This window comes from Dermacentor andersoni, chromosome 10 (assembly GCF_023375885.2).
Source record: "Dermacentor andersoni chromosome 10, qqDerAnde1_hic_scaffold, whole genome shotgun sequence".
NCBI classification, from domain to species: Eukaryota; Metazoa; Arthropoda; class Arachnida; order Ixodida; family Ixodidae; genus Dermacentor; species Dermacentor andersoni.
In genome coordinates this window covers 858,191-996,583 of record NC_092823.1, presented here as the reverse complement: position 1 = coordinate 996,583, position 138,393 = coordinate 858,191, and the positions used below count along the sequence as shown (strand labels likewise).

The following is a 138,393-nucleotide window of genomic DNA, read 5'->3' as shown; positions in this document are numbered from 1 at the left end:
CTGACGACCGCGGCGGCCCTGTTGAACATCGGACGAGACGTTCCCAGTAGGTGCGACGGCGGAGCGCACCGACGGCGGACGGAGACGCCACGGGTGGTCCTGGCAACCACACCGGTCTTCGAGCGGCGTCAAAGACGCCGGAATGCGCCCCTGACGACCGCGGCGGCCCCGTCGCGCAGCGGACGAGACGCTTCCAGTAGGTGCGACGGCGGAGCGCACCCACGGCGGACGGAGACGCCAGGGGTGGTCCTGGCAACCAACCACACCGGTCCTCGAGCGGCGTCAAAGACGCCGGGATGCGCCCCTGATGACCGCGGTGGCCCCGTTGTGCAGCGGACGAGACGTTCCCAGTAGGTGCGAAGGCGGAGCGCACCGACGGCGGACGGAGACGCCAGGGGTGGTCCTGGCAACCACACCGGTCTTTGAGCGGCATCAAAGACGCCGGGTAACGCCTGACGACCGCGGCGGCCCCGTCGTGCAGCGGACGAGACGCTTCCAGTAGATGCGACGGCGGAGCGCACCGACGGCGGACGGAGACGCCAGGGGTGGGTCTGGCAACCACACCGGTCTTCGAGCGCCGTCAAAGACGCCGGGAAGCGCCCCTGACGACCGCGGCGGCGCCGTCGCACAGCGGACGAGACGTTTCCAGTAGGTGCGACAGTGGAGTCCACCGACGACGGACGGAGACGCCAGGGGTGGTAGAGGCAACAGGACCCGAAAATGCCGGGCCGCCGTGCGACGCGCGCCCTCTCGGGGGCCGCGAAGGTGTGTCCGGCGGCGGCCGGAGGCGATCGACGCCCACAAAGACATCTTGTACATACACTGGCTTTTGCATTCACCCTTTTTAGCTTTATTTTCTTTTACTTTAATTTTGCCCTTCGTTTTTTACCTCATTTATGGCATGCCCATGCCACCACGACTCCGCCTCATCACTCACGTACATTAAATGCCCTGCGCGGGGGCTTCTGCCCTCTCTGGGACGCCTCTGGAACCATCGCGTTACCGTTAGCCCACTTATTATTTTTCCAATTGGCTTTTCTCCACAAAAACATGCGCTTTGGGTATTAATTGAAAACCCCGATTCATTTACTTTTGATTGGCTTTAAACCTGGTATGCTTTTGCAGGGACAGGTTCTCCCCACCATTTATTTTGGCCTTTGCTTTCAGGACTAAACAGGGAAGTAGTCGGCCGGGGCGGTACATCTGTCAAACGGTAACGCAGGTGTCCTATGGCGAGCTCAGCGAGGACAGAAACCTCGCGTAGAGCAATAGGGCAAATGCTTGCTTGATCTTGAATTTCAGTACGATTCGAGACCGCGAATGCGGGGCCCCTCGATCCTTTTGGCTTTAAGGGTTTTAAGCAAGAGGTATCAGAAAAGTTACCACAGGGATAACTGGCTTGTGACGGCCAAGCGTTCATAGCGACGTCGCTTTTTGATCCTTCGATGTCGGCTCTTGCTATCATTGCGAAGCAGAATTCGCCAAGCGTTGGATTGTTCACCCACTAATAGGGAACGTGAGCTGGGTTTAGACCGTCGTGAGACAGGTTAGTTTTACCGTACTGATGACCGGTCGTTGCGATAGTAATTCTGCTCAGTACGAGAGGAACCGCAGATTCGGACACTTGGTTCACGTGCTTGGTCGAGAGACCAGTGGTGCGAAGCTACCATCCGTGGGATTACGACTGAACGCCTCTAAGACAGAATCCCGTCTAAGCACCGCAACGATATCGTGTGCACTTGCGGCGAAAGCGGGTAAGATTAGCGCCGGGTCGAGCGCGACGGCCTGCCGCGCTTCCCGGCTCGATGACGCCAAATGAACCCAGAGAGCGCTACACCGGAGGCCGAGTATTGTCGAGGCCACTGGTCGCTCTCCGGGGCTATGGCTGGCCTGAATCGCTGCAGTGTCAAATCGTCTGAAGACGACTTAGGTACCTGTCGTGGTGTCGTGAGTAGTAGAGAAGCCACCACACTGCGATCTATTGAGGCTTAGCCTCTGACTGGAAAGTTTGTCTGCGGTACACAACTGAAACCTACATCCTTCCCGAGCAAGCGATCGCAGTACCGACAGGTGCGAAGAGTGTTGGGTCCTCTTGTGAGACGGACCACAAAGGAGCAGTGAGCTCTTTGCCGGCGGCAAGACTCGCACGAAACGGTTGCCGTTGAGCGCAGCCATTCTTTCTTCTTTTTTTTTTCGTTTTCGCTCCGTCGCAACTCCGTGCAGAAAAAGGCGAAACGGAAGGGGACCGTTGTCGCAATATGGCGCCGCTTGAAACGGCTAGTCTTGCAAGAGGGTGCTTCGCGAACACGTTCTGCTCAAGTGCAATGGCAGCAGACCATTGTTGTTAGCATCTGCGACGAGAGGAGCCACTGGTGCTTTCGCATCCACTTGTGGCACAAGAGCTGGAGGGCGTTGCCGATCTTGATTGTCGTAAAGCAGCCCGCGGGAAGCTGCGCTGCCTGCGCTGTGTCGCGCGCGTTTCTTCTGGCCAATAAAGTGCCTCGTCATCTTATTGGTGACGCGCATAATAAGGCGGCTTTCGGCATCGACGAAAGCCGCGCTCCCGACAGCTGAAATGGTGCGGTTGCGTCTCGAACGCGAACCGGCCGATTTTCGGGGCGATGTGTGTGTGTGTGTTGGCGCGACGCGCTATACACGAGGCCCTCGCAACACGAGTGGCAAATGCACGCCATCTCCTGTTCCAGTCATGTGGCGTCTGATCGAACGACAGACAGACTCCAGAGAGGACCTTGTGTTCCTCCTGGGGCTGACTTGTGAGAGACTTGAAATCCACACCACGAAATGAACGTCCGTGTGTTACCCTTTTGTTACCGCGGCTGCGAAATCGTGCGTAATACCAATTTAATTGTGTCCTGGTTGGTCGTTTGTCAGCACTTTGTGTTCTTCAAGGAAATCAACTACAGGTTTATAAATTACGTGCGCGAAAATTTCCTCCATCTGCACCAATACGCCACCACCAATATACTTAAAGAGAGAAAGCGTCCGGGGCCTTGAGATTTCGAAAATGCCGTGCTCTCAAATTTTCACATCCGCCATTGGGACGATAATTACTATCCGTCGTAAAAAAGAAAAAAAGAAATCAGATTTGAAATGATCATTGAAAGTGGCCACGGTTTTCGGGGCATGTCCTGATGAAATAATTTCAGTTCAGTTCGTTGGTTCAATTGCATTTGTCGGCTCCTTGCAGCATGTTTGGATTTCATCTTTTTCAGAATTCACAGTACTCTCATTGTAGTACGAATTGGCGGTAGATCTTTTAGTTGTTTTGAGTTATACATTCCTGAATTATGTTTTTCTTTTCCTCGAAGCTAGCCATAGAACAAGCGCTGTCTATAACATCATTACAATAAGAATCCAGCATATCGGTTCATCTTCAGCGCGATTAAAGTTCAGGAACTGGCGATTTTTAATGCCGTGATCATGAAGGTTAACACCAGATATTCCAGGGGGGACGTACCGCAAGGCGTGATTTTCAGCATACCAGTCACGACATCTAATCGAATCTAAGATTGAAATGGCGTTCTGAATTCTTTCGGTTCCAGATAGAACAAACAAACAAAAAAAGAAAAGGAAGGATGTGATTGATTGCCATTCAAATCTGAAGACCGCGTGGAGAAAGTGTTCCGGTTTACATTGGGCAAATCAAAATGAACGGCTAAAATTAATCTATCGTCTGGTTTCATGCGCGAGATCACGTAAAAGGCAGCCATTCTTCTTTACATGGTTTCTCTCTTTTGCTCTGTCATTTGCGCACGCAAATTTCTTCGTACGGGAATTTTATGAAGCGAAGGCGGCTGCAGACCATTTTCTTTGTTTAGTTCATGTTCGTAGGCGCAAATTACAAACCTAATACTTGGAGGAACATTTCCACTACTCTAGAGGGGCATGAACTGTAGACAGTGCCCGCTTTCTCATTTCTCCAATCGCTCGAAAACACATTGCATTGCTAGTCTACAGTGGCAATACATAGTGACGTTTCACCATGCACGTCGAAATTCATTACCAGTACCGCGCCAGCGTCGACCGGCCGGCGAAGCGACGAGCTCAGCAGCGCATGCGCAAGGCCCGACGCCACCCCAACCGAGCTTCCCTGCTTATCGGAGAGAACAAGTGCGCGTGAACACGGGCGCGTGTGAGTATCTGGATTAACAAAAAAAAAAGGGTGTCCGAGATATTGACAAAGACAAGTGGTCGCGGTCGCTCTGAATCTTATCGTATTATAGAAAACGTGGGATGGCGGCGCTTCCTCGAGGATCAAAAAGTACAATCGTCGAACTAGCGCTCCCGGTGGCAAGTGGAGTACATCCTTCTTCTTGGAACGGTTTGCAATTGACTGCTTGAATGTGCCGACCACGCGTCGCGGGTCGCGTATAGAGCCAACCGTTGGCAAGCACGCGTCTAGCGTAGCATCAGAACCGATCGCGGTTGCGAGAACCCATCGTTGGCAGCGAAAAACACCCACACGCAGTTTGTAGCAATAACCGTACAAATCAATTTGGTTTTAAATATAGCTTCACTGGTCACAGTAGAAGGGCACTGAAACTTTCTCATTACGCACACCGCTGTAGTCGACAAAGAACAAAGCTCACAAAATAGATATAATACAGCCGCACCGCTTTATTTCGTGTTTTCACTATTTCATTACATTCGTGGCATGCGCGCTAGGGCCACGCAGGCCAGGAGTAAAAGGAAAGAAAAAAAAAATGGTACGCGATCCTAAGCTTTGACTTGACTACTGTGGCACTCGCATTTATGTTCTTTACCTTAGGCGAACCAAATGCACAAACTGAACTCGAATTTCCAATAATGGAAATTCCTATTTGGCGATTTGGTTGTATTTTTGGCTAATATTTGCGTTTTTCGCCCAAGCAAGCACTTCACTGCACTACTTCATGCCCCTTCAACGCCGCTTCACTGCCATACAGGTGTGTTCTGCGTTACGCCGAACCCGCAGGCAAAAAGCCTGGTCGTCGCCATCTTGTTGAGAGCGGCGCCGGGGACACAATCGCGCCTAGCTCATTGAGTTTTCCCCCAAAACAGAAAAAAATTTGACTTAATTAAACTAGAGAGATGCCACGAGTGCCCCAACAAAAAGCTTTAAGGATTACCGAAGGGTAATTGAGGGCGACGCAACGAGCTTTGGAAAGAAGGATGATGGGTGTAGCGTCACGGGGGATGGGAATAGAGCAGATTGGGGGGTGACACCATTGTTTAAACCAAGAAAAAGAAATGGGCATGCGCAGGGCATGCAATGTGGGGGGAAGATAACCGATGGTCATTAATGGTTAGAGACTGAATTCCAAGAGAAGGGAACGGTAGCAGGGGGTGGCAGAAAGTTAGGAGGGCAGATTAGATTAGGAAGTGTGCAGGGAATACATGGCGACAATTACCACGTGACCGGGGTACTTGCAGGATCATGGGCGAGGCCTTTGTCCTGCAGTGGGCGTAGCCAGGATGATGATGATGATGATATAAAGGTAGCAACAGGTCTTCATAACATACAGGTTGGAAAGATGAGGCACCTTTGAACCCTTGAATATATTTCGCCACACTTGGGCATACGACAAGCTTGTTTTAGAGGCGCTCGGTCCCACTGCTGCGAAAATGTGCACACAAAGGCTGAACAGTAGTTGCCAGAAATCGGGCAGTCTATTTTTCTTTCACAGGGAATCTTTCTTCCACTAGGGCAGCGGATTTCGGCAGGGCGGGCTTGCGTCGGCGCGGTGGTTTACGGATCCAAGCGATATTTAACTCCAAAATCCAGTGTTGGCTTTGAGTGGGATTCACATTGATTGCAAAACCCACAGCAGACAATCGTTCAGAGACATCGGATAAATAGGAATTCTATTTCTAAGAGATATAATTTGCCGATTCTCCCTCCTGGTTCTTTCTTTTGCTTTCATTTATTTTTCTCGAAGGCCGTAATTAGAAATTTGTTGGTGCAGCTGTCCCATTTGCGACGCAACAAGTGCGACGCTACACACAGATGGAGTGGCAGTTTAAAGGGAAGCTGAAGAGTCTGTCGAATTCAATAAGACGCTCATATACGGATGCGGGAACCTTATAAACCATGTAGGTAAAATTTGGGGTTTTTTTTTCAATTAGGAGCGACGTAATCGTCGGTTGAAATTGCGCTGTAGCTCCGCCCCGCTCTGCTTCGTTCCTTCGCAGCGTCCGCGACCGTGCCTGACCGCGCTTGTGTCTGCGTGCGTGCCATCGTAATATGCTTCGATCGACCCTGCGTTCCTTTGTTGGTGCGTCTGCATGTATGTAGAGTGGAAGTCAACGTGCGTGGTAGTCAACGTGAGTGGTAATCAACGTGAGTGGTAGTCAACGTGAGTGGTAGTCAACGTGAGTGGTAGTCAACAGATGAAGGTCACTACACGTACTGCATGAACCGGGAAGCTTTTCACGCGTTTAAACCGTCTTTGTAGTTTGCCGACAGCTTTGGACAGCGCACAAATGCCGACGATCGCATCCCCGCTTACGTTCCACGAGGAGGCATGCAGGAACACAACACTACAGTTGTTTGACCGGAAACTAGCTCACTTGATCGGCGAAAGATCGGCGAGATCACTAGATCGCTTTGCAAAAAACATACTCACCAAAGAGCATTTCCAACACGAAGAGATCCCAAGACTTTGCTTTCGTTCGCGTCGAAAGCACTGCTCGCACCGGCATCGTTTGCTTCATCGAGAGGCTGGATCTTCGCAATCGGCTCGTACATGTAGGGAGTAATGCCGAACTCCTCAGAAAAACGCAGTCTCTCTAAATTTTCCATTAGCGTCTCAGAAAAACAGCACCAAACTACCTGGCACCGCGCTTCATGTGTAGCGGCAGCGGTCGGTTACTAGTGTTGACAACACGAGGCGCCCGACCAATCACAGGCGACGAGGCGCCCGACCAATCACAGGCGGAAACGAAACGCGCGAGCTGGGCGTGTCCGCTGCTGCATTTTCGTTGAAATAAAATATATTTGCGCCTTCTTTCGCTCAATTTCGATACGATATTCGAATTCGGAGGGTTGAAAACCATTATGTACAGATGCTCACTCATTTTTTCTGGAAAACCTTTCAGCTTCCCTTTAAGACAGCAGGACGGTGGCCATGGAAGTCGGAAGCAACTAGCACCGAAAATGGAAGGCGCTCTAGCATCGCGCCTATCCCCGGCCATCGCCGGCAGAAATGCACGAAATGTGGGGGTGCTAAGCCGCGACGAGTAGGAGGGCCGCAGCGGTGGGCGTTGATGGTGTCGGGCGTGAGCCCGCCTGGAGCCGCCGCTGGTGCAGATCTTGGTGGTAGTAGCAAATACTCAAGTAAGAACCTTGACGACTGAAGTGGAGAAGGGTTCCATGTGAACAGCAGTTGAACATGGGTCAGTCGGTCCTTAGGTAAAGGAGAAACCCTTTCAGAAGCGGGCGCGTTTGTGCAGCTCAGTCTCTGAATCGGAGACGCCCCACTGCAACCAAAAGGGAATCGGGTTAACAGTGCCGAACGCGGCTACGGAGATCGGTCCTTCGGGACCCAGTGCGGCAACGCAAACCAGCTCGGAGACGCCGATGGGAGCCCCGGGAAGAGTTTTTTTTTCTCTGTAGGAGATCGAGTCCCTGGAATGGGTTCACCCCGAGATAGAGACGGTGGCTTTCGTAGAGCAGTGTGGCTCTTGCGCTGTCTGGTGCGCTCCTGTCGGCCCTTGAAAATCCCAGTGAGGGAGTGTGATTTTCGTGCCGGACCGTACCCACATCCGCAGCAGGTCTCCAACGTGAACAGCCTCTAGTCGATAGACCAATGTAGGTAAGGGAAGTCGGCAAAACGGATCCGTACCCTTGGGAAAAGGATTGGCTCTAAGGGCTGAGCCGGTCGGGCTGGGGTCCAGAAGCAGGAATGGCACTGCACCGGGACTGGGCGAGGCTCGCGGCCGTAAAAAGCGGTGCGGCCGAGCCCGGACCAGCGTCGAGACCTTCCTGTGGAAAGCCACAGCTGTGCATTTTCCGTGGGCTTCGCGCCTGAGGTCCTTGCTTCGGCTGGCAGAAAACAGCCAACTCACAACTGGCATGGACCGGGGGAATCCGACTGTCTAATTAAACCAAAGCATTGCGAGGGCCGTTGATGGTGTTGACGCAATGTGATTTCTGCCCAGTGGTCTGAATGTCAACGTGAAGAAATTAAAAAAAGTGGTGGTAAACGGCGGGAGTAACTATGACTCTCTTGGTGTCGAGTTTGTAGATGAACTCTTTAGGGAAATATTGTCCGCTTGCAGACAACGCATAGCACACATCTTCGAAACCTCCACTGAGATTACAGATAGGTTTCATATTTTGTGAATAATGAAAAGCTTTTAATTCCCACGTGTTGGGGCTCATACAGGCAATTGCCGGTTGCAGAAAACAACGGAGATAAATCCGATGTCATCTGACTAAATACCCAACATACAAAACCTAGCATTACACTTACAGCTTCTTTACATGGTAGGCCGCATAATTAGAACAATAGTTTGAGCAAATATTCGAGGGCTTTGCATATTTCTTCATTTAAACTTAGGTAAACAAACCAAGCCGTTCCAAGCAACCGATCATATACCAGTTCAATCCTCACTCATCCGTCCTTAATAAGTGCAGTAGACGAAAAATATTTGTTTGAACACATTCAGTAAACCACCAGGAATAATTTCCAAACATGAGTTTGCCGGGATCAATTCCCTAATTGCTAGAATTTGCATGCAAACATTGGTGTTTTTTGCTGTCTCTTTGTGTGGGCTGCCATGTTGGTGGCCATAGTCTGCTTGGAGCGGGGTCAAAGGAGCCAAAAACGTCACGAGCTTCAGAGCACGGACAACCTCGGGAGCCATGTGGTGAGACATCCATGGTTTGCAAAGGAACAGAAGGTATTAGAGTACGGACAACTTATATCTAAGAAACAGCGCGTTTCATAGACAACTTTTGGCATTGCAGTGAAGCATACCAATTTCGCTAAAGGGGCAATTGTGCACATTTTATGAGTTCACATACATCAAACTCAAAGCACATGATGTAACAGTAAGCAACAAGAAAACGTTGCAGTGAAGCATCCCCATATTCAAAGGGGCAATTCGGGACAAGAAACCAGAGTTGAGCAACAAAGAACTCAAATAAATCGCAGACAGTGACCTGAGTGCAACTCACAGCGTGAGCATCTCGAAAAGATAAATAGCAAACTCACCGCCAAAAAAATGGGGAAAAAGAAGAATGACGAAAAAAAACCAAATGAGAACACCCGGTTCAGGTGGACACTCCGAAAGCCGGGAGAGCAAAGACAAGGAAGCCAACTTTGGATCGAAAGCACAGCCAGGCGTAGGAGGCACGAAAATAAAAGTGAATGAAAACACTTCGAAATCAATGACACTGCAGAACTTTAAGAAGAAAGCTCCAGACACCATGGAAGCCCTGGGAGACAACTGCAATATTGAGGATGACTGGACTTCCGAGGAAGACATCCCGGACTCGTGGGAGGAAACAGAATTCATGCAACGGCCAATCAGGAAGGAAAGAAGTAAATCATCAGGAAAGAAGTCGACAGTGGAAATACAACTGCAAGAAACAGGGACAAAGATGGCCAATGAAACACAACCGGCACAACAGCGATCACAGAACCTAGTAGAGCCCAGGCAAGATGAGGAAACGCATGATCAAGAGACAACAACCGAATTTACAAGTTTGACCCAAACATTGAAAAAACTGTCCAAAATCGACAGGTCGTTTCTGAAAACTTTGCTGGTGCTGGCAACAGGCGTAGAAGAAAAAGAAATGCTACTTGACAAGCTTCTGACAGACTTTACAAAGCTAAAAAGTCTGACACTGGACGCCACACACGAAGTGGCAAGACTCCAAGGAGCAATTGAAACTCAACAGAATCAAAAGACTGAAAGGCCAACCTACTCAACAGTGGTGACAGGCGAAAACAAAACATTGGGACAGAGCGAACAAACGCCTGAGTTCTTTTCGAAGCCACGAAAGACAATCAAAAAACAAACCCAAGTTGGCACTGATCATAACATCATATAAGTTGAACAAAGATGAGATAGGAAAACTCATCAAAAGGAAGGTCGACCCACATGAGTTGGGAGTGCAGGAACCCGAAATCCGACCAGGAAAAGTAGGAGTGGTGATCATGTCTTCTAAAACAGGACTTGACAGATTGAAAAACTGCATCGGAAACGATCCAGAGTTGGGTACTAAACTCAGCACTAAAGAACCCAAAGAAAAGAACTTGGAAATGAAGGTCGTTGGAATTGATGAGGAACAGGGAAATGAAGAAATAGTAAAGAAAATTATTGAGCAAAATGGTTTTCAGTGTACCGAGGAAGAACTAAAGGTAACAGGACTTGGAGAGGCAAACAGGGCAAGACAGCCATAATATCAATGCAGTTGCAACCATGGGAGCAATTGAAAGGCAGAAGTCACATCAACATTAGATGGAACAGATGTCCACTTTTCGATAATACTTTCGTCCCAAGATGCACCTATTGTGCCAACTACGGCCACACTCAACAATGGTGTCAAGCGAAGACAGCTAAATGTACAGATTGCGGTGGAAGGCATGATTATAGTGAGTGTAGAAGCGGTGAGTACGAATGTTGTGTTTGCATTGCAGAGGAGGGACTTGCCGAGCAGGCAGGCCACTCTATGATGTCGCGTAACTGCCCTACATATCAAAAAAGGGTAGAGCAAGAACGCGGGAAAATTATCAGCCAGCTACTACTAGCACGAGTATAAAATACTCAGTCAAACCTAAAACAACTACCTCTAAAGTACATTTTCTCTAAGAGTTAAATCAAAATGGCTAATCAGAAGCAAAATCCTAACAATCAACTTCAGATAATACAAATTAACTTAGGGCGAGAATTTAAACCAAATCGGAATCTTAATAGTCTACAACAAGAAAAACAGCATCATATTAGTACAAGAACCGTATCATTTAAAAGGAAAAATAATCCCTTTCCCAATAAAAGATAGAATAATAGCAAATAATGAAAATCCAAAAACAAATATAATAATTCATTCTAACATGATAAGCATCTTTCCTTTGCGAATAGAGGAAGAGTTAATAGCAGTAGTAGTAAAATTCAAAAATAAAGAAGTATTAATAATTGTTATTCCCCACCTAAAAGCAACATCGACAGACTATTAATTAACATTGATAACATTATTCAAAAAGCTCAAACAAGAAATATAATAATAGCAGGAGATTTTAATGCTAAGAGCCAGATTTGGGGAGGTGATGTTCTAGATAAAAAAGGAGAAAGTGTAACAGAATTTATTATAAGGAATAACCTAACATTATTAGATGACAAAGATAGTGATCCCACATTTGAAACAAAGAATGGGAAAAGTTGGATAGATTTGTCCATCATCTCGAACAATCTATGTAATGAAACAAAAAGTTGGAATGTTCTAAAAGACCCGTCATATAGTGATCACAAACTAATAAGAATAGAAATATTTGAAGAGTTAACATCAGCCGTGTACAAATTAACTAAAACTGCGAAACAAAGAGCAATTACTCACCTAATCAAAATTAACTGGGAAAAAGAATCCCAATGCCTTCATAACCCAGAAAACATTGAAGAAATAATTGGTAAATTTTATGCCACCTTTGAAGAATTGTACAAAAAATACGAAAAACGTATAACGAAAGAGAAAAAACAGGGAAAAAGTTGGTGGAACATGGAGTTGGTGATAGAAAGGAAAAAAAGTAAGAGCAATGAAAAGACGATTTAAAAAAAGTAGAGGAGAAATAAGAGAAATTTTTAAAGAACAATATTACAAGGAACACCGAGCATATGTAGAAAATATAGCAACTGCAAAAAAGAAAAATTGGGACGACTTCTTATCAAAAATAATGAAAAACCCATTCAACATAGGTTACAAAATTGCAAGGAATCAAATAAAACAGCCAGTAATTATAATAAATATAGAAAAAGACGATAAGACAACAACCAACTCTTTAAGTGAAACAGTTGGGTATATTTTAAGGAACTTATACGCAATCTCAATGGAAAAAGAGATAGAAGCGTCAAACGCCCAAGTAGTCGAAATATATAACAACCAGGATGACGATGTGGAATTTACTCAACAGGAGGTAGCATTGGTTGTTAGAAACTTGAAGAAAGATGTTTCTCCAGGACCAGATAATTTAACAACCGAAATTATCCAATTAATTTATCAAAAAACGAACACATTCTTTGTAAATATATTCAATAGTTGTTTGAAAACAGGACACTTTGCAACAAATTGGAAAATATCGAAAATAATATTAATTCCAAAAAAGAAAAACCAACTTACTCCGTCAGATTTTCGAACGATACCAATAAATTCAATATTCGGCAAAATTCTAGAGAAATTACTTAAAGACCACCTATACTATTTTCTAAACAAGAAAGGACTATTCCTTATAAACCAATATGGTTTTAAACATGCAACATCAACAACACAAGCATTAGAAAATATCAAGAAAAAGTTGGATCAAGCACTTTTGGACAAAGTAGTATTAATAATATCAATTGATATTAAAAATGCATTTAATACTATCGATAAAGATGAAATTTTAGAATACTTAGAAGAAAACGAATGTCCAAATAACTTAATAAAATTAATCAGAGCTGTAATAACGAATCGAAGAATATTATATAAAAATGGAGACATAGAAAAGACATACAATTTAAAGAAAGGATCACCACAAGGATCACCTTTAAGTCCATTACTTTGGACAATAATGATGTCTGATATTCTAGTAAAAAAGTATCCAGCAAAAACCTTTGTCCAAGCATTTGCGGACGATTTAACTATTATAATAGAAGGAACATCCACAAGAAACCTTCAAGTTAAAGCAACCGCAACTTTAAATATAGTATACGAATGGGGTAAACAGAAAAACATTGAATTCAATACGGCGAAAACGGAATTTATGATAATAAAAGGAAAATATTCAAAACGTCCTCCAATACTAAAGTTAGGAAATGAAAAAATCAAAATGGTTCAACAAATGAAAATATTGGGACTAATAATAGACGAAAAGCTTTCCTTCATACCACATTTATATTATATAAAAGAGAAGGTAACTAACCTAGCAATTGGTCTAAATAAGTTTACAGGCAATAACAGAGGAACTAAAAATAATCAACTTCGCGAAATATATGTAAGAGGAACTGAAAGAATAATAACTTACGCAGCACCAGTATGTTACAAAGGCACCAACATTCTCGTTAAAAGATTAAAATCAATAAAAAGAAAACCCTTATTATCGATAACAAAGGTGTATAAAACCGTATTCATTAATGCATTAAACGTTTTAGCAAATTTGCCACCAGTTCATTTAAAAATAGAAAAAGAAATAGAAATGCACAATATTATCAACAATGGAAAAGAATTTCTTTGGAACAACAAAGTCTTCGATCGTAACAAAATAACACACAAGATTGATAAATGGGAAACTCATCCCAATAACAAATATAAATTCAGTTTTAATAAGAATCCAACTAAACATGGAGAATATGATATTTTTGCAGATGGCTCTTGTAATGAATACGGAGCTGGATCAGCTTTTGTAGCCATAAAATCACAAAAAATAATAGACACTAAGCAATACTCCTTGCCAAATTATAGTAATAATTTTGAAGCAGAAGCAATAGCTATTACAAAAGCATTAGAATATATAACTTCCCAGAACAACTTAGCCAGTTATCAAATTTTAACAGATAGTCTGTCAACATTACAAGGAATCAACAATCCTGACAACTTAAATCCATATATACAGAAAATTAAAGAAACAATTAGAAAAGTAAACAAGGACCATAAAATAATACTAACGTTCGTAAAAGGTCACAGTGGAAATATGGGCAATGAATACGCAGACGACTTAGCTAAAGAAGCCATTCGATATGGGGAAGAAATAGATCTACCCATATCCAAAAAGTTTATTAATAGTCAATTATATGAACAAATATATGATGTCACAGTCGGTAATGTGGGAAAAGGAGGACGATGATGGTGGCCTTGGAGACGACGAAGAAGAGTGTAGCATTATCGCTGCTTTACGCTTGCAGGCTCTGCCATTCACAGAGTGGATACTATCAGGGTCCTCGGACTCTTGCTGGAATCTCGCGGGGGCAACTCGCAGACTATAGCCCGCATTACTTCGAAGACGGAGAATATGCTTCGGCTTATCCTCAGGGTCTCGAACCGCAGAGGGGGTTTAAGCGAGAGCAATCTACTCAGACTCTACCACGCGTTTCTGATGAGCCACGTTAACTATGTAGCCTCCGCGTTGCGCTGGTCTAAACGGGATGAGGCCAAAATCGACGCCCTCATGCGCAAGAGCATCAAGCGCGTGCTGGGTTTACCACTCACTACCAGCACCGCGCGTCTCATGCAACTAGGCATGCACAACACCCTATCAGAGGTGATCGAGGCCCAACGAGTGGCTCAAATAATTCGACTATCATCATCGCGAGCGGGGAGACGCATCCTCGAATCCGTTGGATGCGGTCACCAGGAAATCACGGAGCGCAACGTGACCCTATCACCCATGGTCCGAGATACGGACCATGGGTGATAGGGTCACGTTTTCCATGCCACGTAACGTCCACCCTCAATACAATGTAGGGCGCCGGGTAGCCAGGGCTCGTTCCCTGTTAAAAGCGGCTGCTGCCACTCCGAATCTGGCATGTTTCGTTGACGCCGCCCAGTACGAGTGCTCTGATCACTATGCCGTAGTTTCGGTTGACTTCAATGGCACTCTGATTAATTCAGCATCCGTGCGGAAGGTTTCTTCAACAGTAGCCGAGCAGGTTGCTATAGCTATAGCACTGAAGGACCCTGTACGTTCCAATATCTATACAGACTCCAGATCGGCAGCCCGAGCTTTCGCCTCCGGCTCGATCTCAAAGGAGGCGACGGCCATCCTCGGCAGTGAGGGGGCTGCTGGTTTTCATATCATCAAATGGTTCCCGGCCCATATGGGAATCAATGTACACTCTGAGCTTGTTAACGCCAATGAGTTGGCCCATGACTGTGCGCGAGGTCTTACACACCGCGGCGGTTCAGGTGAACTCACGGGCGGCGACTTAGGGCTGTACAGAGATTCGCTTCTCACCTTCCATGAAATCTTGAAACATTATCAACTTGCTCGGCGGTCCTTTCCGCTACCACACCCTAAACTTAATAGACCACAATCGTCGGCGTTTCGCATGCTTCAAACGGGGTCATTTCCCTCCAGGGGCAGATTCAGTCACTTCGCACCTAATGTAGAACCCCACTGTCCAGACTGTGGGGAGGCGTACTGCTCCTTGTCCCATATGCTCTGGCAATGCCCTGCGTTACGCAGCTCATCGCTAACCACTCTAACCGACTGGGAGGCAGCCCTTAAGAGCGGCGACCTCTCAGAGCAACTACGGCCTGTCCAGAGGGCCTGCAACAGGGCGGAGGACCACGATCTTCCGACCCCGACGTGGGTGCGGCCCGCGACGGCTACGGGGACTCCCTGAAAAGGGAGGTACCCTAACGCCGGTTCCTCAGGACCATTAATAAAGTTCTTTGTCTGTCTGTCTGTTCCTTCCCGTAACATCTTTGGTGGAGGTGCGGGGTAATCACCTGCGCAAGACGGAGCTCCGCAGCGGACGTAACCTGGCCGCCATGTCATCCGAAGGAGAGAGTTCAACCACGGCCCCGTCATCGCCACCGACGGTCATCCTGGCCCAGCCTCGCGACCCTGGCATGTTTTCCGGGATCGACAACGTTGACGTCGATGACTGGTTGCAGAAGTACGAACGGGTCAGCGCACACAACAGGTGGGATAACACGCTTATGCTGGCCAATATAATATTCTACCTCAAGAAAACGGCACGGGTCTGGTTCGAAACACACGAAGAAGAGATTACGAGTTGGGACCAGTGCAAGCAGAAGCTTAGAGATTTGTTCGGCAAGCCCGTCGGCCGCCAACGTGCTGCGAAGAAGGACCTTGGAACCCGTGTACAGACATCCACTGAATCTTACGTGGCTATATCCACGACGTCCTCGCCCTTTGCCGCAAAGTGGATAACAATATGGCAGAGGCAGACAAGGACAGCCACGTTTTAAAAGGCATCGCGGACGACGCGTTTAACCTGATTGTTTACAAGAACGTAACAACGGTCAATGAAATCATTAACGAATGTCGCCGCTTTGAAGACGCGAAGAGTCGCCGCATAGTTCAACAGTTTACACGTCTACCTAATACCGCAGCTTCATCGACGTGCGAAGACGTTTGTCCGCCGTGTGAGCCCACCTCCTGCGAGAACGTCGTACGTATCGTTCGGCGAGAAATCGAAGCAGCGTCTCCTGCCACGCCAGTGACGCAGTGCTTTGACGATTCCCGGCCGCTTGTGTCTCTTATTCAGTCGGTAATTTGCCAAGAACTTGCCAATGTGGGCCTTCCGTCCATCTGCTCCGCTAGCCGTCCTGACTTTGCTTCGTCTGCTGCCTCTGCCCCTGTTTACCGGAGCCAATACGGTCCATATCCGAGCTATCGCAACCCGGCCGAATGGCGCACACATGATGATAGACCCATCTGCTTTAACTGTGGACGTGTGGGCCACATCTCTCGCCACTGTCGAAGTTCCTGGCCATCCCACTCTCGACCAAGCTTTCCGGCCTACCGCCGCTCCCCACTGCATCCTCGCCCGCCATCACTCTCCACCGAGGTTGAAGACGCTGCTGACAACGCTCGAGCCACCGCGACCAGCCGCTCGCCATCACCACATAGTCGCCGCTCCCGTTCGCCCCAGCTGCGTCGCTCTCCATCCCCAGCTTACCGTCGCCGCTCTCCGATGGGAAACTAACTGGGGCAGCTCCTGGAGGGGACGCTGCTCTAGAACCCCGGCCTGAAATTCCTCTGCTGACCCTGCCTACAAATCGGAACCTTCTAGACGTGGACGTGGATGGTTTGCCCGTTACAGCACTCATCGACACTGGAGCCCAAATTTCCATCATGAGTGCGGAGCTTCGAACGCGCTTGAAGAAAGTACTGACTCCTGCTCCGACTCGACGGCTCCAGGTCGCTGACGGTGGAACTCCGCCTGTACTTGGAATGTGTACTGCTCGTGTCAGTGTCGCTGGTCGCCACACGTCCGTTTTGTTTAACGTGCTCGAACGTTGCCCTCACAATATTATCCTCGGAGTCGACTTTTTGGCCGCACATTCTGCTCTGATTGACTGTTCCGCCGGCGTTGTACAACTTGACCTACCACTACCTGTCCCCGTTGACCTTCCTGCTCATGCTCCAACTCAGCTTTGTTCCGCGGATTTTATACCCCTACCATCTCTTGCAGCAACCTGCATCCCTGTCTTAGCCTGCCCACCTGTACCTGACGGAGACTATGTCCTTACTCCCGCGACTTCAGTCCTGCTTTCTCACGATGTCTCCTTCCCGCACACTATCGTTTCTGTTGCGGACAATCAGACATGTCTTCCTATCCTAAATTTCGGACAGTGCCCACAAGTACTTCCTCGAGGCATATCTCTAGCCACGTTGTCACCGACGCACGAGTGCCACATTTCCGCTCTATCTGTTGCGCCGTCTTCGCCAAATGCTCCTTCTGCGCCTTCTGCATCAGCCCCGACCGACGACTTTACAAAGATGATTGCACCAGACCTCTCAACCCAACAAGCCGCAGAGCTCCGTAGCCTCCTCGAGTCCTACTCCGACATTTGCGACCTGAACGATCGCCCTTTGTGTCAAACTACGGTCGTGAAGCATCGTATAAATACCGGCGATGCAGCACCTCTTCGCCGACGCCCATACCGGGTGTCGTCTTCTGAGCGACAAGTTATCCAGAGCGAGGTTGACAAGATGCTTGCCAAAGGGATTATTGAACACTCTTCCAGCCCGTGGGCGTCCCCTGCTGTTCTCGTCAAAAAGAAGGATAACAGCTGGCGATTCTGCGTTGACAATCGTCATCTAAACACGATCACCAAGAAAGATGTATATCCACTTCCCCGCATTGACGATGCTCTGGATTGTCTCCACGGTGCCACTTATTTTTCATCTATAGACCTTCGCTCTGGATATTGGCAAATTGCGGTGGATGAAATGGACCGTGAAAAGACCGCATTCGTCACACCAGACGGCCTATATCAGTTCCGGGTAATGCCTTTTGGCTTGTGCAATGCACCGGGGACCTTTGAACGGATGATGGACATGCTCTTACGTGGTTTGAAATGGTCCATCTGTTCGTGCTACTTGGATGACGTCATCGTATTCTCTTCAACTTTTGCGACGCATCTTGAAAGACTTTCATCTGTTCTTTCTGTTTTTCGCACCGCTGGCTTACAGCTCAACTCGTCCAAGTGCCACTTCGGTCAACGCCAAATAACCATGCTCGGACACCTCGTCGATTCGTCAGGCATTCGCCCCGACCCCGCTAAAGTTCATGCTGTGCAGAATTTTCCCGTACCAACTTGTGTCAAAGATGTTCGCAGCTTTATTGGCCTTTGCTCGTACTTCCGCAGGTTTGTGGAAAATTTCGCCCATGTTGCCCGTCCCCTGACTGACCTCCTGAAGAAAGACGTTCCTTTCTTTTGGAGCTCTTAACAGGCGTGTGCTTTCTCGCAGCTCATCACGCTGCTCACCACACCTCCCTTCTCGCCCATTTTGACGCCTCTGCTCCGACAGAAATCCGCACTGACGCCAGTGGCTACGGTATCGGCGCAGTTTTAGCTCAACGCCAATGTGGGCACGACCGCGTCATCGCCTACGCCAGCCGCCTCCTCTCTCCCGCAGAGCGCAATTACTCGATTACTGAGCGCGAGTGTCTCGCCCTCATTTGGGCGGTGGGCAAGTTCCGACCCTACATATATGGTCGACCATTTACAGTTACAACAGACCACCACGCCCTTTGTTGGCTTTCCTCCCTCAAGGATCCCACCGGACGCCTCGGTCGCTGGGCCCTACGGCTACAGGAATACACATACAGTGCGGTCTACAAGTCGGGTCGTCTACATCAGGACGCCGACTGCCTGTCTCGTCATCCCGTCGATGTACCGGACGGTTTAGTGGATGTCGCACCGATCTGCGTTCTTTCGCTCTCTACCTTACAAGACATTGGCGCTGAACAACGACGCGATGAGTCGTTACGCCCCATTATCGAACGCCTGCTCTCTGATCCGTCTGACCCATCCCTTCACATCCCGCAAAATGCACCCCGACGGGCCCGAGCTCCTAACCGTCATTCCGTCTCATCTGCGACAGATTGTACTGCAGCAACTGCATGACGTTCCCACCGCTGGACACCTTGGCGTTACGCGGACCTATGACCGAATTCGGCGACGGTTTATCTGGCCCCGTCTCAACCGCTCCGTCCGGCGCTATGTTGCCGCGTGTAGTCGTGTCAACGCCGGAAAAGACCAGCTGTGCCTCCCGCCGGGCTGCTGCAGCCTTTGGATATACCTGCCGACCCTTTTTTTCGCGTTGGCGTTGATCTTCTCGGACCATTCCCAATATCAAATGACGGAAATAGGTGGATTGCCGTGGCTACGGACTATACAACTCGCTATGCCATTACTAGAGCCCTACCGACCAGCTGTGCCACAGACGTCGCTGATTTCTTGCTTCACGACGTTACCTTGCATCACGGTGCACCTCGTCAACTTCTCACCGATCGTGGCAGATACTTTCTTGCCAAAGTCATAGACGACCTACTTCGATCATGTGCTACTAAACACAAACTTACCACCGCTTACCATCCTCAAACTAACGGTCTTACCGAACGCCTTAACCGCACATTAACTGACATGTTAGCAATGTATGTCTCCTCCGATCATCGCGACTGGGACATTGCTCTACCATTTGTCACGTTCGCCTACAATTCCTCCCGCCACGACACAGCTGGATATTCACCCTTCTATCTCCTCTTCGGCCGTGAGCCGACTTTGCCTTTCAAGACTCTCCTTTCGACCACACTCGACTCGCCGACAGAGTACACTCGGGATGTCATAGCCACTGCGACCCAAGCACGCCAGATTGGCCGCATTCGTCTTTCTGCTTCACAGACACGCCAGAAATGCCGTTACGACCAGCGCCATCACGACATGCACTACGAACCAGGTGCTCTTGTGCTGGTTTGGTATCCAACTCGGCGTGTTGGTCTTTCGGAGAAATTCCTCTCGCGGTACTATGGCCCTTACCGCATCCTTCGCCAGGTGACCCCTGTCACATATGAAGTGTCTCCGCTGGATGCCACGGTGCCTTCACCTCTCTCTGACATCATCCACGTCAGCCGCCTCAAACCCTACCTTTCTCAGACCGAAGAGCCGCACCAATAAGGTGCTTTTTCCGACGGGGGTGATGTCACAGTGGTTAATGTGGGAAAAGGAGAACGATGATGGTGGCCTTGGAGACGACGAAGGAGAGTGTAGCATTATCGCTGCTCTACGCTTGCAGGCTCCACCATTAAAAGCCATCTGTAAATAGACGCACGCTTCTTCCTTCCCGTAACAATATTAAATGGAACACCCAGTGGAGTCAAGAACCCAACTTTTGCAAAAGCTATATGAAGGATTGGAATAAAAATATCACTTAAATTCCAACCTTATTCTTGGCCAATCATAATAGTTCACAATTCATGACAGGCCATGGCCGGTTTCCTCATTACCTCCAGAGGTTCAGAATCAAGCAAAATAGGATATGTACTTGCGGAGAAGAGGCGGACTCCTTCGATCATTATTTAGAAAATTGCGAAATAACTAGGAATTACCGCGATAAATTAAAAATGAAATTTGGGCATGGATACAGTAAGAGAAAAATCGAAATTCTAAAGGATGGGGAGGCACTTGCGATTTTGGAGGAGATGGTAGAAGAGGTAAATAGCAGAATCTAGGAAAAAAAATTCTGCTTTGTTTAGTTTGTAAACGTAAATAAAAATAAATAAATAAATAAATAAATAAAACAGATATATCATTGGTTAAGAAGCAAACAATCAAGAAAACAAAACAAATAGACTAAAAACACCTAGCACATGCAATCGATGAAAGCCCAATAAAAGTCCAAAAGGACATATTTTCATGTTCAATATAAGATGAACCTCTCATCCCCAAAAATAATCATACCCCAGACCATTCATTTAGGCAGTACAAGAAAAATGAAATAATCATCTGACACTTTCGGTATGACGGCCAAGCTATCACCGAAGAACAATATCAACAGATTAAGTTCCCCAACTGGATACGATGGCTTGGCTATCACCGAACAGTTCCAACAAACTCTGAAACCTTGAAACGGTAAGACGGCTGCGGCCACCACCGAAGTAAAGGCATCTACAGGAATAAAAAATATCATATGAAAAGTTTTGAAAAAGAAACAAAAAGCAAATGCACATCTAACACGATCGGTATGACGACCAACGCTAACACCGAAGCAGGAAAACATCAACTGCATCTTTCGGTATGACGGCCTTGGTTAACACCGAAGTCAGATAAATAACAACTGTCGAGTCCTCGATTGAAACGGTAAGACGGCTACGGCTACCACCTGAGTAAAGAGAGGCTCACAGAAACTAAAAACATCCTATATAAACATGTTGGATACTGTCAGAAACTGAACGCAAATAGTTCAGAACTGCCTTCTCTCAGTGGTCTATCAAACTGGATGGAGGGATGTAAAATCACAGGGCCAGAACTGACCCTTTGGGCGGGAGTGTTCATACTCCATACTGCATTGTGCTGGAAGAACCAAATCAATCTCCTCCAGAGTCTGACCGTCTCAATCCTTATAGAATTATAATACATACTATAACATTTTAACTAGTAGTTCACTATTCAACAAACGAGACAATAAATAAAGTACGTAAGAAAGATGAAAGATATACACAAGATATATATATATATATATATATATATATATATATATATATATATATATATATGCATATATGTATGTATATTGACCCGTGTACTTATCTTTGTCGGGCAACCACGTTTTGCCACCTAACAAATGTAATTGCACAGCGTGGGACGCGCCTGCATGTGTCCGAAGTTTCTGGAAAGTTATCGATGCTTTTATCCGCTGTCTGTTGTCGCCGAACCTTATGTTATCTGATTTCATCACCTGACGCGAATGGTGTACAACTTTGTGGAAGGCACGCGGGTCCGAACGATTAGTCTGGAACATTCGACGACTGTTCTTTAAAAGCCGACGCGCTTGACCCGCTGATCAGATTTCCGACGATCGCCGACCTTGTTCGCCGCTATCGTTGTGCTATAAGCGTAGCCTGTTTTTGTGGGCACAGGTTCGCCCAATAAAAGTTAGTTTTGTATTTCACCGTATTGCTGCTTTCTTCACCGTCACTACCACGTGACATCTGGTGGAGGTGCTTGTGCGTTCATGTACCGAACGCCCCCACAAAGCCGCGATCCAAGCCCGAAGCCCAAAGACAGAACCAACATCGCCCAAGACCAGCGTGCTAGCCGCAGACTGCAAGGACTGCCCCCAGAGCACAGACTTCTACCTGAGACGACAAAGAAGATCGTGGTCAAGACAACCCCAATGGCTGCCCCAGCGTCCCCCGTTATCCTACAACAACCTCGGGACCCACCAAGCTTCCATGGAGGAGCGACTGAAGACCCGGAATCATGGCTGGAGACCTACGAACGAATCGCGACATTCAACAACTGGGACTCCGACGACAAGCTGCGGTATGTGTACTTCGCCTTAGAAGATGCCGCCAGAACGTGGTTTGAGAACAGGGAGTCGACCTTGACAACGTGGGACCTGTTCCGTAGCGGCTTCCTGCGCACCTTTACAAGCGTCGTGCGCGAGGAAAGGGCCGAAGCTATGCTACCAAACGAGAACGTTGCCATCTTTACGGAAGAAATGAGCCGTTTGTTCCACCACGCCGACCCGGATATGGCCGAGGAGAAGAAAGTCCGCCTACTGATGCGTGGTGCAAAGGAGGAACTTTTCGCCGGGATGGTAAGAAGCCCACCGAAGACCGTCGAAGAGTTTCTTCGTGAGGCGACGAACATTGAGAAGACACTCGAGATCCGAAACCGGCAAGTCGATCGCTGCACGAACTCTACAAACTACGCCGGTGTTCAATCACTGGCTACCAACGATCTACGCGAAACTATGAGAGCGGTCGTACGGGAGCAGCTGCAGAAGTTCTACCCAATGTCGCAGTCCCAAGTGGATCCAATCGCTGAAATTGTCAAAGAAGAGGTTCAGCGATCGCTTGGAGTCCCTGAGGTGCAACCACGATCACGGCAACCTCAGCCGGAAGCAATGACCTACGCCGCCGTCGCCTGCCGTCAAGCTCCCCCTCCGCGACAACTCCAGGGCCCTGTAACGCCGCAATTCCGTCGTCCACCGCCGCCGCCGCCGCCGCCCCCAGCACGCCCACCCGTCGCCCAGCGCAGCTACGCGAGGAAGACGGACATTTGGCGAGCCCCCGACCACCGTCCGCTCTGCTACCGCTGCGGCGAAGCCGGCCATGTGTACCGCCGATGCCCATACCGCGACCTGGGATTGCGAGGGTTCGCCGTCGATGCACCGCGCCCTCGGGAAGGTGAACGCCCTCGTGACATCGCCGACTACCTCGCCGCCACTCAGTGGAACCCTCGACGACCGTCCCGTTCGCCGTCACCAGGCCGCTACCTGTCGCCGCAGCGCCGACCATACACCGGCCCAGCCCGGGGCCGCTCTGCGAGCCTATATCCGAAAAACTAACAGCAGCAACCGATAGAGGTGCGGTTGCTGTTCGTCGAACTGACGAAGATCCTCCGCCGCCGACGAAGACGACGAAGAGACCATCTCGACGACATAATAACGACACGCCGCCGTCCCGGCGAAGTCAGGAAGCCAAGACTACACCGACCAAAGACGACTTGACGACGCGACGTTCCAACTTCAGTTCAACACGACGCAGCTGTGATCCAACGCCAAGACCTAACTGCAATGCCAGACAAAGAACAACCGACCTCGACGTGCTTCTCGACGGCCACGCAAATACCGCCTTAGTGGACACAGGGGCTGATTACTCCGTAATGAGTGGACATATCGCTGCCCAGTTGAAGAAAGTTAAGACCGCATGGGAAGGCCCGCAAATTCGCACCGCAGGAGGACACCTCATCACGCCGACTGGGATCTGCACGCCAAGAATAACCATTCATGATCGGACTTACCCTGCCACCTTCGTTATCCTCCAACAGTGTTCACGAGACGTCATTCTCGGTATGGACTTCCTGGACTAACACGGCGCAATCATCAACCTGAAGTCGAAGTCAATAAGGCTGTCGGAAGATAAAGCAATGCCGCCGGAGAGCCCTCGTAGTCACCAGGCCTTGAGTGTGCTCGAAGATCAAGTGAGCATCCCGCCTCGCTCCAGCATTGTTATTTCGGTCAGCACCGAAACACCCGCTGACGTAGAAGGCGTCATCGAAGGCGACCAGCGTCTACTGCTAGACCGTGAAATTTGCGTCGCAAGAGGGATCGCTCGACTGCATGGAGGGAAAACCGATGTGTTGCTGACAAACTTCAGCCGGGAGTTCAAGCACATCAACAAGGGCACGACGATCGCGTACATCGAGGAAATTCTGGAAACCAGTAACGCGTTTGTCGTCTCAGATTCCGCCGCATCTACCCCGACGACCATGGTTCCCGAACCAGACTACGACATTAATCCATGTCTCCCCGTGATTAAGCAACAGCAGCTGAGAAGTCTGCTCCGACGATACAAAGGCTGTTTTTCGACGTCATCAAGGATTCGAGAAACACCAGTCGCCAAGCATCGCATCATCACCGAGGAGTGCGCTCGACCACTCCGCCAGAGCCCTTACCGAGTTTCGCCGCGAGAACGTAAAGCTATAACAGAACAAGTCGACGAAATGCTGCGCAACGACATCATCCAGCCGTCGACAAGCCCGTGGGCATCCCCTGTTGTCCTGGTAAAGAAAAAGGACGGAACTCTACGTTTCTGCGTCGATTATCGTCGTCTGAACAAGATCACGAAGAAGGACGTATACCCCCTCCCACGGATAGAGGACGCATTGGATCGGCTCTGCAACGCTAAATACTTCTCGTCAATGGACCTCAAGTCTGGCTATTGGCAAATAGAAGTCGACGAAAGAGATCGCGAAAAGACGGCCTTCATCACCCCAGACGACCTCTACGAGTTCAAGGTTATGCCATTCGGACTGTGCTCGGCGCCTGCAACGTTCCAGCGCGTGATGGACACGGTTTTAGCAGGATTGAAGTGGCAGACCTGTCTCGTTTACTTGGATGACGTCGTCGTCTTCGCCGGAAATTTCGACGATCACCTGAGGCGGCTTGAGACAGTACTAGATGCCATCAAGTCATCAGGGCTTACTCTGAAGCGAGAAAAGTGCCGCTTCGCTTACGATGAGCTTCCGTTCCTAGGCCACGTCATCAGCAAGTCTGGAGTCCGCCCCGACCCGCAGAAGACAGCTGCCATTGCAAAGTTCCCGCAGCCCATCGACAAGAAGGCAGTGCGTAGATTTCTTGGCATGTGTGCCTACTACAGGCGATTTGTCAAGGACTTTTCACGCATCGCTGAGCCGCTGACAAAGCTAACTAAATGTGACGTCGAGTTCAGTTGGGAAACGCCGCAGGCCGACGCATTTCAAGAACACAAACGACGCATGCAGTCGCCGCCCGTACTTGCGCACTTCGACGAGCACGCCAATACCGAAACACACACTGACGCCAGTAGCCTAGGCCTCGGTGCCGTCCTAGTCCGAGGAAAAGATGGACATGAACACGTGATTGCTTACGCTAGCCGGTCGTTGTCAAAAGCGGAAGGCAATTATTCTACAACCGAAAAGGAATGCCTCGCCATCGTTTGGGCTACAGCGAAATTTCGCCCTTACCTCTATGGCAGGCCATTCAAAGTGCTCAGCGACCATCACGCGTTGTGTTGGCTAGCTAACTTAAAGGACCCTTCAGGACGGCTGGCGCGGTGGAGCCTCAGACTACAAGAATACGACATCACTGTAACATACAAGTCCGCAAGAAAACACTCAGATGCCGATTGCCTATCACGCGCCCCCATTGACCCACCGCCGCAAGATCCCAGGCAGCACACCAGCAATGGTCCAACCATGGCCCAATGCTGGCAGAAATTGGTACCAATATTGGACCAACGTTGGCATATTGGCAAAGTGCAACCCAATCCAATGCTGGCCCAGCGTTAAAGCCAAGATTGGACCAATGTTATGCCAATGGAGCAGCCATTGTGATGCCAGCGTAGGACCAGCGTTAAAGCCAAGATTGGACCAATGTTATGCCAATGCAGCAGCCATCGTGCTACCAGCGTAGGACCAGCGTTAAAGCCAAGATTGGACCAATGTTATGCCAATGCAGCAGCGCTTGTGCTGCCAGCGTAGGGCCAGTGTTGAGCCATATCGTTGCCATTATTAATGCCAGCTTTGAGCCAATGCCCTTTGCATGACGAATATTTTAGATACGCTGGCTCTAGATCACGCAGGCATTTTTTATAGCAATTGTCCCCATTCCGTCTTCCTCAATAGTAGCTAGGAAAGCTCGACAAAAAGATGTCCAGAAGCAGAAGTCATCTATATTTGCAAATAATAATGAAAGGATACTGAAATTGACTTTTATGACAGTTTATTTGCGAATAAATCTTCACAAACAGGCATTTTCCGTCGACCTGGATGGGTGACGCTCGGTTATCTTCAAATAGTTTATTTACAGGCACTGCCCTCAGGACAGGAATTGGGCAAGGTGCCGAGGACGGTAGGCTGGCCAGGGGTTTCAGGGCAGGGAGCTGACGTCGGTAGGCAGGTTGGTCAGTGCTTGGATGACGGCGGGCTGATCAAGCCCCCGAGGACCACGATAACGCGGTGGTTTCGTTGAAACTGCTACCATTTCCCATAGCCACTTCACCATTACTTGGAGATGCTTGCACTGTAAAATAAAAAGAAACATTAACAGAGATGTTGGTATAACAAATGTATGTGGCAGTGTTTTCATTTGAAAAATCGCCATACCGCAACAATATTATGAGTCTGAGCAGAGAGGTCGAAGGGGTGAATCAAGAAACTTTCTTGCAAGATTTGTCAGGTAACACTTTTTAATATATCGACATATATGGCATATTTCGTGGCTATATTTAGAACAAACATAAAATGCGCAGGATCCGTCCGCCTTGTTTACACCCCACACCTAGTCAGCGTAGCACATTATAATTAAGAAATTGCAGCAAAACCTGCTACAGCACAAAAAGCCTAGTTTCAGACTGTCTAGGCAGAATGCGGTCTTCGCGCGAAATTTTTTATGTGGAAACCGAGAAGTTCCTTCAGGAAACACTAGCAAAAGAGGCATTTATTATACGAAAAGAAAGAAATAGTGCCGGCTGGAAATGATGCTTGACCTATAACGGTGAGAAGAGGCGTGGTTCCTCGGTATCACTAGCAGGATCAGGCCGCGCGGGTGGCTTGATAAAATCATAGTCCTGGAGTTTTGGGTGAACTTCACAGAGATTTACACGTGTTATACTCCGGGCACTATTCAAAGGCTGCGAATAAAAAAGAGCTATGTAATTACAGGCACTCTACATTAGCCAGGGCTGTTTCAGTAATATATATACCGCCTGATATTGATTGGGTGATATTGCTCCCTATAAAACTTATACATGCGCAAAACAAATGCACTCACCATTGTAAGATCCACGCTTCTGTGTATCCGAGTTCATCCCACATCGAAGACGGTGGCCACGAGCGCCGACTTTTTTTCTGGTTGTTGTTTCGCCTATATTAATTCTAACACTCACGAAAATTCGTGGCCACTTTGCTGTGTATTTCAAGATGCAGGCTTCTCAGTAGGAATGACGACCGCAAGCGAGCATTTTTCACGATAGGAGTGCGCTGACAAACACGGACAAGACGGCAAGCACTCAGGCGGTGTTGCACCCAGTCGGCGTGCTAGCGATGCATAGAAGGAAAGAGTGAAAGGAAAAGGTGAATGAAGAAAACGGTGTAAACGCCACTTTCCCCCGCTGGACCTAGCCCGACCGCGTTCCTTCGGCGGCAGCGACGGAGGGAGACAAGGAGGACAATAGTGACCCCACTGCTTTTCCCCGTATTCCGAGAGCAGCCAATTCGACATAGCAGCTTATAGCTGCCTGAGTGCTTGGCTGATAGCTTTAAACAGGCTCACGTGGGTGTGTGGAGGAGAGGCGAGTGGGGGCTGAAGGACGAAAAGTTATGCCCCAACCACTGGCACGCGCTGGAAAGCTTCGGCGCGCGCCGAAGGGTCAAATGCGTCAAAGCGTCGGTCGGGAACTCGCTGAAGCGGAACGTCGCGCAGCGATTATGTCTACTGCCGATGCTAGAAGTTTGCCGGCGCGCGGCGAAGCTGCGCCGGCGTGCACCAATGGGAGGCTGCGACGCCTCGCAGGCGTCAACCAATCGGAGGCTGCGGAGCCTCTGGCTGCTAGGCCTGTAATGGCCGACCGTGCGGAGACGCCGGCACCAACGATCGTCCGAGTGTTTTGGACGCACGACGCGCGCGACAGTGTTCCTGAAAGACAGTGTTGTAATAGTAGGCCGACAACGACACGATCAACCGACCGACGACCGTGGGTTGTGGCAGTGCGACGTGGATCCGAAGCGACTTCGAACGACGCCGACTAATCCAACCTGCCCACTGGGTTCCGCCGGGCTCGGTACGATCGTCTGCTAAAACAGACAACCGAATCACGATTGCCGCAACGTCTGTGCTTGTTGTATGTGCATATTGTCGTGCTCAAAACGAATGGAAACACGTTTACGAGCTCCGAAGTCTGGATAATCAACACTCGCCTATCGCCGATGTTGTTTACGTTACGCGTAGGCCTAGCGCGTCCATCGAGTTCGTAACTGGCGAGTGAACGAACTCACCTGAGAAACTCTGTCGAAGGAAATGAATTTTCAGGTCCGTTTGGTGCTGCAGTGATTTAAAATATGGCACTCTTGACTTCGTGTGACCTGTGATGTGGTGAATGAACCGTGTGGAAGTTGGGTTGGTCAACCGCGGCGTGTTTCGTGTGGTGTCGGTTGACTCAAGTTTAACGGGCAAGCTCTGCGCTGTTTCCAGTGGTAAAGATAACTTCCGAAAGCGAAATACACCAGTAGCCGAACTATTGGAAGTAATTACATAATCAGCCGTGCCGCCTGTTTCAGCTGACACTGCGCTCTTCTATTCGGCATGTGAATCCAGTTCAGTACAAGTTCACTGTACTCATTCACTCACTTCTTTCTAGTGTGTCCGTCTTTTGGGCTAGTTGGGCATAAATCGCTCGTGATGCAATCAAGAACACTGACGCACTGAAGCATACGTGACAACGCAGTCATGTTTGAGTCAGTGTGTCGTTATAGTTGAGCACTGCAAAAAGAAATTATCTGTTTGCAACGTGTGCCCTGTGTGCAGTGCATAGCAGGACCTGCATCATGCAAGACCTATGCATGTAGCTGCGTATACCACGATTCGATGCCCGCTTCAGAAGCAGCAAGTACTGAGTCAATGAAACTGTAATTGATTTTTTATCTCACTTTTTGCTTATGGAAAGTGTAGATGGTGTGAGTGCATTGTGGGGAAGGTGAAAAGGTGTCATCAGTGTTTTGTGCAGTCAGTACGCTTAAACTGCTGGAATCCCTTCAGCCTCTACTAAAATGTTTCTTGCTGCGATACTATAAATTGTAGTCAGGACAAAGATCTACTCAAAACCAAGTTACTAATGCATCTGCGGAGAATGTGTTTGATTAACAAGTTAACGCTTCCACAACAACAATATGCTGATGCACAGCATATGTGCTTACAATAAATACATTCCGTAAAGGCGAACGACTGGGCCTACAATATCAAACTTTGTAGTAGCACCGTAAAAAGTGCTGCCATGCGTATCAGCTACAACGAAACTGCTGCACGTCCAACCTTCTTCCTTGGAGGCACTTCTATAAAGACTGTTCGGGCCCTTCCCATTCTGGGTGTAGCATTTAGCTGTTCTCTCAACTTTTCCGCATATGTCACCAGCACTGTATGTAAGCACCGGCCCTTTCTTGGGTTTGTGTCCCGTGTCTCCCTTCCCTGATGACCTAAGGTTTTCCGAGCACTCTACACTTCTATCATTCTGTCACGACTTGAGTACTGCTCATCAGTATAGTTCCCGTACCAAACTCGCGAAGCTAACAAGCTTAAGCTTGTTCAGCGCCGGACAATACGCATCCTTTACTCCCGTCTTTTCGGTTGTCACAAGCTCATGCCAGCCTTCGACGATTGCCTCAAACCCCTCAAGTAGCACACCCTGCAATACCAACGCAACATTGCACTAGTCTATACTGCAGGGTGTTTGACGTCTCTCTGGACAGCACTAATCTTTCTTCAGTTCGTCTGAACAAGTGGTCAGCACAGCCTGAGCCCTCATCACGCCTCTATGGCCCGACACCACAACTCCATGATTATATCTGGCATGCAGAGCTTTCTCTCCACCCCCCTGGCGATTTGGATTCTCCTTCCTTGGAACCAGACTTCATATTGGCACTCCTGTGTGTTGTGCACCTGTTGAATGTGTGCGTGTGTGCCGTGCTGTGTTATTGAGCAAGTGTGTGTGCACGTGGAGGGGAAGGAAGTGTCTTCTGCATCCTGCAAATTCCTGCTTTGGATGTCTGGTTATCAGATGCTCTAACATACAGGCATCAGCCTTCTTTTTAGTCTAGTGTGCCAAGTTAGCACTAAGATTTTATTATTATTATTATTATTATTATTATTAGAATCATCACTTTGACCACATTGATTGTGTTGAAGCCAGCGTGACACATAATTCAAAATATTTCTGGAGCTTTGTGGGCTCTCTCTTCTAAAAGGAGTGCCAAAGATGTACGTCTTCTTCATGAACATAGTGGTGTTGTCTCGAACACTGCTGATGCCTTTGCAGAACATTTCTGTTTGCTATATGGTGTGAAATATGCTTCAAGTAACCTTCCTTCTCAGTCTGGCGCAGTGTATGCTAACAGTCAATGACAAGCTCGTTTCCAAGTATATGAAGTGCCTTAAACTTTCCCTTTCTTGTGGTGTTGATGGTATTTCCTCCACAGAGCTTAACCCTTTGAGACGCTGTCTACACAATTGGGCACAGCAGGAGCGTGCATCAATAGCAAAAGCACTGATGAAAGTAATGGTATTTAAAATGTGTTTCATACATCTTGAAACACTTATTATTGGAACTGTGCTGAAATTTTGAATAATGTGCAGAATGTTTTAACAAAATGAGTGGGAAGGTAGACGGCTGGGTGTTGTTACTCTGTGTCAGTATGTTGTATGTAGCGGGTTCACTTCTTTGATTGTTTTTTACAATGTCGTGCACCAGGCATAATTGTCAAGTGGCTGGATAAGTGCTTTTCAAGCTTTTCAAAACACGAAATAGTACATGTTTTCATATTTTGTGTTCCTGTAGTGAGTTTTCGCATGGAGTCGAAATTTTGTAAACTTGACAAAACTCGCTAAACAATTGAAAATTCTTAATATTTGCTGCAGCTGTACACTTTCTACGATTCTGAGGATGCAAGAGATGTGGTGAAAGCAACTTTCAATCAACGGGATAAAGTGGTGTCTGAAAGGGTTAAGACGTATGGAAGCATACTTGTTCCTCGTTCTCACAAGCATCTTCAATAGTTCCCTAAAGTCTAGTACCTTTTCTAGCACTCTGAAGGTAGCATGGACATTTCCCATGCACAAATCAGGTGCTAGATGTGCAGTTACTAACTGCCGACCTATATCTATCCTCTTCAGTGCGTCAGGTGTTCGAATCGATATGGGATTCCTCGCTTTCTGTTAGTGCTAAGAGCATTTTAATAAATGAACAGCATGACTTTGTGTGCCGACATTTCAGACTTTCAGACTATTTCAGACTGTCAACAGTGTTCACCACTGCATCGACTTCCAAAAAGAAATTTTTTCACTCTCAAACTGGTGCAGAAGCAATAAGTACTCTTAAATGCTTCCAACACTATGGCATTAAGTTATATGCACAAAACGCACCATGTGAAATTTTGATACACCCTACATGATGCTCCACTCCTTAGGGTCGATGAAATGAAAGATCTTGGTGTGTACTTCGACAAAATGCTAAGCTTCTCTTCACATAGATAATTACACAAGATGCCCTTCCCGCTCTTGGAATTGCATGCCATATATTGCACGATTTCCACTCACCTGTTGTGTTTCTGAAATTCTGCTGTGTGCCTCCAACTACTAGAGTATGCCTCTGTAGGAGGGGGGTGCAATGAGCAAATCTAATTCTGACCTCATTGAATGCATCCAGAATAAATTGATGTCTATCTTCAAGCACCACTTTTGCCATTCTGGCGACCACAATTGAGCCTTCTCAAATATACTTCAACTCGCACCTCTAGATTCCAGTCTTAATTAATCGCACCTTTTGTTCCTGTATAAGGTGGTCCATGACATTATACATTCCTTAAAGCTTCTTGATCATATGCATTTGTTTGTGCCGCAACAGTATACCAGGTAGCATTCCACATTCGTTGCCTGGGCTTGTTACAAGATTGTGCTAATAAGACTCGACTCCAAAACATACTTCAGAGTTCATTTCCTGTGTTTTGTGTATCTGTAGATAATCACGTAGGATTAACTCCCTTTTACTTTTCCGCGTTTCCTTTTTTCGCTATTTGTTTATCTTCTATTTTTTTGTCTACTACATTCATGTTTTCTCTACATTTTGTCTCACATAGTGCTCGTTAAGTGCACCAGTACAAAGGCTCTCTAGCTGTTCCTGGGCACTACAATAAAAATTTGAATGATTGATTATTATCGTAGTATAAAATTGTGCTTTTTAAGTATGTACTAGTATACTATTTTAGTGCAGTAGCTTTCGTGCAATTAAAAAAAGGGCATGAATTAAGAAGAGAGTGAGAAAATGATAGATGAAAGGTAGGGAGGTTAACCAGGACTGAGCCCAGTTGGCTGCCCTACACTGGGGAAAGGGAAAGGGGGACGGAAAGATTAAAAGAAGAGAAAGTCCACGATGGATGCTGACCTTGTTGGAGAAGGACGCCTGTGGTCGTCGTTCTGGCATGAATTAAGAAAGTGCAATAATATGCTATGTGCCTGATCATATGCATTGTGCTATTGATTTCTTCTGAGTTTTAATAATGGCTGGCTACTGTATGCAGTGTTGTGCAATAAAATAATATGCCACAGCAATTATTCCGTGCCTCGCAGAAAAAATTGAATATATCTTTCTCAGTCAAAACATCATAGCAGGCTGAAAACAATAAACTGCAATTTTTCTTTTTGTGGTGACGAAGTGTGTAAATTGTGAAAATAACCTGTTTATATATTTCTTATACTATGCAAATGAGCTGCTCCCATACATTCGAATAAGTGCTTCAATAGTACGACTTGGCAAAGGGCAACGAAAGACTCCTATTAAAACCCTCTAATTCTCAAGCTTGTATTATCTGACGGTATGTCATTTCATTAATGTAAAGAAAGGCAAACTTGATATGTGGAAACCAGTTACAATAGAACATGGCCCTTACACTGTGAAAATGTTTTGTAGCAATACACTCAATGTGAAGGCCTCCGGATGCGGTGTTGATGCATCAAAACAACCTAGAGTAAGAGAGGTGCTCCATGGGCTAGATTTGACAGAATCAAGAATTGGGGGGAGACAAGATACGAATTACATACATTTTAGCTATTCTAGTTTTTTTTTTCTGTGAGTGCTGCAGGTGTTTCAATTCGTTTGTGCTGATTTTCTCAGAACCCACTTTTTCACGTTTCTTTCATCTACCAACAAGCATAATTATATTGACACGGATGCTTTATCTGTGTCCGGTTACCGTATTTCACCGGCTAAAAAATGTTAAACGTTATCGCTCGCTGCACGATGCGCCTGAACGTATCGGAAGTTTCGCGAATGTTATCGATGGTTCTGTCTGTTGTCGACGAACCTTGCTAATCTGATTGCATACGCGACACGAATTGTGTTGTAGTTTCTGGAAGGCGAGCGGGCACCAGCGAATAGGCTGTAACTTTCGACGACTGCCGTATGCAAACCGGCGCGCTTGACCCGCAGATGAGATTTTCTACGATTGCCGACAATGCTCGCCGCTATCGTTGCGAATGAGCCGGCACTATTTATTTACCGTCACTACTACGTGGCAATATTTCCAACAGAGATTTTTTTCAGTTATACATTGCACGCCTAATTCTTACATAATTGGCTGTGCAATAAGCTACCAAAAAATGATATGGTGCAACAGTTTTTGATATATGGCATCGTCGTGCAGGTGTTTGCAAAGCGATCTTGCAGACAGACGACGCGCGAGCGCTGATGTCGATATTTTGTACACTATTGCTACTTCAGAAATAAAAAACTGTTGCGGCAGGTGTATATTCATTATTCAAACGTGTTTTTTATATCTAAAAGCACATACAGATCACTAACTTATTGTTTCAAGCTTAGTTTACAGCAAGCTGTTTTAGGCCGGACTTTGACGGATGAAGACGGAGTAGTCCAGCAACAGTGCGCCGCAGCCGAGGAGCGTGCTTCGGCGCGCGTCGGAGCTTGTCTCCAGTGGTTGCGCGCCCTTTCCCTCCAGCCGAAGCGAAGCGACGCATTCGCTTGCCAGCGCGCGCCGAAGCTTTCGGCGCGTGCCAGTGGTTGGGGCATTAGGCGGAAAAAAAAAATCCGGAATGCGCCGTGCCAACTACAGGCAAAGACAAGAGGAAAAGCCAAAACGTGCAATAATTTTTTTTTTCTGTCAGGGGCATTCATACAAGGAGCTTACTAAACATGCACGAAAAAACAAATATATTGGAATAGGAGCATGATGATTATGTCACCGCAACATGCCATGCATGCTAAACAAACAAGCAAAAGTTTCACTAATACATATGCGCTCCATCTCGATGCAATATAAGACGGTTCCATCAATTCTGTGGCACTGTAATTATCGATTCCCCTCGGAATCCTGATCATCCAAAGCCGCGGAGCGTACATGCAAAATATACAATGCGCAGACAAATTCGCAATACCGTTGCTTCTTATGGAAAGCTCATGTTCCCATGCACGATCAATAAAGCAGCGGCTAATTTTATGCGACTTCCCCTGCTTGCTACGTGGTGCACTGGCTTTTCTCTTTAGGGGGCGCATTTCGCTGAACGCGAAGTACAAAAATGGCGGTGTACCATGCATGGAGTTGACACGGGAGAGCATATTTCTGGTTCCTGCGCAGTGTGCCTGTGATCAGTGCATTAGTTTTCAAAACACGTTGTTCAATATCAGCAAGTCGTAGGGCACTAAAAACCGACGAGGGGAAAATTGGCTTATTACGGGCCAATGTCCTCCAAAGAAAGCCAACTATTAACCCATATTGGCAAATCCGTTCGAAAGTCGGTCCAATATTTCCCGCCTTGTTGAACGGCAGTGCCAATATTGTTTACTGACTGTGTAATGTGGGCCAACATTGGATCTTTATCAGAATGGCACAGCCAATATTGTTTACTGACTGTGTATTGTGGGCCAACGTTGGATCTCTATCAGAATGGCACAGCCAATATTCGCGCTACGCTGTTAACCTTAGGCCATCATTGGGCCAGGATTCAGAATGGCACTGCCAATATTGGAACCACGCTGTTAATCTTGGGCCGTCATTGGGCCAGGAAGTGTCAATATGTTTCCAACGTTGGCCCGACCTGACGTGCCGCCTGGGATGACGAGGATGACGACGCCTTCCTTGGCATAATAAGCGCGGAAGACTTCGCCGAACAACAACGAGGGGATCCGGAGCTAAAAGCCCTAGTCGAGTATTTGCAAGGGCACACCGACGCTGTCCCTATGGCATTTAAGCGTGGATTATCTTCGTTCACGCTTCAAAACAACCTACTCGTGAAGAACTTCTCACCAGTCCGCGCCAACTACCTTTCGTTCTTCCGTCGGCGCTGCGTCCAGAAGTGCTGCACGCCCTACATGACGATCCGACCGCTGGGCACCTTGGTTTCTCCCGGACGCTATCGAGGATACAAGACAGGTATTACTGGCCGCACCTAACCGCCGATGTCGCCCGTTACGTCAAGACATGCCGAGACTGTCAGCGACGCAAGACACCACCGACAAGGCCAGCGGGATTACTACAGCCGATCAAGCCTCCTTACCGACCTTTTCAGCAGATCGGGATGGACTTGTTAGGACCGTTTCCCACATCAACATCTGGAAATAAGTGGATCGTCGTGGCGACGGACTATCTCAGCCGCTTCGCTGAAACTAGCTCTACCGAAAGGCAGCGCAGCCGAAGTGGCGAAATGTTTCGTCGAGAACATCCTGCTGCGACATGGTGCTCCAGAAGTCCTCATCACCGACAGAGGAACGGCGTTTACATCAGAGCTCACGCAAGCCATTCTGCAATACAGCCAGACAAGTCACAGGAGGACAACTGCCTACCATCCGCAGACGAATGGTATCACGGAGCGCCTGAACAAGACCCTCGCCGACATGCTAGCAATGTACGTCGACGTCGAGCACAAGACGTGGGATGCGGTCATACCGTACGTAACATTCGCTTACAAGACGGCGGTGCAAGAAACAACACAGATCACGCCATTTAAGCTCGTTTACGGCAGGAACCCGACGACGCTCGACGCCATGCTGCCGCACGTCACTGACGAGGAAAATCTTGACGTCGCTACCTATCTCCAGCGCGCCGTAGAAGCCCGACAGCTCGCCCGCCTGCGAATCAAGAACCAGCAGCGTACCGACAGCCGGCACTACCACCTCCGACGACGCTTCGTCGAGTACCAGCCCGGTGACCGTGTTTGGGTTTGGACCCCTATACGCCGACGAGGACTTAGCGAGAAGCTTTTGCGTCGCTATTTCAGACCGTACAAGATCATCCGACGTATTGGCGCACTGGACTATGAGGTTGTGCCAGACGGCATTTCGCTATCACAGCGGCACCGCTCACGACCTGAAATAGTCCACGTTGTGCTACTGAAGCCGTAATACCAGCGTTAATGAACTTTGGGGCTTCGCGTAACTGACTTTTCGACTTTGTTTCTTTTCGTTGTTTTGTTACGTATGTTTATTAAGTGTCCTTTTGTGTTTCACTCTCTTATATTTTTAGCATCAGGTCGATGCTTCTTAAGATGGGGGTATTGACACGTGTACTTATCTTTGTCGGGCAACCACGTTTTGCCACCTAACAAATGTAATTGCACAGCGTGGGACGCGCCTGCATGTATCCGAAGTTTCTGGAAAGTTATCGATGCTTTTATCCGCTGTCTGTTGTCGCCGAACTTTATGTTATCTGATTTCATCACCTGACGCGAATGGTGTAGAACTTTGTGGAAGGCACGCGGGTACGAACGATTAGTCTGGAACATTCGACGACTATTCTTTAGAAGCCGACGCGCTTGACCCGCTGATCAGATTTCCGACGATCGCCGACCGTGTTCGCCGCTATCGTTGTGCTATAAGTGTAGCCTGTTTTTGTGGGCCCAGGTTCGCCCAATAAAAGTTAGTTTTGTATTTCACCGCATTGCTGCTTTCTTCACCGTCACTACCACGTGACAATATCATTTAAATAAATAAAAAACAGATATGCAAACCAGACGAAATAAACACTTTGTTTAAAAAGAAAAGAAGACGAGCTAACATAAAATCAGGCATTTACAGACTCGAATGAAGGAAAAGAGGCGCAGAATGAATTAGATCTGGTTAGTAGGCTTTACAATCTGTGTCATTTGCCTAAGGCAATCTGAGCTGAGATAAAGCAATCTGAGATAAGCAATCCGAGCTTCTGCAGGCTGTGGAAACTGGTAGAGAAAAGAAGGAAAAAAAAATTGTATTCCTGCCTGGAAAGAAGACGCCAGGAAGATAGAAGACATCCACAAGACAAGATAGACAGGAAGATAACTGGCAAGACAAGAGGACACCAGCAAGAGACGACGAAAAAAAAGAACATTGTAAGTCAAGAAAAGAAAAAAACAGAAATAAATATTGTATAAGTACGCATGCAAAATTATGAAACAAAAGAAGACCTGTGTAAGTCAAGACAGACACTATTGTTACTATGTACTGTGTTTATGAATAATTTCAATAAATTCCGCAACCGTCCGTTCCCTTGGCTTTGGTTCCCCTGATGGTAGACCCCCCCCCCCCCCCACATTTTTTTTTACAAAATTATTTCACTACGTCATTTTCATTTATTTTTCTAATTTGGCAGCCTGCAATACTTTGGTGCAGCAGGCAGGGCTTAGTTTCCTATTTTAATTATGTTACTTTTATTAATTTTATTGCCCAACACAACCTTTATGTCCCTATCTACTATCTAGCGAAACCACAGCCAAGGGAACGGGCTTGGCAAAATCAGCGGGGAAAGAAGACCCTGTTGAGCTTGACTCTAGTCTGACTCTGTGAAGAGACATGAGAGGTGTACGAGACGGTCATTAGAGGAAACGCCAGTCCACGGGATTGGCCAGTCGTTTCAGCGGGTGCGAGACAGAAAATCTGGGGGCGTTTGCGCCTGAAATTTCTCCCTTTGCCTAGGTACTACGGAGGAGAAGCCGATTTGCTTGTTTCGTATGCGTTTGTGCCTAGGCGCGCATTTTGCCGTGTGTCGGCTGGCGATCCTTCAAATCAATGTCTCCTTTCTTGACGAAGCCGTGCGTGCCGTGCGTCGTGCATAAGTTTTCCTCCTGCGTCTCCTTGGATGTTGCCGGTAGGTTTGTTGCGCTTTTTGGTATCATACAGAACGTGCGACGGGATCAGTGAACCTGTGATATCGAGGACCAATCGGATAACTTAATGCCACGGCGTAATGCCACGGCCACGACGTAAAGCATTACGCCGTGTCCATCGTGTGTTGGTGATCGGTGCATACTGCACCCTTCAAGAGATGCGTGACCATGCATATCTGCATGTCGAAACACATTTAGCACCCTGTAGCTGGGAAAAGCGAAAGTCGTTATGCAATTTATGGCCGCTCTGAAACGTGATGGCGGCCGCAGTGTTCCGACTGGTGTTATAGAAGTGGCGGGGTGCTTTTTTCGTCCCGACGATATAATGGATTTTTACCAGTACTGCGACAGGACGGCATACGTCACCGGCAAACGGAGCCCTCACGAGAGCACCTGAGCTTATAAAAACGTTCTGTCTAAATGTACATCCGATCCCGGCCACGGCGGCCGCATTTCGATGGGGGCGAAATGCGAAAACACCCGTGTGCTTAGGTTTAGGTGCATGTTAAAGAACCCCAGGTGGTCGAAATTTCCGGAGTCCTCCACTACGGCGTGCTTCATAATCAGAAAGTGGTTTTGGCACGTAAAACGCACTAATTTAATTTAAATGTACGTCCGACTTGCCTGCTTTGCTTCGGTTTCGCTAGCTCTGCGGCTCCCGCTTACCGATTTATTGCACATGGTTTTGCTGAAGAACCTTTATTTATATCGAAGGGGACCATTCAAATATTCCATTTAAAAGTCAGAGAGCAGCGTACAAAAAGCGTTGCACGAGCGAAGGTACTGATCCAGGGGAACATGCCTGGTCTACACTATGGCCCCTACTCCTCGCCCGGGAAGAGACACAAAACATCTTTAATGAGACGAAACATGGCTCATTAAATCAATAATCCGCCATCACCAACTCGGCACGAGCGCCGCACGGGCGAGAAAGTCTTTCCGACGTACACCCACTTTAGCAGTAAATTTCAACTCGACATAGGTGACAGATTTCCAGAAGCACAGGCTGGTACACTTGGCTCACTGTGGCCCAGTACTGCTCGGTACTGCCATTTTTATGAGACACCTGCTGCCATCCCTTGCCACAACTGCGCCTTCACTTCCTTAACAGCGCCAGGACTGATGCTTGGCATCAGTAGCATTCGTGACAGAAAACGCTTGCTCTTTGGCAACTGATGACCCAATTAATTTGCTACTTTCTTCTGAAATTTGTGCTCATATGTGCTGCTCTTGTCGTCACTGTCAAACTGATCTTCTTTGTGTGATCCCTTGTCCTTTTTCTGTGCCCTTCTCCCTGCACATGCTTGATCACTTTTTGTTGCTCTTCCCTGTCGCCATTCCTCTACAGTGGCACTGTCTTTTGCTATATGTGCCTGGCTGTCTATTGCTTATGCCGCATGTTCACTGTAATGATTTCATTCGCCAGATACGTGAATTATTATTTGCTAAAAAAACTTTTATCTGCAGGGTCTCCTGGAAATTCATCCACAGGTGGAAACCAAAATTGTGCTTCATCCCAGACCACAGCTTATCTCCACATCAAAGCCTCATATCACCATTACATCTCCAGTTTCACTCACGTTCGCTCTGAACAGAAAAGAAAGAACAGTTGCTGCACTTCACAAGGCAAGAATCCATCTCATCATTTTCTCCTGGGGGGGCGGGGGTGTTCTGTAAGAGTACACCTAGTGGGCTGTCCATTTCGGCCACTGCTGATTGGATTCCGCTGTGAGAGGAGGAGACGAGCAGCCCTAGCCAATCAGTAGCGGCCGAAATGGACAGTCCACTAGGTGGGCTCTTACAGAATACTCCTCCCCACACCCCACCCCCCCTGCTCACCACATCTTGCCTGCTGCTTTCTCTTGTCATGTATGACTTTGCACATACTTTTCGTTCATGTTCTCCTTTCTGCTTTGGCACTACACCTATGCTTTTTTTTCTTCAAGCAATAGCTCTTCATTGCCATTGCTATTTTCTCGGCCTTCGCGTATTCTATTGCAGTCACTAGCATCGTACTTACTAATCAGTGCGGAAACAATGGAAGACACACGGAAGGGCACCGGACGAGTGCTGTCCAATAACTAAAATTTATTGAACACTAGCATCAAATGTCTCTTACCTTTGGTTGCTCCATATAACTTGCTAGAAATGCAATAGAAATTTTCATCATAGGGCATTCAGTCTTGGAGCATACTGAAATTATAGCTATTTGCTTTGTGATGAAGTATTGCTTTAGTAAAAAACAACTCATTAACTTGGCAAGTTGTTTCCAAAGGTTACATCCTTTGCATGTCCAAATGTCCACACCTTATAAGTTCCTAAAGAACTTCACAGCTTCAAAGGCTTTTGCTTCATAATTTTGCAGCTTAATTTAGCATTTTACCCCCGTTGTTCATCTCATTATTGTGGTTGTTGTGTGACAGTACTGAACTTAGACCTTAGCATGAAGCAATGCTTAAAAACCGTTGTGCTCTTACGCGCTTTATCAAATCACTGCTTTGTTTTAATGTTACTGGTGCTGTGGCTTTGGTGTTGGCTGCTAAGCCCAAGGCCGTGCGATCAAATCCAAGCCCCTGCGGCCACATTTCGATCGGGGCAAAATGCAAAAAATGCTGTGCGCCTTGCATTGGGTGCACGTTAAACCCAGGTAGTCAGAATTAATCCAGAGTTTCTCATTATTGCATCCCTCATCATCATTTAGTGATTTTGGCATGTAAAACCACTGAACTTAATTTTTAAGTATTGTCTTTGCCAAGTACAAATCTAGATTTTGGATGTCACTGCAAATGTACCCAATACACAAATTTAAATACTTTGTCATCTAAAGAAAAATGGGACACTATAAAATGCAGTAATCACCATTATGTGCCTTGCAGCCAGAACAATATCAGCACGCTAGGAAGCACCATCGCCATTGCCTGTTGCTTGACGACTCCAATACACCTCGTCACAGTCAAACAGAACAGCTTTCACCTCTAACTTTTGTCCACTCTCCTTTGCCTGTTGTCTAATCATCTCGCCAAATTCTATGGTTGCTATCCTGTTCTCCAGCTGTCAATCGTGGTTGAACCACTTCAAACGTCTGTTGACTTGTTTATCTGACACAGTGAAGTAAAAGTGTACTTACTCACTGTGAAGTAAAAATGCACTGCAGTGATGTTGCAGTGATACTCTTGCCAAAATAACCTACTTTTCATGAAACCAGAGTAGTAGTCAGAAGACTGGCATTTATGCCAGCTGCATTGCCAAGCTCCTGCACAAGAGCAGAGCTTAGTATCTGAGCATTCGCATCATTCTGAGTATTCTTGCATATCATTTTTGCTCGTTAAAACTTGCTACAAGACATTAATTTTCAGCAGCCAAGCCTGACAGCTTTGGTCAATCTTTCGTGCTCTGAGCTGGTTTGATGCAATACTTTTAACGGAATTTCTTTATTGCTCTTTATTATGTAGTCAGTGACAGGATTTTTTTTTATGCAAGAGTGTTAAATGGTTCCTTCAGTGAAAAAGCCGGCAGCACCTGTAGCAGCAAAACGGTGCCTAATTTCCCGTTGACTGTGACGCCATGTGAGCACACGAGGCGCGCTCATGACACTAGCTTGCACTTGCTGGCTCGTGTCTCAGCAGAGGAAAGCGAGCGAAGGGGAACATCTGCTGCTGCGCTACTTCGCGAGGGGAGAGTGCATTGCTACGACAAAACATCACCTTCCCTCTCGCAAGCCTGTGTTACCACCTGTTTCTTGTCTACTCAAGCTCTTGCATGTGTTCTAACTGCGCCTCGGTGAGGCTAAATCAATATGTGCCAAGTGTCTTAACGTGCCCGCTTGCCCGCGAGGAGTTCATAACTCGGACTGCTCAGTGGCGTTCAGTTGGACATTAAAGTATTCACAACTCATAAGAAGTGCTTAGGTGTCCTCGGATTTTCTTCGTACTTAATGCACAAACTTCGAAGTCATTTTTCCTGGCGAAATTAGTTAAATATCATCGTCCCTTGTCTGCTGTCCGGCCTTTGTGTGAGCCTTATACATCTTCGCAGCCACTCCTGTCAATCACAGTAATTTGTGTACTTGTGCTTGTATCTTCCATGGCATACGATTAATTAATGCATTTTATTTGCATGATCCAACTAAACATGATCTCAAAAAGCTTCGCTTGACTGCTCACTGGTCCCTGTGGCTACATTGTGTGGATGTACTATCAGCGTCAAATGAAACGCAAACAGCAGAGTGCATGCCTGTAGCATCACTGTATGTATAGTGCACACACTTAGCCAATCATCACCCTCACAGGCGTGCACATCTGGTTTCACAACACTGTGCAATGATGCCCTATACTGAGATATTTTTCTTTCTGTTTTGCTTCTTGTTTTCTTAGATTTTTGTTTTTTTTGCACTGAAATAAAAGGAAAGCATAACAGAAAGAAAATTTGACTGCATTCAATGTGTTAGAAAACGCTCACTTCAATTTTTTTTTCTCACACTTCAATCAAAAGCAGTGTGGCAACACTGAGTCTTGATGAAATGAATTGGCACCCTCGGAAACTGTTCCCACTGGTAATCGAAGCTGATCTTGAAGGCCATGCTTTTGTCTACTGCAAAAACTGGAACTGATTTCAGGAGCTGGGAAATACGTTATGGCCCTTATTCATTGCCCCTTTTTTCATTGGCCCTCATTCATTGGCCCTCATTCAAAGGGCCATTCATGGCCCTTTTGCATCTTGGCAGTCTGCTGCTGCTATTTATAGCACAAGTGAAGGAATTGTAGCACAAGTAACACTGACACCTGTGCTGCCCTTTTTGGTGCCAGAGTGTGTGAAGGAAGGCTGCTATCTGGTCTTGAAATTCACCGAAGCAGCCTTATTCTCCGACATCACACAACCTTGCCAAAATGGCGGTTGGCACGAAGGGTCTAGAGGCAGCGACTTGAAATAGAATTTTCGACTTACCATACCAGAAATGGTTTTATTTCCAACAAACTTTGTTGGGTGTCCTCCAGGCGAAAAGCTGGAACATACAGCTTTAACGTGCCTGGAGGCCCTCGCATGGCAGCAGTAAGTCTCCTATCGGCAAACGTATAACATACGAAACACTAATCTATTAGGATATACATTTACAATGTAGCAAAAGAAATGTGTGAAATCTAAAGAAACATTCATCTTTTCAGATAATTATATAGTATTTATAAAATAAATTCTTCTTAATGCACAACAAAGCTAAGATGCATATTATTTGTAAGAAACTTAGAAGTGTTGCATGTTTGTTGTTTAATTTAAAAACCATGATGCCTTTTTCTATCAGAAAACTAATCGCCCAGGCTCTGGGGTATAGTGTTTTAAGATACGGTGTGTGTTGTTTTTTTAACTGCTCTTTGACATGGAAATGTCGAGTTAATAGGATTTTGAAAAACATCGCTACAAGCGTCCTCTACATGCCACAGGAGAATTTGCCCAGCAGTGTCTTTAGAACAGCCGGTTTGCCTTCTTTTGAGAATCTTTTTAAACAAAGCGTAGTACTTAAATATTTTTGGAGCAGTGCATACAGGCACATAAATACGAAACCGGTACCGTTGAGACATGTTCCTCGTTATCTTAAACCGAGAGTGCGCACTCACTACGGTAAAGCAACAAGACGCTATTATGTTCCTGCTATCTTCAATGAACTACCGGGCGATGTATTTTCTTTGTCCACCCGCAAAACACTGAGAGTTGCTGTTCAAGCGTTAGAGAACCTTTAATATGTACTGATGTTATCAGTGCATCTTTGATAATGTGTGATGGTTGTGCCAAATGCACAACCAGCTTCTGATGTAGTTCTGGTGTGGCGCGTAGATTGCCGCGGCTGCCGGTTGTCGCCGCACAAGCCCTCTTGTGGCTTCAGCGCTTCCGTTTTGTATACTGTTTTAACTATACTGAATAAAGATTATTATTATTATTATGTATTATACATCCCAAAAGATCACATTTCAAAAATAAGCACTACAGACAACATGTCTAGCATGTACACTCGCCCACAAAATGTTACAGGGTGCGCAAGCGTGTGGCAAAACGACCCTTCTCCCCTTCTAGCTGTGCACCCATGGTATCGAGTTTGCACGCATGCGCGTCCCTCTGAGACTGCAAGCGTGCATGTTTCTGCACTTCCTCCTTGTGCGCCGGCGATATCCGAATGTAGCCGTGAGGTGCCCCTCTTGCGATGGGCGCGAAACTATGTGAAGCCTGAGCTTGCGCGTGCCGCTGCGGCTGCTTTTTGTCGAGTCACGAGCGCCGGCGCATACGGCCCAGTGGCGAACCCAGCAAGTAATTTTTTTTAATGAGCTGCACCATTTTGTGTCCAATCTTTGTTGTTTCTTTTTATGAATGGGGCATTCTCCCACAGAAGAGCATGTCAGAAAATGCCCCCTATAGAAGGAGACAGTGTCAACTCCCATTGAAGACCAGCAGTTAGGACACATGGACCTGTGACAGAAAAGCTGCCGGATGGATCTGGGACAGCGACGCTGGCCTGTACTTTCCTATCGTCTCCATTATCCATGGCAACCTGGTATGAAGAGCATGCGTTAGCCATTTATGCTTGAACTACTTTTTCCTGGAAACAGTTAACAAAATGTTTTGCATGGAACAAAGAAGGTACGTTCACCTCCACAAGTAGTGGCTCATAGGGAAGGCTGGCACATTGGCTGGAGGGATCAAGGTTGGACATGTTGATCTCGACTGCACTTTTAACTCGAAGTCTATGGCAGCCTGAAAGCAAGAGTGCTTATGCTAATTTTCTGTTTGCCCTACGACATAGAATACACTGCCTACTTAAAGTACTCGGTAAAGCTGTTGAACAAGTTCAACTTAGGAGGAATTGTAGAAGCCCGGTAACCTGGGAAAGTTGGTATGATTTCACTGAGAGGGAAAATTAATTTGCACCCATTCAAATCTGAACTACTGGAGGCACCAGCACCTAAGCCAGAAAACCAGGGGTAGAGAGGCTGGCCAAGACTGCTTTCATCAAAACTCGTAGTAACATGATGGGTAGACGTCTTCCAGCCAATACCCGCTTCAACTAAAACTGTGCAGCATAATGTGGACAAAGCAAGACATAAAAGCTATAGAGACAAGCCCACGATAAGTATGCTCATCCCTGTAATGTTGTTTTCCTTTTTCGACGATGCATGGCACAGTTTTACTTCAAGCTCATGTTTACAAAGTGGCCTCATACTATGTTTTATTGTGGAGTAACTGTTTATTCCATCACATAGTCAGCGAGATCATTACAACAGTCAAGTGAAACGTTTACCTCTACAAGCAGCAACAAGCTTTCAGCACAAGCTTGCATGGGCTGTGAATATGCACAGAGTAGATGTACGACATGGCTTGTTGTGTCAGGTGTACTGTCAGATTGGCCACCTGTATGAGGAAGCTGGGAGATTCCAAGCTTGAGAGTATTAGTTATAGTAATGGAAAGAATGTCGTATAGCAATAATTCGTTACAATTAAACCTTGTTATATGAAACAATTATAAATAGAATTACTGCTTAAATAACAGGTAGTGAATCACCAAGAGAATTACATGTATATGAAACTTCATACATCAAACTTGCTCAGACATTAAATGGATATATTGAACTCTGTAGCATTGGACATTGGGACACATATTAAAGGCTTCACTGCAGTACATCGGCAGATCCTGGTGGCGCAAATAGGACCTACAAATTCTGCATGGGCTAAAGGGTAGAAAGCGCTGCTCTGAATGTATCTATGTAGTCAAACGCCTTTTTAACAAAGTGCTCGCACCTTCAAAATCCTTCGCTATGCAGGTCACTTTGTTTTAAATGTTGCGCAGCTCACTGCTCACAATACCTAAGCACTTTCAACAAAAGAAAATCTTTAACAAGAATGCAAGAGAGACTTAATGAAGTAGACCGCTAATTTTTCTCTGCAAAATATCCCTGACAGCACGTTCTACTGTAGCCACCCTATGCTCCATTGAGGTTTCCAGCTTGCTCTCCAATCAAATGCAGGAACCATGCAAAGCAAAGCCCCCGATGGTCTAGTGCCCCTAAGCCTCCCTTGCTGCAAAATTTTTGGTCGCCTTCGTTGACATTCGCGGCCTATCCATGCATTCGTCAGCCGTTGATCCGTCACAACAAGTAGCATACGAGGTGAGTGAATCTTGGAGCAGGGCAACAGGACTAGTAATATCAGCACGCTCTTCAAACACACTGCTGTTAGCGCTAGCGCACAGCTTACCCTGGAGACATCTTCGCGGGGCAGTGGCGGCACTGGTGCGGCATTCGTTTTATAAACGTAAACAGCCGCCAGGGATGCATAAGTTTCTTTGTTTTGCAGGCAAATTAATTGTGGTCTTCATTGTAGAGCTGTTAGACTGTAATCTAGTGCTTATGCTGACGCTACTTGCTGCATGCAGCGGTTCGTTTTCCTCACGTGATAGTGTGTGATATTGTTGTATCTCAGCTTTGGGACTTTAAAACCAGCAAGCATCTAAAATGTGCTGCATAATAGACAGTTTTAGTTTAGCGTACGCTATAAAATAGTGGGTCATCACTGCGCATGCGCAGAACGCTAAACGACCCATTGCGTATAACGTACGCACACTATTTCTCAGATTTAGCATTAGTGTCTGCGTGGTTTGCGGAATTTGCGTGAAACATGGCGGCGGCCCCGGCTGCCAGCTTCGGATTGAATTTGGCGTTGCTTTTGTAAAATGGACTTCGTTCTTTGCAACTGACTGTGTAAATGGCTTTCGCTTAGTCTCAGGCTGCTTCGACGACAGAGTATTATGGATAACCTTGTGGTGTTTTCGAGATCGCTTCTCGTTTCGAGTGAGTTGAAACCTAACGAAGAAACATCCGACATGTTAGCACTACCTATAGCTACAGTCGGGAGATAGCCGCAATGACGGCACATGGCCTCTAAGATCTGAACATCTCACAGGCCAACTAAACCTAAAGAAATGTGTGCTGCTTAGCATACGCTATATATACTTTAGCGTATAGCATACGCTATAGTTGCGTACACTAAATTAAAACTGTAATGTCAGACCCATAAGTTAGCTTCATCCCAATACAGTGGTGTTACGCATTCAACCATGCACTTAGCATTGTGATGAAGTATACCAACAGTGGGAAGGGGTCACAAACACTGGACATAGCAAGGTTACGCGGTCAAGCATACCATAGCACTGAAGCATACTGAAAGTGGAAAAAGATAAAATTACATGCAGAGTATCCTGCGGGAGTTATCTAAAGGATGCATAAGCATTTGCGACTGATCACCTACTGTTTTGTCGTCATATGCTGCTGCGTTTCATATAATTGCGAGAAACGCCACGAAAAAATCATGAAATGGAGAAGCGCATTTGCAACACCAAAATGTTAAACTGAGACCAGCATGAGTATGAAGCAGAGGCCAGTAGTAGCACTGTTCACTCCTTTTATATCATGGTGCATTTGGATGATGTTGCTTGATGAGCGTTTGATTCAGTCGAAACCTCAGCAGTCATGGAGGCATTGCGGAATCAGGGTGTAGACGAGCCGTATGTAAAAATACTGAAAGATATCTATAGCGGCTCCACAGCCACTGTACTCCTCCATAAAGAAAGCAACAAAATCCCAATAAAGAAAGGCGTCAGGCAGGGAGATACGATCTCTCCAATGCTATTCACAGCGTGTTTACAGGAGGTATTCAGAGACCTGGATTGGGAAGAATTGGGGATAAGAGTAAATGGAGAATACCTTAGTAACTTGCGCTTCGCTGATGATATTGCCTTGCTTAGTAACTCAGGGGACCAACTGCAATGCATGCTCACTGATCTGGAGAGGCAGAGCAGAAGGGTGGGACTAAAAATGAATCTGCAGAAAACTAAAGTAATGTTTAACAGTCTCGGAAGGGAACAGCAGTTTACGATAGGTAGCGAGGCACTGGAAGTGGTAAGAGAATACATCTACTTAGGACAGGTAGTGACTGCTGATCCAGATCATGAGAGTGAAATAATCAGAAGAATAAGAATGGGCTGGGGTGCGTTTGGCAGGCATTCGCAGATCATGAACAGCAGGTTGCCATTATCCCTCAAGAGAAAAGTGTATAACAGCTGTGTCTTACCAGTACTCACGTACGGGGCAGAAACCTGGAGGCTTACGAAAAGGGTTCTACTTAAATTGAGGACGACGCAACGAGCTATGGAAAGAAAAATGATAGGTGTAACGTTAAGGGATAAGAAAAGAGCAGATTGGGTGAGGGAACAAACGCGCGTTAATGACATCTTAGTTGAAATCAAGAAAAAGAAATGGGCATGGGCAGGACATGTAATGAGGAGGGAAGATAACCGATGGTCATTAAGGGTTACGGACTGGATTCCGAGGGAAGGGAAGCGTAGCAGGGGGCGACAGAAAGTTAGGTGGGCAGATGAGATTAGGAAGTTTGGAGGGTCAACATGGCCACAATTAGTACATGACCGGGGTAGTTGGAGAAGTATGGGAGAGGCCTTTGCCCTGCAGTGGGCGTAATCAGGCTGATGATGATGATGATGATGATGATGATGATGATGATGATGATGATGATGATGATGCTTCATGGAAGATGAGCATTGGTCAATGCGTGCTGTTCTACGTGACGTAATTGAACAGTGTCACGTTAGGTAGACGTCATACGTAAATGTGGTCAATGATGCTGCCTCCTCTCGATGCAAACCATTATCAACTATACATCAGCGGCCGCTCCTTATGGCACGGCTGCGCAGGCCCGATATTACAGTTCGCTCGCTCATGCGGGCCTTATCTTGAAAGCAATCATCTTACGTGACGGACGGGTTTCCTCATTGGGTAAGCATAGAAACCTTTACGCATTTTGTTTTAAAGTGAAGCTTTCTTTGTATCTTCCTTTGACTTTCCCACTCCAGCTGCTGCTGTGGACTGCTGCTGATGTCACACACACCACGTCGGGGGGGAGGGGGGGTGTTCAGAGTGTGTATATACATGACAGGCACAAGTAAGAGAGGAAAGAAGATGGGAGAAGCTTGTTTTCACCCCACCGCATCGAATGTGCACAATGCCCTCTGGAGCTCCCTGGCCGTTGTCACATTAGCCACCTGACAGCTGCAATTATCCGTGACTCCCCTCAGAAGCACTGAAGAAACTGCAGCGCTTATGTGCGAGGCAAGAGAGGACACAGACAGAACTGTAGAGAGAAGAAGAGGGAAGAGAAGAGCCAGTTCCCATATAAGATGGGGGAAGTGACGTGAGAAGGCAAGGAAACTCCACTAACATACAACAGCGGTTGCGGCGTGCTTATGTTCAAGGCACAATACGATACGTTGCTGCTATTTCTGAAAAAATAAACACAATGCAAATATGTCAAGCGGGCAATTCACACAGGGCGTGCAGAAGCAGAGCCGCATTAATTAAAGCACACTGCAGCGTCCAGGAAACACTACAGAAGTGGTTGACCGTCAAATCAACACTTCTGTGCCCGCTGCATTAGCTCTGCTGCTATGGCATTGCGAGAGGTCATGGATTTGATCCCTATCGCGGGAGCCACATTTCGACGGGGGCGAAATAGAAAACCCATGTGCACTTAGATTTTGGGACACATTAAAGAACATCACGGTGTCAAAATTAATCTGGAGTCTGCCACTATGCCGTGCTTCATAATCTGAGTGTCGTTTTGGCACGTACAGCCCCATAATCCAATTCAAGTTTAAAGCTTCTACCATAACGCGATGTGCCATATGAGGAAATGCCGACACTCAACCCTCTCAGGGGTTATAAGATATGGCCCACAACAATGCCTCATGCAAACAGCTCTCCCTGTGTGTTCTGCCTATTACGCAGACAAACAGCAGTGGTGCCCACAAGGTAACGTTTAACATCAATTCGCCAATCTCGTGTTAGCCTAAACGTTGAAGAAATTAAGCTTTAGCCGTCAACACTGTTAATTATCGTCAATCAGAGCCTCTAGCATGGAAAGCTTCACTTACATCAATTCCCACAGGGTGTGGGATCTGCATAATTTTTCCCTTATTCCTCATTTTTGTGTGCGTAGCATGAACAGGAAGATGTTCCAATGAGCTCAGTTTTGAAAATATAGTATTATATGTGCAATCTCCAGTTACGGTAAAAGCACCGAAACCCTTAAGTGTACAGGCAGGGATTTAGAGCTATTTCCGGCAGGGTTGTGGTGATTTGGGCCCTTGCTTCGCCCATCTTGCAAGCTCCATATACGAGACTGCAACACAGCCTTGCACATGTTCCCGACTATACATGCGCACATGTGCCGTTATCTGTCACAGTATGAGCACCGAGACATCTAATAACTCACATGACACCCATCTAAAGCTGGTTCTGACGTTGCTGCAGTGATGGACCGCAATACATTACGCAAGCTCCAGTGCATAACACAACTGCATTGCGGTGAAGCTCAGTCTAGGGCATTGGCATTGAAACTTGTTTAAGAAATCACATTTCCTCAAGCCACAAGCAGCATGCGTATTCGTGCTCTTAAACTGCACAAGGGCCATCTATATGCCGACGTTCGGAATGTTAAGTCAGGTGTAGTTCCGACCAGAATGCACATATTGTTTGGCATGTCTAGAAAGTGGTCCTAAATCACCTCTGCCGCATTACAGTTGAGTTAAGCAGGGAAGCTTATGCAATGTATTGCATTGAAGCATATTAAAAGCGAAAAATTGCAATTTCATCGCTGTGGTGATTTAAGCCCCTTGTTTGGGGGGCCATGACCGTGCCCCTCTGGAGGGCACAAAGGAGCGAGGAATCATGGTTGGAGAGCATGACACAAACCCTAGCGATGGAGAAACAGCTTTGATGACCTGCTCTAACGAAACTGCACTGCTTGTTCAGCAGGTGTTAATCAAGAAGCTAGAAAAATGAAACCTAGTAGTCCGGATATTTATTGACTACAGCAAGGCTTTTGACAGTCTGCAACACAAGATTCTATTAACAGAGTTCACTGCCAACGGTGTACATGGAATGACATATTTTGTTGTGTTCGTATCTGCTTGATTGCAGGCAATGCGTTGTCATTGGAAATAGTATTTCCTCGGACGGCAATATTGTTAGGTGTCCCACAGGGCAGCATTTTAGGTCTCCTTCGACATTTACGTTAATGACATGGTTCCCATCAGTTTTAGAAGTAGAGAACATTGTTTATTCTCATAGAAATTTACATTATTGGAAAGATGAAACTTGCATAATCGCCATCTTTTTCTATGCATTTTTGTATACAGCGCTCCAAATTCTGTATCCCAGAGTCGTAGAAGTCTGCCGCCGACCCATTCAGGAAGCATTTCACCTCATCGACTTCTTCATCGCTCCGGAAGCGTTGGCTACTCAAATGTTCCTTTAGCTTGGGGAACAAGTGATAATCACTAGGTGCAAGTTCAGGACTGTACGGTGGGTGGGGCATGACAGTCGACCCAAAGTTTCTCAAAAGTTCCTGGGTTTGACAGGAGACGTCAGGTCGGGCGTTGTCGTGAAGCAGTGTTACACTGGCTGCCAGTTGTCCTCGCCGGCAGTTCTGAATAGCTTGCCTGAGTTTTCGTAGTGTTGAATAATAACTCTCAGAGTTGATTGTTGTCCCACGTTCCATTAAATCGATCAGCAGTACTCCCTTATGATCCCAAAAAACAGTGGACATGACTTTGCTAGCAGAAGGAGTTTGAACTTCTTTGCGACTGGTGACTTTGGGTGACGCCACTCGTTGGATTTTTATTTCATATCAGGAGTGAAATGAAACACCCACTTTTTGTCTCCCATAAAAATGGAGTTCAACAATCCTTCCTTATCTTCTTGACAATTTTGAAGAAACTGGCGAGCACAGTCAAGGCGTTTCTCCTTGTAGTCTGATGTCAATAGTCGCGGTATCCATTGAGCACAACACTTCTGATACCCCAATACTTTAGTCAAAGCTCTTTCCACTGTACCGTAAGAACTTCCAGGAATCTGAGCAATAAGTTCACGGATGTTGATCCTCCTCTTCCGAAGCACTTTGCGTTGGGCCATCTTGATAACCACCTTCGAAACTGACGGTCTTCCACTCCGTTCTTCATCGTGGACTTTCTTTCAACCGGCACTAAACTCCCTGAACCACTTTCGGACGTGTTGAACGGACATGCGCTTGTCGTCATACACCTCTGTCAACTGATGATGAATATCCACGGGGGAGTCCCTCTGGCGTGCAAAAAGCGAATTACGTAAAAAATCTCGTACTTGGCGCGATCAACAATGGGAACCTCCATATCGGATGGCTGCTGAGCCAAGAATGAGCGGTGCAGCGAAGCAAAGCGCGGCTGGGGGGAATGGAGAGTGGGGGAACAGCCGCCTGCATGAGTGTTGCCGGATTTCACCTCGCACCTTCCCGTGCGGCTGGAGCTCTTTGGGAACCTTATTGCTCGATGAACCATCGCAGAAAGCGAGGCAACAACCGTTCTATATGTGGATGATACCAGCCTGTTTGTCTCTGGTCTGGAGGCTTGCGATGTCATTCCTAAAGCGAACACGCTCCTTTCCACTTCATTGGGATGGTCCAGCCACAACGGCCTTAAAAATATTATTTCTTTCCAGAACAGCTGAAATTACAAATTTACCAGGCACTATTTGCGTCTCATATTAACTACTGCATGCGTGTGTGGGGCACCACTGTGAACACTAACACAAGCTTTTTCTTCAGAAACGTGCACGTCGGAATTACTGCTAACGTTCCATACCTCCACACAACATCACCACTTTTCACCAAATTTAACGCGATTTCAAACTGCCAGATGTGTATGGCTTTCCTTTACTGTATTTATATTTTTTTCCTCTAACAAAGTCTCTTCACTTGTAAAATCACTGTCGGGACTACAGCCAGGATAGATGGCTCGTGCCAAAAAGGCTAACAATTCATCTAATGCAATCGCTAACCTGTAATGTTCCTTTACTTCTTCATAAGTATGAAAACCAAGGCATTATTAATGTTCATGTCTTTATCCGGAAAGAAACGCGAAATATTTTTCGGTCTACAATCATTCATTACATGATGCCTGCGCGCGGGAACAAATGTATGGATATCCCTAACTGGGAGTTACTAATGCGCGGTTCATTCTTTCTCTCTCTCTATAATATATATATATATATACATATGTATTTTGGTGGGCTCAGACGCTGAACCAGTGTTTACAGTCGTCTTCTCTGAAGAAGGACAAGAAGCCCCCGGAAAGGCGGGTGACGGTCATCGGAGACGTTGATCTTCCGAACGATGTCAGGCATGTGTTGAACAAAGGTCCGAAATTCAGCCACGAGCCACGGATAGAAGCACATGAGTTCCTGGTGCTTAATAGGCGCATAGCAGGAAAGGCGTTGGAAGAAAACCGTGAAAGATGCCTTCTGGGTGGCGTGAATACGCTTATAAGATCTACGACCAGCACTAACACGTTGACTAGCAAAGATTCTATGGGAAAAGTCGTGTCGTATTTCAGGAAGAATAGACTCCGGCTTCTTCAAGCTGACAAGGATGGTGGGTTTGTGGTGCTCACCGAGGAAGCGTTTCAAAAAAGAGCCGGCGAAGCAATTGCAAAGAACTTCATCCCTCTGAAGGCTAGTGCGACGCGAGTGAGAGGCAAGGTGGCTGCGATGCGCAAAGAATTAGATCTGAGCAGGCTGGCCAATGACATTGGTAACAGCAAAAGCAATGCCCTTTCCATGTTCTTTACGGCCAAAACGCACAAACTGTCCGTGCCATTCAGAACAGTGGTCAGCGAAAATGGAACTTGGCTGATTGTGTTAAGCAAGTTTCTTCAAAAGCACCTTACATCCCTTAAAGTTCAAGATCCGTACGCCACAAAGAGTTCAAAAGATGTTGTTAGGTTTCTTGAGGAATGTACTTCCATTGGTTATGTGTTTTCAGTAGACGTTGAAGACTTGTTTTACTCTGTGCCCCACGATGCCTTATTTCGTTCTGTCAGAGATGCTATAGAAAGTAACGGTGCAGTACAGTTCCAAAACTCCTCTGGCGTGTCAATATATAATTTTATGAAAATGCTAGAATTTTACCTTGATGTGACGTTAATCTCTTTCGAGAACAAGTTTTATCGACAAAGACAAGGGATTTGTATTGGATCCTGCGTAGCCCCGGTGCTTACTAACATTTTCTTAACCTGTATTGACAGCGCCTTGGAGCCAATTTTAACATGGTGCTTGTCCTGTGTCGTTCTCCCCACTTGTGAACGTCTTCGTTGGCGCTGTTCCTTCCTAAATCAAGTATGCACCATCTAGCCCAAATGAATGTTGTCCTGAACTTCTAGACTCGTTGATTTTTTCATCGCCGCGTCTAGCCATAACCACTATGGTCTAGCCCCAGGGAGCTTAAACAGAGGAAACGAAGGTAGAAATGAACGATAAAGGTAATCTAAAATGACGCAGGAACTAGGCAGCCACCGTACCTGCGGTTAATCAAACATTCAAGGTTTGACACTTCTCGTGCCAAAGCCGAGAACTGATAATGAGGCACACCGTAGCGGTGAACTGCGGATTAATTTTCACCGCGCGGGATTCGTTAACATGCATTCAACGTACGGTACACGGGCATTGCATTTTTACCTCGTCGAATCCCGTCGAAATGCGGCCTCCACGACCGAGATGTGATCCCACAACCTCACTTTCGCAGCTCAACGCCAAAACCACTAATACAACATGGTGGGTGTAGAAGCCATCAGGACAGTTTCAGTTGGCTGGACCAATAAACCATATTGCTTTTCACAAAATCCCGCAAAAGTTGCGGAGTCCGACATGACGGTCTAATGTGAGGAGTTTATTTTAAACTTGTTCGGCAGCAGCGCACCGTCCATACAGCGCTAATAGCCATCGTCTGCTTTTGCAGGAAGCATGCTGCATCTGATCCGACATATCAGCAAGAAGTGAAGGAGCGACGCAAGGGCGAATCGGAGGCATCACGTGACAGTCAGGACTACCACTGCCACCTTCCAGAAAAGGGCGTCACCGTGCCCCTATAAAAGGCGACGGAACGGCTAGCACGGGCTACAGTTCGGCAGCAGCGCACCGTCCATACAGCGCTAATAGCCGTCGTCTTCTTTTGCAGGTGAGCTAACTGTTTAGGAGTCGAGCGTTCATTGGATTGTCCTGTGCGCTGCTGCCGAACAAAGTGTGCGTCGATATTGACGTATACTTGCTTTGTTGTGTGAGCTAGTCTGGTAAAATGGATGTGAAAGAGTTGTGCCGACAACTAGAGAATTTTAAGCGGGACATGAGAACGGAACTCAGAGAATTGAAAGACAGCGTAAATTTTTGTTCCAATGCAAGCGATGGAATGCAGGGCCTAACGAAAGATATAGCTGATTTGAGGGCTGAGATCAAGGAGCTAGTGAAACTTAATGTTCATTACAAGGCAGAAAACGAAAGGTTGTCGCAAAGAGTAAACGAACTAGAACAGTATCAAAGAGCCAATAATTTAGAAATTAAAGGCGTGCCCGGTGGAAATGACGTCATGACAGTGATAGAAAGAATTGGAGTAGCGGTTGGCGAGAGCATTTCAGAAAGTGATATTGACACGTGTCACTGGGTGTCAACTGCAAAGACTGGCGTCAAAAACATTGTTGTGCGCTTCGTGCAAAGAATGAAAAGAAACCGTGTGCACATGAAGGCAAGAAAAAAGCAGCTAACTTGTAAAGATCTTGGTTTCACCTCAGAAAACTCAGTGTAGGTCAACGAGCATTTGACGCAACAAAACAAAAAGCTTCTCGCGTCTGCGCGACAGAAAAGGAAGGAAACAAAGTGGAAATATGTCTGGACTGCCAATGGCGGGGTGCTCGCTCGGAAAGATGATGGCTCGCCCATTCTGCGCATCACTGCTATTGAAGACTTATCTAAAATGACCTAATGATAAACTATGACACTAATATGGCGTCTACTCATTCATCTGATCACCAAGTGACAGACGTTTATTGTGACATGCAAAAGCTGAACAAAGAATATTCCGGATGCAAGACGTTATCCTGTATACATATTAATACAAGAAGCATGAGAAATAAGCTGGATGAACTTAATGAGTTAATACAATTAAAAACCGAAAAATTTGATGTTGTGCTTTTCACGGAAACATGGTTAACTGCAAATGATCCTGTTCCACAGTTTTCATGGTATAGCTCGCATCATGTAAGAAGAGAAAATAAAGCCGGTGGAGGGGTAGCAGTTTATGTTAAAGAACCGTTGAAGTTAGTTGTCATTGATGAATTTTCTGTTATTACTAATGATGTGGAATGCTTGACCGTGCACCTAAATAAAACTATTGTAAGTGTCGTATATAGGCCCCCAACTGGAGACAAGGCCACATTTTGTAGTTTTATGGAAAGGCTACTGCTTTTGACCCGATCAACTAGTGAGACTTGTGTAATTATGGGGGATGTGAATGTCAATATGATCACTGATAGCGCATGGTCGCTAGAACTCAAAACATTGTTCTCTTGTTACGGCTGCAGTAATTACATTACTGCACCAACAAGGCTAACAATCAATAGTGCTACATTGTTAGACATATGCGTTTCGAACTTAAATGAATGTGATGTCAAGTCGGGAGTACTAATATCAGATGTAAGTGACCATTTACCTGTGTTTTGTCTTATACCAAAAGACCCTGACAAACAAAACCATGACTGCAAAACGCGATTCCGCAGAATAATCAGATCAAGTACTCTAGAGCAATTTCGATGTCTCCTCCAGTGCGTAGACTGGCAAGAAATCTATAATGAAACAGATGTAAACAGAGCGTTTGCTCTATTTCAACGAAATGTGCTTGCGTGCTATGATTTGGCTTTTCCACTTCAGCCAGCTGCTTCTGGAAAGAAGCATAAAAAGGCGCGCAAACCTTGGGTCGACAAAGATTTGTACGAACGCATCAAAAAGAAAGACGCTATGTATCACACCTTCATCCGCACGCGGCAGCCTGACCTATTTGCGACGTACAAGAAATTTAGGAATGAAGTACAAGGTGATTTAAAGAAAGCAAAGTGTGATTACTGTGAGCGCCTTTTCTCGAATATACGAAGCAATCCGAGAAAAATATGGGATGCCGTTAATGATATAACAGGAAAAAATCCAAACGCGCATCCGTGAATGACACGCTTAAACGGACGGGAAATAGAACGTGCGGAAATGGTTAGCTGCATGAATACGCATTTCATTAACGCTGGTATGAACCCTGCACACGTTGCAATCGGAAACGATCACAGGTTTTCCACACCACGTATATCAAACTCACTTTTTTTCAAACCGACATGTGTGAGTGAAGTACGTGATCTTATCAAGACATTAAAGCATGATGTTTCAGCTGGCGTAGACGGTGTCAGTCCTACTCCGGTTAAATATGTGTCACACGAAATAGGGCCAGCACTCGTGCATGTTATAAACTTGTCTCTTAGCACAGGCGTTTTTCCAGACGAGCTTAAGATAGCGCGTGTCACACCAACTTATAAAGGGGGGAGTGCAGACCAATTGTCGAACTACAGGCCAATTTCAGTTCTCAGGGTATTTTCAAAACTTTTTGAAGGTGTTATCTATGCAAGATTATCAAATTTTTTTACGAAACACAACGTTATGGCGCAATGCCAATACGGTTTTCAAAAAAAATAAGTCAAGTGAGCAAGCCTTACTGGATATTAAAGATCGAATTATTGCTTACATCGAACAGAAGAAGTTAACGCTTGGCCTGTTTTTGGACCTGAGAAAGGCATTTGATTCGATTGACCACTATATCCTAACTGAAAAATTGGAAAGATACGGAGTTCGAGGCGTTGCAAATGACTTGATAAAAAGTTATATATGTAATAGAAAACAGTTCGTGCAGCTGGGAACTACTGCATCTGACATGCTTACCCTACATCAAGGTGTCCCACAAGGTTCAAAGTTAGGACCATTACTATTTCTAATTTATGTTAATGACATCACAGATTTATCAGGTTCACAAACATTGGCAATGTATGCAGATGATACAAATGTGTTCTTTACAGCTGATAACACAACAGAATTACAACAGTGTGTAAATGAATATACAATTTTGTTATCTGACTGGTTGGCGACCAACAAACTACAGCTGAACGCAACTAAAACAACCTACATAATATTTAGGGCGCCTAATAAAAGAATTGATAGTAGCATACAAGTAAAATTTAACAACTACCTCATTAAACAGGTCAAACAACAAAAGTTTCTGGGAATACATTTCAGTGAAGAATTGTCATGGAATACACATGTAAATTCCCTCTGCGGTGAATTATCAAAAAACATCGGTGTAATCTATAAAATTGCACACCTGATCCCTCTATGGCTGAAAAAAAAAACTGTATGATGCACTTATTTATTCAAAGCTTTGCTGCGGGATATTGGTTTGGGGTACAACCACTAGAACAAATTACACGAAATTGATTACCTTACAAAAAAGAGTTATCCGTTTATATGCAAATTACTATGGCCGTTTTTCAGATCTAAGAACCGGTCCACTATTCCAAAAATATGATATTCTGCGTGCGGACAGGATATATTATATGCAAATTCTTCTGGAAATCCGAAAAAGAAATCCAAGCGCTCAATGTAGTGAATGTAACCTCTCCGGATACTCCTTGCGACACAGCTCACGACACACACCAAAAGCAAGGACCAATTACGGGAAACAAACGTTTCTCTATCAGTCCACAAAAATAATGAACAGTTTCAGTGCATCTGTATCCTTAAACACTTCTTTACAGACATTTAGAGAAAGAATAAAAGATTGGTTAGATAGGGAAGACATATACTTTAAAATTGAATGAATGCGTGCAATAACATGAAAAATGTTTCTGCCATGAATTACATATTTTTTTCTTTTCAGGATTCACACATTTCATTTAATATCTATTGTTGGATTTTGTATTAACACAAATATGATTGCATCCACGTATTGTTCCCAGTGTTTTATTACTTTTGGCACACAATTATGATGTTTTTTTTTCTTATTTTTTGCGCATGTTGCTCTACATTGCTCCATAAATTAGCTGACGTTTATTTCATGTATAATTGTACAATTTTAGCATACCATTAGCATCTCAAATACTTACTTGCACTTAGCCGTTGTTGTACATTGTACCATATATTTGTAGAATCGAATGACCATGAACATTGCTACCATGAATTTTCACAGTAACCAACGCTGTTGTAACGCGCAAAATTGTGCATATGTGTGTGACCTGCTGTCAAACCTGTCGTTCGCGGGGGCTGAGACCTTTGTCAGGCTTTATGCCTTTAGTCTCAGTCTACCCTCGTTTGAGTGAACAAGAAATAAAATTCAAATTCAAAAATTCAATGCCAGGGCAGAATACTCAGACTTCGCCAACGTTACATCGCGATTGCATCTTTTGTCAGAATAGTAGATGCTTTCGGATTGCTACAGGCGCGCCCGTGCAGCCCACGCAGTTCGTGCGTGGTTGCGGGCCGGAGGAGAGAGATATGCACAAGAGAGGATATCTGCCACGCCTTCCGACGTCACTCATGCTTCGCAAAGAGTGACGTCAGCATCTTTCAGCTTTTTCTTTCCTCCATGGTCAGAGCACCCGCAGATATAAAAGGCCCGCTTGCACGCACTGAGCATAGTTACGTAATCAATTATTAGGAAACCCCATGCTTCTCTTCGCGGTCTCGCAATGGAGAAAGTTGCTTCCTTTGAATGTCAGTACTGCGACCGGCGGTTAGCGAACAATCGCAGTCTACAGAGGCACATAAAACTTGTGCACAAAATCACTCACCCGAAGTACAACTGCGACGAGTGTGAAGTAGCCCTGACTTTGAAAGAACTGGAGTACCGCCATATCAGCGTGGATTTCTTCGAGCCGGAATATGAGAGGTATCACTTTTTGACAATGCCAGGTAAGACACTTGCTTATTCTCTCAAAGCAACGCGTGATTACCGCTGCACCTGTTATTTTTGCATTACGGGCTTGCAGAGTGAACAATTCACTTGTTCACTTATTGCTTGAAATGTGCTCATTTATGGTGCTTTCATGCTTAACATTTTATCTGACCATGCACTAGCTGCAACTTATACTGTCATACATTAAATTGCATGCTTATCATTGCTGTTTTGAATCGAAGCAACGCAGAATCATTGCTGATGGATCTTTTTTAGGAATCGCATATTTAAGTTTTAAAAAAATGCACCCGCCGCGGCGGCCGCATTTAGATGGGAGCGAAATGCAAGAAACGCCTGTGTGGCACGTTTAAGGGACACTAAAGTGAAAAATGATTTCTTCTGCATCAGTAAATTACCGTTCTACAACACCAAAAACACCACTGTTACAATGATAAGACGTTTGGTAAGCCAAAAAAAGCGCAAGAACGAAATACTGGTGGCGACGCCTACTTGAGTTCCCGCAGATGGGGGCTGTGACGTCGTGGATTTTCATGGCATCTTCTAGGGCCTACTAATTATATATAGCGGTACAGATTGACTATATTGAGTTCTAAAGGAACCAAATATTAAACATGGCAAGTTTCAGGAACCTTTATTCAGCCAACGCGGCCCAAATGCGAAAACATACTTTGGAATCCCTGACGTCACGCTAACGTACCGGCGCTGGGGTTTCGGCGCGAAATTCAAATACTGATACTTGGACCTTCATTTTCTCATCTAATAATCAAACTATTTTTTTGAAATCACTGCCTGCAGAGTTCTCAAACACTGCTTCGTTAGTCTAAACTGATTTATTGTTTCGCTTTAGTGTCTCTTTAAAGATCCCCTCGTGGTCAAAATTAATCCGGACTGCGCCACTATGGCATGCCTCATAATCAAATCGTGGTTTTAGCGCATAAAACCTAGAATACATTCTATAAAAAGAAAAGTGACTGGAGGAGCATGAATGTAGTTAATGATTTGCTATTTTAGAGCGCAGCTCTTTGTCGTCCGTTCCTGGGTTTCGCGTCGTCGTCGGCGTTGTCGTCGGCCTCGTAACCAGCTCCGCCCCCCTTTCATCCCCCCAGCGCTAGCAGCGACCGACTGATACCGCTGGATGCCGCTGACGCCGCTAGAGAGTCAAGATAACGTGACTGCATAGAACACCGTCGCCACCATGCAGAAAGAGGAGGAAAGGGTCCCCCCCCCCTGTTCTTGTGTGGCGGATAGGGTGCTCTTCAGTTGCCGACGCGCCGGTTATTTCACGTAGGCCCCGGCAATCATGTCAAATCTGGAGTACCGCAAGGTTCCATGCTCAGGCCTATTTTGTTTTTAGATTATATTAACGATACTAGTAATGGTAGGCGTTTCATAGACTATTTGCTGATGATTGCGTGATCTACTAACCCTGAGGACACCTGCTACCTTCCATCTTACTTAGACAATCTCCGTAAGTGGGGCAGTAAGCAAGCGGAAATCAACATTAATATAACAAAAGCTATCAGATTCGGGACTACAGCTAAACCCGTGTTATGCAATTACATAATTATAAAACATGCCCGTAGCCTCGGTATTCACAATATCTGGGTGTTCATTTGTCATCCAATCTGTCATGGAACATTTGCGTAGATGTGATTTTCACTAGAGTGTTTTAGTTTAGTGTCATTACGGTCCTCCCCGCTCCAAGTTGCCCCGCTAAGCCACATGGTGGAGTGGTGGGTGATTGCATGTTTTAGTTGTATGTCTAGCCTAGCGGAGCAGAGGGACGGATGGATAGGTGCTACGAGTGTCCCCTTTGGAAAGATGTGTGGGTTGCGCCATGAAGCTTTTGTATTGCCTAATGTTCTACCTATGTTAACAAAGAAAAAGAAAACCCACGATGACTTCCCATAACCAAACTTTCTGAACTTTGTCTTTGCAAGCCTCTGTTGTTTGACGTTTCCCTACTTTTTGTCCATCAATCTTCCATTCGCTGCTTACCAATCTTTACTGCATACATTTTTACTTTCCCTCTGCTCTTGCAGAACCCAAGGGCTTCAAGCAGGCCAGTGGTGCATGTGTGTGAAAACTTTTATTGTAATGATGTCCGGAGGCTAGACTTCTCAAGCCAAGGCGAGCCGCTCCCACGTTGGCACTGTCAGGCCAAGCCTTTCAGCGACATCATGGGCCCCCTGGACGGCCCTTAGTTGGTCCTGAAACAATGGGCTTTGAATGCTTTTCTCCCACTGTGTCCATTCTTCAACGAGTTTGGGGAGAGTCGCGGGACACCCCGCCAGCATATGTCCGATTCCAACGATGCCATTACAATTATTGCAGTCCATCTTAATCTCCTTCTCTGGATATATTTTATTAATGGTATATAGGCCAGTGGTGCCTAAATCTACTGCTGGGGAGATATTTCACATTCTAATAAAGCATGCTCTATTGTTTCCCTAGCTTTACCGCAGCAAGCACATGCTTCTTCCTTCTTATATCTTGCTGTATAAGTGCGTGTTCTAAGGCATCCCGAGCTCATTTCAGAAAGTAATAAGCTTCCCTTTGAGTTATAATAGATTGTTTCTTTCCCGATATTGTTATTTCCTCTTCAGTAGTTACTCATAGCAGGTTTATTTTCCATTGCCGCCAGCCACGAGATTATCTCGGCCTCTCTGGCTTTCCGCTTGATGTTCCTTTCGTATTTGCAGTGCCTTCTGGCTGAATTCAGGGTAATGAAACAAAATAAAAGCACCTATAAGTAAAACTTATAAGTAAAGCTTTTATAAGTAAAATGAATACATATAGCTTATTTGTCCATAAAGCATCTAAACGTGAACTTGTAATGCATTACCGGTCCATTTTATCCAGTGGAAAATAAAGCCCCATCTTGGGAAATGCCACGTGATAGTCAGCGAGCTTGCATTTTGCATCCAATCTGATTCTTTCTGATGCTAACATGTTGCACAGCATGCATCACATACTCCCGCGCTGCGAGGTTTTCAAATGGGTCAGCATGCACACCTTCTAGCAGACAAAAGTCTTCGTCTGTGCAAATCTGTCTTGTAAAGAGCAAGGCAGGCAAGGTGCCTCGATGCACGTGCCAGAATGGGTGTGTGGATCGACCACCCTTGCTAGAAAAAAATGGCAGCAACCTTCTGCTCAGGCAGCTTGTAAGCGCACCATGTTTCTGACTCCGCCAGCCTGCTTGCAGCTAAGCGGAGGGCGCATGTGCATTCACGCTTTCGCTCCGCTCAGCTGCTTAGCCGAGTGTAAAAACGGCAAACTAGAACACTACTAAAGCAACCAGATCACTTGGCTTCATAAGGCACTATTTGCACTCGGCTAACTCCGAGACCAAATTTCTGGCTTACACCACCTTAGTATGCTCTAAAATCGAATATACCTTCTTAATTTGGAATCCACACATGAGGCCTACCTCGAACACAAACTAGAGTCTCTGCAAAATAATGTTGCTTGCTTCATCACAAGAAACTACTCGCATACATCTAGAGTTACGGAAATCAAATATTAGATTAATTTAGCTCCTCTCAATATACGCAGGCTTCTGACACTATTGTCCTTCTTTCATAAACTTTACTCCAATCGGTTGTCCCACGTGACTCTAAATATCAGGCTAGCTTGTGACATGTGTCTTGACGGCTTGATCACCAACTTAAAATCGCACCCATCTTCACCCACACTAATCCGTTTTTCCACTCACCTCTTCTCCTCGCTATTTGTCACGACTCATTTGTACATAATTTGAAGTTGTTCCTAGAAATCTGAACTACCTCTTACCTTGCTGTTCCGTTCCAGTTGCATTTCTTGATGTTCTTATTTAATAGCCAATTTTGCTTTCCTGTTTTGTAATGTAAAACAGCTCATGGTGATAAGTAAAGTATTTTAGGAACCTTGAACCTTGTCATTACTATGTTTTTTCACACATTGTATATACCCTGTAATAAGTCGTTTTTTTACACTAATTCATGTTGTTCCAATTCATATTTCTTGTTTAGTTGTGTACTTTTGGTATGTTTTGCTCCTTTCATTGTAATCCCTGTAAGAGATGGTGTCTGCCATGAAAAGGGTACCTGGCCCATGCCATCGTCCGACTCATTCATGCTAAGGATGTTGTTGAAGGGAGGAATGAGGAGGAGGGGATTTATTTACAATATCTACATGAAGGGTGGAGAACATTACATCTGATCAGTCTAGCATGACTGAAATGCACACTGAACAGTCGAAAATGTCTGCTTAAACACTCTCTGTCCTTACTAGATCCCTAGGCCAGGGAAAGCTGCCATCCGACCTTCATCCAATCAAAGCGTCCAAAGTCGCCGAAGTACCTGCCTTTGAGGGCGAAGGTTCACACACTCTCTTGCACTTTTGTTTTACTGAACACACCAAAACCAGTGAGGCCTCATAGACAGGTGTTGTCACGCTTGACTCAAGCTGGCATGTCTTGGTTCCTGAGCTGACTCTGCAGTTAGCTGCTGAATCTGTCATGACCGTGACTATTACCAGAGTACATGGGGGAACGCCATAGAACAAACATTTCCAGGAGTTTTCTTGCTCCAATTGGTCACTGAAGGTGACAGCGAACCAGCTAACAATCCTGTCCGCCAAACGTGTCTAGACTTACTGGCTCTGAAGGGCTATTCGAAGGGGGCGTGTTGTTGGCTTCACGAAGCGATTCATTGCAGCGAAGCCAGAAGGTCACTATCCCCGCTGGCCAATCGTAACATTCCCCACCCCTATGCCTCCTGGGCTCTTTAGGGTACTTGAACAAAAAAGAGTGTTATGGAAGTTAATATGACCGGTATAAACAGCAGCGTCGCAGCAACACGGACTGCTGCAGACGGCGGCGCCAGGTGTGCTGATGACGTTCTGATCATTATAAGCTGATACTGCTCTTTAGTGCCTTATCCATCCACGTCAAACCATTATGCGCCGCATGGACCATATCTTGAACTCCGTGTTCTCGTCGCTTTGCCTCGAAGAGCGGGCCCATATCTTGAAAGCGATCTGCGAAAAGTGCAGGGTGCGGTGTGTGTTGAGAGATTTGCAAGCGCTGCTTCGATCTCGTGGTAGCGACAGGCAGAACAAAGGTAAAGCCACTCGCTGCTGCATGCTCTATCTATATTGTATGCACTTTTCACTTTGTTGGCTGCTTGAAGGCTGTTCACCTCCGCCGTAGGTCGGCCCAGTATTGCACTATCTCTGGGATCTGCCCACATTTTTATCTTGCGTGATGGACGTTTGGTAAGCATAGAAATGCTTACACATTTAGGAAAATTTTAACACCCAGAACCAGCCAATTACTACCATGCCAGTATGTTGCAAGTATTTTCATTTGAGTAGGTAGAAAGCCTTTGTAAATAATTAAATAAAAATTTTGTGGGCTAATGAAAGCAGTTGTGTGCCTAGGCGTTGGAGAGGCAAGAAATTACAAGTGCACTAGAACAATTTGCTCTGTCACACATAACAAAAGAACTGAAGGTGAATGTCTTATGTGCATTGCAAATGACACATGTGCTTTCATATTGTCACGTGGTAGTGACGGTGAAGAAAGAAGCAGTACGGTGGAATACAAAACTAGCTTTTATTGGGCGAACCTGTGCCCACAAAACAGGCTACACTTATAGCACAACGAAAGCGGCGAACACAGTCGGCGATCGTCGAAAATCTGATCAGTGAGTCAAGCGCGTCGGCTTTTATAGAGCAGTCGTCGAATGTTCCAGACTAATCGTTCGGACCCGCGTACCTTCCACAAAGTTCTACAGCATTCGCGTTACACGATGAAATCAGATAACACAACGTTCGGCGACAACAGATAGCCGGGTAGAAGTATCGATAACTTTCCAGAAACTTCGGATACATGCAGGCGCGTCCCGCGCTGTGCGATTACATTTGTTAGGTGGCGAAACGTGGTCGCCCGATGAAGATAAGTACACGTGTCAATACCCCCCTCTTAAAAAAAGCATCGACCCGATGCTGCATACAGACGAAATAAGGAAAAACACCCGTAGCAAAGAAAACAACAAAATAAAGAAGTTCGTCAGCGTCCGTAAAAGGGTTTCAGACGCACCACGTGGACCACTTCAGATCGTGCGCGGCGCCGCTGTGAATGCGAAATTCCGTCTGGCACGACCTCATAGTCCAGTGCGCCAATACGTCGAATGACCTTGTAGGGTCCGAAATAGCGGCGCAATAGTTTCTCACTCAGTCCTCGTCGGCGTATCGGTGTCCAAACCCAAACACGGTCGCCGGGCTGGTACTCGACGAAGCGTCGTCGGAGGTTGTAGTGTCGGCTGTCGGTCCTCTGTTGGTTCTTGATCCGCAGGCGGGCGAGCTGTCGGGCTTCTTCGGCGCGCTGGAGATAGCTAGCGACGTCAACATTCTCTTCGTCAGTGACGTGGGGCAGCATGGCGTCGAGCGTCGTTGTCGGGTTCCTGCCGTAAACCAGCTTAAACGGCGTGATCTGTGTTGTTTCTTGCACCGCCGTGTTGTAAGCGAAGGTTACATACGGCAGGACCGCGTCCCACGTCTTGTGCTCGACGTCGACGTACATTGCTAGCATGTCGGCGAGGGTCTTGTTGAGGCGCTCCGTGAGACCATTCGTCTGCGGATGGTAGGCAGTTGTCCTCCTGTGGCTTGTCTGGCTGTACTGCAGAATGGCCTGGGTGAGCTCTGCTGTAAAAGCCGTTCCCCTGTCGGTGATGAGGACTTCTGGAGCACCATGTCGCAGCAGGATGTTCTCGACGAAAAATTTCGCCACTTCGGCTGCGCTGCCTTTTGGTAGAGCTTTAGTTTCAGCAAAGCGGGTGAGATAGTCCGTCGCCACGACGATCCACTTATTCCCGGATGTTGACATCGGAAACGGCCCCAACAAATCCATCCCAATCTGCTGGAATGGTCGGCGAGGAGGTTCGATCGGCTGTAGTAATCCTGCTGGCCTTGTCGGTGGTGTCTTGCGTCGTTGACAGTCTCGGCATGTCTTGACGTAACGGGCGACGTCGGCGGTCAGACGCGGCCAGTAATACCTTTCCTGTATTCTCGACAGCGTCCGGGAGAATCCGAGGTGCCCAGCGGTTGGATCGTCGTGTAGGGCGTGCAGTATTTCTGGACGCAGCGCTGACGGTACAACAAGAAGGTAGCTGGCGCGGACTGGTGAGAAGTTCTTCTTCACGAGCAGGTTGTTCTGTAGCGTGAACGACGGCAACCCGCGCTTAAATGCCCTAGGGACAACGTCGGTGTTCCCTTCCAAATACTCGACGAGGCCTTTTAGCTCCGGGTCGGCTCGTTGCTGTTTAGTGAAGTCTTCCGCGCTTATTATCCCAAGGAAGGCGTCGTCGTCCTCGTCGTCTTGCGGCGGGGGATCGATGGGGGCGCGCGATAAGCAGTCGGCGTCGGAGTGTTTTCTTCCGGACTTGTATATTACCGTGACGTCATATTCTTGTAGTCTGAGGCTCCACCGCGCCAGCCGTCCTGAAGGGTCCTTTAAGTTAGCTAGCCAACACAATGCATGATGGTCACTGACGACTTTGAATGGCCTGCCATAGAGGTAAGGGCGGAATTTAGCTGTAGCCCAAATGATGGCGAGGCATTCCTTTTCAGTCGTAGAATAGTTGCTTTCCGCTTTTGACAGTGACCGGCTAGCATACGATATCACCCTTTCAAGTCCTTCTTTCCTCTGGACTAGGACGGCACCGAGGCCTAGGCTACTGGCGTCAGTGTGGATTTCGGTATCGGCGTCCTCGTCGAAGTGTGCAAGTACCGGCGGCGACTGCATGCGTCGTTTGAGTTCTTGAAATGCCTTGGCCTGAGGCGTTTCCCACTTGAACGCGACATCACATTTGGTTAGATGTGTTAGCGGCTCCGCTATGCTTGAGAAGTCCTTGACAAAGCGCCGGTAGTAGGCACACATGCCAAGGAATCTGCGCACTGCCTTCTTGTCGGTTGGCTGCGGGAATTTTGCGATCGCAGCTGTCTTCTGTGGGTCGGGGCGTACTCCTGATTTGCTGATGACGTGGCCTAGGAACAAAAGCTCATCGTAAGCGAATCGACACTTTTCCGGCTTCAGAGTGAGCCCTGATGACTTGATGGCCTCTAGTACTGTCGCAAGCCGCCTCAGGTGATCGTCGAAATTTCCGGCGAAGATGACGACGTCATCCAAGTAAACGAGACAGGTCTGCCACTTCAATCCTGCTAAAACTGTGTCCATCACGCGCTGGAACGTTGCAGGAGCCGAGCACAGTCCGAATGGCATAACCTTGAACTCGTAGAGGCCGTCTGGGGTGACGAAGGCCGTCTTTTCGCGATCTCTTTCGTCGACTTCTATTTGCCAATAGCCAGACTTGAGGTCCATTGACGAGAAGTATTTAGCGTTGCAGAGCCGATCCAATGCGTCGTCTATCCGTGGGAGGGGATATACGTCCTTCTTCGTGATCTTGTTCAGACGACGATAATCGACGCAGAAACGCAGGGTTCCGTCCTTTTTTTTCACCAAGACTACAGGAGATGCCCACGGGCTTTTGGACGGCTGGATGATGTCGTCGCGCAGCATTTCGTCGACTTGGTGCCTTATAGCTTCACGTTCTCGCGTCGAAACTCGGTATGGGCTCTGGCGGAGAGGTCGAGCGCCCTCTTCGGTTATTATGCGATGCTTTGCGACTGGGGTTTGTCGAATCCTTGATGACGTCGAAAAGCACTCTTTGTATCGTCGAAGTAGACTTCTGAGCTCATGTTGCTTAATCGTGGGGAGACTTGGATTTATGTCGAAGTCTGGCTCGGGAACTACGGTCGTCGGGGTAGATGCGGCAGAATCCGAGAGGACAAACGCATTGCTGTTTTCCAGAATTTCCTCGATGTATGCGATCGTCGTGCCCTTGTTGATGTGCTTGAACTCCTGGCTGAAGTTTGTCAGCAACACTTTCGTGTGTCCTCCGTGCAGTCGAGCGATCCCTCTTGCGACGCAAATTTCACGGTCTAGCAGTAGACGTTGGTCGCCTTCGATGACGCCTTCTACGTCAGCGGGTGTTTCGGTGCCGACCGAAATAAAAATGCTGGAGCGAGGCGGGATGCTCACTTGATGTTCGAGCACACTCAAGGCGTGGTGACTACGAGGGCTCTCCGGCGGTATCGCATTATCTTCCGACAGCGTTATTGACTTCGACTTCAGGTCGATGACTGCGCCGTGTTGGTTGAGGAAGTCCATGCCGAGAATGACGTCTCGTGAACACTGTTGGAGGATAACGAAGGTGACAGGGTAAGTCCGGTCGTGGATGGTAATTCTTGCCGTGCACATTCCTGTCGGCGTGATGAGGTGTCCTCCAGCGGTGCGAATCTGAGGGCCTTCCCATGCGGTCTTAACTTTCTTCAACTGGGCGGCGATGGGTCCACTCATGACGGAGTAATCAGCGCCTGTGTCCACTAAGGCGGTAACTGCGTGGCCGTCGAGAAGCACGTCGAGGTCGGTGGTTCTTTGTCTGGCGTTGCAGTTAGGTCTTGGCGTCGGATCGCGGCTGCGTCGTGTTGAACTGAAGCTGGAACGTCGCGTCGTCAAGTCGTCTTTCGTCGGTGTAGTCTTGGCTTCCTGACTGCGTCGGGACGGCGGCGGGTCGTTATTATGTCGTCGAGGTGGTCTCTTCGTCGTCTTCGTCGGCGGCGGAGGATCTTCGTCAGTTCGACGAACAGCAACCGCACCTCCATCGGTTGCTGCTTTTAGTTTTCCGGGTATGGGCTCGCAGAGCGGCCCCGGGCTGGGCCAGTGTATGGACGGCGCTGCGGCGACAGGTAGCGGCCTGGTGACGGCGAACGGGACGGTCGTCGAGAGTTCCACTGAGTGCCGGCTAGGTAATCGGCAATGTCACGTGGGCGCTCCCCAAGCTGTGGACGCGGCGCGTTGACGGCGAACCCTCTCAGTCCCATGTCGCGGTATGGGCATCGGCGGTACACATGGCCGGCTTCTCCGCAGTGATAGCAGAGCGGGCGGTGGTCGGGGGCTCGCCAAATGTCCGTCTTCCTCGCGTAGGTGCGCTGGGCGACGGGTGGGCGTGCTGGCGGCGGCGGCGGCGGACGACGGAATTGCGGTGTTGCAGGACCTTGGCGCTGTCGCGCAGGGGGGCCTTGACGGCGGGCGACGACGGCGGCGTAGGTCATTGCTTCCGGCTGCGGTGGTTCTGGTTGCACCTCAGGAACTCCAAGGGATCGGTGCACCTCTTCTTTCACGATGTCGGCGATAGAGGCCACTTGAGGCTGCGACGAAGGCAAGACCTTGCGCAGTTCTTCGCGCACAATGGCCCTGATGGTCTCGCGCAGATCGTCCGTGGCCAGTGATTGAATTCCTGCGTAGTGGGTAGAGCTTGTGCGGCGGTTGAATTGCCGGTTCCGCATTTCGAGTGTCTTCTCAATGCCGGTGGCCTCGCGAAGGAACTCTGCTACGGTCGTCGGTGGGCTTCGTACCATTGCGCCGAAAAGTTCTTCCTTCACACCACGCATGAGTAGGCGTACTTTCTTTTCCTCGGCCATATCCGGGTCGGCGTGGCGGAACAGACGGCTCATTTCTTCCGTAAAGATGGCAACGTTCTCATTTGGTAGCTGCACTCGGGCGTCCAGCATAGCTTCGGCCCTTTCCTTGCGCACGACGCTTGTAAAGGTGCGCAGGAAGCCGGTACGGAACAGGTCCCATGTTGTCAATGTCGACTCCCTGTTCTCGAACCACGTTCTCGCGGCGTCTTCTAGGGCGAAGTATACATGCCGCAACTTGTCGTCGGAGTCCCAGTTGTTGAAAGTCGCGATTCGCTCGTACGTCTCCAGCCAGGATTCCGGGTCTTCAGTTGCTGCTCCATGGAAGGTCGGTGGGTCCCGAGGTTGTTGCAGGACAACGGGGGTCGCTGGGGCAGCCATTGGGGTTGTCTTGGCCACGATCTTCTTGGTCTTCTCAGGTAGAAGTCCGTGTTCCGGGGGCAGCTGTTGTAGACGACGGCTTACTCGATGGTCCGTGACTACGTTGGTGCTCTCTTTACGGTCCGGGCTTGGATCACGGCTTGTCGGGGGCGTCCGGTACATGGACCAAAAGCACCTCCACCAGATGTCACGTGGTAGTGACGGTGAAGAAAGAAGCAGTACGGTGGAATACAAAACTAGCTTTTATTGGGCGAACCTGTGCCCACAAAACAGGCTACACTTATAGCACAACGAAAGCGGCGAACACAGTCGGCGATCGTCGAAAATCTGATCAGTGAGTCAAGCGCGTCGGCTTTTATAGAGCAGTCGTCGAATGTTCCAGACTAATCGTTCGGACCCGCGTACCTTCCACAAAGTTCTACAGCATTCGCGTTACACGATGAAATCAGATAACACAACGTTCGGCGACAACAGATAGCCGGGTAGAAGTATCGATAACTTTCCAGAAACTTCGGATACATGCAGGCGCGTCCCGCGCTGTGCGATTACATTTGTTAGGTGGCGAAACGTGGTCGCCCGATGAAGATAAGTACACGTGTCAATATGCACTATGGCATATGCGCAAGTGTATTACACCCGATAACAATGCAAGAAGCTCGACAAGAGACTGCCGCGAGGCTATGAACGGCATCCAGAAGGAGGTGCCATAGCACAAATGGATGCAAAGATGGCAGTGGTGGACACGAACAACATTTCTACCATTCCATGCACTCAATTTTGTTACAAGGTGGTTTGCTGGCCTCTGCAAATAGATATGAGTCGATTCATCAGCTAACTGTAGCTCTAGTTGCTGATACCCAACCGACCTGATGAAGCAGTGCTGATTAGGGCCAATGGTCAGGGTAGTGTGCCATGAAATTAGCTTTTGGTGATTGTGATATGGGCTGCAAGCAGTTACAGGAAGCTTGGTGTTAATATATTGGTACGATTGGCGATTGTTTCCGAGATCATTCGTACGAGTTTTTGATAACTGATGAAGCACTGCTCTACGAATCTGCTTCCATGTGAAGAAGATCTGCTTTCCATGTGAAGCTTTCATCACTTTAACTTGTATATTATTCTACTATATGCAGGGCTCACAAACCATATACGATATCTTCCGGATAATAATTTGAACCTGGCACAAGTAACCTCCCCCTCTTTTCACAAGTCAGCAACTATCACAAGTGTGCACAGAAGTTAGTTCCTGTACTTAAAAGATCACAAATTGCCATACAGTTCTGAACCACGTGCAAGAACACATGTATGCAATGCAAACTGTGTGCCTTCCAGTGGTCAATGGGTCTTAGCGCATGCCATTGTGCTTGCTATGAATGCTGCTTTTGTCACCGTACCCTGTTAGCATTAAATATAGTAATTGCTTCGATTGGTGTTGATAGCCAGGACGAAACTTATACTGAGAGAGGCATGCCTGATAATCAGATCGTGGTATTGGCATGTAAAAACCCAGATTTGTTTTATTTGTTCTTGTTTCGAGACAAACCAAGTGCCCTTGAAATGCTGCATGCAATGCATTGACCTCGGGCAACCCATTGCATTACTGCAAATATTACTCAATATTTGAAAAGTCTAGTAGATGATCCATCTCAAACTGAATTACTTGCATGTTCACTATTTGTTTCTCATATTTAAGTCTTCTCGTACCCCTGCTGAAAACGCTGCGTTGCCCTGAAAGCGTGAAAATACCACACCTTTGCGCAGTTCGCGTAGCCAGGTTTCAGGCAAGTTGAATTGTAGCTAAATGGTGTAAATGGTGTAGTAGAACCACCACTAAGCATGTGTTGGAAGTCCAGTGCTTAAGTTAGAATAAACCACCCGGTTATCTTTTTCCACAGCTACAAGTAAACAAAAGCTGAAGCGGCCTTCAAGTGTCAAGTGTGGAAAAAGATGTTTTGCGGCAATGGCTGTGACTGAAGACAACACAGGTGTGTATGTGGTTTTCTAATTCAAGCACAGAGGCCGCGACTTTGAACTGGGTCGTGTTTTTCTGTCCAAGTCGGAAAGAGCTGCTATTGCTGGTAAGAAACCGCTTTTGCCCTGCTTTATAATACATAAAGAGTGGTTGTTGAGTTTTCAACATCCCAAATACAAGGCAATACTCATGCCAGACCATGCAATGAACTTGGAGCACATGTTAGTGCATTTGAAATTCATAATTTCCACATAATTCGAGGCCACCTTTACTGACTGCAGGGCATTATAGTTAATGACATCATAAACATGGTTATCATTTTGCTACATTGTATCAATGCCTGAAGGGTTCAGAGAGAGAGAAAAAAAGGGAACCGTTCTCCAATTTCACAGCGGTAACAACTACCTTGGCACAGCCAGTGGCCTATATTTGACCTATATGGCTATTCTTATTGCAAGCAACGACTTTAGTTATTTTATACTTGTTTGCACCACTTCATGTACCAAGCAGGAAGGTGTAGTGCCTCCTGGTGCACTGTAGGCCACGCAGCAGACTGTGGCTTTTTCTTTTTCTGTTTTATTTTTCAGGCTTTCAGTTAATTGTATTGGTATGACTTATGATCCTAGTGGGATTCAATGTCTCAAATAGCAGTAAGCTGGAATAATTTCCACTTGGGATTACTTAAGGTGCATTGTACATAATTATGTCTGCCATTTTGCCTAAACTGAAGTGCAATTATTACAGACATCGATGAAACTGCGACCTCTCGCCACTACTGTAGGTCATCCACAGCAGATGTGCTTTCCATGTGAAACTTTCATCAGCTCAAGTTGTATTTTACTCTACTATATGTAGGGCTCACAAACCATGTGCCATATTTTCTGGACTATAATTTGAACTGTTGTACAAGTCACCCCCTTTCCCCCCTCTTTTCACAACTTTCAAAGAAAAAATATGTGTATATAACTCATTGTATAAGATGCATCTATCTTAACTTGGGTCAGCATCGTGAAATGCGATTCTGCATGTTTATACACTTATCCTAAAATGTCGTACTTACCCATTTCAGGGCACTAAACTTCAGTAAAAAAAAATTTTATGAGCTGCACATTCTAGCAGACAAATAAACTGCAAGTACATTGCTGGAGAAAAAGAATGTCTCATGTTCGTCTTGCATATATAAGTTACACTGTTCTACAATACGCTTGGATGAAAATGAAAAGAAAATGGTGGCACCTATGGTTTGGAAAATATGGTACCTAAATATTTTGAATGTGAATGAAACATGATTGAAATGATCACGATAATTAGGCTTATACCCCTGTCACACGGCAAATCTAATGTCATTTCCAACAAATGACATTTGTTGTGATTAATGTCATTATCACAGCGCGCTGTCACACGGCGAAAACTAATGTCATTTGGAAATGATGACAATGACGATAGTAAAAAAAAAAAGACACGCCTCAAACCCACTTTTGTCCAATAATTATTTTCCAATATGCTAAATTCTACAAGAATATGTGATCGTTGCTTTCAAACCGTAGCGTTCGATTACTAACTTGTCGACATTGCCAACAAGTCGAGTCGAGCTAAGGCAAGCAACAGGGCGAAGAGAACGATAGGCGCGTCCGCTACATCCGCTAAAGTGGTACGAGAAGGGCAGTTGCATGTCATCGCCTTTCTGATGTGCATGCGAGCTTCTAATATCCTCATTCTTGGCCCGTGCCACAGGAAAACACGCGCACGCTTATACGCCAAGTCAATTGAAGTGGCCGCGGCCGATGCTCCGGTGAGAACCAACACGACTGCTGCAGCGAAAGCTAAAGATGGCTGTCTGGTCACTGGACTGAGAGTAGTTTTCTGTATTTACCTATGTGATGGGCTTCAATGTCGTTAAAGCAATAATTAGGTAATAAAATGGATAGAATAATAGTGATTTTTTGTTAAAACAAAAAAGAAGCACATACTGTTTGCGAAACACTGGTAAACTCATGGTGTCGAGGATACACATTCAGCTCCAAACGAATGCGAATGAGTTTGGCGAACTGATTTGTTTGTAAATGTCATTTTCGAAAATGTCCTTACGTTTTTCCGTGTGACACCAAAGAAATGGCATTATCAGCGAATGTCATTCGTTGTAAATGACATTAGATTTGTCGTGTGACAGGGGTATTAGACATGAACTCGTAAAACAGCTTCAAGTGTCCAGTCAGTACTCTACTTGACTGAAATAATACCTTTAACTCAAGAACCCACATGACTGCATAGCCTTCAAAGCATACGTTCACATGTGTGTCTGCTCTGTAAATATGGATGAATGACTGATAAATCAACCATTAAAAATAATTGCTGAAAGCTTTAATTGACAATTTTTATATTGACATTAATCAAATTATGTGCATCAATTCAGTCAGTAACAGTGATGTTTATATTTAAGGTAATCTGGAAATGCTGCATATGTTTTCGATTGCCGACTGTTTTCCCTTCTATGGTGGCATGCCACTATGGAAGTGGCAATAACTTATGCTATGGAATGTAATTGGAAAATTAAGTTCTAACTGTAGGATAGAAATTGATAACAATGGCAATATTTAGTAAAGGAACTAAAAGTGGAAGAGATTTTTGCCCTGGGTAGGATCTGAACCACAATTTTCACATGTCCAGTTCAGTGCAATGCTTTTACAATGGTTTAGTAATGTCTTTGTGCGAACAAGGTTACCAACAGTGAAGGATAAAATTGGCAGCCTAGCTGTAAACTTGGTACACACAATAAATTTCTTCACTTACGTACTTGATAACACTGGTGCAGATAATCCCTATGACGGTTTATCAATGACAGCAAACAATGAAACACTGAAACATGTAATCTTGCCTCTTCAAATGTAATGTAATCGTGTAGTGTAATTCAGAAATGTAATCTTGCCTCTTCAGCAGCTGAAGGCTGCATAGCACCATGTCCTTGCAAAGAGCTGACCTAAACAGAACAAAAATTGCGACAGCTTGAACTATTTAACACACACCATTGCAAAAGGTTTTTGTAAGTCAATGTAACTCATTATTCAATTAAATGAATTCTAAATAATGATATTAAAAATGTTCATCAGTGCCCATTTCACTTCCTTGCGTGCTCGGTAATTTTTACTTATGCTTCAACTAATATACACTTTTTCTCTACTCTCTCAAGACAAGCTGCGAGAAGGAGTGTCCATGGATGCAGTACTGGATAATGTGCGGTCCAACGTGGATGAGACATTCCACCGCATTAACCTGTTAAGCAAGCAGGATCTCCGCAACATAATGAGGGATGCCAGAGTCTCAAAGACCGAGCGGCTGCATGATAATGACTATGTGAGCGTGCAACTCTGGGTTGAGAGGATGCATAGTGAAAAGGAGAACCCATTGCTCTTCTTTAAACACCAAGGACAACCTGACAAAAAGTGACATTTTTTTAGAGAAAAAAAATGAGGACCTTTTGGATGACAGAGATTTTATGCTAGTCATCATGACCACACCACAACAGGAGCTTTTCAAGAGGCTTGGAACTGATCGTATATGTGTCGATGGAACACATGGAACAGCAGGTGAGCAGTACTATATAAATGCAATAATAATAAAAGCAAGAAAGTGGGAATGCTGTCTGAGAATAATTTCAATAGATAAGATGAGTAGTATTCCTTCACACATGATTTTTCTCTTAATTTTTCATTTGATGGAGTTCTCAATTATCAGTAACAGAGCAAGAATGAATTCAGCGCTCTGTACACTGGTGATATCATTCCATTGCTACTGTCCTCATCGCTACATGCCCTGCATATCCTGTCTGTATTGTCACCACGGAGTTATAATAGGTCACATAATACAGCTCTTGTCACATTTGTCTTGTGGGGATGCGCGACTGTCACACGTCCCCTGATATGTTGTTTTTCCCGCATAGCTTCCGTTTCCTGCATTGCGGTTTCGCCGCGGGCCCCAGGCCACGCGAGAGATGGCGCGAGTGTTGCACTGCTAACGCTGCCTCATGGCAGGGTTACTTGGGGGCGCAAGGGAGAACACGTTTCCTCTTTGGTTCGGGTCGGCAAGCAGCACGGACGTGCCGCCCGTGCGCCGATCCATGCTTCTGCGAGATCGTCTCGTGAGGCCTTGTGCAAAAGAGCCACCGTTCGCGTGACCGTACGCGTGAACGACCAGGCGTTGGGATCCAGCAAGGGGCGAACATATTCGCTCGCTATCCGGTCGCGGTGAGTCAGACTTCCGCGATTTGTCGCGCGCCCATCGGCATGTTTTGTGGATAGCAACTCGGCTAGCCGGCATTGATCTATGAAAGGTGCACTAAATGCCCTTGTGATTGTCGTTCCTTTGACCCAAGGTACGGGATGAGAATCCCACAGTCTAGAGTGCAGAAACAGTGCATTGCAGTGTGTATTAGTGCCTTCTGTCAGAGGTACAGCTGTCTCGAGGCTGTTTGGCATCCTGAACTGTTTGCCAATTAGGCGAATCACTGATTACTGCTACAGTCAAAAGTGCTTTTTCTTGGTGGCGGGGGGTGGTTCCCTGAGGACTGCGAAAGCAAAACATTTAGAAAATCAGGCAGTCCAAAAAAAAAATTAATGCATGCCTTTTACTGCCATTTAAAGGGAGGTGCGAGTCGAAAACATAACAAGAACCTAGAACTATGAAACCCCAGTTGTGTACATACTCCTATGGTAATTTCAAATACTATATAAATCAGTTTTATAGCAAGTTCCATAGGTTGTGTTCTGTACAATGACAATGTGTAAAACGGAGGCATTATTGCCCACATTTTTTTATCTCTAAACTTCCATAATTGCAGACCAGTGATGGCGCATAATCCTTCAAATCAACTGTAGAATACTGAAATATGTTACCGAAATGGATACCGAAATCGTTATTCACTGTTGTTTTAAAAAGTGCATATAAGTGTTAAATTAGAACCTGTGAAACCATTTCAATATGTTTAGACAACCAGTAAGTGTTACTCAAGATTTTATCTTAAGTATATAAGTGATGTTGAAGATCAACCCCTCAGTGGTGGTCAAGACAGTTTAGGGTTTCAAGCACAAAGTTGTCATTCTGGAGCAGTTTAGGAGCAGAAATCTTTTTCTACTTCGTGTTCCAAAAGTCTTCTTGGAACACTTGGAGTAGTACAGAAGTAATCTAGCCATTTGGTGGAGCTTATTATTACTGTGCAGAGCTGCCGCATTTCAATGGGGGCAAAAGGCGAAAACACCCGTGCACTTAAATTTACTGTAGGTGCACGTTAAGGAACCCCAGTTGGTAGAAATTTCCGGAGTCCCACACTATGGCATGCCTCATAATCAGAAAGTGGTTTTGGCACGTAAGACCCCATAATTTAATTTTTCTTAATTATGTAGACCAACCACAACACTTATCAGGCTTCTTGGTGCTTGTGCTGTAACAGAAGAGAGTATGTATGTGTGTAAATAAGAAAATGTAAATCATGCCATCTTAGAATGGCCCCTTTTCACTGCTGGTATGCTTCACCACGATACATTGCATAAGCCTCTTCCCGTAGCAAGCTATACTGCAGCAAAGTTGACGCTTGAAAACCGGCATTATACAACACTTTCGACAATGGTTGTGCCTTCCGCACTTTGAAGGCAAAGCATTTCAGCATCCGAAATTTCAGCTGTGCTTATAGTTAATTGCCTCTATGAGGTACGTGGCAGTGTTGCAAGGATACCCGAATTCTCATGCATGTCCGAAAAATAGTTTGTTGGGTGTATTTCTGCTTGGTAATGAAGACGGCTACGACAGTGCACATTAGTGACACAACAATGGCCAAATGCTCAGATTCCTTTTAAGTAGAGTGCTGTGTGCTTTTATGACTTTGGTGAAGTTAGCACCTGAATTTGCCATACACACACCTGCAAATTATCTATTTATTAAACTCACGCACACATAATATCACTATAATGAGAAATGCATAGTGTTTTAGCTGTTCCCTGCAGAATGTTTTCTGACAACTGCTTTGATGATGGATGGATGGATGGATGAATAAATTTCTTGAGGTCCGTCGGTACGTGCGATTAATGCGCAGTGGGCCACTCCCACGTCGGGACAGAGAGGCCATGCCCCTCCGCTGCGTCGCGGGCCCGATGGACAGCCCAGAGCTATGCTTCAAGGTCCGAGCTGTGTGGAGCTCGGTCCAACTCTTCCTTGGGGGTCCTGGCACCAGGGGGCAAGCCGAGAGCATGTGATCAAGGCTAGCTATATCCTTACAGTAGTGACACGCATTGTGAGGGTGCGCGTCCGAAAAGATATTGTGCAGGAAGGCCGGGCATGCGTAGGTGCTCGTCTGAAGCCACCTGTACGTGACTTCTTGTGCTTTATTGGGTGCTTTGTGCGGTAGCGGCGTGGTTCTCTTGACTAACTTGTAATGCTGGGTGAGATCGTTGTAAGTGACGCGGGGATCGCGCTCGCTTGCCCATCCTGCCGAGAGGGAGTCCGGGCTCACACTGTGAGTTAGATCTTGTGCGGTCTCGTGTGCTGTGTCGTTGAGGTCACTTTTTAAGAACAATATTTGATCACGAATATACTCTTAATGCTTCACACACAAAACAATTTGTTACCTTGTTGTGTCCATGAAAGGCTTGTATTAAGAATAATTTTTTGGCAGCCTTGTTGACAGTTTGACAGCATCAATCAGTGAATCCTTAACAGGCACTCTGCAACACTTTTTCAAGAAGGAAAGCCGACCTACTGAGTCTCCAACACATGCGATTTTACATTTTGTCACAACCTTAATGCAGCTGGCACACCTGGGTTGAAGCTTATATAGTGCTAACTTAGGCAAGTTGGCACATGTTGCAGCACTTCATTTGTCTCCTTTATGTCCTATGTGTTGCAATGCTATGTTATTTATTCAAGCTCATACTTCTGAGCAGCAAGCAAAATGCAGTTGACTTCATTCCGTTAATTTGACTCTGACGGGACTAACGAAACAGACTGAATTATCTGGTGGGTCAAACTTAAGAAGATGCAGAAGAAATGCCAACACACATGACTGATTTATTCGCCATGGTTTACGTACAGATTTTAACATGCCCCAGAGTGAAACACACGCCCGCTGTCTGTGTGTCCAAAGTGTAAACTAGCATAGAAAGGACAAAAGTCCCTAAAATGAAAGAGAAATCAAATGCGCACACAATTTTTATTTTTAAAAAGATGGACAGGGGTCCAATGTGTTGCACATTGCAAGCAATTTTCAAAAGTAAGCTTCGCCGCAATACATCGGTGTTATGCGGTAAAGCATACCAAAATCGCCAAGGAAGTTTTGTTAAAGATGGCACATTAGAAATGGGTGAATACCACAATGAGACGTTTTGATCTGTGATTATTGCTTGGAGCTCCTCCTGGGCAGGCAGAAAATAGGCATTTCCTGCAGGAGATAAAGTCTGTTTCACACATCTACTGTCCTCTAAGGTATGTCACCAAAGGGGTCGCTTATTGGGTTCACTGTAGGGGTCAGCATTCATGCTGACTGCTCAAGTTGGAATTATTGGGTGAAGGCCTATTTTAGTATCAAAATAACTAAAGTTTGGACCTATAGAAATGCACGTGTGTCGGCTGGGACTTTCAGACGGGATCAAATTTATAGGAGTCTACTGTTCTGCAGCCACTGAGCACTGCAGCATGCCAATATTCTGCTATGTGTAGTAGGAGATACATTCTTGCTGTAAAGTCCACTGCCATATGGTACAGTCGACTTCTGTTAATTCGACTCCGGGTAATTCAAACCTGGCCAAAGGTCTTGGCCGGCAGTCATACATTTCTACAGTCCCGAATCTCTTATTTTGATTGTAAAATTGGCCTTCACAGGATAATTTGAACTTGGAACAGTGACTCGCTGTTGACCCCTATGGTGAACCCAATAGCGACCCCTTTAGTGGCAGCACGTCTACCTCGGCAATGCTTAGGAAACAATGTATGCATTCAACACGTGTGATCGCGTATCGACAACTCCCATTTATGCTTGCCATAGGAAACTTTGGAGCAAGAACCATATATCACAAAGTTTAATTATGGTATTTATCCGATTCTAATGTGTGCCTCATAAGTTAGCACTAGTAGAATGCAATAGTTGTACACTTTTCTTTTCAATGACACCCGCCGTGGTTGCTCAGTGACTATGGTGTTGGGCTACTGAGCACGAGGATGGGGATCGAATCCCGGCCACGGCGGCCGCATTTCGATGGGGGCGAAATGCGAAAACACCCATGTACTTAGATTTAGGTGCACGTTAAAGAACCCTAGGTGGTCGAAATTTCTAGAGTCCTCCACTACGGCGTGCCTCATAATCAGAAAGTGGTTTTGGCACGTAAAACACCATAATTTAATTTTTTTTGTTTCAATGACAGTGGTAAGCTCCAGGCCATGATTTGGTAATGCCTGCCATGTGCATTCCACCCCATTTTTATTCTTAGGTAAATTGCCTTTTCATGATCAGGGTCCCTTGCGAGCAACTGACTTACTCCTGTACAGACACTTTTTTGGTTAAGGTCCTCAATCACTAGTAATTCGTCCCCACTGTTGCCGAGATATTCACCATTGATCCGCACTCCGAATGTGCTGCAACTGCAGATTTGATATGGCATTAATCAAAGCCAACACCGCCGTGTTATCTCACCACCTTGAACTGACACTCTCACACGCAGATCCACTGGCCACTGCAATCACCATGGCGGGAACGCTAGGCCTAGGTATGCTATTACGGTTCTTGACATTCGGTGCTGTCTTTTTCATTGAAAGAATTCACCGCTGTCAGCAAAGGTACCCACTCTGCGTCTGCAGTCCTCGTAAAGCACGGCGCGTTGCCTCAGCACAGTGATGCTCCGCGGTGAAGTGTATGGGACGCAGCACATATATTGTTATACTCACGTGCACTTGCCGCCTCCTGTCACAGTGCAAGCACCTATATGCCTAATAAGTGTACTGGCAGTCCTTCAGAGCTTTTTCGGACGTGCCTGTGGCGATTTGGGCCCTTCAGGGGCAGTAAAAGACATACATTCATTTTTTTCGGACATTGTAGCGGCCCTTAGGGAGTCTGAAAAATCGGACTGTACAACTGACCAAAAGGATGCTTCATCCATGGGGCGAACACGCAGCGTAACAAGGACAAGAATAGGAAGGACCATTGCATTGAGGAATGATCAGGAAAGGAACTGTGCCGCTGCCTCTTTGAAGGAGCTTCCACTCAAAAAGCAAAGTGTTGGCTGACGCTAAGATGCAGGTTACCCACATCAAAACCAAGATAAACCCCTTAAAGCAGTGAAATGCAACACTGAGGCATTATGCGCAGGCTGAGAGTATGTCAGGACAGTTGAGGTTGACTTTCCAGTTGCTTGGAGAATCTCATATGTGACAAAGTTCGGGCATGATACCAATCAGCTTGCTATCAGTTGATACAAATAGCTCTATTAGCATCTCTTTTTATTCGCATTTTAAAATGTTTGACTCTATTTGCCGTGAGCTAGACCACTTTTTTTACAGTGAAGCTGTCTATGCTGAGGATCTGGCAGATCGCATCCGCGCATAGACCAACAATTTTTCATACAGTGGGCCGATCCCGAAGAAAGTGCAATACCAGGCCAACCCGAGGCAGAAATGAAGAAAGCATTAAGCACTCCCCATATGTGGGCTGATACCGAAGGTCGTGAAATGCCAGTCAAACCTGTGGCGGAGATGAAGCAGGCTTTAAGCACTCCCCACACATGGGCCAATCCCATAGGTAGTGCAATACCAGGCCGACCCGCGGTAGAGGTGCAGTTCACCTTTAAGGGGCCCACGTACGCAGCTTTGCTGGTCATCCTTCACAGAGTAAAAGGGCACCGAGTTTCTTTCGAAGATATTTTAGTAGCTGTGCATTTTACAAACCCCTCTCTTCAGTTTTCTATTTTTAATAAAATAAACACTACTCCGTACTGTTCAAACTGGATTGTTTTTATTTTTTTAACATGCTTACCAGAGAGTGACAGCATCAGGTGACATGGTGTCAGCCCATCTTGACATAAAACAAAGTTCTGTGAAACCTGATAAAATCAGGGAATTTGAAAATTTCAACTTGGTAGACACGTTGTTCTTCTAAGCATGCAGTATGGCACATAAGCCTGGAGGTTAACGAAGAATCTCGAGAACATGTTAAGGGCCGTACAAAGAGCAATGCAATGATAAATGACTATGAGACAGGATGAGAGTAGTGTGGATGGTCGATATTCTAGTAGACATTAAGAGGAAAAAATGAAGCTGGGCAGGCCATGTAATGCATAGGGTAGATAACCAGTGGACCATTAGAGTTTCAGAATGGGTGCCAAGGGAAGGGAAGTTCTGTCAAGGATGACAGAAGACTAGGTGAGATGATGAAATTTGAAAGCACAAGTTCGCATCAGCTAGTGCAAGACAATGATAATTGGAGATTGCAGGGAGGCACCTTCATTCTGCATTGAACTTTAAAATAGGATGATGATGATGATGAATGCGTGCAACTCTTTAAAAAGAAATTTGGGCCGGAAATAGCTTGCACAGTTCACCAAGACACAAAACCAAATTCGTATGCTTTGCCACTAACACGGATGTATTCCAGCGAAGCTAACTTATGAATAGCGGCCACCATTGTGTAATCATCTATTTCATTGTTGGAACAGCTTGCGAAACATAGCATGATATGTTGGAAGGAGCTCTGTAACTTTTTTCTTTATAGCCGGCTATAATATGCACATGCTGAATTTTTTATAATTAATGCTATGTGATGTGCAAATTAAGCAGTAATTTTATGCAGTATGAAAACGTACCTTAGTGTTACAGTACAATGAGAGACGTAATCAAGAATTTGTATGTATGCACATCTGAGTGCGCATGCAATGCGTGCTGTCATCCTTGAGTGCGCACAGACGTGAAACTGGTGCACTGGACTTAGTGCAGCTTGGTAGCTCATTGTTTGTGAGGGGATTCGTAATGGCAGTGCTCCACCACGCCACAATGCAGCAGTCAACGCTGAAGAGAGGAAATGCTAATCTTACCGACGCTGCACACGCTCAACAGGCCAATGAGAGTGCTGACACGTGAGCTTGAAGCTCGCCAGATCCATCTCACAATTTGTGCGTCGTACATGACAGCATAATCAACATTTAATCATCGATTTATTTCAACTACCCTGTACGTCGACGTTGCTTCTTTAGTGTTGATACTTTGTTGACCCCCTCCCCTTTTTTCTTCAAGGATACTTCTGAAGGGATTACGGTCACTGACCAAGTCTGATGAATAATCTGACTTCTGACAGTGAAAAATAACACTGAATGTCCACATCAACACGAACTGGCATAAGATGCAACCATTTGTGACCTTTTTAACAGAAGCTTGTATTGCCTCACTGGTGTCGGTGTTACCGCGCGAAAAAACCCAAGCTGCGCAAAAATAGAATTTGCTTATCAGGCTGCGGATTCGAACCACCGACCTCTGGGTTGCGAGACCACCATGCTAACCGATTCAGCCACTGTCAGTTCATCAAACGCTGCCTTTAAGGTGGGTAAGTAGAAGCAGTGCAAGGCATGAGCAAATCACGGGCGTCCCCTTCCTCCAGAGGAGGGAAAGGGTGTGTTCGCTCGCCTGACACCCGCAGTTTCCCACGCCAGTTCAGGCCCAGCAGTCAGATGGGGAGGCCACGTTTGGTCTGTTCTGCCGAAGAGCAGGCTGTGTTGAAGGAATGGCAGTGGGAGCAGGCCACGTGTTGCCTTTGGCCAAAGAACAGGCAGTGTTTGATTGATGCCACCGGGAACTTGTTCGAGAAAGGGGTCGACGTTGACGTGCCGCCCTCGCCGTGAGGCGTTACAAAGAGCCGCAGATCCCAAGTTTCGCTTGCACCCCACTTCACAGCAGTGGAAGGGCAGTAACTTTTTGGCCTCCATCCTTGTGTCATAGTCCAAGCATGCTCTTGCTAAATAGAATCATTCTTGGCAACTAAATGTTAGTGTTTAGGTGCAATTAAAGCTCGTCATTGGAACAGTCTCCAGTACTTCAGAATTTCACAATAAGTAGAATACCATTTTGTTGGCAAGTACTACGGCAGAGATAGTGACCTATAGGTAGATACTGAAAGAGCCAGTATTCAGTAAAAACTTACAAATGTAAAAACATTTGGCCTAGCCTAGTTAAGAGTAATTGGCAAAGATAGCCGTTTTTGCAGTCTTATTCTAAGTGAAGGTTTAGCGCTACAGGACTGTGTGCCAGTTCAATTCCAACTACATCTGCCCAACTGATGCCATTATAGATTAATATTACTGAATATATACTGCAATCACATTATTTATTCATGAATTAAACTTGCGCAGGTAACATGTATGTACGGTCAAAAAGAGTTGATTTGAGAGAGATTATACAGCTAGCAACGCACTGCAAAAATAAAAGGTCACAAAGCGAATTTGTTCTCGTTAAAGAAGCATAACATTATCTGCAATGTTGTTAGAACTTCAAAAATAAGTTTTTTGTTGAAAGTCACAACCAGTAAACAACTATAGTAAGAATTTCATTTAAAGTTGGAGGAATGGTACAACTCTTGGCATTCTGGGGAGTTAAAAAGAGTGGAATTAAGAGATCTCAACTTTGTCAAGTAGGAATGAAATGGAGGGCCCGCCCCATTCTGCAACTTTACTGTGGACCAGTGTATGCCAACATGGCAAGTAAGAAAAAAAATTGGGTATTTCATGGTGCGTGTAGATCCATAGACGTTTGTTCCCAATGGTATCTTTTGATGACATGCCCAGGCTTTTTTTTTCTAGTCACTTGTTACACTTTAATGCGATAAAATCTACTTGAACCTCTTGTGGCTGCAAGATCCGCAGGCGAGCTCGTTCCCTCAATCGGGTGCCATCACCCAGTCTCTACTCGCCACATAACCATATCTTGTGAACATTATATACATCTTTTTTTTCCTCTTAGCATTTTGGGTGATATCCTGAGTGATGAAAACAAGCACTACATAAAATCAGCAACATCTATCATTACGACAGATTCATAACAATAGTGCAGCCACCACATTGTTTTAGCTTTCCATACTAAATAAACTCACTGGGTCTGCGTTCAGTGCGGGCAGAGGTAAGCTTGCACACGTAAGTTTTTGTTAACATTCATAACAAAGCAAACAAGCTTTCAGGACTATAAACCTTTGAGTCACATCAGCTATGTGGGAGCAAAATATACATTCAATAAACCGGAAAAAAAAAGGCACACTGTTATGTGCCACTAATCCTTTCTTAAAAAGCTGCAAGAATTTTAGGCAGTTTGGATAGATTTATAGCATGGCACAAAACTGATGGTGCTGTGCATTTGGTCACTGCAAGCAGCTGTACATTGTTAACCTCTCTGGTCAATCATGTCTGCTGCAGAAGCATCCCTAGTATGTCTCCAAATTTCAAGATACTTGATTTAGTGCAGTGTCGCTCTTTTTTGGCCTTTTTATCAGACTGACGCAGAAGTGGGAGCACTGTACACTGTTCACATTTTCTTTGTGCGCAAAAGATAAATATGCGTTGCATTCACCACTAAGAGAATGTATTTAATGCTGTTCTTAAGTTTACAGACTTACAGCACGACACAGATATTCATGACAAATCTGTGCATGTCATACAGACAGCTGAAATTTCAAATGAAACGCCACTTTCCTCCCTCTGGAGAAAGCGCCACACCCAGCCAGAGTCAAGGCAACACAAACAAACAGTGCGACGCAAAACACAGTCTTAAAAGTGTCGCTCGCCATGACGCATTACTTCGGTAAATCGCCCAATTCAGGATGCACAATGCCACGGTGGAAAATGTGCAACGCAACAAAAATGGATAAGAAAAAAAAAGCGGGTGGTGCTAGTCACGTGAACCCGATGTGGTTCTTCGGCTCAAGTATGTGACAAGGCGAGGAAGGAACGTCGCTTGCGGATGCTACTCAAGGCAGAGGGAGAGTGTGTCTCTGTTGGCAGTCACGCTCACCTCATGGTGGTGTGGTAAGAGGGCATTCAATTTCTTCTGTCTCCTCTAATAATAAACCAGTTTAAAAGATTATTTCGGTAAAGCAATGCCAGAAGTCTGAAGTCATTACTCCATACATTCATCATGGGTATGAAGTCCAATGCATGTGGAACTGTCGAAAGTGGTTCACTCATATTCTTCTCATCTACTTTCAAGAAATTTCACACTAAATTGATCTAGACCTCTGCATTGTCACAAACAGCAGGAAGCAACCTTGAAGTCTGTTTTGAATTCCTCATTAATGCATGAAAATCCAGGATGGAGCAGCCAAGTAACAGTCTACTACACATAACTCCATCTTCACCTCTGCGTTCAGGCAATGAAATGCAGTTTTTACCATAGCGAACATCAGATGTTTACTTGATGGAGATGCAGCTCTTAGCCTGTCTACGTATGACTGTGACATTTAAAGAAGATGCCAGTTATTTAAAGCCATGTTATTAAAAAAACATCTTTCATGTTCCTAACATGCCTGGAGGCAATAATAACCAGCTTGAAAAGTAATTATGTCCCATGGCTGCATTCGGGTCTCGAGAAGCTTTAAATTGCAGTGTAAACTAAAACTTGCTAGGGGGCCTGATGTAAGGCCCTCAAAAAACAGGCCAAACAGGGGGCTAAATGTTTCTTCAATAGGATAGAATGTGCGCTGGAAAATTAACACCAAATATAAATGAAAATATATTACTTCAGACTTACCACCAGACTTTCACAATTCGAGTCTTGTTCTCCAAGGTGCATTGCCATTCCGACTTGTCCAGCTAGTGAGAAATGCAGTTCGTATTGCCTCCGCCAATGTGTTGCACATGCACAAGTGATGAACTCTACAAAATGAGAGCAGCATTGAAGATAAACTGAGCAGCTGAAAGTGCACGCACTGTTGCTTCTACGCACAATATGGAAACTAAACAGCAGAGGTAAATTTCGTTAATAGAATTGCGTAACCCTTCATTCCCGTTCATATTGAAACATAAGTCGACTCTGAATATAAGACAACCCCCTACTTAAAGACATCGCATTACAGTCCCCTTTATAATGGAAAACTACATGTTCTATATAAATTGGGCACTGAAAGCACCATGCCCCGCTTTGCTTCAATTGTTTCGCTTAAATCTTTTGTGTACCCAGCAGAAATTCTAGATTCCAAGCTTTTGTTTTAAATGTAACAAACCTCGTCAAATTTGGTGCAGTGGTTGCCGAGAAAAACGAATACTCCGTTTGCATGTATTTAGATTGGAACACCCGAGCTAAAGCTTTCTCTTAAACGCGCCCGCCACGCGGAGGCATTGCCGAGCCCAAACCGAAGGAGCAGTACGGGATCCACATTTTGTCTGCTGGAGGCACCGCCAAATTATACTAAACAAAGAAACGTCGCGTACACTTAGTACACGTACAAATTTTCTCTTTATAGCGACAATGTAGGGGACTGCGGCTTGCACTGGCAGCCGGCTTTACCTATGCGCCGCCAGTCTGGTTCCTCAGACGTGTAGCGATTGCGACAGTGTACGCGGCGCAAAAAGCACCTGGGACTCCTGCAAGACCAGACAAAACCTTGCCTCTGTGCATTATCTAACTCCTTCTCATTACCGTTAAACGAAACTCGAGAACGCAGCCAAGAATTTCGTATTGAGCTGAGAGTACGCTGCACAAGGTCTACTGAAAGACGGAACTTTTAACGACAGCTTGTAGGCTAACTTCAAGATGTATCGATAAGTAACTGTTCAATAACTGTAGAATAAATACGTCCACTTGCCTGTCTGTTCACGCCAATACCGCAAGCTCTTTTCAGAAGCACGAGACGGGCGCTGAAAAGCGTCGAGACATTTCATTCGGCGAAATTAACCGCTTGCATTTCCAATGCAGCGAAAAATCAAGTGAGCGATTAAAGTGTATTAACGATTTCGATGATGCAGTCGGCCATTTTGGGAAGTTTTAGGCATGGATCGGCTTGGCTATAGATGCGCACAATCTTTGGAAGCGACTTTTTTTTTTGTCGCCAGACGAAAATCGCTGTGTTAAACTTTTTTTTTTTACAGAGAATATATGTTTATACTAAGGGCATGGTGGCTAGCATACACTCTTAAGCATAATTACACCCTTTTGCCACACAACGATAATCGTCATCTGCTTGTCGGCATTTCCTTTCTTTAACGCGGCGAGCCCGGTACTTTCCAGTAACGAACGGCATGCGCGTTATCATTCCCGACAGGAAAGTAACAGGCAATGCTATCATGCTGATAACGCGTGTGCCGTTCGTTACTGTAAACGCCGCCAGAAGTGGGGAACAATTCCGTGTGTCTTGAATGACGCTTGTACAGTTATCAGTCAAGCCGCCTAATGTTGCCACTTCTCTGCTGTGCTTATGTGGGCTTTTTTCTAACCTTTCACGGTGGGTGCAGCATGTCTAGAACCGCAGCGTCCTGCGCTCTATGCAGTTGCACGGGACTGGCGGCCACGCATCGTTACACAACTTCCCAAGTAACAATAAGAGTCAGTTTTGGCACTTGGTAGAGCAGTAAACGAGGGATCCAAAAGAAATGTGATTGTTCCGCAAATATATATTTCTCTATAATTCTGCTAGAAGTAATCCAAAAAACGAAACTATAGTCGGATGCAACTTAAGTATGCAGCGAAGCCCCGCTCACGGCCTCATAACCGCCAGCCACTGTTCCTCTGCGAGGCTGCAAATAATTCATACTTCGAACTTTTCCTGTTAGGCAAATAAGGCGGTAACCACAAATAAAATATTACTAGCGCATAATGTTATACATTTTCCCTCGCCTATTAAAGTATAATGGCGAAAGTCGAATTCTTTATTGAACTGAAAATTATAATATGCTTGCTTTGCTGCAACTATTTGTTTTCAAGTTTCAGTGCTGTTGGCAGTGAAGTTTCATGAGTAAAACTGGTTCAGCAGTGAAATGAACTGTACCGCAGACTTTTGAAGAGTGAAATGCTCAGACTCCATACACTTTGTCCATGTCTGTTGCACACCTCATTGCTTCTGCCGATAAAAGGCTCTTCAAGAACAGCAGACTCTCCGGATCTATCAAGTACGACGCATTGTTGAAAAGGCCACATGACGATGATTTTGTTTGCTTTTGTCATTGGCTGGCTAGGTGACACAACCCCGCGCGGTTCATGTGCCATGGTTGCTATGTATTCTACTATAGAAATCTTTAATTTACATTTTCACTCGTTTACTTGTTCTTGGCAGTGTTCTTCCTGCGGTTCTTTGCAGCGTGAGTCCATTTGATGGGGTTCCTTGTTTGCCATGTAAAGGAGAGCTGCATCTCACAGGCCTACCTGTGAGATGCACCTTATTTCATTTCTCTTTTCGGGTTTATGTGTCTTTATGATGAATGGTAGGCATTATTCATATTTGTATAATAAAGGTACCCTTCCCCTAATTTGCATAGGAAGGAGACCTGTGGTTGCCCCCCTCCCCCCCCCCCCCGAAAAAAATTACTGCGTACGCGCCTGCTCTGTTGCCATTGTTGAAATGACACAGAGGAATGCATAGAGCAAGCTTTAGAGTCTGAAGGCTCGCTTCGATGTCACTGGTTGTCCTTTCCCATTATGCACCATTAAAAGCACTCATTGGGGTTAAAACAATGTTTGACTAGTTGCTAACATATTTCATAGTTTCCTTCCAGTGCAGACTCTCTCTCCAGAATGCTGCAGGTCACACTGAACATTAATTTCCAAGTTTCAGTGCACTTCCTGAACCGCTCCCACTGCCAGATCCATCCACAGTAATTTTGGGTAGTTATTCCCGTAAAACTTCCGGGTTCCTTGCCTTGGCACTCAACCTCAGTACACTGTAGCTACTAGAATAGGTGAGAAAATTATGCTGTATAAACAGAATGAGAGGCAATTTCCTAAACATGCAAAAGCATGCAAGTTCCTTTAACGCGCAAAAAGCATGGATAGCAGGCATATATCTAATTTAGTGTGTTCACTGTGTGAAAGCTTACATTTACATATATGGAAGCATAGAACAAACGTTTCAAAGCATTAATTACATCCTTGAGCTTAATAATTAACATTAAAAAATTCTGTATAATTTGGGCAATTTAATCTTACACATAAAACGAATTCATTCAGTTTTGCAGACACTAAGTGGGCTCACAAGTTTCACTATGCCTTTTGGAAGGATGACACAGGAACATAATTTCTGCTGCAAAATGTTGTCCAGTAAAACATCTAATTGGGAAGAAAAGCATTCTAAAAACAATACAGGGTTTTCAACTTACTTATCCCAAATGAAATATGCAGTAATTTTTTACCAGTGTCTTTTATAGTTCTTTCAACAAAGAAATTATTGCCATGTGATGCTTTGTGCACTACACACAAAATTCAGTGAATGACAATGTCATTCATGCTTAAAATAAAAAAGAACACTGCTTCCCAAGTGTTGCTAGCGGCTACTTCCTAATATAGGTTATAGGCACTCAAAGTTCAAAATTCTCAAGTGAAAATGAGAGTGAAGAAAGGCAAATAAGGAGGTTAAAGTGAAAACACTGTATTAGGCACACCTGCAACTAATAGAGAAGAAAACTCAACTAACAACTCTATGGAGGTAATAGCAGAAGCGACAAAGTATGGAAAAAAATAAACGAAGCACTAAATCGGAAGTCAGTCGATACACAAACAGATACGTTGAACATTGATTGCACTTTTGTAGGTGGTACAGAACTTGCAGACCGTTTCAACAATTTTTTTGTTAAAGTAGGATGCATAGATCACGACATTCAAGATACAATGCATGCCGCTTCATTAAGAGAATCTTTATTCCTAAAGATTACTAGCATCCCTGAGGTAATTACAACATTTTCATCCTTGAAAAATAGCCATAGTCGAGACGTAGATGATTTAAAAATTAGGCCAATTAAGTACGTCATAGACTTACTTGCACCTGCAGTAATGCACATTTTTAATATTTTCTTTTTAACCGGAGTTTTCCCGCGTAATATGTACGTAACGAGAGTAATAGTTCACAAAGGAGGTGACAAAAATAATATGGGCAATTATTCGCCAGTATCTTGTTACGTTTCGCCTACGACGCGCGGTATAGCCAGCGCGGATGCAACGGACGCCGGGGCTTCGTTCAAAGCGGCGGACATTTTGGCCCGTTCGGAGCTCCCGCAAAGCCTCCCCGCCAAGCGCGTCCAGGCGTGTTTCAGTGCCACGTGTCTTCGCGTGTGCGTGTGTGTGTATGTGCCCACGCTTGTCAAAGTGCGGCAGCCGGGGAGAGGAGCTCCCCAAGTGTGAAGCGAGGAGGTCTGACAGGCGCCGGGTTGGCGGATGCGTCACTACACTCGTCTCAACATGTCTCTCAGCGTGTCCGTGCCCGCCGTCACGTGGCCTCGTCACGAGCCCTTCCTTCTTGCCCTCAACTGCGAAAGTATAAGAGCAGCTGCCCCCGGACGCCAAGAGAGAGGCTCCGATTTCTTCCGTTGAGTTACGTGCTCTCCTGTCTCTCCACTTCGGTCGACCTGACCGCCCGCTCTTTTGCGATGTTAGAATAAACAAGTTGTTCTGTTACCAGTCGACTCATGCTTTGCCGGGACCTTCGGATGCTTCCAGTTGTGCCCCAGGCCGCCAGGCCAACGCTACCCTTGGGGCTTGCGACCCATTTGCAATAACGGGCGTCAGCGCTGAGATTCCAACAACTGGTGGCAGCGGTGGGATTCCAACAACTGGCTGGTAGAGGTGAGATCGCGACAACGGAGGCCAGCAGCGAAGATATGCGGTTGACTGTATGCTGAGCAGCACAACGACCATCCGGGAGCAGTGCAACGAGCCCTGTGTGATGACTGGTTGCCTGCAGCGGAACGACTGCGCTGAATTCTTGGCTGCAAGGTTTGGTGAGTGCGGGACTTTCTTCTTCTGAGTTTTGCCAGGCTTTTGTTAGTGTCAGAAACAGAGCTGGTAATTGTGGTTGTCGTTGCTGCCGGGTTAGTTTGCGGCAAGACAATAGTAGGCAGTAGAGAAAGCAGCATTCAGAGCAGCCATGGATTTGAAGTCGTTGCGCAAACCGAAATTGCTGGAGCTTGGAAGAGAGTTGGGTCTGGATGTCTCAGACAAACTCAGAAAACCAGAACTGCTGAGGGCTATTCTTGAGTTAGAAGCTGAGGATGACGAGCTGTCGGAATGCCTTGAGACCATTGAGGAGAGGAAGACTCAAAAAGAGCAAAAAGAGAAACAGGAGCGCGAACTTAAAGAGCAAAAAGAGAAACAGGAGCGCGAACTTAAAGAGCAGAAAGATGAGCGCGAACGAAAAGAACAAAAAGAAAAAGAAGAGCGCGACCGTCAACACGCTTTGGAAATGAAGCGTCTCAAGGTAGAGATGGAACGCGCTCGTAATGGAAGTCAGGCACACGGTGCAGGAGAACGAGTATCGTTCAAAATGACTGACCTGATGCGGTCGTTTAAGCTTGGAGAGGACATTGGTTTGTTCCTGGTTAACTTTGAGCGAACGTGCGAGAAGCAGGGGTTCTCTCGGGAAACGTGGCCACAGCGCTTGCTCACTTTGTTACCCGGCGAGGCGGCCGACGTAGTCGCTCGCTTGAAGAGAGACGAGGCAGAGGATTTCGACCAAGTGAAATCGAGTCTGCTAAAAAAGTACAGGCTGTCCGCGGAGGCGTTCCGTCGGAAGTTTCGGGAAAATGAGAAAGGCAAAAGTGAGTCATATACAGAGTTTGCCTACAGGCTTATGTCAAACATGCAGGAGTGGCTCAAAGAAGAGAAAGCGTTTGGTGACCACGAGAAAGTTCTGCAGCGTTTCGGGCTAGAACAGTTTTATAGTCGGTTACCTGAGAACGTGCGGTACTGGGTCTTGGATAGGCCAGACGTTAGTACGGTGGCTCGAGCCGCTGAGCTAGCCGAGGAGTTTGTGACGCGTCGGGCTCGCGGAGCTAAGGACGGTCAAAAGGGTGAATTTGGCTCCAAGTTTGAGAGGCCGAAGTTCACACCCATGAGTGCAAGGGGGAACACACGTAGTGCGGATGCGAGTGACAGCAGTCCGACCGAACCTAAGGAGACGGCGGCAGCCGAAGCCGAACGCAGAAAGCGGTTTGAGACGAGGCAAGCGCGCGTTTGTTATACGTGCCAGAAGCCGGGTCACTTTTCGGCGCAGTGTCCGGAAACAAAAACAAAAGTCGTGTTTTTGTCATTATGCAGCACTGACGAGAACATGAAGCTTCTCGAGCCTTACATGCGAGACCTCCTCGTGAACGGGAAAGAGTGTGGATTGCTTCGCGATTCCGCAGCTACGATGGATGTAGTTCACCCCTCTTACGTAGAACCCGATATGCTCACCGGCGAGTGCGCATGGATCAAGCAAGCCGTGGAAGCTCATAGCGTGTGTCTGCCCGTAGCAAAAGTGCTTATTGAGGGACCTTTCGAAGCGCTTGAGACGGAGGCCGCAGTGCCATCTATGCTGCCCCCCCAGTACCCGTACCTATTTTCGAACAGGTCCGATCACCTCCTGCGCGAGAAAGGGCTTTTGTTTGGTGAGGCTAGCGTTCAGGCCTTAACCAGATCGAAGGTTCGGGAGCTCGCTGCAAAGGCGGTAGTTGCGGTGCCGACGTTGTCGAACAATGAGAAAGGGTCAGAGGCGCAGCAAGCTGATGTTCAGAGCACGTCCAAACTGAATAAAATTGAGCCTGTAGCGTTAAAGGCACCAGATACTGGAGAGGAAATGCCCGACACGGGAAAGTTAGAAGAGCTATCTGCAGATTTGCTCATCGCGCCTACGTCAGACGGACTTAATAGGTTGCTAAAAGTCAGCCGGGCGGCTTTGATAGCCGAGCAAAAGAAGGATGGCAGCCTAGAAAACATACGCTGCATTGTCAAGGAAGGTATCGCCAAGAAAAATGCTCGCTTTGTGGAAAGAGGTGGGGTCCTGTACCGGAAGTATCTAGACCGCAGGGGAGTGGAGTTCGATCAGCTGATCGTGCCTCAGTGCTACCGTCAGGATCTGTTGCGCTTGTCGCATGGGGGTTCGTGGTCCGGACACCTAGGAGTTAAGAAAACTAAGGACCGTCTCTTGCAAGAATACTATTGGCCAGGGTGTTTTCGGGACGCAGTCCACTTTGTGAAGACATGTGACACCTGTCAGCGGGTGGGCAAACCAGGGGACAAATCGAGGGCGCCGTTGAAGTTGGTACCTATCATTACGGAGCCTTTTAGACGGCTCGTTATTGATACAGTGGGACCTCTGCCGGTAACAGCCACGGGGTACAGACACATTTTGACTGTGATCTGCCCAGCGACAAAGTTCCCTGAAGCAGTGCCGCTTAAAGAACTCAGCTCAGTTGAGATAGTCAATGCACTACTGTCCATATTTGCGCGAGTTGGTTTTCCTGCGGAAATCCAATCAGATCAGGGCACAGTGTTTACTAGCGCTTTGACGACAGCCTTTCTCGAAAGGTGCGGGGTAAAGCTGTTACACAGCTCAGTGCACCACCCCCAGTCGAATTCCGTTGAGAAGCTCCACTCCGTCATGAAGCGCGTGTTGAGAGCATTGTGTTTTGAACATCAAACTGACTGGGAGCTGTGTCTGCCTGGGGTGATGTTTGCATTACGGACCGCGCCGCATGCGGCTACGGGGTTTTCGCCAGCTGAGCTGGTGTACGGTCGCTCGCTGCGATCTCCGCTTCGCATGCTTCGAGAATCGTGGGAAGGCAGGGGCGACGACCCAGTCGTGGTGGAGTACGTGCTTAGGCTCCTCGAACGCTTAAGAAGGGCACAGGAGTTGTCAGGTGAAGCAATGGCAAAGGCCCAGCAGAGGGCCAAGATTTATTATGATCGGACAGCCAGGGCCCGTCGTTTTGAGGTGGGCGATGAGGTCATGATATTGCGCACGTCGCTAAAGAACAAACTCGACGTACAGTGGGAGGGCCCAGCACGGATTGTTCAAAAACTGTCGGACGTTAACTACGTTGTGAGTCTGCCAGGAAAGCGGAAAGCACAGCAAGTTTACCACTGTAATCTGCTCAAACCCTATAAACAACGGGAAGCAGTGGTGTGCATGATGGTAAACGTTCCCGAAGAGCTTCCGGTCGAGCTTCCGGGACTAGGCTCAGTAACGAACAGGAAAGACACCGATCAAGTCATTAGTGACTTAATCAGTAAAGCATCGCTGTCGCCTGAGCAGAAAACCGAACTACACCAGCTCTTACAAGAGTTTCAAGGTCTGTTCTCTGAGAGGCCTGGTAGGACTTCTGTCCTTACTCATGACATAGAACTTACCTCCCCAGAGCCAGTACGATCCAAGGCGTACCGGGTGTCACCCCGCCAGAGCGATATTATGGAGGCTGAGGTAAAGAAAATGCTACAGCACGGTGTTATTGAGGCGGGTGAGAGTGATTATACCTCCCCTTTGATTTTAGTTGAGGTACCGGGCAAGGAACCTCGTCCTTGCGTCGACTACCGCAGGCTTAATTCCATCACTAAGGATCAAATTTATCCGATCCCTAACATCGAGGAGCGCCTTGAGAGAGTGAGTAGCGCTCAGTTTATTTCCACCCTAGATCTTGTCAGGGGTTATTGGCAGGTTCCACTTACAGAAGAGGCTAGTAGGTATGCGGCGTTCATTTCACCAATGGGGACATTCCGTCCTAAAGTTTTGAGTTTTGGTTTGAAGAACGCGCCATACTGCTTTTCAAGCCTCATGGATAAAGTGTTGCGGGGACAGCAAGAATTCGCTTTACCGTATCTAGACGACGTAGCGATATTCTCCGCATCCTGGCCTGAGCATATGGCCCACTTGCGGGCAGTGCTAACCCGCCTGCGCGAAGCGGGCTTGACAGTCAAGGCTCCCAAGTGCCAGTTAGCACAGGCCGAGGTTGTGTACCTCGGTCACGTGATTGGTCGGGGTCGTCGCCGCCCCTCTGAAATAAAGGTGGCCGCTGTGCGAGACTTCCCGCAACCGCGCACGAAGACCGATATTCGGTCGTTCTTAGGTGTCGCCGGCTACTATCAGAGGTACATCCCCAGGTACTCTGATATCGCGGCTCCCCTGACGGATGCTCTAAGAAAGACAGAGCCGCAAACAGTCGTCTGGGACGAGACAAAGGAAAGAGCTTTTAGCGCCCTAAAGAGCGCCCTAACAAGCCAGCCTGTGCTACGATCGCCCGACTACACAAAAGGGTTCGTTGTTCAGTGCGATGCTAGTGAGCGAGGCATTGGCGTTGCACTGTGCCAACGGGAAAATGGAGAAGTAGAACACCCCGTCCTGTATGCTAGTGGTAAGCTGACCAGTCGTGAGCAGGCGTACAGCGCCACCGAGAAAGAGTGTGCGTGTATCGTGTGGGCCGTTCAGAAATTGTCATGCTACCTAGCCGGCTCGAGGTTTATCATTGAGACGGATCACTTCCCTCTCCAATGGCTGCAGACCATCTCTTCCACAAATGGCCGCCTCCTGCGCTGGAGCCTCGCTTTGCAACAATATTCCTTTGAGGTGCGTTACAAAACGGGGAGTCTCAACGGTAACGCCGATGGCTTAAGTCGAAGCCCCTAACGTGGGAATCAGCCTCAAAGTTATTTGTTACTGATTTTTTTCTTCCTGAGGCAGGATTTTTAACATATTGCTTTTGTGTAGTGTTTCAAAGTGATGACGTGCTTTCTAGTGCAATTTTCCAATTTGTGGACGCGTTCTGAGTGCTGCTAGACTACTGTAAGGAACTAGGCAGTAGTATAAAAGGGGAAAGAGCCTGGCAGGACTTGGTGAGGGTTGTTTCGTGCTTGCTGACTGAGCGGTTGAGTTTCGGCGTAGTTCTAACGCTTGCCGGGAACGACAACAAAAATGTCAACTCTCCCGAAGTCACTTTGCAGTGTCCTGTGTGAACCTGAACGAGAGAACGAGGCCTTCTCTGTGCGCTGCGCTCAAGAAACGCCGAAGGACGACCGACTTCGGTTATGAGCATCATCGAGCGACATCCCTCCGGACAGCGGATGCAGTCCCCTGACCATCGGGATCTCCTTCCCCCGGCGCGGCGGTCTGTTACGTTTCGCCTACGACGCGCGGTATAGCCGGCGCGGATGCAACGGACGCCGGGGCTTCGTTCAAAGCGGCGGACATTTTGGCCCGTTCGGAGCTCCCGCAAAGCCTCCCCGCCAAGCGCGTCCAGGCGTGTTTCAGTGCCACGTGTCTTCGTGTGTGCGTGTGTCTGTGTGTGCCCACGCTTGTCAAAGCGCGGCAGCCGGGGAGAGGAGCTCCCCAAGTGTGAAGCGAGGAGGTCTGACAGGCGCCGGGTTGGCGGATGCGTCACTACACTCGTCTCAAGATGTCTCTCAGCGTGTCCGTGCCCGCCGTCACGTGGCCTCGTCACGAGGCCTTCCTCCTTGCCCTCAACTGCGAAAGTATAAGAGCAGCTGCCCCCGGACGCCAAGAGAGAGGCTCCGATTTCTTCCGTTGAGTTACGTGCTCTCCTGTCTCTCCACTTCGGTCGACCTGACCGCCCGCTCTTTTGCGATGTTAGAATAAACAAGTTGTTCTGTTACCAGTCGACTCATGCTTTGCCGGGACCTTCGGATGCTTCCAGTTGTGCCCCAGGCCGCCAGGCCAACGCTACCCTTGGGGCTTGCGAGCCATTTGCAATAACGGGCGTCAGCGCTGAGATTCCAACAATCTATACTTCCTGTGCTATCAAAGGGATCCGAAAAAAATGTTAACTTTCGTATTAATAAATTTTCGCAAAAACATAGCCTGCTAACCGACTGTCAACACGGGTTTAAGAAAAAGCGGTCTACGGAAACTGCTTTAAGTATACAGAAGGAGCTTATTCTAGAGAACACTGACAAAACATTTCTGACTTTAGGGTTATACTTAGACTTCAGCAAAGCCTATGATAGGGTCAACCAGAAATTGCTGCTGATAAAGCTGGAAAAATATGGCATCCGAGGAATAACACTTGAACTTATCTAATCTTATTTAGAAAGCCGACATCAGTTTGCTGAAATTAATGATAACAGATCGCAGATAAAATCTTTGACAGCCCGTGTGCCCCAAGGTAGCATTCTTGGCCCGATACTTTTCCTGTATTACATTAATGATATTGTTACGTGTAGCTGACGTACGAGTCTATTTACAATATATTTACACGTAGACAAACGGTGGCAATGATGGCGACGCTATATCAAGCGGTGGCCACGTCGTCTTCCTTCTCCTCAGTGCAGCCACACTACGGCGCCTGTTCCGTAGCATCACCCCTGGCAGTAGAAGCGCCGTCCCGGTGCTTAATCTACATATCCGCGGCGAAAGGTGTGTGATATGGCTTTAGTCTCGCCACGTGAACGATGTCACTTGCAGCCGACGATGACGCTGAGAGGCTGGCGGGTATGACTTCATACGTGACATCTGTCACTTGTCGCACCACACGGTATGGGCCAGTGCAGCGCGACAGCAGCTTTTCGGAAAGGCCCACACGTCGAATGGGGGACCAGAGAAGCACCAGAGAACCCGAAGTAATTTGTACGTCGCGATGGTGGTAATCATAGAGGCGTCTCTGATGCTCCTGCGAGGCCTCGAGACGGGTGCGGGCGAGCTGGCGCGCGTGGTCGGCGTGTGCGATCGCGTCGCGGGCGTATTCAGTGGTTGAACGTGTGGCCGAGGGCAATAATGTGTCCAAGGGCAACGCGGGTTCTCGGCCATATAGGAGATAGAATGGTGAATAGCCGGCGGTGTCGTGACGCGATGAATTATACGCGAACGTCACATACGGTAAGTGAAGATCCCAGTCGTGGTGGTCGGTCGCGACGTACTTGGATAGCATGTCGGTGATGGTCCGGTTGAGGCGCTCCGTGAGGCCGTTGGTCTGTGGGTGGTAGGACGTGCTGAACTTGTGCTTAGTCGAGCAGGAGCGGAGGATGTCCTCGACAACTGCCGACAGAAAGCTGCGGCCACGGTCAGTGAGTAATTTTCGCGGGGCACCGTGCACTAAAATGATGTCATAGAGCAGAAAGTCAGCAATGTCAGTAGCACAACTTGTCGGAAGGGCTCTGGTGATTGCGTACCGCGTAGCATAATCAGTAGCGACGGCGACCCATTTATTTCCGGAGCCCGAGAGAGGAAACGGTTCAAGAAGGTCTAGACCAACACGGAAAAAGGGTTCCGGTGGGATGTCGATCGGCTGAAGACATCCAGCTGGAGGTGTGGAGGGCTTCTTCCGGCGCTGACAGGGCTCACAAGCGGCAACGTAGCGCCGCACGGTGCGGGCGAGACCCGGCCAAAAGAATCGACGGCGTACACGGTCGTATGTGCACGAGACGCCCAAGTGTCCAGCCACGGGAGCGTCGTGAAGTTGTTGGAGGATAGTCGAACGCAGGTGTGATGGAATTACAAGCAGAAGGTCATGGCCGTGTGGATTGAGATTGCGGCGGTATAGTGTCCCTTCCTTAAGGAGAAACATCCGGAGAGAGGCGTCACCAGGCGTTGACTCCAGATGGTCGATGAGGGCTCGTAATAAAGGATGGTGGCGTTGCTTATTGCCGATTTCGAGCAACTGGGACACAGAGAAAACGCAAGTGATGGTGTCCGCATCAGCCGGTTCGTCGACGGGGTAGCGGGACAAACAATCGGCATCCTGGTGCAAGCGTCCCGTCTTGTATACCACGGAGAAGGTATATTCTTGCAGGCGTAACGCCCAGCGAGCGAGTCGTCCCGTGGGGTCCTTGAGCGAGGATAGCCAGCAGAGCGCGTGGTGATCAGTGATGACACAGAAGGGGCGTCCGTACAAGTATGGACGAAACTTGGCAACAGCCCACACAAGAGCGAGGCATTCGCGCTCTGTGATTGAATAATTGCGCTCGGCGGGTGATAGAAGTCGGCTGGCATAGGCTATAATGCGATCATGTCCACGCTGGTGTTGTGCCAATACTGCTCCTATGCCGTGACCACTGGCATCAGTTCGAACTTCCGTTGAAGCAGACGGGTCAAAATGGGCCAGAATTGGAGGCGTGGTAAGGAGAGTAGTGAGCTGCGAAAAAGATGCGGCATGGTCAGGTCCCCAAGACAACAGAGCGTCTTTCTTCAAGAGGTCGGTAAGGGGACGGGCGATGGTCGCAAAATCGTTCACAAAGCGTCGGAAATATGAGCACAGCCCTACGAAACTACGAACGTCCTTGGTAGACTTCGGAACAGGAAAGTTCGTAACGGTGCGAATTTTGTCCGGGTCAGGTCGCACGCCTCTGGCGTCCACGAGGTGTCCAAGGACGGTGATTTGGCGGCGAGCGAAGTGACATTTTGACGAGTTCAACTGGAGACCGGCGCGGCGGAACACGTCAAGAATCGCTGAAAGGCGGTCTAGATGCGTGTCAAATGTGGTGAATAAACGATGACGTCGTCCAGATAGCACAAACAGGTGGACCACTTGAACCCCTGAAGCAAAGAGTCCATCATTCGTTCGAAGGTGGCGGGCGCGTTACAGAGACCGAAATGCTTCACCTTGAACTGATAAAGGCCGTCAGGGGTAACAAAAGCAGTCTTCTCTCTGTCCATGTCGTCGACGGATATCTGCCAGTATCCTGACCGTAAGTCGATAGAAGAAAAATAAGTGGCACCGTACAGGCAGTCTAGAGCGTCATCAATACGTGGCAAAGGGTACACGTCCTTTTTTGTGATTCTGTTCAGGTGGCGATAATCTACACAAAAACGCCACGTTCCATCCTTCTTTTTGACAAGTACGACGGGAGAAGCCCAGGGACTACAGGAAGGCTCGATAATGTCCTTTGCAAGCATCTTTTCGACTTCCTGTTGGATAACAGCTCGTTCTGACGCAGAAACACGATATGGACGTCGGTGAATAGGGTTCGCATCGCCAGTGTTTATGCGATGGGTCACGACGGACGTTTGACCTAAGGGTCGATTGTCAAAGTCAAAAATGTCGCGATAGCCTTCAAGAACGCGGCAAAGGGCTGCAGCTTGAGCAGGTGTAACGTCAGAGGAGACCATCTTCTTAATGTTGACGTCAGTACTGTGCGATGACGTCACGGTATGGGCTGAGCTGTAACGATCTTCCACTGTGAATGGCTCGACCTCATCATTCTGCAAAGCGCGAATTATAGCCAAGGAGATCCCTTGAGGCAGAACTTGCGCGGTTAGCGCGAAATTGACGAGTGGAAGGCAGGTGCGGTTGCCAGTAATTTTAAGCACAGTGTGCGGCACGATAACACCGTGTGTAAGCATAACAGCCGGAATTGGTGCGGCCACGTAATTGCCGTCAGGTACAGCTGGTGAGGACAACAAGTCTACGTGTGTCATAGAGTGAGGTGGTAGGCGAATAAAATCTATGCAGCTCAGATGGCTGGGAGGCGGGTCCACAGGGTCGGCAAGAAGAGGCAAGTCAAGGCGAAGTGAGCCGGCCGAACAGTCAATGAGGGCAGAATGATGGGCAAGAAAATCCAGACCGAGAATGAGTTCGTGAGGGCAATGCTCGATGACGGTGAAGAGAACGACGGTGTATCTCTCAGCAATGGTGAGTCGGGCAGAGCACATGCCAACAATAGCGACAGTCCCTCCGTCGGCGACTTGTACAAATCGGTTCGGGGCAGGCGTCAGAACTTTCTTGAGCCGACGGCGAAGAGCAGCACTCATAATGGACACATGCGCCCCGGTGTCAATCAACGCGCACACAGCAACATTGTCGACGAGAACGTCCAAAAGATTCTTGTTCGTCGGTAAGGTGAAGCAAGGATTTTGAGCCAATGTCGTCTTTGCAGCTTCACCTCCAGAAGCTGTGCTGTCTAGTTTTCCGGTCGGGGGTGCGGCGAGTAGGTCGGAGAAGGAGCACGGCGAGACGGGGGCGAGCGAGATTGACGACGGGAGGGAGAAGGCGAGCGGGACTATCCGGGTCGTGTCAAAGGCGTCGCAGGGTCAGATGATGGGGTGGGCATAGAAGGGGCGACGGAAAAGGACGCACTAGAGGGGCGAGGGTGGTAATTAGGAGAATAGCGTGTCGGGGAAGTCCAGCGGCTGCGGCAGTGGCGAGCGACATGTCCAATGCGTCGGCAGTTAAAACAGATCGGCTTGTCGTCCACGGTTCGCCATTCGGAGGGGTTGCACTGTCCATAAGAGTAAGAAGGGCGCGGTGGGGCCGTGCGTGGAAAGAGGTTCCGAGCATGCAGAACGAATGGAGTGCAGGCCGACGTTGGATAACTCTTGACGGACGATGGCCTGGATCAAGGAGATTGTCACCGGAGAATGATCAGGTGATGGAAATGAAGGGGCCGCCGGTTGTGCCGCTTTGACCTCACGACGGATGATGCGGGTCAAGTTGTCACATCGCGATGGCTGGTGGAAGAGGTCGTCACAGGATGACGTAGCAGCTGTGTTGGGAAGTCGCGTGATGTGCTGGGATACCCGGCGGCTTTTAGCATGCTCAAGACGGCGGCACTCCTTGAGGATCGTATCGATGCTGGTGACGTTGGTAAACACCAGTAAATTGAAGGCATCGTCAGCAATCCCTTTGAGGACGTGATTTACCTGATCGTCCTCAGACATGGTCGGGTCAGCCTTGGCACAAAGGGCCAAGACGTCGAGAATGTAGGACACGTAGGACTCGGTCGACGTCTGTACACGTGTGGCGAGGGCTTTCTTGGCATTGACTTGACGACCGAAGGGATTGCCAAAAAGGTCGCGGAGCTTCTCTTTGAAGAGATCCCAGCTCGAGATCTCCTCTTCGTGAGTCTGGAGCCATGCAAGTGGAGCTCCGTCGAGGTAGAAAAGAACGTTCGCTCCTACCTGTGACTGGTGCTGACACGTTCGTATAAGCGGAGCCAGTCGTCAACATCAGGACTGCCGACTCCGTTGAAAACACCAGGATCCCGAGGTGGGGAAATGGAGACGTAGGTCGGGGCTGCAGGCGGAGACGGTTGCGTAAATGAAGTGCCGCCAGCAGGAGCCGAAGTTGCACTGTCGCCGTTGCGACCGCTGCGAAGCTCCATGACGGGTACGGGGAACGTCCACCTCCACCAAATTAATGTTACGTGTAGCTGACGTACGAGTCTATTTACAATATATTTACACGTAGACAAACGGTGGCAATGATGGCGACGCTATATCAAGCGGTGGCCACGTCGTCTTCCTTTTTCTCAGTGCAGCCACACTGTGACAGCTGTTCCGTAGCAATATTGTACAAGTGAGCGATATGTGTAAATTTGTCACGTATGCAGATGATTGCTGTTTTCTTTACAGGTAAAGATTTAAAAGAAATAACGCCTATAGCAAGCTCCGTTTGTTATGGACTTCGAGCATGGTCTAAGGCAAACGGCCTCATCCTCAATGAAACCAACATAAAGTGCGTTATTTTTCATGCTCTGGGAAGTTCTACTACATTGCCAGATAATATTGTGTGGGGTCTGTATAAAATTAACATTACGTCATCCATAAAAACCCTAGGCATAATACTCGCAGAGCATATGTCCTGGAATGAACACGTTAGTCATGTTTGCTCAAAGGCACGAAAAGTTGTTGGTGTGTTAAATTGCAATTGAAGTGCATTACATTTTCAAGTTAAGCGTCTCATTTATCATGCTCTTCTCCATTCACACCTCAGTTAATGTTCACTTATATGGGGTAACACTACAGCGCAAAATATTCAAATGCTGGAAATACTCCAAAAGAAAGCAATTCGGGCGATAGCGAACGTTTCTTTTTTCGAGCATACGCAAGAGCTTTTCCAACAAAACAGAATAATCAGAGCCCGTGACATATATAAATTCAAAACATCTAAGCTATAGAAATGCTATGCTGGGAAAACTCGATTCATTCCTAGCCCCGGCAACTCTACAACAAAATAGAAGTGCATATTCATATCGTCACCAGGCACCATGGCAGATCCCTTTCTCACGTACTAATTATGGCTGCCAATGCCTTAAACATACACTACCTTCCCTACTTAACTATTTTAACCAACAACATGTTGATGTGTTATCTCTAAACAAAACTAAAATATTGGATTTGTTCTTATAGATGTGTATTGTTAACTGCTCCAACAGTTCCGCAGAACTTATCATATATTTTCATTTTGTTTATACGTTCACACTTGTAACTACTATTCCTAGAATCCGGGTTTCCGCTGCAGTGATTGTGCCCGAACCACGTGGCAGGGTTTCGTGTTGTAAACTGGATGCTGCAAAGGGCGTCTTCGCGTTTGTTAAAATTCAAGGATGTGACGACGCCCTGGGCTACGTTGCCGTGATGTCTGTCGCGAAAGCAGCAGCCTATATGCAGATTTTCTTTTTTTATGTTTTTTAACATAGATGCACATATATATTTGCAAGTATGTAAAATAATTTCTGAAAAAAAGAACGTTTCCTGATGGTAACTTAACTTGTGTTTATTGTAAACTTCTGTGAAATTTGTTATATTTATATATGTATGTGTGTATGTATATATGTGTATACATATATTGCTTTTGCATTCTTATTTATTTATTTATTTTACAATACTGCAGGCCATCGTCGGGCCCATGCAGGAGTGGTTACAACATGGAATACAGTACAAAAAAAGAATAAAGTGAAACTAGTGTATCGAAAACAAAGAGCATTAGCACACACAAAAAAGAACACACTCGATAAATATATACACTGTTTAAATGAGCCGTCCGGGAAGCAGGAGAAACAGCGTTTACCATAAGAATGCATCTACAGAGGCTGCATATGAAATACAGGTAATATCACCATTCGAATTCCAGATTCTCAATACTGTCAATAATTGTGTTGGCAGATGGGCAATTTACGGCTCTAGAGGGTAGTATGTTCCAATGGGAAATGGCGTGTGGGAATAAAGAGTACTTGTGAGTGTTATTATGGCTGGGATGGTGTCGTATTGATTTATTATGGTTGGTTCGGGCAGAAAGTCTGAATGGCGCTTGAATGTATGTTGCTTGTGGTATTCGATAGGAGCCGTGATAAAGTAAGTATAGAAATGTTAATCTGGAAATCATTCTATGTTGCAGGCACGTACCCAGGGGGGGGCCCCGGGGGGGCCCGGGCCCCCCCCCCCGAAATCAAGTGGCATACCCCCCCCCCCCTTTCCTCACCCACGCCACCACTCCTCACAGATTCCTAAAGCGCCGCCAGATCAACGTTGAGACTCGGCAGCTATTCATCAGTCAGCATTATGCTGCCTTTTTCACTCCTTTTAGATGGCGGTAGTTATCGGCATCTCTTGTAATGTGAAGGGCAGTTTTCTCATAGATTCCGCACCCGCGCGATTAACTCGAGATGCGTTCAGTTGTCACCATCTATTCAACCGTCACGCGCATAGCTGTTGCTTTTGTTAGTTCAACCTTCTTTGTTTAGGCTGATCCTGGGACCAGGAAAGGGATGCGGCTGTTACTCAGCTGGTCTGTACTCTCGTGGAACGAGTTGCGGCCGAAGAAAACGCCAATTGCGTTTAACTTTTCCCTTTGCTTCATTATTTCCTTGAGTTACGGCTCGTCACGACGCTGGCAGATGCCCGGAACCATATACACGTGATATGCGTTAGATAAGGTGGGAAATAAAATAATGTGAAAGAGCGTCCATCATGAAACCCTGCAATAACCCTTAAACCCATAAGCAAGATGACTGTCGCCCGTTACCTCGTCTGTTTTTCTCTGATTGTATAGCACTTTTCGTGCAAAATTGGCAACTGGAAACAAAAATCGCAAGGAGTTGAAAAATTAAGCGATCTACTAAGAGAGCCAAGGCAACAACCAAACTGCAAGGAAAAGCGAATAATAAAAAAAGTTAACCGTTGTTTATGAGAATATTTATGCATCAACATCTTTTTATTTAAAAAGGAAGTAGAAAAAACGCCGCCGGAAGTGGAGAACAATTACTTGTTTTGAATGACGCTTCTACAGTTATCGGTCGAACCGCCTCACGTAGCTACTTCTCTGCTGTGCTTATGTGGGTGTTTTTCTAACTTTTCGCGGTGAGCGCAGTACGTCTAGAATCGCAGAGTCCTGCGCTCTACGCGGTTGTATGGGACTGGCGGCCGCACAGCTTTACGCAATTCGCGGAACTGTCAAAACTGATCAACAAGCTGAAAATAGCTGATATTCGAAACTATAACATGAGAAAGACTGAAGAAGCCGTAAAAAATTAACGCAGCCTGAAATCAGTAAAAAAGAAACCTGGCATAGGACAAACCACGATGTATGCACTAAAGGATAAGAAGGATAATATCAGCAATCTCGAAGATATAATAATAGCAGCGGAAAAATTCTAAGCTGACCTGTATACAGTACCCAGAGGAGTCACGATAGCTCACTTAGAAACAGTAATGAACAGGATACAGAAACTCTCATATAACTAGCGATGAGGTCAGAAGGGCCCTGCAAGACATGAAACGATGAAGAGTGGGAGGAGAAGGTGGAATAACAGTCGATTTAATCAAAGATGGAGGAGACATAATGCTTGGAAAACTGGCGGCTCTTTATACGAAGTGTCTATCGACTGCAAGGGTCCCAGAAAACTGCAAGAATGCAGACATTATACTAATCCGCAAAGAAGGAGACGTTAAAGATTTGAAAAATTATAGGACCATTAGCTTGCTCCCAGTATTATATAACATATTTACCAAAATAATCTCCAATAGAATAAGGGCAACACTGGATTTTGTCAACCAAGGGAACAGGCTGGCTTCAAGAAGGGATACTTTACAATGGATTACATCCATGTCATCAATCAGGTTATCGCGAAATCCGCAGAGTACAATAAGCCTCTATGCGGCTCATATAGATTACGAAAAGGCATTTGATTCAGTAAAGATACCAGCAGTCATAGAGGCACTACGTAATCAAGGAGTACAGAACGCTTACGTAAAAAGCTTGGAAAATATTGCTACATGCTTGTGGTATTTGTTTGTTTGAACGAGGCGCCCACTCACCTCGTTCAAACAAAAGAGGAGAAAGAACGAACTGGGCTCGCGCTGTGAATCTAACCGGTCAGCGCTGCAACAGTTGTTGTAAATATAATCTGTAAATAGTTTCTCGTCTTACTGACTCGTCCTTCGCGTAAGAATATCTACAGAGGTTCTACAGCTACCTTAATTCTACACAAGAAAAGCAGGGAGATACCTATAGAATAAGGGGTCAGACAGGGAGACACAATTTCTCCAAAGCTATTCACTGCGTGCTTAGAAGAATTCAAGCTATTAAACTGGGAAGGCTTAGGAGTAATGATCGACGGCAAATATCTCAGCAACCTTCGGTTTGCCGATGACATTGTTCTATTCAACAACAATGCAGACGAGTTACAACAAATGATTGGAGACCTTAACAGAGAGAGTGTAAGAGTGGGGTTGAATATTAATATGCAGAAGATGAAGATAATGATAAATAGCCGGGCAAAGGAACAAGAGATCAGGATCGCCAGTCGGCCACTAGAGACTGTGAAGGAGTATACGTTTACCTAGGTCAATTAATCACAGGGAACACTGATCATAAGAAAGAAATTCAGAGAAGAATAAAAATAAGTTGGATCGCATACGGCAGACATTGCCAGCTCCTGACTGGAAGCATACCATTATTACTGAAAAGTAAGGTGTGCTATCAGTGCATTTTGCCAGTGCTGACATATGGGGCATAGACTTGAGAGCAAGTTAAGGACCGTGCAAAGAGCGATCGAACGAAGATTGCTAGGCATAACGTTAAGAGAGAGAAAGGGAGCGGTTTGGATCAGAGAGCGAACGGGTATAGACTATATTCTAATTGACATTAAGAGGAAAAAATGTAGCTGGGCAGGTCATGTGATGCGCCGGTTACATAACCGTTGGACCATTAGGGTTACAGAATGGGTACCAAGAGAAGGTGGTGGTAACAAGTTTATTGTGATTCTGCGCAGTTATCTGGCAGGCCCGAGTCCTAGGATGGCCCCTCAAGAGAAGGAAAACGCAATCGAGGACGACAAAACACTAGGTGGAGCGATGAAATTAGGAAATTCGAGGGTGCTAGTTGGAATCGGTTGGCGCAAGAAAGGGTAATTAGAGATCGCAAGGAGAGGCCTTCGTCCTGCAGGGGACATGAAACAGGCTGATGATGATGATGATGATGATGATGATGATGATGATGGGGATGGAGGTGGTGGGCCCCCCCCGAAAAAAAATCCTGGGTACGTGCCTGCTATGTTGAGCCAGTGATTGAACGTTAGCCTTGACGTGCAGGTTCGTAATGCTCGTTTGACGTGAATATTGTGAATATATAAATCTCAATGCTAAGTTCTGTATGCGTTCTAGTTTCTCGGTTAAATACTTCTGGTGCGGGGCCCAAATAATGTCAGCATACTCTAAAGAGGCTCTAATGAGGGTTCTGTATACATTTAATTTAACACTAGGAGGTGTATTTCTAAGTTTTCTTCTCAAGCAATGTAGTTTACCTAGGGCCTTGTCATATATGCTATTTATATGAGTTTCCCAATTTAATTTCGTTGTAAGGGTGACCCCGAGATATGTGACCTCCTCGTATTTTCTTAGTGATATATTGTTTATTGTGTATGTAAACTGAAGAGCACATTTTTCTTGTGAGTGAAGGAGATACTGGTAGTTTTTGATGCATTCAGTTTCATCCCCCAAATGTTGCACCAATTTTGTACAGCAGCTAACGAATCATCTAGTTTTACCTGATCCTGTCTGGTATTCACTGTTGCGTACACTACGCAATCATCGACGAATAGGCGGCTGAACGCATGAACGAATATCATTGATGTAGATCAGAAATAGGAGGGGCGCAAGAACCGAGCCTTGTGGAACACCAGAAAAAACGTTGACGTAATCAGACGTAATATCATTCACAGCTACGCATTGCTTTCTGTTTTCGAGATAGTTCTTGATCCATGGTACTGTTTTCTCGTGTACACCAATGGCAATTATTTTAGTAATAAGATCTGGATGAGGAAGAACATCAAAGGCCTTTGAAAAATCTAAGAAAATGGCATCTATTTGGCTTCTGTTATTTATTGCGGTAGCTACATCATGGGTTAACTCAGCTAACTGAGTAATAGTACTTAGACCTGAACGGAATCCATGTTGCCGGCTGTATAGTAGGTTATTATTCTCTAAGTGCAATATTATGGCCTTATAAATAAAATGTTCGAACAATTTACTGGATGCACATGTTAATGAAACAGATCTATAGTTACTTACGTCGAGTTTAGAGCCAGATTTGTGCACAGGTATTACTTTGGCCCTTCGCCAGTCGTCGGGTATCACTGAAGTTTCCAAAGATCGCCTGTAAATTACGTATAAGTATTTTGACGTCCAAAGTGCATGTTTTTGCAAAAATGCATCTGATATAACATCAGGGCCACAGGGTTTCTTTACATCCAGTTTTTGTAAGAGTCAAAGAATTCCTTGTTGGTCGATATCTATTTCAGGCATTGGATTCTCGAAATGATAATGTTGTTCTGTTAAATACAGATAGAAAAAATTCATTAAATTTGCTTGCTATGACGTCAGGCTGAACAACCGTCTCGTTTGAAACAGTAATCTGCAATACGGTGTGCCGCTCCCTCGATAGGTAGCGCCAGAATTTTTGTGGTTTATTCGTCATGTAAGAAGGCAGAGTAACAGTGAAAAAACGCTCCTTGGCCATATGTTTATCTTATCTTGTAATAAGCGTACGAGATCTTGAAGGTCACGTGTGGTTTTCTTTCTGCGCTTCCTTTTAATTTTTCGTTTTAAATGTGTTATTTCGCGCGATACCCAAGGATGTTGTCTGTTCACTCTTTTCTTTCTGGAGGGAATGTAGTTTTCTTCACAAAAGTGTACAATATGCTTAAAACGTAACCATAATTCATTTACGTCATGAAGTAATGAAACCTGCAGAAAGCAGGCGTTTAAATATTCTGAGATAGCATTGTCATCCGCTCTTGAGTAATCCCTGATAACAGCAATCGATCGCTTAACGCGTTCACAGTTTCCTAAAATTGGACTGGAGAATACAATAATTTTATGGTACGAAATGCTATTTTCAACGTTTAATGTGTTATTTTGAAATAGACTGCTTACGAACATCAGATCAAGCACAGAACATGACGGACCAGCTATTCTAGTCGGTTCGGAAACTAGCTGGTCTAGAGAGAAGGTAAATGACATGAACAATAGTGATTCAGCACTTTTTGCGTCGGAGCTGTTGTGCGAAAGATTAGACCAATTGATTCCTGGTAAATTGAAATCACCTGTGATAATAATATTGGAACGTGAATTAGTGTGTTGTGTAATGTAATCGTGCATAACGTCTAGGTATTCAGGGGGCGCATTCGGAGGTCGGTATACGCCACCCAGAAATATGCTTTTTCCATTAAATGTAAGTTTACACCATACGCTTTCATGGTCAGGTATGCTGTTTAAGACTGTGAATTTTATGTTAGATTTAATTGCGACAGCTACACCTCCCCCCCCCCCCCCCCCGCGATTCTCTGTCTTTCCGTATGAGCCGATAAGAGGGTGGAAACACTTCGGAATCCTGGACGCTTTCCTGAAGCCAGGTGTCCGTGATGACTATAACGTGCGGTTGATGGGCTGCAACTATGCTTTCAAGTAGGCTGGACTTATTGACTACGCTGCGCGCATTCAGTGATAACACTCTGATACATTTCGTACGTTGTTGTCACGTGCCATCGCAAGCTGCTGGGCCAGCGTGTGCAGAAGTTATCAGTTTAGATAGTTCAATTCTTCTGTCCTCACACTCATTCCATATAAAGGTTTTGCCATTTATTTTTAGTTTATCAAATGACAGAGATACCTTTGCCCCTTTCGCCTTGTCACTTACTGCAGAACACCATAATTTAGCACGTGTGTCGCATACTTTCTTTGAGAAATCTTCGTATATTGAAATCCGGGTGTTTTTTACCTTGAAGCAGCTTGATAATATTTTGTTTTTCTCAGCGAAGTTGAATAGCCTGATAATAACGGGGCGTGTCCTTTGGCTTTGCTTTGTACCAATTCTGTGAACTCGTTCTATTGAGTTAATTTCTATTCCTAGGATCTTCTTAAGTATACCGTCTCGCACTTCTTCTTCAAGTGTTTTAACATCTTCATCAGAGCTCTCTCTTAATCCATAAATTACTAGGTTATTCCGCCTACTTCTATTTTCTAAATCATCGACCTTCGATGGCAGAAATTCTACTTGCATCATGGTAGATTTACAAGATTCCTCGCAGTGTACTATCCTGTCTTCGCATTCTTTCCATAATCCCCTTTCATTCTCAATAACTGTCATTCTTGCAAATCTGCAACTATTGTCTCCACATGCTTGATATTTGAAGACAGTTGTTTCAGTGTTTTGTTCGTTTCCTTTTGTTCCCTTAGAATGTGTTTCATTAGTTCCCGCTGCGAACATTCATCTGAATCAGAGTAAGGGCCTGGATTTTGTTCGTCTCCGGATGTTAGTAACATTAAGCGGACAACATTAAAACAACCCCGCAAAATAGCAACACAGCTTTGTGGACTTGGGAGCACCGTTAATGTTACGTCGTTGTCTCTAACTGAAGAGACTAAATGCTGGTCACTAACCTGTGCGATCAGAAAAAATTTGATCAGCATCTGTGCTCGTTCGGTGCTTCCAAGTCCACTGAAGGGAACGTCGAAAAGGCTGCTGCTTTTATCCGGGTGCCACGATGTCTCCGTCGACGTCACCGTGCTGGTCAGGTGGTCCCAGTGCAGTGCACGTGGTACAGCTTCCTGCGACTTGTTTTGTCCGATGAAGCAAGCAGGGCAGACAGCCGGAGGTAGCAGTAGATAGGCCTGATGCAGCGCATGCTCAGACCCTGCGTCGACGAATCCGGTCCTCGACAGCACGATCTGTGCGATCAGAAAAAATTTCATCAGCATCCGTGCTCGTTCGGTGCTTCCACGTCCACTATGATATATGCAACTGAGTCTTTGTTAAATAATAATATGCAAGATAACAGATTATAATTGTATACTGGGAGTCATTTGACACAACTGTATTACAACTAGTTTCCATGTAATAACATGAAAATTTCTATATGTATTTGTGTTTAAAAAACTCTTATATCCACACTTTATGCGTAATTGTATTGCTACACCAGCCGCTTCCGTGCCTGTCTGGGAGATTGGAACTTTGTCAAGCCGAAGAGATTTCGGCTTTTTTCCCGGCTCTCCCTTTTTCACCTTGTATCCAGTGGTAAAAATAAAAATCATGATGATGATGATGTAGCAGAATATGGTCACAGAACTGAAATGCCACTGTACTGAATTTTGTTAAACTGAAAGGCATTTGCATTGGGTTGAATGGGGTTTCGATGGGGGATATAAAAAAAGTTCGTACAGCTGAATAATTTGCTTAAGTGACGTTCAAGTGGTAATTTACTGTATATTGGTTTTCTTGGATAAAAAATTTTGTTGGAAACAGTACCTTGTATGTCATAATTTTTTCTTAAGCATTGCTCGATGAACAAGAGGTGCAAAAAGACACCTTTCTATTTTGTCTCTTCCGACCTAACTGGCATTTGGCGAATGCCTCTTGCGTGCGGGAGAAAGTAAGGAGGGGGGGGGGGGCTATATTGGAAAAAATTTGGCAGTGTCTGGCTCCTCCTGGGGTGGTGTTAGAGGTGTGTATGAACCACTGCTTAGATAAATTGAACTCGGTACCTTTTTCTCAGTACAAACATTCGTGAATGTTAACTTCTTATTCTAGCAGTTTAAAAATGTCTGGATAGGCCCTATATCACAATGTCCCAAGCCTCCTATTTTTTTATTTAAAAGGACTTGAAAGCATTCGAACTTCAATGTTAATAAAAAGAATGTTCAACTTTCAATAGCAAGGGATTGCTATTGTCAAGACTCCACAATATGATGCAAAAAGGGCTGTTCTGCCATGAACAATTTTCAATATTGTAATTCTGAGAAGCGGTTATTAAGTTTTGAGGAGAAAGTTTGTTGAATGTATGTTCCAGCTTGTAAACCGCGCACAAACTATCTGAGGGCGGTAAGAAGATTCTCTATTGTTTAATATCAAGAGTTGACGAACAGCCACAGTTCAGCAATGTCATGTGTTTTCTCATTTTGAAGAGCAAAAATTATTTCAACATATCTGAGCTACCAACACTACAATAGTAATGACGCTAGCCATTAATGAAGTGGGGGACCAAGATTACAATTTTTATCCTGTGGACTTTTAGTTGGTCTAATAGGGCGATGGTTCATCTCAATATCCCCACTCACCAGAGGGCTACAGGATTGGGACACCACCTGGGCATATGTAGGAATAAAATTAAGGCACCGACTATGTGGGCAATGAAGCTATGAAGCAATGAAGCGAAGGTCAGAACATATGCAGTAAGCATTATCATGGTACCACACCTATTGGTGCTGCTGCTGCCTTGCCCGCTGAAGAGGGGCAATCCAGTGGTGATAGTTTTGTAGACAGTGCCATCAACATCATGATGATTGAAAAGTCTGAAATGGCGTCATTGTGTACATTATTCACATAGCCCAGTGGGTCAGTGGACAAACTATGACTGTTTCCCAAACAGAAGATAAATCAGTCCATGCTTGCATGGAGGAAAAATTGCACAAGCTTAGCAGGAGTCAATGACACGAATGCAGGGAAGTGAAACACTGTGGCAACAACAAGGCAAAGAAAAAGAACTGCACGAAGCACAGAGATCTAAGCATCGTGCCAGTGCTGCTAGAGGATTGCCCACTCAATATGAAAGTTCAGTTCCAATCATGCATACTGCCTCTTGCTTTAGCTTAAGGATTGCTTACCTCAACAAAATAATGCCTCTTGTCACTCTCAGTTGTCCCCATGAGTTTAAAGCAGTCTTTCACCACCTAGGCTGAGAACACTCCCAGGAAATGTTGTATCCTGTACACAAGCCATGCAAGTTCCTGTAATATTTAAAGGATCCACATCTCACAGTATAACACAAGGTTGTGAAGAAGGCAAAGGCATTTTGAAATGAGCATGACAGCTCACTACCTACTGGCAAAGGCATTGCAAAATTTTTACAGCAATAATGCATTGTGGTGCCTCAGACCCACTGGGATTAACAAGATTCCACTGTAACTGGAATGAGAAAATACTGCGTTCTAATTGACTTACAGTGCAGTGTTAAGCACGACAGCAGCACTGCATTAAAGCATCAATGTTCTAATCAATTTTCCTCAAACATGTTATGGTACAACTTTTAGTGACTAAGCAGCATTTGTATAAAGGCACCAAGCTGGTTTGCTTCAAGAAGTGTCTTCTGATCTATACTTTCAGAAAAAAATGTTGTACTTATTGCTGGTTCTTTGGCATGCAAGTCGTAGAAAAAATGGGATTGGCATGCATCTTACTCAGTAACAGAAACTTAGCAAGTGGACCTACTTGGCTTGGACCTTCAGGGTGACAGATAGATGGGCATTGACATGTACAGTCAAAGACATAAGAAAGTGCCTGGGACCTCCAAAATCGTTCGTAATACCGGTCACTTCGTTGTAAAGATTGTACACCACACCGCCGCTAACAATTGAGCACGCTGGACATGTTAAAGAAGAGAGAACCCTTATTCTATGAATTAAGGGACACTTAGTGAAATAGGTCACTAGTACTTTTGTTTATAGTTTGTGTGGCTGAATGTGTGACTAACATGTCACTAACATTGCTCAAGTTTAATGTTATTGACGCATGCGCAGCAGGAGTTGAACGACAATGACTCGCCTTCCCTTGTTTCTTTTACTCTCTTTATGCCCATTGCGAATTGTATATATTTGTGCACGCTTCAATGAAGGTGTTGTCGGCAGTCAGCGCTCGTTCTGTGTCCTTCCTTGTTCGTGTTTTTTGGTGCTGTTTTAAATATGAAACATCTTCAGTGGCTTTCTTGATGACCGGCGCCGGAGTTCTACGGCAGACATCCGTTATCCTTGCCTTGAACTAATCTGACTCTATCTCAATTACGTAAGCAAGATTATTCACATAAATAACCCCAAAGAAAGAAATCGAGTGGAGAGAGGTCAGATGACCTAGCGGGCCAATTCGCAGGCCCGTGCCTTCCAATCTATTGCGCATTGAAAGTCGCACCCAGCCAGTTTCGTGCTTGGCTGCTGCTGTGTGCAGGTGCCCTATCTTGCTGACACCACAGAAGCGGAAGAGGTGACAGCGGGACTTCACAGAGAAACTCATCCACCACTCCTTCAAGGATTTTGTTGATGTAACACTGTCCAGTGAGTATGTGATCGAAGAAGATGGGACAGATTATAGCACCAGCATAAATTCTGAATCACAATTTGGGCAACTACTGGTACTGGTGCCTATTGCACTTCACACAGCATGGATTGGAATCCCTCCACTAGTGTGCATTATGCAAATGTACCTAGGCGTTTCGGCGAAAATTGGCTTCATCTGTGCACATGATGTTGCTCAATAAGTATTGTGGGTCATGGGCTTTTGTGAGAAATCTAAACGATTCTACGGGTCCCTATCTTCCAAGCATGGTTGCTGGTTAAGGTGGGACAGGTGAAAGGCTGTCATTTAGAATTCTCCAAACTGACTTGGAAATTGGTACCTGGGTGGCCACGTCCCGCATGCTAGCATGAGGGTTTGAGGCCATAAATGCTACAACATCCCTGCGTAGGCTAGGACTCAAAGATGGAATCCTCCGCCGGTTTGTTGAAGCTGCCGGTTTGTCTCAGGTTTTCACAATTACTGATGATAGTCGATGCATTTGGTCTACCGCCACACTTCCATGAGTGATATACATATTTGCGGTCTTCCTCTTGTTGCCATTTCCAGATGCCAAGGCAAGGATCATGCTTACCTGGTGCTCATTAGAGGAACACATGGCAAGTGGGATGGAACAAAACGTACCTTTAAATCTTTGCGCTGACGTCAATTCACTTTTGTGGTGACAGGTTCTGTAGTAAAAAAAAAACCATCCGTGCACTTTATCTACGCTAAGACAAGAGCTATCACAACTTTTTTCCAGGTAACACCAAACGAGACGTGTTACTTCGGCAGGGATGCGGCAGATAAGGCATTAGGTCGAGCACAATGTTTTTCTTTATTTCCTTTATTTTGTCCTGGATAACTCAGAGGGAGCATGTCCGAGGGCGCTGCTTTATGATGCGGGTGGGAGCACAGTCACGTGGTATTCTCCATATTTCGCAGGGTTTATTTATCTATCATAAAAAATTAGTACGCAATTAGTACGTCGCAGAAAGTATCGCAGTTAGATGTCCCTTGGCTGTGCCTTCAGATGCCTCATTGATAATTTGATAATTAGGATAGTACATCTTGACTTAGATAATTAATTAAATGATCAAATTAAATCTCTGTAACGAAAAAATTACTGGCAGCTACTGCAATGTACTGTAAACAACATGCGCTAGGTTTTCTTCGAGTAACGCATTGCTCTCTTTTTAGATCTTGGTGCATTATAATTAATTGGGACACACTGTATATATTTACGTTTGCATGTAAGTGACAATGTTCCCATCCGTAATAAATGTTGTAAGTTATTAGAAATGTTCTTTTTTTCATGAGTCGTTGCCATTGCTTACTGTAAAGAGAAGCAATACCAAGACACACAACATTCACGTGCATTTCATACGCCGTTGATAAAAGAGTCTGTTGAAGGGTTCACTGATGTCTATAGGTTTTATTCATGATCAAAAAAGCACGCAAAACAATTTGAAGCGTTGTGAGCACACAACAACATATTCATTCTCTAGGCATAGGCTATCCATACCGTTAGAAATAATTCTTAATTGGCTACCTCCATCTCTTTCACAAATATTGTAAACTTTGTCCTGTGTGTATATTTAAATATATTGCATATGGTGCATGGTGTTTACAGTGGAAACTTAAATTAATGTTGAAGTGATAAAGTACAGATGAGGCAGCCACCGCAAGTGCTTCTGATGGGCGTGTCCCCCTATTGTTAGGATTTGAAGAAATAAAGTGACCCGCCGTGGTTGCTTTGTGGCTATGGTGTTGGGCTGCTAAGCTCGAGATCGCCACATCTAATCCCGGCCACGGCGGCCACATTTCGATGGGGGTGAAATGTGAAAACACCAATGTACTTAGATTTAGGTACATGTTAAAGAGCCCCCCGTGGTCCAAGTTTCCGGAGTCCCCCACTACGGAGTGCTTCACAATGAGATCGTGGTTTCGGCACATAAACCTGCATAATTTAATATTCTTTTTTGCAGAAATAATCGAAAATATGAATTAAAAGCTGTTGAAGTCTGCGCCAACAAGGATGCAGTAAGCTATTAGCCTCAGTAAAATTTCAAGGGAGAAAGTCGAGGTAAGTGAAAAGAAACCTCAAATGATGCGGGTGACAAAGCACTGGTATCGGCACTTTAGGTGTGTGTGGGGGGGGGGGGAAGGGGAAGGGAGGCTTCGGCTTCGCCTGGGGTGGGGGGCTCAGCCCCCCCCCCCCCCTGGAAATCACCGGAGGGGGCTCGGGCCCCGGTGCCCCCCACATAGTCACCGTCTATGCTGCTATGTTAACATGGATGGCATTATATGTGCATTTCTCAAGTGAATAAATTAAACAAAGTACAAGTAGTTCATTTTCATGGGAAGCAACATTGAAGCAATCAATTTTGCGTCTTTCCATTTTAAGGTGAAAGCCTTAGATGCCTATGCTTCAAGGTCTCATTGTGAGGTACAGAAAATATCATGTGACCCAAGGAAGGCCAGAAGCGAACGAAAACATGTCCAGCCATGTATAAGACATGATTAATGATTATCAGAGTTATCACTATGTGGTACCTGTTTCCAAGTTCCTGTGATGATGTCAAAGGTTATTTCAGATACACCGCTTCATCACTATCATTATATACAGTTCTTTCATATGTGAATGCATAGCTTGTAGAAGACAGATAGGTAGAACCATAATGCAGAATGGACCATTTGTTAAAGAATTGGTTTTCTTCAAATGACGATCCATCTATAAGATTTTTATGAGTGGGACATTGCACCAAACTGGTAGCCCATGACGGTGAGGTGCTCATTGTTACCAACCTTCTAGTGAAAAAAATATACTTTCGAAGAACTCCCAAGAAAAGAAATGTATAGATATATATAGAGAGTGAAATGCACATTATTGCAGGGACCTGAACTTTAATCAAAGTGGTGACAATAGTGGTCAAAGTTTTCTTATTATTTGTACTAATGCAATTTGAAGATGGGGATTACGATCCTGGCAACGAAAAATGAAAATCAATGATGACAGCCGTCATTGTCAGCTTAAAGAACTGGGTGGACAGACAGACATGGGAAACCAGCACTCACGTGGTGTCGGAGCAAAGCTGGAACTTATGGCTGAGCCAAATAACTTATAAGGGCTGTGGCGCACACGATAGCTGCGTGCGGGTATGATATACTAGAAATCATCAAGCAGTATCTGCCACATGGTGTTAGCGCATGCTGCCTGCACTAGTAGATCTCCCACCGAGCTCCTACATCTATACGAATACACAGCTACAAAATGCGTGCCGAGATGCAGGATCCGTCCAGTAAAGGGAACAAATTCGCCAGTCGCTTAATATGACATTGACCGACACCTACAGAAGTCGCTTAATCATTTAAATAATTAGGTGAGAATGACTTGGTTCGACAGGCAAGGTTCTGACTGGTGTTGTATAAGTCTCGGGTCGCTTTTTAAGTCGCGACGATAGATTGGATTTTTTACAAGCACTGCTCCAGGAGGGCACATGCAACCGGAGGCCTCAGGAGAGGACCTGAGGTTATAATAAAGCAGGCGGCGCAGGATCCCCAGGGAACCCAAGGGGTAGTGGGGAGATCAAAGCTGGATGCAGGATGGCCCGTAGGATTGGAGTGGCGGAGGCCTAAGCGTGCTGGACTTAAAATAAATATTATTACGTCCAGCCGCCAACTTGTGACGACAAGACTTCTGCAACAGCAGTGAGAAGTTTGCCGTTTGACATACTAAGGCAGCAGCGGAAGCGGACGAAGACATAGAAACGTGAAAAAGAGACCCCACGCTACAAGTTAGTAGTACTTTAATGTTTAAATTATGGCAATTGAATAACGTGCAACTGAGCCCTCTCGAAGCGTTCGACGCATGGAAAAATTCGCGAGGACGGTAAGATACCAGTGTGACAGGGGCACAAGCAAGGAACGAAAACGCACACACAGGGCAAACTGTGAAGATGCTATATATTTTGCTATATATGTAATAAATGCTATATCTATCAAGTGACTAGTGCCATGCTATAATCTTCAAAGGTCGCAATGCTTTCGCAATGAAATTGTTGACAGTGTGCGCTGTGTGTGTATCTTGTGTTCCGGCTCACTGCTCATCGCGATCACGCGCGATCCTGATCGAATTTCGCGGTCGTGATTGCCTCCTTTGGACAAAATGAGCGAGAGACCCAATCACAGTCGAGAATTTTGATCCGGATCGGTGCCGATCGCAATGAGAAGTATACGTGTGACACTGGTAGTGACAGGGCAACGCCATATCATACTCGCCTTCACGGGACACCACTGACCAAACGACAACAATCGTTCGCGCCAGTGCACTGCGCCTGCAACACCCAAGGAGACGCACGAGGAAAACTTGTACGCGACGCACAGATAGCCAGCCGACACATGGCAAAATGCCGGCACGCCAGGGCACGCCTAGGGACAGAACGACCAAAGAAACTGCTCCTCCGTGGTACCTAGGCAAAGGGAGAAATTTCAAGCGCGAACGCCCCTAGATTTTCTCTCTCGCACCCGCTGAAACGACTGGCCAATCCCGTGGACTGGCGTTTCCTCTAATGACCGTCTCGTTGAGAGACGTAGCATAAGTGGGAGGTCACGGGATACGGCCTCGTTTCGGCGGGGTCCTCGTGGCCGCCAGTGAAATACCACTACTCTCATCGTTTCTTTACTTATTCGGTGGAGCGGGAAGCGGACCATTGAGTTGTCCACGCTTCTAGCGCCAAGTGATGGGCCCCCGGTCTCCCTTCGGGGTGGTGCCGGTCGGGCCTGCGCGACCTGTTCCGAGGACAGTGTCAGGCGGGGAGTTTGACCGGGGAGTTTGACGACGCCGGGGGCGTTTCCCACTGCACGAGCGGTTCGGATGAGCTAACACGCATCGCATCCAGCGCATATTGTGCAGAGGTGCTAGCCTTCCAGGAGGCGCTCAATTATATCTCTCTGCACGAACGCACGCCAACGTTTTACATTTACTCAGACAGCCTGTCTCTGCTAACGACACTCGAACGCCCTACCACCAGCGACACCAGGATTTATACCATCAAAGAGATGCTACAACGACTGGAGAAGCGCGCCCCTTTCGCTCTCCATCACGTCCCCGCTCATAAGGGCGTGTATGGGAACGAATTGGCGGATATGGCGGCGAATGCGGCGGCATCAAGAGGCGTGACAAGACGCACGCAGATAACGTTTCGCGTCGTCCGCGCCTCGTTCCACAAGGAGACGACGGCGCGTTGGAACGTTCGTTGGTCGACTGACCACAAGGATACGGAACTGTACAAGTGGATCCCGACGACGTCCCGCATCCCGCGCTTTTTTCCACCGTCGCGCCAATTGGCCACACTATTAACGGCGCACGGAAGATTTCCGTATTACTTCGCACGATTTGGATTGCAGAGCGAACCGAAATAACCCTGCGGGATGATGTGCGAAAGCGCCGCACACTTCCTAAACGACTGTGAATTAACACGCGAAGTGACGGATGAAATGAAACAGCATGCGACGCAACAACTCACGCCGCAAGTGTACCCTTCACTATTACAAAACGCGCGAATGCGGGCACTGCTGGAAAGGATGGTGGACCTCATCAGCGCCAACATGCGAGACGTCGCATGAAGATGACGAGTGACCATACACCAAGCCGATTACACGCTATTGCGTCGCACTTCTCACACGCCTGGGCCGCTCGAACCGTGCGAGACGCTTCCTGGAGATCTGCCGCACTGCTACTTGGACTCACCGAGTCGCGGGCGGCGTCGGCGCGAGCCACACAGGGTGTCAAGCGTGTGTTGGCTTGTTTGCATTGTACGCGATTTAGGAGACGCCTTCTAACATCTTCTCGCGCTGCTGACTGGCTCCGCGACGCCGCAGGCGGCAAACCGACGCGCCAAACACGATAGAAAGCGTGTGCTTGCTTATTAGAACCACTCGGGACTTGAGACACGCCCCCAGCACATTGTCGGCTTATTAATTGGATCCGACGCGCTGTAGGTGGCGTCGGAACACGCCACAAACGTTGACAATTGCATGTTTGACATAAGCCTGTACGCAAACTCTGTATATGACTCACTTTTGCCTTTCTCATTTTCCCGAAACTTCCGACGGAACGCCTCCGCTGACAGCCGGTACTTTTTTAGCAGACTCGATTTCACTTTGTCGAAATCCTCTGCCTCCTCTCTCTCCAAGCGAGCGACTACGTCGGCCGCCTCGCCGGGTAGCAAAGTGAGCAAGCGCTGTGGCCACGTTTCCCGAGAGAACCCCTGCTTCTCGCACGTTCGCTCAAAGTTAACCAGGAACAAACCAATGTCCTCTCCAAGCTTAAACGGCCGCATCAGGTCAGTCATTTTGAACAATACTCGTTCTCCTGCACCGTGTGCCTGACTTCCATTACGAGCGCGTTCCATCTCTACCTCGAGACGCTTCATTTCCAAAGCGTGTTCGCGCTCTTCTTTTTCTTTCTGTTCTTTTCGTTCACGCTCATCTTTCTCTTTCTGTTCTTTAAGTTCACGCTCATCTTTCTCTTTCTGTTCTTTAAGTTCACGCTCCCTCTCCTCAATGGTCTCAAGGCATTCCGACAGCTCGTCATCCTCAGCTTCTAACTCAAGAATAGCCCTTAGCAGTTCTGGTTTTCTGAGTTTGTCTGAGACATCCAGACCCAACTCTCTTGCAAGCTCCAGCAATATCGGTTTGCGCAACGACTTCAAATCCATGGCTGCTCTGAATGCTGCTTTTTCTACTGCCTACTATTGTCTTGCCGCAAACTAACCCGGTAGCAACGACAACCACAATTACCAGCTCTGTTTCTGACACTAACAAAAGCCTGGCAAAACTCAGAAGAAGAAAGTCCCGCACTCACCAAACCTCGCAGCCAAGACTTCAGCGCAGTCGTTCCGCTGCAGGCAACCAGTCATCACACAGGGCTCGTTGCGCTGCTCCCGGATGGTCGTTGTGCTGCTCAGCATACAGTCAACCGCATCTCTTCGCTGCTGGCCTCCGTTGTCGCGATCTCACCGCTGGCAACCAGATGTTGGAATCGCACCGCTGGCCCGAGTTGTTGGGGTCTCGGTGCTGACGCCCGTTATTGCCAATGGGTCGCAAGCCCCAAGGGTAGCGTTGGCCTGGCGGCCTGGGGCACTGGAAGCATCCGAAGGTCCCGGCAAAGCATGAGAAGACTGGTAACAGAACAACTTGTTTATTCTAACATAGCAAAAGAGCGGCCGGTCAGGTCGACCGAATAGGAGAGACGGGAGAGCACGTAACTCAACAGTACAAATCGGAGCCTCTCCCCTGGCGTCCGGGGGCAGCTGCTCTTATACTCTCGGCGTCGCGGTCCAAAAGGGAAGGAGGGAAGGTCACGGGATGAAGGTCACGGGACGGCGCAGCAGGGGCCCACGACGGCGCGAGCGGTTGAGCCGAGAGACCTCCAGGCCCCTCATTCGGGGAACTCCGCTCCCCGGCTGCCGCGCTTTGACAAGCGAGGGCACACACACACACACGCACACACGAAGACACGTGGCACTGAAACACGCCTGGACACGCTTGGCGGGTAGGCGTTGCGGCGTCGTTGAACGGGCCAAAATGTCCGCCGCTTTGAACAAAGCCCCGGCGTCCGTTGCATACGCGCCGGCATTACCGCGCGTTGTAGGCGAAACGTAACACCCTTAATGACCATCGGTTATCTTCCCCCCACATTGCATGCCCTACGCATGCCCATTTCTTTTTCTTGGTTTAAAGTTTGGTGTCATTAACTTGCGTTTGTTCTCTCACCCCCCAATCTGCTCTATTCCGATCCCCCCGTGACGCTACACCCGTCATCCTTCTTTCCAAAGCCCGTTGCGTCGCCTTCAATTACGCTTCGGTAATCCTTAAAGCTTTTTGTTGGGGCACTCGTGGCATCTTTCTCGTTTAAATAAGTCAAATTTTTTTTGCAGTTTTGGGGGTAAACTCAATGAGCTAGGCGCGATTGTGTCCCTGGCGCCGCTCTCAACAAGATAGCGGCGCCCAGGCTTTTTGCCTGCAGGTTCGGCGTAACTCAGAACACGCCTGCTGGGCAGTGAAGCTGCGTTGAAGGGGCAAAGCCTAGTGCAGTGAAGCGCTTGCTCTGGCGAGAGAGAGAGAGAGAGAGAATGAAACCTTTATTTTAAGCAGTGACTTGTCAGTCGAGGTGGGAGGGTCCCTTATTCCAAGAACCCTCTGGCTTGGATCGCCCTCCGGGCCCGGGCGACTAGTTCGCGCTGGTCGACCAGGTCAGGCTTAGAGATCGCAGCCTCCCACGTTTCAGCGAGGAAGTTTTGGTCTGCGTCTGCTGGGGCTACTAGTTGTGCCGCTGTGAGGGTTTCTCGGGTTTTCTTGCATTGCAGTAGGAGGTGCGCCCTGCTGTCTGGCACGTTGCAGTGTGGACAGGTGTAGCTGTATAGCGTCGGGTGGAAATGATGCAGTAAGCTTCCATGGGTGAAGGTATTGCTCTGGAGTCGCCTGTAGTCAGTGCCTTCGTTTCTCGTTAGTTTTGGATGTGGTGGAGGGTATACCCTGCGTCCAAGGCGATAGTGCTGCAGTAGTGCTTGATAAGTTAGCGGTATTGTTTCTGTTTCCTCCGCTGATTTGGGTGGGTGGGACATGCCTAGATTCTCGTGCGGGGAGGCCCGGTTGACGCTTGCGCGGGCCGCGGCGTGTGCCGCTTCATTCCCCTCGAGTCCCTCATGTCCCGGAACCCACATGATGCAGGTGTAGGGGGGAGGAGTGTCGCCACGTTTCAGTATGTTGATCGCTTTTATAGAGATCCTGCCCTTCATGTAGTTACGTGCTGCTGCTTCAGAGTCGGTAAAGACCACTATGGCATGCTCACTTGTGTGGGTGGCGAGTGCTATAGCGGCCTCCTCAGCTGTGTCGGCGCGTTTGGCGAGAATGGTCGCCAACGCCAGTGTCGTACCCTTGTGGTCTGTGACGCTGATGGCGAAGGCATTTCGGCCCGGATACTTGGCTGCGTCCACGTAGCGCGCCTGCGGGTCGTTGCGGTGCTTGCGTCTGATGGCGTTTACGCTGGCGAGCCGTCTGCCTCGATGGTGTTCTGGATGCATGTTTCGAGGTATCTGAAGAACTTGTAGACATTCCCGGAGCTTCGGCGTGATCTTTTCCTTGCATTCGTCATCGTGTTCTGGGTTGGTTACGTAACCTGTGCGTCGGAGGACTGCTCGGCCTGTGGTTGTTAGCTTGAGTCTCTCGATCTGGTTGATGAGGTGCGCTTACGCGAGTTCTTCCCAGGAGTTATGAACTCCCATGCGAAGCAATCGGTCAGTGGAGGCGGTTGTCGGTAGTCCTAGGGCGAGCTTCGTGGCCTTTCGTATGAGAAGGTTTAGCTTTTGTTTCAGTCGTTTCAACGTTTGTGGCGTGTTCCGACGCCACCTACAGCGCGTCGGATCCAATTAATAAGCCGACAATGTGCTGGGGGCGTGTCTCAAGTCCCGAGTGGTTCTAATAAGCAAGCACACGCTTTCTATCGTGTTTGGCGCGTCGGTTTGCCGCCTGCGGCGTCGCGGAGCCAGTCAGCAGCGCGAGAAGATGTTAGAAGGCGTCTCCTAAATCGCGTACAATGCAAACAAGCCAACACACGCTTGACACCCTGTGTGGCTCGCGCCGACGCCGCCCGCGACTCGGTGAGTCCAAGTAGCAGTGCGGCAGATCTCCAGGAAGCGTCTCGCACGGTTCGAGCGGCCCAGGCGTGTGAGAAGTGCGACGCAATAGCGTGTAATCGGCTTGGTGTATGGTCACTCGTCATCTTCATGCGACGTCTCGCATGTTGGCGCTGATGAGGTCCACCATCCTTTCCAGCAGTGCCCGCATTCGCGCGTTTTGTAATAGTGAAGGGTACACTTGCGGCGTGAGTTGTTGCGTCGCATGCTGTTTCATTTCATCCGTCACTTCGCGTGTTAATTCACAGTCGTTTAGGAAGTGTGCGGCGCTTTCGCACATCATCCCGCAGGGTTATTTCGGTTCGCTCTGCAATCCAAATCGTGCGAAGTAATACGGAAATCTTCCGTGCGCCGTTAATAGTGTGGCCAATTGGCGCGACGGTGGAAAAAAGCGCGGGATGCGGGACGTCGTCGGGATCCACTTGTACAGTTCCGTATCCTTGTGGTCAGTCGACCAACGAACGTTCCAACGCGCCGTCGTCTCCTTGTGGAACGAGGCGCGGACGACGCGAAACGTTATCTGCGTGCGTCTTGTCACGCCTCTTGATGCCGCCGCATTCGCCGCCATATCCGCCAATTCGTTCCCATACACGCCCTTATGAGCGGGGACGTGATGGAGAGCGAAAGGGGCGCGCTTCTCCAGTCGTTGTAGCATCTCTTTGATGGTATAAATCCTGGTGTCGCTGGTGGTAGGGCGTTCGAGTGTCGTTAGCAGAGACAGGCTGTCTGAGTAAATGTAAAACGTTGGCGTGCGTTCGTGCAGAGAGATATAATTGAGCGCCTCCTGGAAGGCTAGCACCTCTGCACAATATGCGCTGGATGCGATGCTCAGGCGGTACCGCATCACGGCGACTATTCGCTCTCTCGGCGTCAGCACCACCACCGCGGCTCCGGCCGATCGAGACGTAAACGAACCGTCTGTATATATGTGAGTACCCGGGCGTCTGGCGGCGCGTCGTGCCCTTGTAAGCGCTCGAAACCGAAGCCCCGCGCCTATGACGGGTGGTCGCGCCAACAATCCCGCGGGTACAACACTTCGTCCGCTGCGTAATTCGAGCGCCCGAAATTAACCGATCGTCGCCGTTGGAAGAGGTCAAACTCGGCGTTTAGGCGATAGAGTTCGAGTTCCAGCGGTGGCTGATCGAGGAGAACTTGCAGCGCCTCCGTGCGCGTGGTGCGGTACGCCCCACTGAGCGCCAGTAGGAGCGTTCGCTGTACCGTGTTTATTCTCGCTCGAAGTCGACAGTCGGGTTGCTCGCTCCACCACACGGGCGAAGCGTACGCAACGGCCGGCAGCAGCACCTGGCGATAGAGTTGCTTGCGGATCTTAGAATCGAGAGTCGCGTGCATGCGAATGACAGTGACGGACTTCATAGCGAGCGTCTCGGCCTTTCGCTGTAGATGTTCCGCATGGTCGGAGAACGATAGTCGTCTGTCGATCATGACGCCGAGTAATTTAATGGAGTTCTTGAATGTCGGGCGCCTTTTGCTTTCGTCGATCTTTATAGCCGGTTTACTTTTTTCCATACCCCCCTTGCCGAATGAGAAAAGGACGCATTCCGTTTTATCGTGGTTAAGGCGGACCTTGATGGTAATTGTCCATGCCTTTATTGCGGTCAGAGCGGCCGTGGCTCTCGTCATGGTGTCAAGGCGGTTTTTACCCGGGATTAACACCACGGTGTCGTCCGCGTATGCTTGGATGCGGACGCCCTCCGGCATTTCCAGACGTAGCAGGCCACCTACGACCACGTTCCAAAGCAGGGGGGATAGAGCCGACCCCTGGGGACTGCCTAATGTCGCGTCCGTCGCGACGACTCCCGAATGGCACTGAAATTCCACCGTGCAGTCGCCGAGAAATACCCGCAACAGGTCCACCAGGTTGCTGGGGCACTGGCACTCTCGAAAATAATTCACGACGAGGGGGTGCCACACACTGTCAAACGCCCCCTGGAAATCCAGGGAGATCATCGTGACAGGCGTGCCCCTCGCTCTGTAGTCACCGATGTACTGGCACAGAGATTGTAGCGCCATGACTGCACTTCGACCGTGCGTAAAACCGAATTGGCTCGGGTGCACGTAATTTCCTGCGAGGAGAAAGTAGTACAATCGCCCGTACATCAAGCGCTCCAGTTTCCCAAGAATAGATGACATGCAGATGGCGCGGTAGGCTTGCGGCGTGTCGGGCGGCTTGCCGGGCTTTGCTATAAATATGCCCCTGCCTTTCCGCCACGTCTTGGGGAAGTAGCCCAGGCTAAGCGCCGTGTTAAAGATGTTTAAGGTTAACCGCCGGTGGGACGTACAGAGCGCGACCACTACGTCTGTCGTCAAGCCGTCTGGACCCGGGGCCGAGCCGTTCACAAGTTTGGCGAGCGTCGCTTTGAGCTCTCCGGCGGTGAAGTGATGGTCCCGCTCGTGCGATACATAGGGCCGCGCGCTTTGCTCGCGGATCGCTTTATGTGTTGGCAGGTCCGTGTCAGCGTCGTCTTTAGCGATCAGGGAGTTTAAAAGCAGTTCGGCCGACTGCAGGACGCTTTCCGTCCGACCGCCGTCTGGTGTTTTCAACGGCGGTAAATGTAGTCGTCCTTTGCCTTTGCCGAAAGCCGCCCGGAACAGCACGGAAAACAGCGACTTGCGGCTGCAGTCGTCGCACCGCTCCCGCGCGTCCGTCAACTTCGCGTTTTCGATCCTGCGACGTAATTTCGCGAGCGCCCCGCTATATCGCTGGCGGTGGATCGGCCGCAGCGCGTCGTCGCGGCATCTCTGGAATCGGCGCCGCAGGGCCCGCGTTCGGCTCTTCTCGAACTGTAGGTCCGGTGTCCACCAGCTCTTTCCCGGCTTGTGCGGGAGGACCGGCCTGAGATGTTTGCGGCGTGTTTTATCAATGACCTCATACATTTTACTGAGCATCATGTCGAGCGCCTGCGGCGAGCTGATGTTCGCGCCGCTAGCCCGCTCGAACCACCGGAGGTCTCGCAATTCGGCAACAAATTTTTGTCGGCCGCACTTGGTTAAACGTCTCCCTCGCACGCTGTCGCTGGGCAACACCATATCGATTGCTCGGTGCTCGGAGAACGTCACGTCCGACGACACACTCCACCTGTGCCCTCGACGGACGAGCGCGGGGGTCGCCAGCGTCACGTCTATCCAACTGGCCGTGTAGATGTTGGAGTAGGTGGGGGGGGGGGGGGGGGTCTTTGACTGAGCTTTGACTTGACTGCTGTGGCACTCGCATTTATGTTCTTTACCTTAGGCGAACGCAATGCGCAAACTGAACTGGAATTTCCAATAATGGAAATAGTGGAATCCGCGGAGGATTCTAGCTCGACAACACCAAACCACCTACTCCAGGTGGAGGACAACCACCAACATGGCGGCTCCCAAACGTAGACATACCGAGCCACTTCCCACCCTCCGCATTTGGCACTGGAATTGCAGATCCTATAGACCCCGCTCGGCCAACCTGCAAGAATATCTCAAAGCAAACAGTCCGGACATAATTGCGCTACAGGAAACCATCACCAAGAAAATAAAGCTTCCCGGCTACAACACTATGGCACACACTGCCCGCACCGCAATTCTTGTCAAGAAGACACTAACCGCACAGCCTCACGAAATTGAAGACACTGAAATCGAACACACCATAGTGGAGGTGTTGCCGACTCGCAAGAATCAACAGAGCCTATATCTGGTCAACCTTTACAGCCCGCCGCGGGAGCAGCTACTCCACTACGACCACTTCGTCCGGGACCTTCGCAAGAACGTTAATGGCAACCGGCTTGTTGTGGTAGGGGACTTTAACGCCCCACACGCCGCCTGGGGCTACCCCAATACCACCAAGAAAGGGGTGCGGGTTCACGATGCCGCACAGCAGCACGGTCTTACGTTATGGAATGACCTGCTCCAACTCACCCGAGTGGGCAACAGCGTGTCGAGGGACACCAATCCTGATCTCACGTTCACTCGAGACGTGCGAAAGGCCACGTGGACCCGACTTCCGGACACGCTAGGGAGCGATCACCACATAATTCAAATCGAGGTTGAACAATCCCACCGCGCGCCCAAGACAGGAAAGGCACGACTCACCGACTGGAACGCGTATAGGAATGAGCTTGACTACGATTCGGACATCAAAAACATTGAAGCCTGGCTGAACGGTATCGTAGGGGCGGCTGACGGCCACACCAGGACGATTCAACTAGACGAGGACAATCCGGCGGTCGATAATCACCTGCTGCACTTATGGGAGGCTCGGCGATCGCTCCTCAAACGTTGGCGATGCCAAAAGCTCAACCGCAAGCTCCAGCGCCGAATTGCCCTGTTAAGCATGCAGGCACAGGAGTACGCTGAACAGCTAGCGAGTCAGAACTGGCGATCCTTCTGCGACCAACTTCAAGGGACCCTCAGCACAAAGAAGACTTGGCATATACTTCGAGCCCTGGTCGACGACAGCCACACCAAAACCCAACAAAGACATACGATTCACCGACTAATCCACAACTATGGCGGCACAGAGGATCAGCTCCTCCAAGAACTTCAGACGAAGCTATACGGCTCAGCTAACCCACAAACCACTGCCACCAACCTTTCCACCCCCAGGGAGTACCAAGGAGCGCCGAACGAAGAGCTAGATCGGCCTTTCACACAGGCAGAGTTACAGGCGGCCCTTTCTAGGCTAACACGTAATACGAGCCCGGGCAAAGACAGAGTCACCAACAAGCACCTTCGACAGCTACCCCCTCGGGCGCTGACGGCTCTCCTTCGGTACTATAACGACTGCTGGATAAAGGGCGACCTACCAACAGCCTGGAAACACTCGGAGGTAACCATGGTACCCAAGCCAAACAAACCCATCTCCATCGCAAATCTCCGCCCCATCTCACTTACATCCTGCGCCGGGAAACTGCTTGAACACATGGTCAACGAGAGGCTCACCACATATCTCGAGGAAAACGATCGCTATCCGCACACCATGTTCGGCTTCCGCCAGATGCTTTCCACGCAGGACGTCCTCTTCCAGCTAAAGGAAGATATTCTTGACCATTTGAGCAAACACAGCAAGTCTTCCATTCTAGCTCTAGACATAAAGGGCGCCTTTGATAACGTGAGCCATGAAGCCATTCTCCGTAACCTGGAAGATATCGGATGCGGTGCCAAAACATACGCCTACATGAGCGCTTTCCTCACCAACCGTACGGCCACGGTGGGGATTGCCAACCTCCGGAGCAAGGCGTTTCACCTACCTAACAGGGGTACGCCACAAGGTTCGGTAGTCTCGCCACTCCTCTTCAACGTGGCCCTCCTCAAACTTCCCCGCCTCCTAGACACCGTCCCAGGGATATTCCATGCTCTATATGCAGATGATATCACACTGTGGACGAGAGGCACGAGCACGGGGGAACAGGAGACCCGTCTTCAGGAGGCGGTCAACATCATCGAACGATACCTCAACACCTGCGGCCTCCACTGTGCCCCGGAGAAATCCGAGCTGTTAGTACTCGGGGCGCGCACCCGGGGCCGGCCCCCAAGCCACGACGCACCGGACCCACAAGTCCTTCTTCAGGAAGTCCCGATACCGAAGGTCGACTCACTTCGAATTCTCGGAGTCCATATACACAAGGACGGGTCCGGCTCCGCCACACTCCCTAGGCTACACAACACCGTGACACAGCTTACTCACCTGATACGACGGGTGGCCAATCGCCGCAATGGCCTCAAAGAGCACGAAACTTTGCAAATGGTACAAGCCCTCCTTTACAGCCGCATTACATACGGAACTCCTTACCTCAACCTAAAGACAGCCGAGAAACAAAAGCTAAACCTTCTCATACGAAAGGCCACGAAGCTCGCCCTAGGACTACCGACAACCGCCTCCACTGACCGATTGCTTCGCATGGGAGTTCATAACTCCTGGGAAGAACTCGCGTAAGCGCACCTCATCAACCAGATCGAGAGACTCAAGCTAACAACCACAGGCCGAGCAGTCCTCCGACGCACAGGTTACGTAACCAACCCAGAACACGATGACGAATGCAAGGAAAAGATCACGCCGAAGCTCCGGGAATGTCTACAAGTTCTTCAGATACCTCGAAACATGCATCCAGAACACCATCGAGGCAGACGGCTCGCCAGCGTAAACGCCATCAGACGCAAGCACCGCAACGACCCGCAGGCGCGCTACGTGGACGCAGCCAAGTATCCGGGCCGAAATGCCTTCGCCATCAGCGTCACAGACCACAAGGGTACGACACTGGCGTTGGCGACCATTCTCGCCAAACGCGCCGACACAGCTGAGGAGGCCGCTATAGCACTCGCCACCCACACAAGTGAGCATGCCATAGTGGTCTTTACCGACTCTGAAGCAGCAGCACGTAACTACATGAAGGGCAGGATCTCTATAAAAGCGATCAACATACTGAAACGTGGCGACACTCCTCCCCCCTACACCTGCATCATGTGGGTTCCGGGACATGAGGGACTCGAGGGGAATGAAGCGGCACACGCCGCGGCCCGCGCAAGCGTCAACCGGGCCTCCCCGCACGAGAATCTAGGCATGTCCCACCCACCCAAATCAGCGGAGGAAACAGAAACAATACCGCTAACTTATCAAGCACTACTGCAGCACTATCGCCTTGGACGCAGGGTATACCCTCCACCACATCCAAAACTAACGAGAAACGAAGGCACTGACTACAGGCGACTCCAGAGCAATACCTTCACCCATGGAAGCTTACTGCATCATTTCCACCCGACGCTATACAGCTACACCTGTCCACACTGCAACGTGCCAGACAGCAGGGCGCACCTCCTACTGCAATGCAAGAAAACCCGAGAAACCCTCACAGCGGCACAACTAGTAGCCCCAGCAGACGCAGACCAAAACTTCCTCGCTGAAACGTGGGAGGCTGCGATCTCTAAGCCTGACCTGGTCGACCAGCGCGAACTAGTCGCCCGGGCCCGGAGGGCGATCCAAGCCAGAGGGTTCTTGGAATAAGGGACCCTCCCACCTCGACTGACAAGTCACTGCTTAAAATAAAGGTTTCATTCTCTCTCTCTCTCTCTCTCGCCAGAGCAAGCGCTTCACTGCACTAGGCTTTGCCCCTTCAACGCAGCTTCACTGCCCAGCAGGCGTGTTCTGAGTTACGCCGAACCTGCAGGCAAAAAGCCTGGGCGCCGCTATCTTGTTGAGAGCGGCGCCAGGGACACAATCGCGCCTAGCTCATTGAGTTTACCCCCAAAACTGCAAAAAAAATTTGACTTATTTAAACGAGAAAGATGCCACGAGTGCCCCAACAAAAAGCTTTAAGGATTACCGAAGCGTAATTGAAGGCGACGCAACGGGCTTTGGAAAGAAGGATGACGGGTGTAGCGTCACGGGGGGATCGGAATAGAGCAGATTGGGGGGTGAGAGAACAAACGCAAGTTAATGACACCAAACTTTAAACCAAGAAAAAGAAATGGGCATGCGTAGGGCATGCAATGTGGGGGGAAGATAACCGATGGTCATTAAGGGTGTTACGTTTCGCCTACAACGCGCGGTAATGCCGGCGCGTATGCAACGGACGCCGGGGCTTTGTTCAAAGCGGCGGACATTTTGGCCCGTTCAACGACGCCGCAACGCCTACCCGCCAAGCGTGTCCAGGCGTGTTTCAGTGCCACGTGTCTTCGTGTGTGCGTGTGTGTGTGTGTGCCCTCGCTTGTCAAAGCGCGGCAGCCGGGGAGCGGAGTTCCCCGAATGAGGGGCCTGGAGGTCTCTCGGCTCAACCGCTCGCGCCGTCGTGGGCCCCTGCTGCGCCGTCCCGTGACCTTCATCCCGTGACCTTCCCTCCTTCCCTTTTGGACCGCGACGCCGAGAGTATAAGAGCAGCTGCCCCCGGACGCCAGGGGAGAGGCTCCGATTTGTACTGTTGAGTTACGTGCTCTCCCGTCTCTCCAATTCGGTCGACCTGACCGGCCGCTCTTTTGCTATGTTAGAATAAACAAGTTGTTCTGTTACCAGTCTTCTCATGCTTTGCCGGGACCTTCGGATGCTTCCAGTGCCCCAGGCCGCCAGGCCAACGCTACCCTTGGGGCTTGCGACCCATTGGCAATAACGGGCGTCAGCACCGAGACCCCAACAACTCGGGCCAGCGGTGCGATTCCAACATCTGGTTGCCAGCGGTGAGATCGCGACAACGGAGGCCAGCAGCGAAGAGATGCGGTTGACTGTATGCTGAGCAGCACAACGACCATCCGGGAGCAGCGCAACGAGCCCTGTGTGATGACTGGTTGCCTGCAGCGGAACGACTGCGCTGAAGTCTTGGCTGCGAGGTTTGGTGAGTGCGGGACTTTCTTCTTCTGAGTTTTGCCAGGCTTTTGTTAGTGTCAGAAACAGAGCTGGTAATTGTGGTTGTCGTTGCTACCGGGTTAGTTTGCGGCAAGACAATAGTAGGCAGTAGAAAAAGCAGCATTCAGAGCAGCCATGGATTTGAAGTCGTTGCGCAAACCGATATTGCTGGAGCTTGCAAGAGAGTTGGGTCTGGATGTCTCAGACAAACTCAGAAAACCAGAACTGCTAAGGGCTATTCTTGAGTTAGAAGCTGAGGATGACGAGCTGTCGGAATGCCTTGAGACCATTGAGGAGAGGGAGCGTGAACTTAAAGAACAGAAAGAGAAAGATGAGCGTGAACTTAAAGAACAGAAAGAGAAAGATGAGCGTGAACGAAAAGAACAGAAAGAAAAAGAAGAGCGCGAACACGCTTTGGAAATGAAGCGTCTCGAGGTAGAGATGGAACGCGCTCGTAATGGAAGTCAGGCACACGGTGCAGGAGAACGAGTATTGTTCAAAATGACTGACCTGATGCGGCCGTTTAAGCTTGGAGAGGACATTGGTTTGTTCCTGGTTAACTTTGAGCGAACGTGCGAGAAGCAGGGGTTCTCTCGGGAAACGTGGCCACAGCGCTTGCTCACTTTGCTACCCGGCGAGGCGGCCGACGTAGTCGCTCGCTTGGAGAGAGAGGAGGCAGAGGATTTCGACAAAGTGAAATCGAGTCTGCTAAAAAAGTACCGGCTGTCAGCGGAGGCGTTCCGTCGGAAGTTTCGGGAAAATGAGAAAGGCAAAAGTGAGTCATATACAGAGTTTGCGTACAGGCTTATGTCAAACATGCAGGAGTGGCTCAAAGAAGAGAAAGCGTTTGGTGACCATGAGAAAGTTCTGCAGTGTTTCGGGCTAGAACAGTTTTATAGTCGGTTACCTGAGAACGTGCGGTACTGGGTCTTGGATAGGCCAGACGTTAGTACGGTGGCTAGAGCCGCTGAGTTAGCCGAGGAGTTTGTGACGCGTCGGGCTCGTGGAGCTAAGGACGGTCAAAAGGGTGAATTTGGCTCCAAGTTTGAGAGGCCAAAGTTCACGCCCATGAGAGCAAAGGGGGACACACGTAGTTCGGATGCGAGTGAAAGCAGTCCGACCGAACGTAAGGAGACGGCGGCAACCGAAGCCGAACGCAGAAAGCGGTTCGAGATGAGGCAAGCGCGCGTTTGTTATACGTGCCAGAAGCCGGGTCACTTTTCGGCGCAGTGTCCGACCGAACGTAAGGAGACGGCGGCAGCCGAAGCCGAACGCAGAAAGCGGTTCGAGGCGAGGCAAGCGCGCCTGTGTTATACGTGCCAGAAGCCGGGTCACTTTTCGGCGCAGTGTCCAGAAACAAAAACACAAGTCGTGTTTTTGTCTATATGCAGCACTGACGAGAACATGAAGCTTCTCGAGCCTTACATCCGAGACCTCCTCGTGAACGGGAAAGAGTGCCGAGTGCTTCGCGATACCGCAGCTACGATGGATGTAGTTCATCCCTCTTACGTAGAACCCGATATGTTCACGGGCGAGTGCGCATGGATCAAGCAAGCAGTGGGAGCTCAGAGCGTGTGTCTGCCGGTAGCAAAAGTGCTTATTGAAGGACCTTTCGGAGCACTTGAGACGGAGGCCGCAGTGTCATCTATGCTGCCCCCCCAGTACCCGTACCTATTTTCGAACAGGTCCGATCACCTCCTGCGCGAGAAGGGGCTTTTGTTTGGTGAGGCTAGCGTTCAGGCCTTAACCAGATCGAAGGTTCGGGAGCTCGCTGCAAAGGCGGTAGTTGCGGGGCCGACGTTGTTGAACGATGAGAAAGGGTCAGAGGCGCAGCAAGCTAGTATTCAGAGCACGCCCGAACGGGATAAAATTGAGCCTGTAGCGTTAAAGGCACCAGATACTGGAGAGGAAATTCCCGATGCGGGAAAGTTAGAAGAGCTTCCGGTCGAGCTTCCGGGACTAGGCTCAGTGACGAACAGGAAAGACACCGATCAAGTCATTAGTGACTTAATAAGTAAAGCATCGCTGTCGCCTGAGCAGAAAACCGAACTACACCAGCTCTTACAAGAGTTTCAAGGTCTGTTCTCTGAGAGGCCTGGTAGGACTTCTGTCCTTACTCATGACATAGAACTTACCTCCCCAGAGCCAGTACGATCCAAGGCGTACCGGGTGTCACCCCGCCAGAGCGATATTATGGAGGCTGAGGTAAAGAAAATGCTACAGCTCGGTGTTATTGAAGCGGGTGAGAGTGATTATACTTCCCCTTTGATTTTAGTTGAGGTACCGGGCAAGGAACCTCGTCCTTGCGTCGACTACCGCAGGCTTAATTCCATCACTAAGGATCAAATTTATCCGATCCCTAACATCGAGGAGCGCCTTGAGAGAGTGAGTAGCGCTCAGTTTATTTCCACCCTAGATCTTGTCAGGGGTTATTGGCAGGTTCCACTTACAGAAGAGGCTAGTAGGTATGCGGCGTTCATTTCACCAATGGGGACATTCCGTCCTAAAGTTTTGAGTTTTGGTTTGAAGAACGCGCCATACTGCTTTTCAAGCCTCATGGATAAAGTGTTGCGGGGACAGCAAGAATTCGCTTTACCGTATCTAGACGACGTAGCGATATTCTCCGCATCCTGGCCGGAACATATGGCGCACTTGCGGGCAGTGCTAACCCGCCTGCGCGATGCGGGCTTGACAGTCAAGGCTCCCAAGTGCCAGTTAGCACAGGCCGAGGTTGTCTACCTCGGACACGTGATTGGTCGGGGTCGACGCCGCCCCTCTGAAATAAAGGTGGCCGCTGTGCGAGACTTCCCGCAACCGCGTACGAAGACCGATATTCGGTCGTTCTTAGGTGTCGCCGGCTACTATCAGAGGTACATCCCCAGGTACTCTGATATCGCGGCTCCCTTGACGGATGCTCTAAGAAAGACAGAGCCGCAAACAGTCGTCTGGGATGAGACGAAGGAAAGAGCTTTTAGCGCCCTAAAGAGCGCCCTAACAAGCCAGCCTGTGCTACGATCGCCCGACTACACAAAAGGGTTCGTTGTTCAGTGTGATGCTAGTGAGCAAGGCATGGGCGTTGTACTGTGCCAACGGGAAAATGGAGAAGTAGAACACCCCGTCCTGTATGCTAGTCGTAAGCTGACCAGTCGTGAGCAGGCGTATAGCGCCACCGAGAAAGAGTGTGCGTGTATCGTGTGGGCCGTTCAGAAATTGTCATGTTACCTAGCCGGCTCGAGGTTTATCATTGAAACGGATCACTGCCCTCTCCAATGGCTGCAGACCATCTCTCCCAAAAATGGCCGCCTCCTGCGCTGGAGCCTCGCTTTGCAACAATATTCCTTTGAGGTGCGTTACAAAAAGGGGAGTCTCAACGGTAACGCCGATGGCTTAAGTCGAAGCCCCTAACGTGGGAATCAGCCTCAAAATTGCTTGTTACTGATGTTTTTCTTCCTGAGGCAGGATTTTTAACTTATTGCTTTTGTGTAGTGTTTCAAAGTGATGATGTGCTTTTTAGTGCAATTTTTCCGATTTGTGGACGCGTTCTGAGTGCTGCTAAACTACTGTAAGGAAC

General features: G+C 47.3%; 3 long non-coding RNA genes across 6 annotated transcripts; 1 reads left to right on the top strand and 2 right to left on the bottom strand.

Moving 5' to 3' along the window:
* Positions 1 to 26,649: 26,649 nt before the first annotated feature.
* Positions 26,650 to 28,150, bottom strand: LOC129382990 (uncharacterized). Its single transcript, XR_008610950.2, has 2 exons — positions 27,717 to 28,150; positions 26,650 to 26,966 (listed from the first exon to the last, which is right to left on the bottom strand). It is a non-coding gene; the product is annotated as an uncharacterized lncRNA (long non-coding RNA).
* Positions 28,151 to 45,517: 17,367 nt separating this feature from the next.
* LOC126525381 (uncharacterized) lies at positions 45,518 to 89,531 on the bottom strand. Of its 4 annotated transcripts, none has more exons than XR_011890777.1 (4): positions 89,387 to 89,531; positions 88,333 to 88,457; positions 83,588 to 83,654; positions 45,518 to 45,536 (listed from the first exon to the last, which is right to left on the bottom strand). It is a non-coding gene; the product is annotated as an uncharacterized lncRNA (long non-coding RNA). The 4 variants fall into 4 exon arrangements; XR_007598219.3 differs by lacking the exon at positions 45,518 to 45,536 and adding an exon at positions 76,448 to 76,558 and having other exon boundaries at positions 89,387 to 89,529; XR_011890776.1 differs by lacking the exon at positions 45,518 to 45,536 and adding an exon at positions 80,986 to 81,004.
* On the top strand, positions 73,231 to 77,215 carry LOC140213798 (uncharacterized). Its single transcript, XR_011890778.1, has 2 exons — positions 73,231 to 73,594; positions 76,769 to 77,215. It is a non-coding gene; the product is annotated as an uncharacterized lncRNA (long non-coding RNA).
* Positions 89,532 to 138,393: the final 48,862 nt, after the last annotated feature.